This window comes from Ziziphus jujuba, chromosome 5 (assembly GCF_031755915.1).
Source record: "Ziziphus jujuba cultivar Dongzao chromosome 5, ASM3175591v1".
Lineage (NCBI taxonomy): Eukaryota > Viridiplantae > Streptophyta > Magnoliopsida > Rosales > Rhamnaceae > Ziziphus > Ziziphus jujuba.
Window position 1 is genome coordinate 5,275,025 of NC_083383.1, and position 144,179 is coordinate 5,419,203.

Genomic DNA, 144,179 nt, shown 5'->3' on the forward strand with positions numbered 1-144,179 from the left:
TTTATTCATGCTTTTCCTGGAGGTCTGGAGAAATCTACAATCAATAGGATTTTCCAAATCCTCCCTTCCTAAAAGGAAGAATGTGAAATTTGTTTTCCTTTCTACATGGACTAGGTGATCGAATCTAGCCATAAGAAGAACACTTGGCTAATAAATAACTCACTTCTTGGTCTATGATCATCTTACTCACTATGAATGCCCATGATCAGTGCAATGGGATGTGTCTATTTATCTATCTCTTGACTCAAAATGGGAGCAAGTTTGAAAAGGTATTTTAGAGTGTCTAGGGTTGGGCCAGGAGGGTCTTTTAATGCCTTCTTTTTTCTTCTCATCGGAATTATTTCACAAAGACTTGCCATGGTAAGGAAGAAAGGAGGAACAAGCATACTTATAGAGTGCAATACGATGGAGAGTTGTATGCTGCATTTGGGAAGGATGAATCGCTCTCGAAAAGGAATCTATTGATTCTCTCCCAATTGGTTGGACCGTAGGTGCGATGATTTACTTCCGGACGAGGTCTCTGGTTCAAGTCCAGGATGGCCTAGCTACGTTTAGGAAAATAATAGAAGAAGCATTTGACACCTTCATGCATGCTTCACTTGGCTTGGGGGGATATAGCTCAGTTGGTAGAGCTCCGCTCCTGCAATTGGGTCGTTACGATTATGGATTGGATGTCTGATTGTGCAGGCGGTAATGATAGTACCTTGTACCTAAACCGGTGGCTCAATTTTTCTAAGTAATGAGGAAGAGGACCGAAACATGCCACTGAAAGACTCTACTGAGAGAAAGATGGGCTGTTAAGAACATAGAGGAGGTTGGAGTCGGCGGCTCTCCTAGGATTCCCTCATCTGGGATCCTTAAGGAAGAGGATCAAGTTGGCCCTTGCCAATAGCTTGATGCATTATCTCCCTGCAGCCCTTTGAGGAAATGCAGCAAAAGGAAGGAAAATCCATGGACCGACCCCATCATCGCCACCCCATAAGAACTATGAGATCACCCCAAGGACGCCTTCGGCATCTAGGGGTCACGGACCAACCATAAAACCATGTTCAATAAGTGGAACGCATTAGCTGTCCGCTTTCAGGTTGGACAGTAAGTGTCAGAGAAGGGAAATGACTCATTCTTAAAACCGGCATTCTTAATACCAAAGAGTCGAGTGGAAAAATGGGGAAAGCTCTCTATCCCTGGTTCTCCTATACCTAGATCCTCCAGAACCACTAGAATCCTTAATTAGAATGGGATTCCAACTCAGCACCTTTTGACATTTTAAGAAGATTTGCTCTTTGGAGAGCCTAGTATGATGAAAGTTGTAAGCTGTGTTAAGGGGGGAGTTATTGTCTATCGTTGGCCTCTATGGTAGAATCAACTAGGGGCCTGAGAGGCAGTGGTTTTGATGCGAATCCACCCGAGAATGCTCGGCCGACAACCCGCTGGGGTGCTGACCCAATACAAATGAAGGTGGGACCGATCACTAGGGCCCAAGCCAAGAAGTTCAAGGACAATCTTGCTGTCTTCATACAAGAGGGGTTGGCCACATCTAAAGAACCAAGGCCTGTTTTACTCATACAAGCAATAGAAGCCAAAACAGGGTCGGGTGACGTTTTTGGTGATAATAATGAGGCCGGGTTGTATGAATTGGAACCCCATCCTTATGGGTTCAATTCATATGGAGGATGAGTCATAGAAACCAGCCAAAGCAGCTTCAAAGCCGACCAACAAGGTGGTTTGCGCACAAGGAGAAGGAAAGGCCGGATTTGCTGTATTCCTTGCTGGCTTTACTGTATTTTACTGTATTAGCCTTTTCTCATACTTCCAAGCAAGGGCAACGTGAGGAACTTCACAATAAGCTTATTTGGCATCCTAATAAGCATATTGAAGCTGATTTGGAGCTCAATTTGGTCAAAGATTGGTCAAAGTCAATTTAGTTAAAAAGCTAGTATTATAGTTTCCTAATTTTATTCTACTTTTTGTTTTAGGAAACTACCATTATTTTTTAGTTTTTATTTATTTATCTTCTGGACAAATAAGTTTAGGAAAGTTATTATTTTATTATTTTCATTGTAAATTAATTAATTCCTAATTCAAAATAAAGGAATTAATTAATCCAAATTAGTTTAGGAAAAGGAAAGTTTCGGCCAAGGTAGACTTCTTCATTGTGTGGCCGGTTTTTCCTAGGGTTTTGAGGGTTTATTTTGTTTCTTTCAAAAGCCTATTTAAAGGCTTATTTTTCAATAATAAGACAACTTTGATTTGATTAAAAAAATACTTGTGAGATTAATTATCTCTTTGTTCTTTGAGAACACCTAAAACACCATTAGAGAATTGGTTGTTTTAGCTTGACTTATCAATAGGTTTTCCATCCCCTATTGTGGCGTCTTCATTATACCAAGGTTTCTAACCACATGTTGGTTAGGGGTTGAGGTCCATTCCATTAGAACTTGAACTTAATTAAAGATCCGGGCTAATATAATACGGGTTTAGGAGCAGGTCGTCCTAGGTTCGTATCAGGTTTACCCTATGGTGGATGTCTGCAATTTGAGTCCACTTATATCCAATTCGTGAACTTAGCCGATGCAAAGCTATATGATAGCACCCAATTTTGCTGATCCAGAAGTTTAATCTATGCTATGACTTTGCATTCATGGATGTTGATAAGATCCTCCCATTTAGCAGCACCTAATGGCATAGCCTTAAAGTTAAGGGTGAGGTTCAAACGAGGAAAGGCTTACGGTGGATACCTAGGGCCTAATAAACGCTGAAATGCTTTAGGGAGTTGAAAATAAGCGTAGATCCAGAGATTCTCGAATAGGTCAACCTTTCAAACTACTGCTGAATCCATGGGCAGGCAAAAGACAAACTGGAGAACTGAATCATCTTAATAGCCAGAGGAAAAGAAAGCAAAAACAATTCCCGTAGTAGCGGCGAGTGAAACGGGAGCATCCTAAACAATGAAAACGGGGTTGTGGGAGAGCAATACAAGCATCGTGCTGCTAGGTGAAGTAATGGAGTACTGCACCTTAGATGGAGAGAGTCTAGTAGCCGAAAGTATCACTAGCTTACACTCTGACCCAAGTAGCATGGGATGTTGAAAAGATGGTAATCTTGCCACCTTATGCAAACCAAAATCCACCAAGGTTTGCATCCTCTTTCTTTCTTTAAAAGAAATATTTTGTTGAATGACCTAATGCAATATTTATGTCTATGTTTTTTGTTCCTTTTAATGTCTTTTTGAATGCCTAAGTTTTATTGTATTTAGCTTAGGAATTTTCTCTTTGTTGGGTATTGGTTTTATTTTGTAAAATGGCTATGTGCTGGAAATAGTGTTTCCAGCAACATAGGTCGATTGTTGGGGCTAACATTCTCTGAGCTTTTAGAACAAGGTTATGATTTTTAGATATGTTGTAATAGATATGTAAAAAAATATATAGAGAAAATAATGACTCAAAAAGGCCTTGGGAAGCCCAAGATATGCAGGTTGCAAGTTGGCATAACTGCTGAGATTTCCAACATTTATGGCCCATGGGTTTGAGATGAATTGGAGGCCTTACCCAATTCTTTCAGACTTTGTCTTCTCCAGATTTCATCCTTAATATTTCAACATGCCATATTCCAAAATTCAAGTAATCTGGATGAAGATATTCCAGCCTTTTATCTGGTCAAAATAGTAGTACAGGATTAGGTGGAGACAGCTTTTTGAACTTCAAAATCTCACCAACCTTTGTCATAATTATGCACTCACATGTGAGCTGGTGGTTGAATAGTTATGTATCATAATTTTGAATGGAAAATGTGTAAATTTTGAAATTTAAAGGCTTCCATTTGGTCCCACACACACCTCATATGTATGAGACAAATTTTGTATCTATATAAGCAACATATGAGTGAAAAAATGAATTAGTGTGCTGTCTAGTTTTATGTGGCCTACTTTAACATCTTCACTTCATCTTCTTCTTCTTCCTTCAAAACAAAATCCCTAACAATCCTAAATATCACCATACAAAAAAGAAACACAAAAATCACCTAAACATCAAATTAAAAATCAGATTAAAGGTTATGCATAAGACTAACACCTTGTGTACAACATTCTTGGCAAAGTGAACCCAAAACCACACCAAACTCCAACATGGGACCACCTTGCAAGGATAAATACTCCTAGGTGACCGATAGTGAAGTAGTACATGAAATTGTAACCTCCCAAGCAGTGGGAGGAGACTGGGGCTCTGACCGCTTGCCTATTGAAGAATGAGATGGTGACTTATAAGCAATGGCTTGTTTAAGGGAACCCACTAGAGCCATAGCAAAAGCAAGTCTTCATTAGGCAATTGTCACTACATATGGACCTGAACCTGGGTGATCTATCCACGACTAAGATGAAGCTTAGGTGAAACTAAGTGGAGGTTCGAATCGACTGATGTTGAAGAATCAGCGGATGAGTTGTGGTTAGGGGTGTAATGCCACTCAAACCCAGAGCTAGCTGGTTCTTCCCAAATTGTTTTGAGGTGCAGTAGTTGACAGGACATCTAAGGGTAAAGTACTGTTTCGATACGGGCCACGAAAGCAGTACTAAATCGAGGTAAAATCTGAACAGTAGATATGACCTTAAAATAACAGGGGTCAAGGTCGACCAGTGGGACAATGGGGGATAAGCTTCATCGTTGAGAGGGAAACAGTCCAGATCACCTGCTAAGGCCCCTAAATGACCGTTAATGATAAAAGAGGTAAGGCTGCAGAGACAGTCAGGAGGTTTACCTAGAAGCAACCACCCTTGAAAAAATGCATAATAGCTCATTGATCGAGTGCTCTTGCACCGAAGATGAACGAGGCTAAGCGATCTGCTAAGGTGTGGGACGTAAAAATGCATAAGTAGGGGAGCATTCCACTTAGAGGGAAGCACCGGTACGAGCAGTGGTAGACAAAGTCGGAGCGAGAATGTTGGCTTTAGTAATGAAAACATTTGTGAGAATAAAATGCCCCAAAAACCAAAGGGTTCCTCCACAAGGTTCGTCCACGGAGGGTGAGTCAGGGCCGAAGATCAGGCCGAAAAGCATAGTCGATGGATAATATGTGAATATTCCTATCCTACCCCTTGTTGGTCCTAAAGGACAGACGAGGCTAGGTTTACCGAAAGATTGTTATCGTTTCAAGGACACAAGGTACCTCGACTTTTTCAGGGTAAAAAGGGGTAAAGAAAATGCCCCAAGCCAATGTTTGAGTACCAAACGCTATGGTGTTGAAGTAACCCACGCCATACTCCTAGGAAAAGCTCAAACGACCTTCAACAAAAGGGTACCTATACCCCAAATTGATATAGGTGGGTAGGTTGAGAATACCTAGGGGCGCGAGACAACTCTCTTTCAGGCACTCGGCAAAATAGCCCCATAAATTCGGGAGAAGGGGTGCCTCCTCACTAAGGGGGTTGTAGTGACCAGGCCAGGGTGACTGTTTACCAAAAACACATGTCTCTGCAAAGTCGTAAGACCATGTATGGGGGTTGACACCTGCCCAATGCTGAAGGTCAAGGAAGTTGGTGACCTGATGACAGGGGAGCTGACTACCGAAGCCCCGATGAACGGTGGCATAACTATGACGGTCCTAAGGCAATGAAATTCCTTGTTTGATAAGTTTCGACCTGCATGAAAGTTGTAACGATCTAAGCTTGGTGAAATAGACATGTCTATGAAGATACGGACTACCTGTACCTGAATAGAAAGATCCTATGAAGCTTCACTATTCCCTGGGATTGGCTTTGGGCTTTTCCTGCACAGCATAGGTGGAGGGCGAATAAGGCCTCCTTCCGGGGGGGCCTGAGCCATCAATGAGATACCGCTCTAGAAGAGCTAGAATTCTAACCTTATGTCAGGACCTACGGGCCAAGGGACAATCTCAGGTAGACAGTTTCTATGGGGTACAGGCCTCCCAAAAGGTAGCAGAGGCATGGAAAGGTTTCCTCGGGCCACACGGAGATTGGCCGTCTAGTGTAAAAGTAGAAGGGAGATTGACTGCAAGATCCACCCATCGACTAGGGATGAAAGTCGGCCTTAGTGATCCAACGGTGCCAAGTGGAAAGGCCATCGCTCAATGGATAAAAGTTACTTAAGGACAGGCTAATCTTCCTTAAGTTCTCACATTGACGGGAAGGTTTGGCACCTCCATGTCGGCTCTTCACCACTTAAGGCTGTAGTATGTTCCAAGGGTTGGGCTGTTAGCCCATTAAAGTGGTACATGAGCTGGGTTTAGAATGTTATGAGGCAGTTCTATCAATATCTGGTGTGGGCATTAGAGCATTGAGAGGACTTTTCCCTAGTACGAGAGGACCAGGAGGGACACACCTCTGGTGTACTAGTTATCGTGCCTACAGTAAATGTTGGGTAGCCAAGTGCAGAGTGGATAACTACGGAAAGCATCTAAGTAGTAAGCCCACCCCAAGAGGAGTACTCTCCTATTCTAACTTCCCTGGACCTTCCGATAGCATAGCCAAGACAGCAAAAGGTTTTCTGTCCCTATGAGGGTGGAACGTTAGAAGTTTTGAGAATTCAAAAGAAGGTCACGGCGAGACGAGCCGTTTATCATTACAATAGGTGTTAAGTGGAAGTGCAATCATTTCTGACCACATTCTCCATAGGGCCCTCTTATCTCTTCCTTCTTGAGCTCACATTATGGAAGAAGGAGAAGAAGGAACCGAGAAGAAAGTATTAGGAATAATCGATTTTATTACGGAACAACTGTTTGATGTTTTGGTTTGTTTACGAAGGAAAACTATCAATAAAAAAATGAGATAGAATAGCTTCGACTTTATCAACTGATAGTGAGAAAATAAAATCTGGATAAATCCAATAACTATTACAGGTAGCAGTATAAAGAACGAAAAAAATAGCTCTCGTGGCCCAGGATAAAAAAAAAAAAAAGAGTTTAGAGCATTAAAAAGCTTGTATCCATAGAACATCTGACATAACATAGATAATAAGTAAATAGTAGTTAATATCATTCCAATTGCCATTACAAAAGTAATTACTATTTTTGGCCACTAAGTATTCCAAAAAATACTATCAATTTTGCAATAAAGCCGGTCATGCCCGATAATGCAAGAGAAGCCATCGATAAGATACTGAAAGTCATGAATATTTTTGGAATTGCGGTAGCAATTCCGCCCATTTCCTTGAGATAAACAAGATATATCTCGAGTAAGCGGCCGGGCTGCTGAAGTAGCTAAAATAATGATAAATCCTATCAGTAAAATAGGTCCTATTGAAATTCCATCTATTCCCAATCTCCAATTAAAAAAAAATGGATCCATTTATAATTCTCTATAAGTTGGATTAATGGATCGTCCAATTGGAAATGATACCCAAATGTATAGGTTATTAGAAGGAGTTCTATTATGCATATACAAATCGTACACCACCTAATTACCTTATTCCCTCTATGAGGGAGAAAGAAAATTAAATAACCCATATATATTGGTAAAACTACAACTATCATTAAACAAGAAAAATCATTCGCGATAAAAACAAGAAACACTTGGACCAGAAAAACCTATGCTAAAAAATATAAAATAAAATATATTATTTTGAGTGCGGGTTTTTGTTGGTAAAAAAAATAAATTAAATATATTCAAGTAAGGTTTTCTGATACATATCAATAAGCTAGCCCCATACTCCAAGTTGTTTCATTCCATAAATAAACTCAAGCACTCAAGAAATCCATTGGACTGTTAAATTCACATATTTTACAGCTGACATAGTCCTCTGTTCTTGGAGTAGAAGGGATTTGCTTAGTTTTACACCCGTCCCAAGATATCATTTTTAATACATCCATGGGGCAGGCTCGGATACATTGAGTACATCCTATACACATCTCATAAATCTTTACTGAATGTGACATTGGACCTTTAAATGTTTTGAACATTCTAAATTTTCGATTTAGTAAATTTATAAATAAATCATATATTTAGACATCAGATGAATCAATGATTTACTAGAATTTTTTTAATCAATCTACTTCTCGACCGACTCATGTAAGGGAGCCAAGATTTCCTAATTCAAAATAAAGGAATTAATTAATCAAAATTAGTTTAGGAAAGGAGAGAGAAAATTCGGCCATGCTAGTTTCCTAATCCTATTGGATATACATCTTCTATTGTGGCATCTTCATTATACCAAGGTTTATAATCACAAGTTGGCTAGGGGTCAAAGTGACCATTAGAACTTCAATATAATTAGATCCAGGTTAATATAATACGGGTTTAGGTCCAGGTCATCCTAGGTTCGTATCAAATTTCTTGTCAAGATGAATATTATATGATCCAACATCATATCTCTTTGATTTGTTTGATTGGTATTGCTTATAAATAATATTCCATTTATAATCTATCGATGTGATAGGTCACACTTGTTTCTCTTTGTGATGATAAATGACCTACTTAACTCAGTGGTTAGAGTATTGCTTTCATACAGCGGGAGTCATTGGTTCAAATCCAATAGTAGGTAGAACTTATTCGATACCAATGTGAATAGTCTCTAATGCATTTTTCTACTCATGTTCTTTTATTGATTTTGCATCTTTTTCATCCTGTTCTATTTATCTATTTAATTTCAAATTAAATATTTTTTTGTTTCACTAGAAGTCGATTCTACATGATCATATTTGATTCTTGTTCAATTTCAATCAGCAGAAGCAACCAAACTTATTTTGCTTATTCGGACCCACTACCTAGTTACGATATCACATTGAAAGCCTCTACTCATGTCATAGCTCGTCTGATAGCGAGATTTGCTTCAACTGTTTGTTTCTTTCCTCAAGCTTTACTCAAGTTAGCTTTCATTATTTAAAGAGTTTGTTGACTTCTTATGGATCAATGTGACTACCCTTCTCCTCATCATTTACTAAAACAGTGATCCCATTATTACCTATTCTAGTAAGACCACCTGTCAGAGTCATCGTTAACCATTGGTCATTAAGGCGTATTCTCAAAATACCAATATCTATAGCTGTGGCAATAAGCGCGTGGTTTGGTAGTACGCCGATTTGTCCACTATTAGTAGAGAGAATATTTCTTCCACTTTTGAATCCCAAACAATTCATTTCAGGGTCAGTACATAAAGATTTAAGGTCATTTCTTCAATTTGCTCTCCGTTTCTAAGTTCGTAGCCTTCGTAGTAGCCTCATTGATGCTACTTTCCAAATAAAAAGCCCGTTTAGGGAGACCATCTAATTTGCAAGAAAGGATCAATTTAAATCGTCTAATCATTTCTGTTAGACCAACATATTTCCCTGGTGAATCAGTAAATACTTCTAGTACGAAAAAGGGTTGCAATAGGAAACGCTCAATTTTTCGTGCTCTTGCTACAGTTAAGCAATCTTCTTCGGATGATTCATCCAACCCAAGGATAGCTATAATATCCTGAAGTTCTTTGTAACATTGTAAAGTTTGTTTAACTCTTTGCATGGTTTTGTAATGTTCTTCACCAACGATCCAAGGTTGGAGCATAGTTGATGTTGAATATCAAGGATCTACTAATGGATAGATACCTTTGGCAGCCAATCCTTTTAATCGTACAATAGTAGCATCTAAATGTGCAAATGTTGTGGCCAGAGTGGGATCGGTCAAATCGTCCATGGGTACATAAACTGCTTGAATAGAAGTTATGGACCCCTCTTTGGTAGAAGTAATTTTTTCTTGCAAAGAACCCATTTCGGTACTAAGAGTGGGTTGATATCCCACAGCGGAGGGTATTATACCCAACAAGGCTGATACTTTGGATCCCGCTTGGACAAAATGAAAGATATTGTTAATAAATAGAAGTATGTCTTGTTATTAACATCTCAAAATATTCTGCCATAGTTAGGGCAGTTAAACCAACTCTCATATGAGCTCCTGGTGGTTCATTCATCTGTCCGTAAACTAGAGCTACTTTTGATTCTGAAATATTTTTTTCATTAATTACTCCAGATTCTTTCATTTCTATGCAAAGATTATTGCCTTAATGAGTACGTTCACCTACTCTGCCAAATACGGATACACCCCCATGACCTTTGGCAATGTTGTCGATCAATTCCATAGTGAGTACTGTTTTGCCCACTCCCGCTCCCCCGAATAGTCCTATTTTTCCTCCACGGGGATAAGGGCCTAAAAGATCTACTACTTTAATTCCTGTTTTAAAAATTGATAATTTGTATCTAACTGTATAAAGGCAGGCACAAATCTATGAATAGGAGATTTTTACGAGTATCTACAGGACCTAAATTATCAACGGGCTCTCCAAGCACGATGGAAATTCATCCTAGCATTGCTCCACTGACTGGAACACTTAGAGGAGCTCATGTGTCAATCACTTCCATTCCTCTCGTTAGACCGTTTGTAGCACTCATAGCTACCGCTCTAACTTGAATATTTCCTAATAATTACTGTACTTCATAAGTCACATTAATTTTTTGACCAACAATATCTTGGCCTTTAACTACTAGAGCATTGTAAATATTAGGCATCTTGCCCGGTGGAAAAGCTACATCGAATACTAGACCAATGATTTGAGCAATATGCCCTAGGTTGTTTTTTCAAAGCACGGGAACCCTAGGACCAGAAGTAGTAGGATTGATTCTCATAATAAAATAAAAAGATGTCGAATTTTTTTGAAAAAATTATTGAAATAAAAAATAAATGTTCAATAGTAAGTTAAGTTAATCGGTTAATTCAATATTTCAATAAGAAATCAAAAATGGGCGCTAGCACTTGACTTTGTTGGGGGCATCCAATCGAATGCAATCCAATTGTTTACTTATTCAATTTCAATGAGTGAATTTTCAAGTTCAACCAAAATCCATTTTCAAAATATAAAGTATATGAATAAAAATCTTAAGAAAGTCTCTCTTTTGCCTATCATTATAGACAATACGAACAATATTATCTATGGAATTTGAGCCCAAACTCTATTCTATTTATGATTCCTTTTTTCTATCTCATCGGTCCTTATTTCATGTCCTATTTCCTATTTCAACATATTAATTTACACCTAGCCTATAATTTATTATAATATTTTATATTATTTATTATATTAATATTATTTTTCTTTTTTATACCTATACCCTTTCTTTCTATTCATGAATGAATTCTGGATATTTTTACATCTAGGATTTACATATATTACTATCAAGAGTGAATTTCTTAGATATTTCGATTAAAAAAAAGGTAAGAGATTAGAAACTTTGAAAAACAAATAGCGGGTTGCGCCATGCATATGAAAGAGTATACAATAATGATGTATTTGGCGAATCAAATACCACGGTCTAATAACGAACCGTTCTGATTAGTTGATAATTTTGTGAAAGATTCCTATGAAAAGTTTCATTAACTCCTAATTCATGTCCAATAGACCTTGGTATTGTGAGAATTCTTAATTCATGAGTTGTAAGGAAGGACTTATGTCACCATAAACAGAGACTAAAGCAAGTGTTGGATTCAAAGCTGGTGTTAAATATTATAAATTGACTTATTACACTCCTGACTATGAAACCAAAGATATCAATATCCTGGCAGCGTTTCGAGTAACTCCTTAACCTGGAGTTCCACCTGAGGAAGTAGGGGATGCGGTAGCTACTGAATCTTCTACTGGTACATGGTCAATTGTATGGATTGACGGGCTTACCAATCTTGATCAGTACAAAGGTCGATGCTACGGCCTTGAGCCTATTGTTGAAGAAGAAAATCAATATATTGCTTATGTAGCTTACCCCTTAGACCTTTTTGAAGAAGGTTCTATTACTAACATGTTTACTTCCATTGTGGGTAATGTTTTTGGGTTCAAGGCCCTACGCACCCTACATTTAGAGGATTTGCGAATCCCTCCCTCTTATACTAAAACTTTCCAAGGACCGCCTCATGGCATCCAGGTTGAAAGAGATAAATTGAACAAGTATGGATGCCCCCTATTGGGATGTACTATTAAACCTAAATTGGAGTTATCTGCTAAGAATTACAGTAGAGCATTTTATGAATGTCTTCGCGGTGGACTTGATTTTACCAAAGCTGATGAGAACTTGAATTCGCAACCATTTATGCATTGGAAAGGCCGTTTCTTATTTTGTGCCGAAGCCATTTGTAAAGCACAAGCTGAAACTGGTGAAATCAAAGGGCATTACTTGAATGCTACTATAGGTACATGCAAATAAATGATTAAACGGACTGTATTTGCCAAAGAATTGGGAGTTCCTATTATAATGCACGATTGCTTAACAGGGGGATTCATTGTAAATACTTGATTGGCTCATTATTGCTCAGATAATGGTCTACTTCTTCACATCCACCGTGCAATGCATGTAATTATTGATAGACGAAAAAATCATGGTATGCACTTTCGTGTACTAGATAAAGCGTTACGTCTTTCTGGTGGAGATCATATTCATGCTGGTACTATAATAGGTAAACTTGAAAGTGAAAGAGACATCACTTTAGGCTTTGTAGATTTACTAGGCGATGATTTTATTGAAAAAGATTGAAGCCGCGGTATTTATTTCATGCAAGATTGGGTCTCTCTACCAGGTGTTATTTGATTCTAAATTCTAATCGGAATATTCAAATGATTTTTATAAGATGACTATTCATTTATTGTATTTTCATGTAAATAGGGACAAGAAAGCTCTATGGAAAAATGTCGGTTTAATTCGATGTTGTTTAGGAGGGGGTTAGAGTACAGGTGTAGGTGAAGTAAATCAATAGATAGTTTTGGTGGTCCTATTCAAAATGAAAATACCAGTGTAAATAAAGATCCGATTATAAATCATATGAATAAAAAAATCCCTAATGGGATTGAGAGTAATAATTATAGTTACAGTAATGTTGATCATTTAGTCGGCGTTAGGAGGTACATTTGAAATTTCATATCTAATCAAGCTTTTTTCTTTAGGGATAGTAATAGGGATCATTACTCCATATATTTTGATATTGAAAATTGAATTTTTGAGACTAACATCGATCATTCTTTTCTAAGTGCACCAAAAAGTTCTTTTTATGGTTATCAGAATTCTAGTTATCCAAATAATGTATCTAAGAGTGATGATCCTCACTATTATCGTTACATGTATAATACTAAATATAGTTGGAATAATCACATTACTAGTTGCATTGACAGTTATCTTCGTTTTCAAATCAGTACTAATCGTTATATTTTAAGTAGTGGTGTCAATTCCAATGACAATTAAATTTATAGTTACATTCATGGTGAAAGCAACAAGAGTAGTAAAAGCAGGAGTTCAAGTATAAGAACCAATACGGATGATAGTGCAAAAACTCTAAGAAAAATAGAGTTTGAGAGAGCTCTAACTGAAATAAGAAAAAGAAAAAGGGATTTAGAGAGAGCTCTAACTCAAATAAAAGAAAACTAATTAAAATTAAATAAAATTTTAAAAGAAAACAAATTAAAGAAAGGTCTAGCTAAAATAAGAGAGAGAAAAATGATCTAGCATTTTCTCTAAATCGAATACAAATAAGAGATAGAATAAGTGATTGAAAGATAACTAAAAAATACAAATATTTATGGGTGCAATGCGAAAATTGTTATGGATTAAATTATAAGAAATTTTTTAAATTTCAAATGAATATTTGTGAACATTGTGGATATAATTTGAAAATGACTAGCTCAGATAGAATCAAAAGTTCGGTTGATCCAGGTACTTAAGAGCCTCTGGATGAAGACATGGTCTCTAGGGATCCCATAAAATTTCATTCATAGGAGGAATCTTAAAAAGATCGTATTGATTTTAATCAAAGGACAATAGGATTAACTGATGCTATTTAAATAGGCATATGTCGACTAAATGGTATTCCTGTAAAAATCGGGGTTATTGATTTTCAGTTTATGGGGGGTAGTATGGGTTCTATATTTTTGTTCTCTTTGATTATTGTTTGTATTTGAATTTATTTTTCTAGAATTGTATTCTTGAACCCATAACCTATTACCATCTGGTCCAATTCTTCAAAATTCCAAAGTTTTCCCATTAATTTGCTTTATTTTGCCTCGAAAAGCCGAAAGTAGGTTTTGTTGAATTTTTTCGATATTGCCTACCTTTAGCTACTGTTTTATTGATAAGTTTAATTAAAACATACTTGTAATCTAATTTCTATTTTATGGGTGTTTTAATTAGAACTTTGAGATAATTCATTAAGTGGAAAAAGGCAAGAGTGTGTGAGCTTAAAAGAGGGTAAAAGCGGAAACTACTGTGAAAACATGAGTGTCGAGACCTTGATTGAGTGAAACATGTGAGGGAGTGCCTTTTGGTGAGGATTTATTTTATTTTGGATTATTTATAATAACATGGCAGATTCATGGGTGAGGAGAGGAGATCCACCTTTGAGAATTGATGAAGAGGAGTCCGTAGGATTTAAAGGTGATTTCTGAGCTACGGGGAGTGGTGAGCAAATGGACATGAGGGCTATATTGGAGCAATTACAGCGGATAAATGCCCAATTTGACCATTTAAATCAAAAGATGGACAGGTTAGAAACATCCCAAGGAGTGCCCAATATAAGGTTAGATGCTCATGGAGGTCGAGGTCGAGAAGGCCGAGGGCGACTAAGAGAGGAATTTGGGGGAAGTAACTATGGAGATGACTTAGATGAAGGGTTTGATGAAATTTTTGAACCTTAAGAAAGGCTAATCAATGGGAGACCAACAAGGAATGAAGATGATGATCTTGGCAACATCAAGGTAAAAATCCCACCATTCATGGGTAAAAGTGATTTGGAAGCATATTTGGAATGGGAAGAGAGAATGGAGATGATTTTCGATTGTCATCATTATTCGGAGGCCAAGAAGGTGAAGATGGTAGCAATGGAGTTTGGTCATTATGCACTCCAATGGTGGACCAATGAGAAAAACACTCGAAGAAGAGTTGGTGATGACTTGATCACTACATGGCGCCAAATGAAGGGAGCCATGAGGAAGCGGTTCGTGCCATCACATTATCATAGGTTGCTGCATCAAAGGCTTCAATCTCTATCTCAAGGAAGTATGTCCGTGGAGGATTATTATAAGAAGATGGAGATGTTTATGATGAGGTTAAACATGAATGAGGATAGAGAAGCAACCATGGCAAGATTTCTTGGTGGTTTGAATCGTGAGATAGCTAACCAACTAGAATTGCAACAATATGTGAAATTGAAGGAGATGTTGCATGTGGCTATTAAATTAGAGAATCAATTCAAGAGGAGGGGTGTAAGCTCATGGTTTGGAGGTGTTTCCAACAGTGGAAGGTCCAATTCAAGTGGCTGGAGGAACAATCCCTTCTATGAAAGCAAGCTTAAGCCGAAAGTTAAAGAAGGAAGCTCAAACTGGCCAAGGAAGGAGACTAGAACCGAATCTGTCCAAGCACCAAAGAATGAGGTAAAATTAGATCCTAAACCTTCTAGAACTCATGATGTTGTGTGTTTTAAGTGCCAGGGAGGAGGACACATTGCTAGCCAATGCTCGAATAGAAGAATCATAATGTTAAAGGGCAATGACGAGCTAGAATCGAAAAGTGAAGAAAGTGAGGATGAAGCCAAGCAAGAGGAGGAGGACTTGGAGGATGAACCCGAAACCTTGCAAGTATGCAATGCCAAATTAAACTTGCTTTCTAAGAGAGTAATTGCTGCATACAAAGATGAGGATCAAATTCAAAGAGAGAACATCTTCCACACCTGATGTGAAATTCAAGGTAAGATTTATAGTATGATTATTGATAGTGGAAGTTGTACAAATGTAATTAGTAATCTTGTAGTTGATAAATTAGGCTTCACGACTATTAAACATCCAGAACCTTATAGATTACAATGGCTTAATGATAGTGGTGATATAAAAGTAAATAAACAAGCGAAAGTAAAATTCAGCATTGATACATATGTGCATGTTGTATTGTGTGATATTGTTCCTATGCATGTGGGTCATATTTTGTTGAGTAGGCCATAGAAATTTGATAGAAATGCTATCCATTATGGTAGAGAGAATAGCATTGTATTTAAATTTGAAGGGAAAAAGTTTAAGCTGGAGCCATTAACTCCAAATGAAGTATTTAGCGATCAACTTCAAATGTAACAAATGAGGGAAGCCAAAAGGCTCAAGGAGAAGGCTAGTATGGCACCAACGGTTCCACCATCCATTCAAAAGGAGAAAGGTGAGCTTGCTGTCCAAGGTAAGTCCTCTAAAACCCAGGTTGAGTGGAAAAAATTAAACAAATCTGAGAGTAAGAAAATTGGAGCAAAAGCCGAGAGAGATGCAAAATTCAATGAATCCGTGAGTGAGAAAGGAAAAGAAAGAAAAGAAAGGAAAAATATAAATTTTTATCTTAGCTTTGGTGATTTTAATAAAGTAATTATGAATAAGAAATCATTTATGGTCATGAAAATTAAAGATACTTATTTAAAGATGTTTTTGTTGCATAGAACTTTATCTACATTATTGAAAGCTTTACTTAGTGGAAATTTCAAAATTTGGGAGAGATTACTTGATAAAATTGAAAAGTGTGCTGAACTTGTATTTCTAGTATTTTTTGTGATAGTGTTTGACCCAGGAGATTGGTTTTGGTTTCAACCAAGGAAGAAGAGGTTCCCCAAACAAAAAAAGTCCAAGCCTATGCCGCATGCGGATGGATCTTTTCAAGTTTTGGAGCTGAATAACAAGAATGCCTACAAGCTTGATTTACCAGGTGAGTATAACATGAGTGTTGCATTTAATGTTGCTAATTTGTTCCCTTTTGCTGTAGGTGATGATCTTGATTTGAGGATAAATCCTTTTCAAGAGGAGGGGAATGATGTGATTCCGCCCGAGCCCGCTCAACCGATAACCCGCTGGGATGCTAACCCGACACGGATGAAGACTAGGCCTTGATACGAACCTAGGACGACCTGCTCCTAAACCCGTATTATATTAGCCCGGATCTTAATTAAGTTCAAGTTCTAATGGATTGGACCTCAACCCCTAACCAACCTGTGCTTAGAAACCTTGGTATAATGTAGACGCCACAATAGGGGATGGAAAACCTATTGATAAGTCAAGCTAAAACAACCAATTCTCTAATGGTGTTTTAGGTGTTCTCAAAGAACAAAGAGATAATTAATCTCACGAGTATTTTCTTAATCAAATCAAAGTTTAAAGTTTTTTTATTAATGAAAAATAAGCCTTTAAATAGGCTTTGAAAGAAACAATATAAACCCTAAAAACCCTAGGAAAAACCGGCCACACAATGAAGAAGTCTACCTTGGCCGAAACTTTCCTTTTCCTAATCTAATTTGGATTAATTAATTCCCTTATTTTGAATTAGGAATTAATTAATTTACAATGAAAATAATAAAATAATAACTTTCCTAATCTTATTTGTCCAGAAAATAAATAAATAGAAACTAAAAATAATGGTAGTTTCCTAAAACAAAAAGTAGAATAAAATTAGGAAACTAAAATACTAGCTTTTTTGATCAAGTTGACTTTGATCAATCTTTGACCTCTTTGAGCTTCAAATCAGCTTCTAGATGCTTTGTAGGATGCCAAATAAGCTGAATATGAAGTTCCACACGTTGCCCATGCTTGGAAAAATAAGAAAAGGCTAAAACAGTAAAATACAGTAAAGCCAGCAAGCAATACAGCAAATTCGGCCAAATTGTTGAGGCTGTCCGTACAAGCCCTTTTTGATTGCATTTGAGGCTGCTTTAACTTGATTCCATGACCTCTTAGGCATATGTATTGAACCCATAAAGCATTGGAACCATTTCATGCTTCCCGGACTCCAAAAATGTATCAAAACCGTCAGCCGGGTCCATATTGGCTTCCACCACTTGGATGCTTCGAATAGGCTTTGTATCTTCAAGTATGAACAAGCTCTGTTGAGATTGATTAACCTCTGTATAAATACTCCCAGGTTGCCCTTAAATCTCTTAATTTGAGCTCTTTTGGTTGGCCTAGTCTTCATCCGTGTCGAGTCAGCACCCCAGCGGGTTATCGGTTGAGGGGCCTCGGGCGGAATCACATCATTCCCCTCCTCTTGAAAAGGATTTGTCCTCAAATCAAGATCATCACCTGCAGCAAAAGGAGTTAAATCAGCAACATTAAATGTAGCACTCATGTTATACTCACCTAGTAAATCAAGCTTGTAGGCATTCTTGTTATTGGGCTCCAAAACTTGAAAAGGTCCATCCATAGGCGGCATGAGCTTTGACTTTCTTTGATTAGGAAACCTTTCCTTTTGTAAGTGCAACCAAACCAATTCTCCTGGGTCAAATACTATTACAACAAAATCTAGAAATACATGCTCAGTATGGTAAAAATTACACTTTTTAAAGTTAGCAAACAATATTTTCCAAATTTTCAAATTGCTACTAAGTAAAGCTCTCAACAATGCAGATAAAGTTCTATGCAATAAAGACATCTTTAAATAAGTATCTTTAAACTTCATGGTCAGCAATGATTTTTTATTCATAATTACTTTATTAACATCACCAAAGCTAAGATAACAATTTATATTCTTCCTTTCTTGTCTTCCTTTTCCTTTCTCACTCAATGCCATCTCACCTTCCTCACTCTCGGCTTTTGCACCAAATTTCTCACTCTTGGTTTTAATAAACTTTTTCCACACAACCTGAGTATTAGAAGACTTACCTCGGACAGCAAGCTCACCTTTTCCCTCTTGATTGGATGGTAGTCCACTTGGAATTTCATTTGGTAAGACATCTCCAAATTCCTTCAAAAGAGAAATCATTGAACTTGGCAATTCAAGTTCTTCAAAGTTAGTTTGATCATTAAAATAATTTTCTTTGTAAAGCATGACTAGAAAAGGTTTCTTACACTCAATAACCTTATTAATATCCCCTAAACTCAAATAAAAATTCTGGTTTTTCCTCTCTTTTCTTTCTTTTCTTTTTCTTCCCTCGGTTTGGCTCTCATTGGCGGAAATTTCCGGATTTTGTATGCTCTCGGGTTTGTTCTCTTTTCTCACCTCTCTCTCGGCTGTTTCTTGGTCTTTCCACTCAATATGAACCTTAGAAATCTTACCTTGGTGAGCAACCTCAACCTTACCTTCTTGAATGGATGGTGAAGCCGTTGGTGCCATGCTTGCTTTTTCCTTGAGCTTTTCGGCTTCTCTCCTTTGTTGCATTTGTAATTGGTCCTTGTAAACCTCTTTAGGAGATAATGGTTCCAGCTTGATCTTCTTCCCTTTAAACCTGAAAACAATACTATTTTCTCGACCAAAATGAGTAGCATCTTTATCAAATTGCCATGGTCTACCTAATAGTATATGTCCAGCAATCATAGGCACAATATCACATAAAACTACATCCTCATATCTACCTATATTAAATTTTACTTTGGCTTGTTTGTTTACTTTCATCTCACCACTATCATTAAGCCATTGTAATCTATAAGGTTCTGGATGTTTAATTGTTTTCAAGCCTAATTTATCAACTACAAGATTACTTATCACATTAGTACAACTCCCACTATCTATAATCATGCTACAAATTTTACCTTGTATTTCGCAGCGAGTGTGGAAGATGTTTTCTCTTTGTATCTGCTCTTCATCTTTGTAGACAGCAAGTACTCTCCTTGAAACCAAGCTCAACTTGGCATTAGATGTATCTACAGGTTCGGTTTCATCTTCATTACAACCTTCCTCTTGCTCAGTTTCAGCTCCACTTTCTTCACTTGCGGATTCCAGCTCACCATCACCCTTTAATACCATGATTCTTCTATTTGGGCATTGGCTGGATATGTGTCCTCTTCCTTGGCACTTAAAACAAATTATTTCTCTAGATTTTTGAGGTGTAGGATCAGATTTTATCTCACCTCTAAGTGCTTGGACAGATTCGGTCTTGACCTCCCTTCTTGGCCGGTTGGTAGATTCTTCTCCTAATTTCGGCCTCAACTTGTTTTCATAAGTGGAATTGTTTTTCCAGCCACTTGAACTTGTCCTTCCACTGCTAGAAACTCCTCCAAACCGTGTACTAACACCCCTCCTCTTGAATTGGTTCTCAAGCTTAATGGCTACATGCAACATCTCCTCCAATTCCAAGTATTGTTGTAATTCAAGTTGGTTGGCAATGTCACGGTTTAACCCTCCAAGAAATCTTGCCATTGTTGCCTCTCTATCCTCCCTCATGTTTAACCTCATCATTAACATCTCCATCTCTTTGTAATAATCCTCCATGGACCTACTTCCTTGAGACAAAGATTGAAGCCTTTGATGCAGCAACCTTTGGTAATGGGATGGCACAAACCGCTTCCTCATGACTCCTTTCATTTGTCGCCATGTTGTAATTAAGTCTTCACCAACCCTCCTTCGGGTGCTTTGCTCATTTATCCACCATTGGAGTGCATAATGGCCAAACTCCATTGCTGCCATCTTCACCTTCTTACCTTCCGAATAGTTGTGGCAGTCAAAAATCATCTCAATTTTCTCTTCCCACTCCAAATAAGCTTCAGGATCACTTTTACCCATAAAAGGTGGGATATTAACCTTGATATTTCCCAAATCTTCATCTGTATCCTCCCTCCTATATCTCCCACGGCCAGCTCTATCTTGGACAGCAAAGGTTTCATCCATACCTTCCTCAAAGTCACCGTCCAATGGCTCCTCATCAAATTCCTCTCTCGGCCTCTCGCGACCTCCTCGTTCTCGGCCTCGTCCTCCATGGAATTCTTGCCTATTTCTTGTATTCGGCCTTCCTTGTGAGGCTTCTAATCTTCCCACTCTTTGGTTTACATGCTCAAATTGAGCACTCATCCGCTGTATTGATTCCAAATTAGTTCTCAAGTCCACTTGGTCTCCACTTCCGGTAGCTCGATCATCGCCATGGAATGCTACGGACTCTTCCTCATTGATCCTCAAGGGTGGATCCCCTCTTCTTATTCTAGAATCTGCCATGTTAGTAAAATACTGCAAAAATAAAATAAATCCTCACAATATTCACTCCCTCACGTGTTTCACTCAAACAAGGTCTTGACACTCGTGTTTGCACACTAGTTTCGGCTTTTACCCTCTTTTAAGCTCACACACTCTTGCCTTTTTTCCACTCAATAAATTATCTCAAAGTTCTAATTAAAACACCCACAAAACAGCAATTAGATCACTAGTATGTTTTAATTAAACTTATCAACAAAACAGTAGCAAAAAGTAGGCAATACCGAAAGAATCCAACAAATCCTAATTTTTCGGCTTTCTAGACAAGAAAACACAAAATAATGGGAAAACGTTGGAATTTTTGAAAACTGCACCAGATGGTAGTAGATTATGAGTTCAAGAATAAAATTCCAGGAAAAGAAATTCAAATACGAACAAGAATCAAAGAGAACAAAAATATAGAAAAGTGTTGGTTGTTGTTCTTGTAATTCAAGTTTTGTATCAATTCCTTTATCTAATTTTAATCCAAATAATTTAAGCACCCAAAATCCAAATATCCAGCAGCAAAAATAATTCTCCAGCAACTCAAATATTGAATAAATAATAAAAAACCAGCAGCTCCAACAAATTTGCAGCAAACAAATCAAACTCCAACAAACCGAAATATTTTTTTTTCTTTTTTTTTTTTGTTTTTTTTTTTATTCGGCTTTACCTTCTTTTTTTTTTTTTTTTTTCACTCACAGAACATAAACAACTGCAGTAGCAAGAATAATTACCAAAATTGCAATTCCAACTCCAAAACAAACACCAAACCCGTGACCTCCAAATAAACAAAATGTGCAGGTTTTTTTTTTTTTAAATGTTGCCGCAAAGTTCTTTTTTTTTTTTTCTTGTTTTCTTTTTTTTTTTTTTTTTTGAATATATGAATGCAAATATTTAAGACTAAAACAGCAAAGAAAAATCAACAGAAACCAAATTAACAAGAACAATGATAAAAGACAACCAACAAACTAGGAAACAAAAATACGATAAAACTAGGAAATCCTAATTCAACTAGGAATGAATTTTTTTTTTTCTTTTTTTTTAAGATGCTGAACGTGTATAGGATGGATGCAACCTTAACCTAATGCTAAAATTGCAGAATAACACAAAAACAAATAAAGCAAATAAAGATAGATCAAACCTGAACAAAATTTAGCTCTGATACCAAATGATACGAACCTAGGACGACCTGCTCCTAAACCCGTATTATATTAGCCCGGATCTTAATTAAGTTCAAGTTCTAATGGATTGGACCTCAACCCCTAACCAACCTGTGGTTAGAAACCTTGGTATAATGTAGATGCCACAATGGGGGATGGAAAACCTATTGATAAGTCAAGCTAAAACAACCAATTCTCTAATGGTGTTTTAGGTGTTCTCAAAGAACAAAGAGATAATTAATCTCACGAGTATTTTCTTAATCAAATCAAAGTTTAAAGTTTTTTTATTAATCAAAAATAAGCCTTTAAATAGGCTTTGAAAGAAACAATATAAACCCTAAAAACCCTAGGAAAAACCGGCCACACAATGAAGAAGTCTACCTTGGCCGAAACTTTCCTTTTCCTAATCTAATTTGGATTAATTAATTCCTTTATTTTGAATTAGGAATTAATTAATTTACAATGAAAATAATAAAATAATAACTTTCCTAATCTTATTTGTCCAGAAAATAAATAAATAGAAACTAAAAATAATGGTAGTTTCCTAAAACAAAAAGTAGAATAAAATTAGGAAACTAAAATACTAGCTTTTTTGATCAAGTTGACTTTGATCAATCTTTGACCTCTTTGAGCTTCAAATCAGCTTCTAGATGCTTTTTAGGATGCCAAATAAGCTGAATATGAAGTCCCACACGTTGCCCATGCTTGGAAAAATAAGAAAAGGCTAAAACAGTAAAATACAGTAAAGCCAGCAAGCAATACAGCAAATTCGGCCAAATTGTTGAGGCTGTCCGTACAAGCCCTTTTTGATTGCATTTGAGGCTGCTTTAACTTGATTCCATGACCTCTTAGGCATATGTATTGAACCCATAAAGCATTGGAACCATTTCATGCTTCCCGGACTCCAAAAATGTATCAAAACCGTCAGCCGGGTCCATATTGGCTTCCACCACTTGGATGCTTCGAATAGGCTTTGTATCTTCAAGTATGAACAAGCTCTGTTGAGATTGATTAACCTCTGTATAAATACTCCCAGGTTGCCCTTAAATCTCTTAATTTGAGCTCTTTTGGTTGGCCTAGTCTTCATCCGTGTCGAGTCAGCACCCCAGCGGGTTATCGGTTGAGGGGCCTCGGGCGGAATCACATCACTAGGCCAATCACAAGAGCTCAAATTAAGAGATTTAAGGACAAACTGGGAGCATTGATACAGGAGATAATCAATTCTCAACAGAGCTTGTCCATACTTGAAGATACAAAGCCTATTCTAAGCATGCAAGTGGTGGAAGCCGATACGAACCCGGGTAGCAGTTTTGGTGCAAATATGGACAATGGGCAGCATGAAATGGTTCCAACTCTTTATGGATTCAATACATATGTCTAAGAGGATATGGAATCAAGTCAAGGCAGCTTCAAAGGCATTCAAAAAGGGGTTGTACGGACAGCTTCAAATTTGGCCTGTTTTTTACTATATTTTGTGCTGGCTTTATTGTATTTTGCTGAGTTGGCTTTTGCTTCCACTTTCAAGCATGGGCAACGTGTGGGACTTCATATTCAGCTTATTTGGCATCCTAAATAGCATATTGAAGCTGATTTGGAGTTCAAATTGGTCAAAGATTGGTCAAAATCAACTTAGTCAAAAAGCTAGTATTTTGGTTTCCTAATTTGATTCTACTTTTTGTTTTAGGAAATTACCATTACTTTTTAGTTTTTATTTATTTATTTTCTGGAACAATAAGTTTAGGAAAGTTATTATTTTATTATTTTCATTGTAAATTAATTAATTCCTAATTCAAAATAAAGGAATTAATTATTCCAAATTAGATTAGGAAAAGGAAAGATTCGGCCAAGGTAGAATTCATCATTGTGTGGCCGGTTTTTCCTAGGGTTTTTAGGGTTTATTTTGTTTCTTTCAAAGCCTATTTAAAGGCTTATTTTTCAATAAGAATACAACTTTGATTTGATTAAGAAAATACTTGTGAGATTAATTATCTCTTTGTTTTTTGAGAACACCTAAAACACCATTAGAGAATTGGTTGTTTTAGCTTGACTTATCAATAGGTTTTACATCCCCTATTGTGGCGTCTACATTATACCAAGGTTCTAACCACAGGTTGGTTAGGGGTTGAGGTCAATTCCATTAGAACTGGAACTTAATTAAGATCCGGGCTAATATAATACGGGTTTAGGAGCAGGTCGTCCTAGGTTCGTATCAATTGGAGTATCATAGGAAGGATTATAATGAATCCGGGTATTTGGAGTTATGAAGGCATGGCCGGTGAACGTATTGTGTTTTCTGGCTTATACTTTTTGGCAGCTATCTGGCATTGGGTGTATTGGGATCTAGAAATATTTCGTGATGAACATTCAGGAAAACCCTCTTTGGATTTGCCCAAAATCTTTGGAATTCATTTATTTCTTTCAGGGCTGGCTTGCTTTGGTTTTGGCGCATTTCATGTAATAGGATTGTATGGTCTGAGAATATGGGTATCCAATCCTTATGGACTAATCAGAAGGGTACAATCTGTAAATCCAATGTTGGGTGTGGAAGGTTTTGATCCTTTTATTCTGGGTGGAATAGCCTCTCATCGTATTACAGTAGAGACCTTAGGCATATTGGTAGGTTTATTCCATCTTAGCATCCATCCGCCCCAACATCTATACAAAGGATTACATATGGGAAATATTGAAACCGTCCATTCTAGTAGTATCACTGCAGTCTTTTTTGCAACTTTTGTAGTTGCTGGAACTATGTGGTATGGTTTGGCAACTACCCCGATTGAATTATTTGGTCCCACTCGTTATCAATGGGATCGAGGATACTTTCAACAAGAAATATATCGATGAGTTGGTGCTGGGCTAGCCAAAAATAAAAGTTTGTCTGAAGCTTGGTCTAAAATTCCTGAAAAATTAGCTTTTTATGATTACATCGGCAATAATCCAGCAAAAGGGAAATTATTCAGAGCGGGCTCAATGGACAATGGGGATGGAATTGCTGTTGGGTGGTTAGGACACCCTATTATTAGAGATAAAAAGGGTTGTGAACTTTTTGTACATTGTATGCCTACTTTTTTTGAAACATTTCCGATTGTTTTGGTAGACGGAGACGGAATTGTTAGAGCCGCTATTCATTTTAGAAGGGCAGAATCAAAATACAATGTCAAGCAAATAGGTGTAACTGTTGCGTTCTATGGTGGCAAACTCAATGGAGTCCACTATAGTGATCCTGGTATTGTGAAAAAATATGCTAAACATGCTCAATTGGGTGAAATTTTTGAATTAGATGGTGCTACTTTGAAATCCGACGGTGTTTTTCGTAGCAGTCCAAGGGGCTGGTTTACTTTTGGACATGCTTCGTTTGCTTTGCTCTTTTTCTTCGAACACATTTAGCATGGTGCTAGAACCTTGTTCATACATGTTTTTGTTGGTATTGACCCCGATTTTGATGCTCAAGTAGAATTTGGAGCATTCTAAAAACTTGGAGATCCAATTACAAGAAGACAAGGAATCTGATAGAATATTGTTTTGTTATTTTTCATTTTTTGTTTTGTGAGTAGGGTACCAAACAAATATTGATTTGAATCAGTACCTTTTCTTTGGCTCTTGCTCTTTCTTTATAGGGGAGATGGTCCTGAATAAATAGGTATGGAAGCTATAATTGTATGTAAACCATGGTCGAATCTATGGAAGCATTGGTTTATACATTCCTCTTAGTCTCAGCTTTAGGAATAATTTTTTTTGCTAACCACCTAAAGTTCCAACTAAAAAGGTGAAATGATTTTTCATAATCTCAATTGAAAGTAATGAGCCTCCCAATATTGAGAGGCTCATTACTTAAACTAGTGTCCGTGCTCCTCGAATGGATCTCTTAGTTGTGGAAAGGGTTACCCAAAAGCAGTATATAAGGTGTACCCAGTAAAACTTATGAGTAAACCCGATATAAAGATGGCAACTAGGGTTCCTATTTCCATTATTATATAGTTCAAGACCACAATGTGTCTATGACAAGATCATTTATTTACAATGAAATGGTATACAAAGTCAAGAGATCTCAATGAATATAAAATAAGATTTATGGCTACACAAACCATTGAGAGTATTTCTAGAATTGGTCCAAGACGAACTATTGTAGGGAGTTTATTGAAACCATTGAATTCAAAATATGGTAAAGTAACTCCTGGGTGGGGAACTACTCTTTTGATGGGTATCACAATGGCCCTTTTTGTGGTATTCCTATATATTATTTTGGAGATTTATAATTCTTCCATTTTATTGGACAAAATTGGAATGAATTAGATTCACAACAACTAGTAACTAGCTTTTCAATAAAAAGTGAAGCATTAAGGTCTCTAATTTTTATCCCATTCTATTTTGGTAGTTCGATCGTTAAATTTCTTTGTTTCTATAGTTCCGAAATATGGGTGGGTGACTTGTTATAATTGATCCTATGGATAGTACAGAGAATGCGCTGTCATCTTGATAGAGATGGTTTTGCTTCGTCAGATATTCATTCTAGTATTTGAAGCACGGAATATAGGAAATAGATTCCAAAGTATTATTAGCACTGTGATTCATCCTTAATATTCAGACCACGAGTCCGTACTTGTTTTTTTTTTTTTTTTTTTTTTCAAAGAGTAAGCTTTAGAAGTTATAAATCGAAATATTTTAATTTTTTCAAACTCCTATTTACGCTTATTTTGACCAAAGGACAAGGGTGTCGTTCATTCTAGTTATTCATTGAATAAGGGATAATCCAACAGTTCTTACTCAAGGAATTTTTGGAATTAGTTTATAAAGAAAGTGTTTTATTGAATCATCGTAGTTCTAGTATGAATCTGGGGTTTTAACTGATTCATAGGTTCTTAGCAAGAGAATTCCTATCAATATCAATAATAAAGAAAAACAGTAGTTAAAGATGCATTAGACACAATAAAAAAAATATATAAAATAGGTAAAAAGAAGATTCAAGAGGCCTGTAATCATCACCACAGAGACAAATGAGCCGACTTAATATTCTGGCATTATAACCATAAGAAAGAACTTTCGAATTTTTATTCTTTTGTATCTTTAGAAAAGATTGAATCAGAGGATTAAGAAGTTTTGAACTGAACTTTCTATTACACATATCCTATAGAACTAATATTTTGGTGTTTCTGTTTGAGCTGTTCAAAATGAAATTCTCATATACGGTTCTTGGAGGAGGGGGGGTCTGCTCCGTTTACCTATCCTAATAAAATCTATGATTGGTTCAAAGATCTTGAGATTCAGGCAATTGTAGATGATATAACTAGTAAATATGTTCCTCCTCATGTCAACATTTTTTATTGTCTAGGCGGAATTACACTTGTTTTTTAGTACAAGTAGCTAAAGGTTTGCTGTGACTTTTTATTACCGTCCGACCATTACGGAGGCTTTTGTTTCTATTCAATATATAATAACTGAAGCTAACTTTGGTTGGTTAATCCGACCAGTTCATCGATGGTCGGCCAGTATGATGGTCCTAATGATGATCCTGCACGTATGTCATGTGTATCTCACCGTTAGCTTTAAAAAATCTCATGAATTGACTTGGGTTACAGGTGTGGTTTTGGGTGTATTGACCGCATCTTTTGGTGTAACTGGTTATTCCTTACCTTGGGACCAAATTGGTTATTGGGCAGTAAAAATTCTAACAGGTGTGCCAGAAGCTATTCCTGTAATAGGATCGCCCTTGGTAGAGTTATCACATTGAAGTGCTAGTGTGAGACAATCCACTTTAACTCGGTTTTATAGTTCACACACTTTTGTATTACCTTTTCTTACTACCGTATTCATGTTAATGCACTTCCTAATGGTACGTAAGCAAGGGATTTCTGGCCCTGTAATGTAATTTATAATGTAAATAATATAAAAATTATATTATATCATAGCTATTTTTAATCAATCATTTATCAATTGAGGTAGGACCAATAGTATTTCATTGCTACAAATATGTCTTATTTAAACGAGTAAGACATGTATTTGGATGTTTCTCTTCAAATTCACAAAAATGTAATAATGTATTATTTTTATTTTTTTGACACTCATAGTTGAAGTGAATTTTTCGAAGATAAAATGGATTATGGAAGTGTGTGACTTGAACTATTGATTAGTCCATGTAGAATACAAGCCCCATACAGAGGTATAGGCTGGTTTGTTTGAAGAGAATCTTTTACATGATCAGACTCGATCATGTCATGTATGAATAGGCTCCATGAGATCTAGTAGAAAGAATAAGTGAAGTGATGTGACATAATCCCGGAGTATGTTCTATATATTTCACTTACTTAATAGTATGGAAATGTATTCATTTCCTTTGCATTGACTCGATTTATTATACTATCGGAGTGAAACAAGGGATCTAAAGAAGAATAACAAGAATAGGGGCTAAAACTAGATTAGTAACAAGTAAATACTTTGTATGTAAAAAGTTTTGATATTCTTAAGGATAAAGTCCAATTGCAAAGTCTGAGAAAGAACTTGATCATGATTTGTAAGCCTACTTGGTTATTGCAAAGTCTGAGAAAGAACTCTTACATAGAATCATTCATATAGGTGTGGATACCATATCAATTTTTTTTATTTTTTATATGGATCTATTTGGTTCGTTTGATTCTTGCTTGAGCCGGATGATGAAAAATTATAATGTCCAATTCTTTTGGCGGATGGATCTAGAATAATTAATCTATGCTAATAACAAAAAACCCTGACTTGAATGATCCTGTATTAAGAGCTAAGTTGGGTAAAGGGATGGGGCATAATTATAATGGAGAGCCCGCATGGCCCAATGATCTTTTATATATTTTTCTGGTAGTAATTTTAGATACTGTTGCATGTAACATAGGTTTAACAGTTCTAGAACCATCAATGATTGGCAAATCTACGAATCCATTTGCAACTCCTTTGGAGATATTGCCTGAATGGTATTTATTTCCCGTATTTCAAATTTTTCATACAGTGTCCAATAAATTATTGGGCATTCTTTTAATGGTTTCCGTACCCGCAGGGTTATTAACAGTATCCATTTTGGAGAATGTTAATAAATTCTAAAGCCCATTTCGTCATCCAGTAGCGACAACTGTCTTTTTGATTGGTACAGCAGTAGCCCTTTGGTTGGGTATTGGAGCAGTGTTACCTATTGATAAATCCCTAACTTTAGGTCTTTTTTAAATTGATTCAATTGTGAAATAAATAAAAAAAGACGATGTGTGTATCTAGGGAATAGTCACTTCAAAGTGAATTCTCCCCAGATACATTTATTTATTCAATTCTATTTTGGATCTATTCCGTGTATATGGAATGTGCTAAAGATTCAAACTCATTTTTATCTTTTTTTAAGAAAAAGAAGAAGTAATCCATTAGAATTTATGAGAAATGCTTTTCTACCTCTAGAATGTCCAATATATGTTTTATATCTTCTATGCGAAAATGTTTCATTTTCATAAGGTCTTCTTCACTATTATTCAAAAGGTCTAATAATGTATGTATATTGGACCTTTCAAGGCAATTATAGACCCTGGGATTCAATTCTAATTGGTCAATAAAAATAGATTTCAATGCTATTTCATTTTGGTTTTTACGTGGTTTAGCCAATCTATCATGAAAAGTAAAAGGGGCAAAGTAACTTTGTGTTGGTTTTTTTCTAAATAGAAATTTTCTTTCTCTGCATGTAAAAAGGGAATAAATCAATCAATCAAATTTCGAGAAGCCTCATGAAGTGCTTGTTCAGGAGTTAAACTTTCATTTGTCCATATTTCGAGAAAAAGTACCTCTTGTTTTTCATTCCCATTCACATAAGAATGAATACTATGATTGGCATTTTGAACAGGAATGAATACAAAATCTATAGGATAACTTGATACGAACCTAGGACGACCTGCTCCTAAACCCGTATTATATTAGCCCGGATCTTTAATTAAGTTCAAGTTCTAATGGAATGGACCTCAACCCCTAACCAACCTGTGGTTAGAAACCTTGGTATAATGTAGACGCCACAATAGGGGATGGAAAACCTATTGATAAGTCAAGTTAAAACAACCAATTCTCTAATGGTGTTTTAGGTGTTCTCAAAGAACAAAGAGATAATTAATCTCACAAGTATTTTCTTAATCAAATCAAAGTTTAAAGTTATCTTATTAATGAAAAATAAGCCTTTAAATAGGCTTTGAAAGAAACAAAATAAACCCTAAAAACCCTAGGAAAAACCGGCCACTCAATGAAGAATTCTACCTTGGCCGAAACTTTCCTTTTCCTAATCTAATTTGGATTAATTAATTCCTTTATTTTGAATTAGGAATTAATTAATTTACAAAGAAAATAATAAAATAATAACTTTCCTAATCTTATTTGTCCAGAAAATAAATAAATAGAAACTAAAAATAATGGTAGTTTCCTAAAACAAAAAGTAGAATAAAATTAGGAAACTAAAATACTAGCTTTTTGACTACAATGACTTTGACCAATTCTTTGACCCAAGTGAGCTCCAAATCAGCTTCAATATGCTTTGTAGGATGCCAAATAAGCTTATTGGGAAGTTCCTCACGTTGCCCTTGCTTGGAAGTAAGAGAAAAGGCTAATACAGTAAAATACAGTAAAGCCGGCGAAGAATATAGCAAATCCGGCCTTTCCTTCTCCTTATGCGCAAACCTCCTTGTTGGTCGGCTTTGAAGCTGCTTTGGCTGGTTTCTATGACTCATCCTCCATATAAATTAAACCCATAAAGATGGGGTTCCAATTCATACAGCCCGGCCTCTTTATTGTTACCAAAAACGTCACCCGACCCCGTTTTGGCTTCTATTGCTTGTATGAGTAAAACAGGCCTTTGTTCTTTAGATATGGCCAACCCCTCTTGACTATGACTTATTCCTTGTATGAAGACAGCAAGATTGTCCTTGAACTTCTTGGCTTGGGCCCTAGTGATCGGCCCCACCTTCATTTGTAATGGGTCAGCACCCCAGCGGGTTATTGGTCGAGCTGTCTCGGGTGGATTCGCATCATTCCCCTCCTCTTGAAAAGGATTTGTCCTCAAATCGAAATCATCACCTGCAGCAAAAGGAGATAAATCAGCAACATTAAAGGAAGCACTAACATTATACTCACCCGGTAGATCAAGCTTGTAAGCATTGTCGTTTATCCTCTCCAAAACTTGAAAAGGTCCATCACCCCTCGGCATGAGTTTTGATTTCCTTTGTTCGGGGAATCTTTCTTTTCTTAAATGCAGCCACACCCAATCTCCAGGTTCAAACACCATTGATTTTCGGCCTTGATTAGCCACCCTTGCATATTGCTCGGTCCTCCTCTCAATGTTTGCTCGGGTTTTCTCATGAATCTGCTTTACAAAATCAGCTTTTTGTTTTCCATCTAGATTAGCACGCTCACTTAAAGGCAAAGGTGCTAAATCTAATGGAGTCAAAGGATTTAAACCATAAACAATTTCAAATGGAGTAAATTTAGTTGCTGAATGTAAAGACCTATTATATGCAAATTCAACATGTGGCAAACATTCTTCCCAAGTCCTTAAATTTCTACTAATTAGTGCTCTCAACAATGCAGACAAGGTTCTATTTACTACTTCGGTTTGTCCATCAGTTTGTGGATGGACAAGTAGTTGAAAATAAAAGCTTAGTACCTAATTTAGCCCACAATGTTTTCCAAAAATAGCTTAAGAACTTAGCATCCCTATCCGACACAATAGTTTTTGGCATTCCATGCAATCTCACAATTTCCTTGAAAAATAAATTAGCAATGTTGGATGCATCATCAGTTTTATTACATGCAATAAAATGTGCCATCTTAGAAAACCTATCTACTACAACAAATATTGAATCTTTACCTGTCCTTGACCTAGGCAACCCAAGAATAAAATCCATAGACAAATCTATCCAAGGATAGGTAGGAATCGGCAAAGGCTTATACAATCCATGCAGTTTCAATGTTGATTTTGTTTTTCGGCACTTCACACATCTTTCACAAATTCTCTCAACATCTCTCCTCATGTTAGGCCAATAAAAATGTTCTTGCAGCAAGGATAAAGTCTTTAAAATACCAAAATGACCCATTAAACCACCCCCATGTCCTTCCCGAACCAATAATTCCCTCATACTACAATTAGGCACACAAAGTTTGTTTTCCTTAAACAAATATCCCTCAAATATGTAAAATTTATTAAATCCATGTTTCAAACAGGTTCTAAAAATTTCTCCAAAGTCACTATCATGCTCATAAAGTTCTTTCAATTGTTCAAATCCAAGCAATCTAGCATCTAAAATAGAAAAGAGCACATACCTTCGGGATAATGCATCGGCAACCACATTTTCCTTACCTTTTTTGTAGCGGATCACATATGGAAATGTTTCAATAAACTCAATCCACTTAGCATGCCTTCGGTTGAGCTTTCCTTGTCCCTTGATATGCTTCAAAGACTCATGATCCGTATGAATCACAAACTCCTTCGGCATAAGATAATGCTGCCACGTCTCCAAAGCCCTCACCAAAGCATACATCTCCTTGTCATAAGTCGGGTAGTTTAGGGCAGCTCCATTCAATTTTTCACTAAAGTAGGCTATGGGCCTTCCTTCTTGCATTAAAACAGTTCCAATACCTACACCCGAAGCATCACACTCAATTTCAAAAGTCTTAGAAAAATTTGGCAAAACTAACAAAGGTGCATTACACAATTTTTCTTTCAACAAATTAAAAGATTTTTCTTGTACTTCCCCCCATTTGAAGCCAACATTCTTCTTGACAACTTCATTCAATGGTGCTGCTATGGTACTAAAATCCTTGACAAATCTTTGGTAAAAGCTTGCCAAGCCATCAAAGCTCCTCACTTGGGTAATGGAAGTAGGAACCGGCCACTCTTGGATTGCCTTCACCTTAGCTTGATCAACTTTGATTCCTGCAGCACTTACTACAAAACCTAGAAACACAAGCTCTTCTTTGCAAAAGTCACATTTTTTAATGTTAGCAAATAATCTTTCCTTTCTAAGAACTTGCAAAACTTGCCTAAGTTGATCCACATGGTCATCTAAATTTCGGCTATATATTAAAATGTCATCAAAATAAACAACCACAAATTTACCAATAAATGGACGCATTACATGATTCATAAGCCTCATGAAAGTACTAGGTGCATTGGATAATCCAAAAGGCATAACTAACCATTCATACAGTCCATATTTAGTTTTGAATGCGGTTTTCCATTCATCACCTTCTTTCATCCTAATTTGGTGATAACCACTCCTAAGATCAATTTTTGTAAACATGCAAGCACCATGCAATTCATCAAGCATATCATCTAATCTGGGAATGGGATGTCTATATTTGATGGTAATATTATTTATAGCTCTACAATCAACACACATTCTCCAAGAACCATCCTTTTTAGGTACCAAAAAAACAGGAACAGCACATGGACTTAAACTCTCACGAATATATCCTTTATCAAGCAAATCACTTACCTGTTTTTGCAGCTCCTTTGTTTCTTCCGGATTGCTCCTATAAGCTGGTCTATTTGGTATGGCAGCCCCTGGAACAAAGTCAATTTGATGTTCTATCCCTCGAATAGGTGGTAGTCCACTTGGAATTTCACTTGGGAAGACATCTCCAAATTCCTTCAAAAGAGAAATCATTGAACTTGGCAATTCAAGTTCTTCAAAATTAGTTTGATCATTAAAATAATTTTCTTTGTAAAGCATGACCAGCAAAGGTTTCTTACACTCAATAACCTTATTAATATCCCCTAAACTCAAATAAAAATTCAGGTTTTTCCTCTCTTTTCTTTCTTTTCTTTTTCCTTCCTCGGTTTGGCTCTCATTGGCGGAAATTTCCAGTTTTTTTATGCTCTCGGGTTTGCTCTCTTTTCTCACCTCTCTCTCGGCTTTTTCTTGGTCTTTCCACTCAATATGAACCTTAGAACCCTTACCTTGGTCAGCAACCTCAATCTTACCTTCTTGAATGGATGGTGAAGCCGTTGGTGCCATGCTTGCTTTTTCCTTGAGCTTTTCGGCTTCTCTCCTTTGTTGCATTTGTAATTGGTCCTTGTAAACCTCTTTAGGAGATAATGGTTCCAGCTTGATCTTCTTCCCTTTAAACCTGAAAACAATACTATTTTCTTGACCAAAATGAGTAGCATCTTTATCAAATTGCCATGGTCTACCTAATAGTATATGTCCAGCAATCATAGGTACAATATCACATAAAACTACATCCTCATATCTACCTATATTAAATTTTACTTTGGCTTGTTTGTTTACTTTCATCTCACCACTATCATTAAGCCATTGTAATCTATAAGGTTCTGGATGTTTAATTGTTTTCAAACCTAATTTATCAACTACAAGATTACTTATCACATTAGTACAACTCCCACTATCTATAATCATGCTACAAATTTTACCTTGTATTTCGCAGCGAGTGTGGAAGATGTTTTCCCTTTGTATCTGCTCTTCATCTTTGTAGACAGCAAGTACTCTCCTTGAAACCAAGCTCAACTCGGCTTTAGATGTATCTACAGGTTCGGTTTCATCTTCATTACATTCCTCCTCTTGTTCGGTTTCAGCGCCACTTTCTTCACTTGCGGATTCCAGCTCACCATCACCCTTTAATACCATGATTCTTCTATTTGGGCATTGGCTGGATATGTGTCCTCTTCCTTGGCACTTAAAACAAATTATTTCTCTAGATTTTTGAGGTCTAGGATCAGATTTTATCTCACCTCTAAGTGCTTGGACAGATTCGGTCTTGACCTCCCTTCTTGGCCGGTTGGTTGATTCTTCTCCTAATTTCGGCCTCAACTTGTTTTCATAAGTGGAATTGTTTTTCCAGCCACTTGAACTTGTCCTTCCACTGCTAGAAACTCCTCCAAACCGTGTACTAACACCCCTCCTCTTGAATTGGTTCTCAAGTTTAATGGCTACATGCAACATCTCCTCCAATTCCACATATTGTTGTAATTCAAGTTGATTGGCTATTTCACAATTCAAACCACCAAGAAACCTTGCCATGGTTGCTTCCCTATCTTCATTCAAGTTCAATCTCATCATAAGCATCTCCATCTCCTTGTAATAATCCTCCACGGATCCATGTCCTTGAGATAAAGACTGAAGTCTTTGATGCAGCAACCTATGATAGTGTGATGGTACGAATCGCTTCCGCATGGCTCCTTTCATTTGTCGCCATGTAGTAATCAAGTCATCACCAACTCTCCTTCGAGTGTTTTGCTCATTGGTCCACCATTGGAGTGCATAATGGCCAAACTCCATTGCTGCCAATTTCACCTTCTTAGCCTCTGAATAATTATGGCAGTCAAATATCATCTCCATCTTTTCTTCCCACTCCAAATATGCTTCGGGGTCACTTTTTCCCATGAATGGTGGGATGTTGATCATGATATTGCTAAGATTGTCATCTGTTTCTTCCCTCCTATATCTTCCATGGCCAGCTCTATCTTGGACAGGAAAAGTTTCATCCATACCTTCCTCAAAGTCTCCACCGAATGGCTCCTTATCAAATTCCTCTCTCGGTCTCTCGCGACCTCCTCGTCCTCGACCTCGTCCTCCATGGAATTCTTGCCTATTTCTTGTGTTCGGAATTCCTTGGGAAACTTCTAGCCTTCCCATCCTTTGATTCACATGCTCAACTTGAGCACTAACCCGCTGTATTGACTCCAAAACAGCTCTCATGTCCACTTGGTCTCCGCTCCCGGTAGCTCGGACATTGCCATGTAATGCTACGGACTCTTCCTCATTGATCCTCAAGGATGGATCTCCTCTTCTTATTCTAGAATCTGCCATGTTAGTAAAATACTGCAAAAATAAAATAAATCCTCACAATATTCACTCCCTCACGTGTTTCACTCAAACAAGGTCTCGGCACTCGTGTTTGCACACTAGTTTCGGCTTTTACCCTCTTTTACGCTCACACACTCTTGCCTTTTTCCACTCAATGAATTATCTCAAAGTTCTAATTAAAACAACCACAAAACAGCAATTAGATCACTAGTATGTTTTAATTAAATTTATCAACAAAACAGTAGCAAAAAGTAGGCAATACTGAAAGAATCCAACAAATCCTAATTTTTCGGCTTTCTAGACAAGAAAACACAAAATAATGGGAAAACGTTGGAATTTTTGAAAACTGCACCAGATGGTAGTAGATTATGAGTTCAAGAATAAAATTCCAGAAAAAGAAATTCAAATACGAACAAGAATCAAAGAGAACAAAACTATAGAAAAGTGTTGGTTGTTGTTCTTGTAATTCAAGTTTTGTATCAATTCCTTTAACTAATTTTAATCCAAAAATTTTAAACACCCAAAATCCAAAAATCCAGCAGCAAGAATAATTTCCCAGCAACTCAAATATTGAATAAATAATCAAAAACCAGCAGCTCCAACAAATTTCCAGCAAACAAATCAAACTCCAACAAACTGAAATATATTTTTTTTTTATTCGGCTTTACCTCTTTTTTTTTTTTTTTTTTTCACTCACAGAACATAAACAACTGCAGTAGCAAGAATAATTACCAAAATTGCAATTCCATCTCCAAAACAAACACCAAACCCGTGACCTCCAAATAAACAAAATGTGCAGTTTTTTTTTTTTTTTTAAATGTTGCCGAAACTTTTTTTTTTCCTGTTTTCTTTTTTTTTTTTTTTTGAATATAAGAATGCAAATATTTAAAACTAAAACAGCAAAGAAAAATCAACAAAAACCAAATTAACAAGAACAACGATAAAAGAGAACCAACAAGCTAGGAAACAAAAATACGATAAAACTAGGAAATCCTAATTCAACTAGGAATGAATTTTTTTTTTTTTTTTAAGATGCTGAACGTGATGTGATTCCGCCCAAGCCCGCTCCACCGATAACTCGTTGGGGTGCTGACTCGACACGGATGAAGACTAGGCCAATCACAAGAGCTCAAATTAAGAGATTTAAGGGTAACCTGGGAGTATTTATACAGAGGGTAATCAATCTCAACAGAGCTTGTCCATACTTGAAGATACAAAGTCTATTCGAAGCATCCAAGTGGTGGAAGCCGATACGGACCCGGGTGACGGTTTTGGTACATTTTTGGAGTCCGGGAAGCATGAAATGGTTCCAATGCTTCATGGGTTCAATACATATGCCTAAGAGGTCATGGAATCAAGTTAAAGCAGCCTCAAATGCAATCAAAAAGGGCTTGTACGGACAGCATCAACAATTTGGCCGAATTTGCTGTATTGCTTGCTGGCTTTACTGTATTTTACTGTATTAGCCTTTTCTTATTTTTCCAAGCATGGGCAACGTGTGGGACTTCATATTCAGCTTATTTGGCATCCTAAAAAGAATCTAGCAGCTGATTTGAAGCTCAAAGAGGTCAAAGAATTGGTCAAAGTCAATGTAGTCAAAAAGCTAGTATTTTAGTTTCCTAATTTTATTCTACTTTTTGTTTTAGGAAACTACCATTATTTTTAGTTTCTATTTATTTATTTTCTGGAAAAATAAGATTAGGAAAGTTATTATTTTATTATTTTCTTTGTAAATTAATTAATTCCTAATTCAAAATAAAGGAATTAATTAATCCAAATTAGATTAGGAAAAGGAAAGTTTCGGCCAAGGTAGAATTCTTCATTGAGTGGCCGGTTTTTCCTAGGGTTTTTAGGGTTTATTTTGTTTCTTTCAAAGCCTATTTAAAGGCTTATTTTTCATTAATAATATAACTTTAAACTTTGATTTGATTAAGAAAATACTTGTGAGATTAATTATCTCTTTGTTCTTTGAGAACACCTAAAACACCATTAGAGAATTGGTTGTTTTAGCTTGACTTATCAATAGGTTTTCCATCCCCTATTGTGGCGTCTTCATTATACCAAGGTTTCTAACCACAGGTTGGTTAGGGGTTGAGGTCCATTCCATTCCATTCCATGGCGATGCCCGAGCTACCGGGAGTGGAGACCAAGTGGACATGAGAGCTGTTTTGGAGTCCATACAGCGGGTTAGTGCTCAAGTTGAGCATGTGAATCAAAGGATGGGAAGGCTAGAAGTTTCCCAAGGAATTCTGAACACAAGAAATAGGGAAGAATTCCATGGAGGACGAGGAGGTCGTGAGAGACCGAGAGAGGAGTTTGATGAGGAGCCATTCGGTGGAGACTTTGAGGAAGGTATGGACGAAACTTTTGCTGTCCAAGATAGAGCTGGCCATGGAAGATATAGGAGGGAAGAAACAGATGAAAATCTTAGCATTATCAAGATCAACATCCCACCATTCATGGGAAAAAATGACCCCGAAGCATATTTGGAGTGGGAAGAAAAGATGGAGATGATATTTGACCGCCATAATTATTCGGAGGCTAAGAAGGTGAAATTGGCAGCAAAGGAGTTTGGACATTATGCACTCCAATGGTGGACCAATGAGCAAAACACCCGAAGGAGAGTTGGTGATGACTTGATTACTACATGGCGACAGATGAAAGGAGCCATGAGGAAGCGATTCGTACCATCACACTATCATAGGTTGCTGCATCAAAGACTTCAATCTTTATCTCAAGGACATGGATCCGTGGAGGATTATTACAAGGAGATGGAGATGCTTATGATGAGATTGAACTTGAATGAAGATAGGGAAGCAACCATGGCAAGGTTTCTTGGTGGTTTGAATCGTGAAATAGCCAATCAACTAAAATTGCAACAATATGTGGAATTGGAGGAGATGTTGCATGTGGCTATTAAATTAGAGCATCAATTCAAGAGGAGGGGTGTAAGATCATGGTTTGGAGGTGTTTCCAACATTAGAAGGTCCAATTCAAGTGGCTGGAGGAACAATCCCATCTATGAAAGCAAGCCAAAGCCGAAAGTCAAAGAAGAAAGTTCAAATTGGCCAAGGAAGGAGACTAGAACCGAATCTGTCCAAGCACCAAAGAATGAGGTAAAATTAGATCCTAAACCTTTTAGAACTCATGATGTTGTGTGTTTTAAGTGCCAAGGAGGAGGACACATCGCTAGCCAATGCCCGAATAGAAGAATCATGGTGTTAAAGGGCAATGACGAGCTAGAATCGAAAAGTGAAGAAAGTGAGGATGAAGCCAAGCAAGAGGAGGAGGACTTGGAGGATGAACCCGAAACCTTGCAAACATCCAATGCTGAATTAAACTTGCTTTCTAGGAGAGTACTTGCTGTATACAAACATGAGGATGAAATTCAAAGAGAGAACATCTTCCACACCCGATGTGAAATTCAAGGTAAGATTTGTAGTATGATTATTGATAGTGGAAGTTGTACAAATGTAATTAGTAACATTGTAGTTGATAAATTAGGCTTAATAACTATTAAACATCCAGAACCTTATAGATTACAATGGCTTAATGATGGTGGTGAAATAAAAGTGAATAAACAAGCCAAAGTAAAATTTAATATAGGTAGATATGAGGATGTAGTTTTATGTGATATTGTACCCATGATTGCTGGACATATACTATTAGGTAGGCCATGGCAATTTGATAAAGATGCTACTCATTTTGGTCGAGAAAATAGTATTGTTTTCAGGTTTAAAGGGAAGAAGGTCAAGCTGGAACCATTATCTCCTAAAGAGGTTTACAAAGACCAATTACAAATGCAACAAAGGAGAGAAGCCGAAAACCTTAAGGAAAAAGCAAGTATGGCACCAACAGCTTCACCATCCTTTCAAGAAGGTAAGAATGAGGTTGTTGATCAAGGTAAGGTTTCTAAGACTCATATTGAGTGGAAAGATCAAGGAAAAATCAAAAGAGAAGGGAAAGAGAGTGGCAAACCCGAGAGCTTGGAGAAGGAAGGGAAATCCGAAGGTTTGCGCCAATCCAAGGGGGAAAAAGAAAAAGAAAGAAAAGAAAGGTCAAGTATCAACTTTTATTTGAGTTTAGGGGATATTAATAAGGTTATTGAGTGTAAGAAACCTTTGCTTGTCATGATTTATAAAGAAAATTATTTTAATGATCAAACTAACTTTGAAGAACTTGAATTGTCAAGTTCAATGATTTCTCTTTTGAAGGAATTTGGAGATGTCTTCCCAAATGAAATTCCAAGTGGACTACCATCAAATCAAGAGGGAAAAGGTGAGCTTGCTATCCAAGGTAAGTCTTCTAATACTCAGGTTGTGTGGAAAGATTTTAATAAAACTAAGAGTGAAAAATTTGGTGCAAAAGCCGAGAGTGAGGAAGGTGAGATGGCATGGAGTGAGAAAGGAAAAGGAAGACAAGAAAGGAAGAATATAAATTTTTATCTTAGCTTTGGTGATGTTAATAAAGTAATTATGAATAAGAAATCATTGTTGACCATGAATTTTAAAGATACTTATTTAAAGATGTCTTTATTGCATAGAACTTTATCTGCATTGTTGAGAGCTTTACTTAGTGGCAATTTGAAAATTTGGGAAACATTGTTTACTAACTTTAAAAAGTGTAATTTTTACCATAATGAGCATGTATTTCTAGATTTTGTTATAATAGTGTTTGACCCAGGAGAATTGGTTTGGTTGCACTTACAAAAGGAAAGGTTTCCTAATCAAAGAAAGTCAAAGCTCATGCCGCCTATGGATGGACCTTTTCAAGTTTTGAAGCCGAATAACAAGAATGCCTACAAGCTTGATTTACCGGGTGAGTATAACATGAGCGCTGCATTTAATGTTGCTGATTTAACTCCTTTTTCTGCAGGTGATGATCTTGATTTGAGGACAAATCCTTTTCAAGAGGAGGGGAATGATGTGATTCCGCCCGAGCCCGCTCCACCGATAACTCGCTGGGGTGCTGACTCGACACGGATGAAGACTAGGCCAATCACAAGAGCTCAAATTAAGAGATTTAAGGGCAACCTGGGAGTATTTATACAGAGGGTAATCAATCTCAACAGAGCTTGTCCATACTTGAAGATACAAAGTCTATTCGAAGCATCCAAGTGGTGGAAGCCGATACGGACCCGGGTGACGGTTTTGGTACATTTTTGGAGTCCGGGAAGCATGAAATGGTTCCAATGCTTCATGGGTTCAATACATATGCCTAAGAGGTCATGGAATCAAGTTAAAGCAGCCTCAAATGCAATCAAAAAGGGCTTGTACGGACAGCATCAACAATTTGGCCGAATTGGCTGTATTGCTTGCTAGCTTTACTGTATTTTACTGTATTAGCCTTTTCTTATTTTTCCAAGCATGGGCAACGTGTGGGACTTCATATTCAGCTTATTTGGCATCCTAAAAAGAATCTAGCAGCTGATTTGAAGCTCAAAGAGGTCAAAGAATTGGTCAAAGTCAATGTAGTCAAAAAGCTATTATTTTAGTTTCCTAATTTTATTCTACTTTTTGTTTTAGGAAACTACCATTATTTTTAGTTTCTATTTATTTATTTTCTGGACAAATAAGATTAGGAAAGTTATTATTTTATTATTTTCTTTGTAAATTAATTAATTCCTAATTCAAAATAAAGGAATTAATTAATCCAAATTATATTAGGAAAAGGAAAGTTTCGGCCAAGGTAGAATTCTTCATTGAGTGGCCGGTTTTTCCTAGGGTTTTTAGGGTTTATTTTGTTTCTTTCAAAGCCTATTTAAAGGCTTATTTTTCATTAATAATATAACTTTAAACTTTCATTTGATTAAGAAAATACTTGTGAGATTAATTATCTCTTTGTTCTTTGAGAACACCTAAAACACCATTAGAGAATTGGTTGTTTTAGCTTGACTTATCAATAGGTTTTCCATCCCCTATTGTGGCATCTTCATTATACCAAGGTTTCTAACCACAGGTTGGTTAGGGGTTGAGGTCCATTCCATTAGAACTTGAACTTAATTAAAGATCCGGGCTAATATAATACGGGTTTAGGAGCAGGTCGTCCTAGGTTCGTATCAAAACGTGTATAGGATGGATGCAACCTTAACCTAATGCTAAAATTGTAGAATAACACAAAAACAAATAAAGCAAATAAAGATAGATCAAACCTGAGCAAAATTTAGCTCTGATACCAAATGATACGAACCTAGGACGACTTGCTCCTAAACCCGTATTATATTAGCCCGGATCTTTAATTAAGTTCAAGTTCTAATGGAGTGGACCTCAACCCCTAACCAACCTGTGGTTAGAAACCTTGGTATAATGTAGACGCCACAATAGGGGATGGAAAACCTATTGATAAGTCAAGTTAAAACAACCAATTCTCTAATGGTGTTTTAGGTGTTCTCAAAGAACAAAGAGATAATTAATCTCACAAGTATTTTCTTAATCAAATCAAAGTTTAAAGTTATCTTATTAATGAAAAATAAGCCTTTAAATAGGCTTTGAAAGAAACAAAATAAACCCTAAAAACCCTAGGAAAAACCGGCCACTCAATGAAGAATTCTACCTTGGCCGAAACTTTCCTTTTCCTAATCTAATTTGGATTAATTAATTCCTTTATTGAATTAGGAATTAATTAATTTACAAAGAAAATAATAAAATAATAACTTTCCTAATCTTATTTGTCCAGAAAATAAATAAATAGAAACTAAAAATAATGGTAGTTTCCTAAAACAAAAAGTAGAATAAAATTAGGAAACTAAAATACTAGCTTTTTGACTACATTGACTTTGACCAATTCTTTGACCCAAGTGAGCTCCAAATCAGCTTCAATATGCTTTGTAGAATGCCAAATAAGCTTATTGTGAAGTTCCTCACTTTGCCCTTGCTTGGAAGTAAGAGAAAAGGCTAATACAGTAAAGCCCGTGAAGAATACAGCAAATCCGGCCTTTCCTTCTCCTTGTGCGCAAACCTCCTTGTTGGTCGGCTTTGAAGCTGCTTTGGCTGGTTTCTATGACTCATCCTCCATATAAATTAAACCTATAAAGATGGGGTTCCAATTCATACAACCCGGCCTCTTTATTGTTACCAAAAACGTCACCCGACCCCATTTTGGCTTCTATTGCTTGTATGAGTAAAACAGGCCTTTGTTCATTAGATATGGCCAACCCCTCTTGACTATGACTTATTCCTTGTATGAAGACAGCAAGATTGTCCTTGAACTTCTTGGCTTGGGCCCTAGTGATCGGCCCCACCTTCATTTGTAATGGGTCAGCACCCCAACGGGTTGTTGGTCGAGCTGTCTCGGGTGGATTCGCATCATAACTTCCATTTATACAATACCCGCAATGCCTTTCGAGTTGTAATTCAATACACAAATTAATTGGTTCCGTTAGGTTCCCTATAGCCTGTGTATTATCAATGATTTCCATTGAAGGTGGTAAGATGATGTCTTGAGCAGTTACATATAGGGGACTTTTGACACAAATAGACGCATCACAAGTTCCATAAAGGTTACTTCTCAATACAATTTCTTTCAAATGCATTAAAATTTTATGTACAGATTCTTGAATACCCACTATCGTAGAATATTCATGTGGTATTTTATCAAATTTTGCACGTGTGATACATGTTCCTTTTATTTCTCCAAGCAAAGCTCTTCGCATCGCAATGCCTATTGTATCGGCTTGGCCTTTCATAAGTGGAGCCAGAATAAAGCATCCATAATAAAGACGCTTACTGTTTACTTGTGATTCAACACACTTCCATTGCAGTGTCTGAGTAGATATTGTTACCTCCTCGTGAATCATAATAATATTATTTGATCAGATCATTGAATTATTTATTTCTCTTGAAATATCTTCAATGTTTATTTTTATACACGTCTTTTTTTAGGAGGTCTACAGCCATTATGTGGCATAGGGATTACATCTCGTATGAAACATAATATGAATAGCTCTTAATGCTGTATCTCTTCCGAGACCAGGGCCTTTTATCATGACTTCTACCCGTTGCATACCTTGATCCACTAATATCCGAATAGCGTTTCCCACTGTGGTTTGAGCGGATAATGGCATCCCTCATCTTGTACCCTTGAATCCACAAGTATCGGCAGAAGACCATGAAATTACTCGACCCCTTACATCCGTAATAGTCACAATAGTATTGTTGAAACTTGCTTGAACATGAATAACTCCCTTTTGTATTCCACACGCATTTTTATGTGAACCAATTCTTGGTATAGGTCTTGCCATATTTTATCATCTCATAAATATAAGTCAGAGATATATGTATATATCCATTTCATGTCAAAATAGATCCTTTATTTTTATTTCTATATTTGTACAACGGTTCCTTTAGATTTATAGAGTCCTTTTTTGTTTAGAAAGATTATCCTTGTCTTTGTTTATGTCTTGGGTTGGAACAAATTACTATAATTCATCCCCGCCTATGGATTAGTCGACATTTTTCATAAATTTTATGCGCATAGGCTCTTATTTTCATATTTATCATTCCTTAACTTAATTCTAACTTTCTTTATTGGAAGAAAATAACTTGCTTAAAATTTTTAACTTCGAATTGTATGCCCCAAAAATGAATGTTGAAATTGAAAAGACCATATAATCATTGGAATCTTTTTTTGGAGTCTATAAATTATACATCCGCTGGTTGAATCATAACGACTTGCTCCACTTTTGCTTCAATTTCCTCATCGTATACGTATAAAAAAACTACTTATAATTGTTTCTGAAACATAATCTAGATCATATTTCATTATCTAAATGAATTTAGACTTTACCATTGGGCAGTTGTGCAGTAATTCAACCTTCATGAATCCTTTTTTTGCTTTCATTTTAGGTCAAACTCCTTGAGGTATCAACTAATACGGGATGGGTGATATTAGAAAACCGCCCTCACTCTTTTTTTTTTTCCCCACAAATATTAAAGTTCCACATATAATTCACATATCAGAAGGATTACCATAAATAACACAAAAGTTCTCCACCAATTTCTTCTAATCGAGCATCTCTGCTGTAATTATACCCTGCGAAGTAGAAAGAATTATAATCCCCATTCCGCCTAAAATTCTAGGAATTCGTTGATAGTTAGAATATATTCGTAGACTAGGTCAACTAATTTGTTTTAAATTTAAAATAGCTTTATATGGTCCTTTCCTATTCCTTCTATGTCATAGGGTTAAAACAAAAAAATCTTTGTTGTTTTCTTGATGTTTCCGCATGTTTTCAATAAAACCTTCGCGTAAAAGGATTTTAACAATGTTTTCAATAATGTTAATAGATGGCATTCGAACTGTTCTATTTTTATTCATGTCAGCATTTCGTATAGAGGTTATTATGTCAGTAATAGTGTCTTTTATTCATGATAAACTTAGATTATTGTTGTACTCGAATTTTGATATAATCAACATGCTCTTTTTCTGTTTTTCTTCATTTTTTAATTATGAATTCTTAAAGGTATATACGTGAGACAAAACCAATCTACTACTAATAATAAATCTCAATTTACTAAATAATCTTAATCAATTTTAGTTAAATACTCAATTAAATATTATAACTATAATAATTATATTAATTATGTCATGGTCTCTTCTTATAATACTTCGGGTGCTATTGAAATTATTTTTGTGAAATTCAACTGTCTTAATTTCTGGGCGATCGCGCCAAAAATTCGAGTTCCTTTTAGATTTCCTTCTTGTTCAATAACACCCGCAACATTTTCATCATATTGTATGATCATACCGTTCTCACGTTTGAGCTCTTTACAAGTACGTACAATTATAGCTTTGATCATTTTTAATCATTCTAGAGGTGTATTTGATACTGATTCCTTGATTACAGCAACAATAACGTCACCAATATGAGCATATCTTCGATTACTAGCTCCTATGATTCGAATACACATTAATTCTCGGGCTCCGCTGTTATCCGCTACATTCAAATGGCTGTGGGGTTGAATAATTTTTTTATCTATTTTCTCAATTAACACAAAGGGTGAAGTAAAAAAAAAAAAAAAAAAGAAATGTTGTTTGTTCAAAACAAAAAAGGAAACCTGAAATTGTTTTTTTTTTTTCATCCAAAAAACCTTTTCTTTTGGTTCTACATTCCTATATTGAAATAATGAATTGAGTTTGTATGATGCTAGTGAAATTGCCTTTCTGGCTATATTTTCTACTACCCCGCTCATTTCATAAAGTATTCTACCAGGTTTGACAACAGCTACCCAATATTTGGGAGATCCTTTCCCCAAACCCATATGGGTTTCTGTAGATCTTGTTGTAACTGGTTTGTCTGGAAATATAAGTACCCGTACTTTCCCACCACGGTTGACGTTTCCTTTCATTCTTCCTCTATGATGTTTACGGAATCTGGTTTTTTTGAGGTTATAGTTTATGGTCGTTAATTAATTCCATCTCTACTACAAAATTGGACAAGAGAGTTTCTTCTCATCCAGCTCCTCACGACTGAAATGATTAAAAAAATAATATCTATGTATTTATATTTATGCATTTAATTAATAATATACTTAAAAAATATATTGATTCATGAGATTTTTTGAAATTTCATCTAATCTATTAGAAATTTGTACATCTTGTTTTGATATCTAATTAAACATGGATTCGATTTATAGAGAATTTTTAGTTAGAGATACATTTAGAGATAATAGTATAGATAAAGTCGTTTTGATATAAGGTTATAACGAATCTTTATTTTGTTTTGCTTTTTATTATCATATCAGATTGGCTAAAATTTAGAAATCCAATAAAATCAAAATTTTCGTAGGTTGATATTTACTTTTTCAATACTCAGTTGTAGGATTAGTCTATGACATGACCTTTTCAGAATAAATGAATTGGTTTCTGGTTCGTTCTGCCATCCTACCCAACGAATCATTAAGATTCATTTTTAGTATAATCATATGTATTCATAGGTTCTATTGTTCCCATCGCTTCTCGATTAATGGTTAAGCCTGACTTCTACAACGGAGCCCCTAGTGAAATTTGATTTGTTATTGAGTTAATCCTCTCAGTATTTATTAGCTCGGGGTCTTGATTCTTTTTCTATGAATAGATTTGTATAATTATAGACCAATCAGTATTAATGCTTTATTACATTCCTCGTTCTAAGATGAATCATAGACCTTACATATTGGAATCGTATATCATTGATATTTTTATTTTTTGCTCTTTCTCTCATCCTTCCATTTATCCGTATATTTTTTTTCTTTACAACTTAGACTCAAATTAGTTTTTTCTTTTTTGTTGTTTGTTTATGCAAAAAAGATTTCAGTTGCTATGTTGATATGACCAATATATCATATCTCAACTAGTTTTTTATATCTAAATAATGCTAAATGATGCGCTGGTTATTAGTTCTATATTAGTTCTATAATAGTTATTAATTCACGATGAGCTGATTATGACTTGAATCCAATCGATTCGTTTTTTAATTTCTATACATGAAATTCCCTCAACACTAGAAGATATTTTCATATTTTTTTGTGCATAATTCTTGATATAGTTTCATATTTTTTGATCTTCTTGTAGATCCTTCGAATAATTTTTTGGTTGTGCAAACCAAAGAGAATGATGACCTTAGGTCGTGCGAAGTCTGAAACCAAGTGGATTTATTTTTTGTCCCATAATCCCCCGCTACTATACATATCATGACGTGTCATATCGATGTACTTATTTTTTTTATTCATCCATGTTTTTTTAAGCATAATATGGCATATTTTATTTGTAATTTTTATTATAAAAAAATATTTGTCATCTAACCTTAAAATTCTTCAAAGACAATTTTGTTCTTTAAATAGTCTGTATAATAATGTACAATTGTATGTTTCAGTACAATAGTTATATGATAAGTGGGTCTTTTTATTGGATAACCTCGTCCTCGAGCTTGAGGTTTTAATTTTTTCACATTAATGCATTCGTTGACTTCCGCTTTACTAATTTTTAACTTTGCTTTGGTGAAACCTCTATTGTGATTAGCATTTGCTGCTGCAGAAGAAACCAAATTTAAAATCGGAGAACATGCTCGATAGGGCATTGTTCGAGTATCAGAAGTGTTTCTTCATAAGAACGCCCAAGAATTTGATCAATTACTCTTCATACTTTGTGAGTAGACACATCTATAAATTCACCTATAGCATATTCTTCTATATATTGGTCCGTCTTTTTCTTCTTTCTCATAAGGTTTACCTCTCACCAATGAACAATAAGTATCTATATTCACTTTTTGTATTTATTAAAAAATTTTTAATGATGAGATCTATTATCATTTTTTGCATGTCCTAGAAAACTTAGAGTAGGTGAAAATTCTCCCAATTTATGTCCTACCATATGATCTATTATATAAATTGGCAAATGCTCCTTTCCATTATGGATATCAATAGTATGCTTGATCATTGTCGGTATAATGGTAGATGCTCGGGACCAAGTGACTATTATTTCTTTTTCTGCTTTTGTGTTAAGCGTATTTATTTTTCTTAATAAATGATTCGCTACAGAAGGAATTTTTTTTTTTTAGTGAACATGTCAAAATTAATTACTCCTATTTTTATTTTATTTTTTTAAAGATGAAGAAACAAATTATATTTACTACGGCGACGAATAATCAGATTATCACTATATTTATTCCTTTTGCTACTTCTTTTTCATCCAAGTGCAGGATAACCCCAAGGGGTTGTGGGTTTTTTTCTACCAATTAGGTCCCTCCCTTCACCACCCCCATGGAGATGGTCTACAGGGTTCATAACGACTCCTCTTACTATAGGACGCTTACCTGGCTAACATTTCGATCCGGCTCAACCCAAACTTTTCTGGTTCACCTCAACATTCCCCACTTGTCCGACTGTTGCTGAACAGTTTTTAGGTATCAAATGGACCTCCTTAGAAGGTAATTTTAATGTGGCCGATTTCCCCTATTTTGCAATCAGTTTGGCTACAGCACCTGCTACTCTAGCTAATTGTTCACCCTTTCCAAGTGTGATTTCTATGTTATGTATGGCCGTGCCTAAGGGTATATCGGTTGAAGCAGATTCTTCTTTTTATCAATCAAAACCCCTTCCTAAACTATACAAGCTTTTTCCAAAGCATACGGCTTTCTGGATGTAGATGATGATATCTATACAGATGGATCTTATATATATATCATATAATTCTTATATATATATATATCATATAATGAAGTACCACATGAGTGGATATATAGGAGTCAAAATCTACAAAATCACTCATGTTATGATCTTCTACGTCCTAGGTCTTCCCGTTCCTTCATTTGGCTTATGTTCTTCATGTAGCATTCAGATTGAATGACCCTATGAAATTACGTTGATACTTCCACATATTACAGGCAACATAGGAGACATCTTTATTTTTCCCCTCGGGAATCCTTAGACTTACCACTACTTCTCTTTCAATTCACCTCCGACCATCAAATGAAATGTGAATAACCCATTCTCCTTGCTTTGAAACAAGGGCCGCTTCTGGTTCTGTCGGTGCTTGAAACAATTTTGTCTTCTCCATGTTACTATATCTCTAGAGTCAATAATTTTATATGAGGAACTACTAAAATCAATCACTTGCTGCCGTTACTCTTCAATTTTTTGTTGAGGTCTATCCTATAGAGGTACTCAAATTGGATCAGTAATTGATTTCTAGGTTTCGTCATAAACCTAATTGGTTACTTCCAATTACGTATATCAATAGTTCAAACCACACTCAAAGGTAGGGTATTTCCCATTTTTATAGGAACTTCTATACCAGAAACAATGGTATCTCTAATTATAGCCCCTTTAGGATGTAAAATATATCTTTTTCTCACCATCCCCATAGTGTATGAGACAAATGCATGCATTTCGATTAGGATCGTATTCTAGAGTTACGATTCTACCATATATGTCTTTGTCATTCCGCCGAAAATCGGTTTTATGGTATAGACGGTTATGACCTCCCCCTCTATGCCGTGGGTAATGATTCCTCTGGCATTATTAACTTTACCACAACGATGCTGCCTATAGATCAAATTATTTCATGGATTGGATTTCACTTGACTGTCTACGGCTCCTTTGCGTGTGCTCGAGGTAGAAGTTTTGTATAAATGTATTGCCATGCTTAGCGGGGATCCTTGCACATGGTGAATAACCAAATTCCAATTCAAATGAAATTTTTAGGATAAATCAATGCAATTTAGGAGGACTCAATAAAAGGACATTAATTCAAATCCTGATTTTCAAATTAAGAGAGATATTGAGAGAGATTAAGAATTCTCATTATTTCTTAGATTCATGGACCCAATTGAATTCAGTGAGATCTTGCATTCACATTTTTTTCCATCAAGAAGGTTTTACAAAACTCTTGGGCTCTTGAATTTAGAGTATCCTACTTTCACACAATTCACATTTACATGGTTCAAAAAGAAATCGATATTTCACGATCAGAGGTGTAGTACTATTTGTAGTAGCAGTCCTTATATATCGTATTAACAATCAAAAGATAGTTGAAAGAAAAAAATCTCCATTTCACAGGGCTTCTTCCTATACCTATGAATTTTATTGGACCCATAAATGATACATTGGAATAATCTTTTGGGGTCTGCCAATATCAATAGGTTGATTGTTTCGCTCTTGTATCTTCCAAAATGAAAAAAAATCCCTAAAAGCTGTTTCTTGGATCCGAAAGAGAGTACTTCTGTTCTCCCAATAACTAAAAAGTGTATCATGCCTGAATCTAACTGGGGTTCATGGTGGTGGAGGAACTAGATCAGAATAAATAGGGATTCTAACTGTAAGATATCTAATGAAAGCGTCGCTATAATTGAGATCTCATTTAAAGAGAAAGATATCAAATATTCAGAGTTTCTTTTTGTATATTCTATGGATTATCTACCTCGCAACGACCATGATTGGGAATTGTTTGATCGTCTATCTTTGAGGAAGAGGCGAAACATAATCAACTTGAATTTGGGATAGCTATTCGAAATCTTAATGAAAGATTGGATTTGTTATCTCATGTTTGCTTTTTGTGAAAAAAATACCAATTGAAGTGGAGGGTTTCTTCAAATAACAAGGAGCAGGGTCAATTATTTAATCAAATGATATTGAGCATGTTTCCCATCTCTTCTTGAGAAATAAGTGAGCTATTTCTTTGCAAAATTGTGCTCAATGTCATATGTGGCAATTCTGCCAAGACCTCTTCTTTAGTTGGGGGAAGAATCCACACGAATCAGATTTTTTAAGGAACATATCGAGAGAGAATCGGATTTGGTTAGACAATGTGTGGTTGGTAAACAAGGATCGGTTTTTTAGTAAGGAATGGAATGTATCGTCAAATATTCAATATGATTCCACAAGATCCAGTTTTGTTCAAGTAATGGATTCTAGCAAATTGAAGGATCTTCTGATCAATCCAGAGATCATTTCGATTCCATTAGTAATGAGGATTCAGAATATCACACATTGATCAGTCACAGAGAGATTCAACAACTAAAATTAAGATCGAATCTTTGGAATCGTTCCTTTCTCCAAATGGAACGAATAGAGAGAGAATCAGACCGATTCCCTAAATGCCTTTTTGGATATTCCTCAATGTCTCAGATATTCATGGAATGTGAGAAGCAAATGAATAATCATCTACTTTCGAAAGAAATCAAAGAATCTATTAGGAATCCCACAAGATCCATTCGTTCTTCTTTCTCTGATAGATGGTCAGAACTTCATCTAGGTTCGAATCCTACTAAAAGGTCCATTAGAGATCAGAAATTGTTGAAGAAAGAACAAGATGTTTCTTTTGTCCTTTCTAGGTGATCAAAAAATAAAGAAATAGTTAATATATTCAAGATAATTATGTATTTACAAAATACCGTCTCAATTCATCCTATTTCATCAGATCCGGGATGTGATATGGTTCCGAAGGATGAACTGGATAGTTCCAATAAGATTTAATTCCTGAACAAAAATCCATATTTTGATTTATTTCATCTATTCCATGACCAAATAGGGGGGATACACGTTACACCATGATTTTGAATAAGAAGTTCAAGAAATGGCAGATCTATTCACTCTATCAATAATCGAGCTGGATCTGGTGTATCATAAGGGATTTGCCTTTTCTATTGATTCCTATAGATTTGATCAAAAACTAATATTGATGAATCAAAAATAAATATTTATTGGTTCTACCTCTTATTATTTATGAAGAAAATGAATCTTTTTATCGAAGGATCAGAAAAAAATAGGTTCAGACCTCCTACGGGAATGATTTGGAAGATACAAAACCAAAAATAATGGTATTTGCTAGCAACAACACAATGGAGGCAGTCAATCAATATAGATTGATCCAAAATCTGATTCAAATCCAATATAACACCTATGGGTACATAAGAAATGTATTAGATCGATTCTTTTTAATGAATAGATCCAATCGCAACTTCGAATATGGAATTCAAAGGGATCAAATAGGAAATGATACTCTAAATCATAGAACTATAATGAAATAAATGATCAACCAACATTTATCAAATTTGAAAAAGAGTCAGAAGAAATGGTTCGCTCCTCTTATTTTTATTTCTCGAATTGAGAGAACCATGAATCAGGATACTAATGCATATAGATACAAATGGTCCAATGGGACCAAGAATTTACAGGAACATTTGGAACATTTCATTTCTGAGCAAAAGAGCCATTTTCATTTTCAAGCAATGTTCAATCGATTACATATTCATCAATATTCAATTGATTGGTCTGAGGTTATCGACAAAAAAGATTTGTCTAAGTCACTTCCTTTCTTTTTGTCCAAGTTACTTTTTTTTTGTCCAAGTTTGTTCTCTTTTTGTCCAACTCACGTCCTTTTTTCTTTGTGAGTTTTGGGAATATCCCCATTCACAGGTCTGAGTTCCACATCTATGAATTGAAAGGTATGAATGATCAACTCTCCAATCAGTTGTTAGAATCAATAGGTTTTTAAAGCGTTCAATTTAAAAAATGGAAACCCTTCTTATTGGATGATCATAATACTTCCCAAAAAGGGAAATTCTTGATCAATAGAGGAACACTATCACCATTTTTGTTCAATAAGATACCAAAGTGGATGATTGACTCATTCCATACTATAAATAATCGCAGGAAATCTTTTGATAACACAGATTCCTATTTCTCAATGATATCCCACAATCAAGACAATTGCCTAAATCTCGTGAAACCATTTCATAGAAATTCATTGACATCTTCCTTTTATAAAGCAAATCGACTTCGATTCTTAAATAATCCACATCATTTCTTCTTCTATTGTAACAAAGGATTCTCTTTTTATATGGAAAAGGCCCGTATCAATAATTATGAGTTTACGTATGGACAATTCCTCAATATCTTGTTCATTCGCAACAATATATTTTCTTTATGTGGTGGAAAAAAAAATATGTTTTTATTTTTTTGAGAGAGATACTATTTCACCAATCGAGTTACAGGTGTCTAACTTATTCATACCTAACGATTTTCCAAAAAATGGTGATGAAAAGTATAACTTGTACAAATCTTTCCATTTTCCAATTAGATCCGATCCTTTCGTTTGTAGAGCTATTTATCGATCGCAGACATTTCTGGAACACTTCTAATAGAGGGACAAATAGTCAATTTTGAAAGAACTTATCGTCAACCTTTTTTAGATATGCATCTGTCTGATTCAAAGGGAAGAACTTGCATTAGTATCTCAATTTCAATTTAAACATGGGTTTGATTCACACTCCATGTTCTGAGAAATATTTACCATCCAAAAAGAGGAAAAAAACGAGGTCTTTATCTAAAGAAATGCCTTGGGAAAGGGCAGATTATAGAACCTTTCAACGAGATAGTGCTTTTTCAACTCTCTCAAAACAAAATATGTTCCAAACATGTATGCCATGGTTCCTTACTTCGATAGGATACACATATCTAAATTTGATATTTTTAGATACTTTTTTAGACTTATTGCTAATACTAAGTAACAGCCAAAAATTTATATCCATTTTTCATGATATTATTCGTGGATTAGATATATCATCGCGAATTCTTCAGAAAAAAACTGTGTCTTCCACAATGGAATCTGATAAGTGAGATTTTGAGTAAGTGTTTACATAATGTTCTTCAGTCCAAAGAAATGATTCATTGAAATAATGTGTCACCATTGATATCGACACATTTGAGATGGCCAAATGTTTGGGAGTTCCGCTATTCAATCCTTTTCCTTCTTGTTGTTGCTGGATATCTCATTCGAACACACCTTCTTTTTGTTTCATGAGCCTACAGTGAGTTACAGACAGAGTTCGAAAGGGTCAAATCTTTGACGATTCCATCATACATGATTGAATTGCTAAAACTTCTGGAAAGGTATCCTACATCTGAACTGAATTCTATCTGGTTAAAGAGTCTATTTCTAGTTGCTCTGGAATAATTAGGAAATATGGGGTTCTGCTTCTGGCGGCAACATGCTATGAGGTGGTGGTCCCACTTATGGGGTCAAATAAATACATTCTAAAAAGAAATATTTGTATATCAATCTCATTGATATCATCGATTTCATAAGTATTGTACCAAATCCCATCATTCGAATCACTTTTTCAAGAAATATGAGACATCCAAGTCATACAAGTAAAGAGATCTATTCATTGATAAGAAAAACCATGAACGGTGATTGGATTGATGATAAAATAGAATCCTGGGTCTTGAACAGTGATTCGATTGATGATATAGAAAGAGAATTCTTGGTTTAGTTCTCCACTTTAATGACAGAAAAAAGGATTGATAAAATTCTATTGAGTCTGACTCATAGTGATCACTTATCAAAGAACAACTTTGGTTATCAAATGATTGAACAATCGGGAACAATTTACTTATGATACTTAGTTGACATTCATAAAAAGTATCTAATGAGTTATGAGTTCAATACATCCTGTTTAGCAGAAAGACGGATATTCCTTACTCATTATCAGACAATCACATATTCACAAACCTTCTATGGGGCTAATAGTTTTCATTTCCCATCTCATGGAAAACCTTTTTTCACTCCGCTTAGTCCTATCCCTCTCTAGGGTTATTTTAAGGTTCTATGGGAATTGGATGATTCTATTTAGTCAAATACCTAGCGACAAACTCCTATGTTCCTTTCCTTACAGTATTTCTGAACAAGTTCCTGGATAAAAAGGGTTTTCTTATTGATGATAGTGATGATATTGATGATAGTGACGATATTAATGATAGTGATGACATCGATCGTGACTTTGATATGGAGTTGGAGCTTCTCACTATGATGAATGTACTAGCTATAGATATGATGCTGGAAATAGACCGATTTTATATCACCCTTCAATTGGAATTAGCAAAAGCAATGTCTCCTTGCATAATATGGATTCCAAATATTCATGATCTGGATGTGAATGAGTCGAATTACTTATCCCTTGGCCTATTACTGAACTATCTATCCAGGGATTGTGAAAGATGTTCCACTAGAAATATTCTTGTTATTGCTCTGACTCATATTCCCTAAAACGTAGATCCCGCTTTAATAGCTCCGAATAAATTAAATACATGCATTAAGATACGAAGACTTCTTATTCCACAACAACAAAAGTACTTTTTCACTCTTTCATATACTAGGGGATTTCACTTGGAAAAGAAAATGTTCCATAGTAATGGATTCGGGTCCATAACCATGGGTTCCGATGTATGAGATCCTATAGCATTTACAAATGAGGCCCTATCGATTAGTATTACATAGAAGAAATCAATTGTAGAAATTGATATAATTAGATATGCTTTTCATAGACACAATTGGGATTTGCAATCCCAGGTAAGATCAATTCAGGATCATAGGATCCTTTTCTATCATATAGGAAGGGCTGTTGCATAAAATGTACTTCTAAGTAGTTGCTCCACAAATCCTATATCTATCTATATGAAAAAGAAATCATGTAACGAAAGGGATTCTTATTTGTACAAATGGTACTTTGAACTTGGAACGAGCATGAAGATACTATATCTTTTGAGTTGTTCTACTAGATCGGTCGCTCAAGGCCTTTGGTCTCTACCCGAGCTCAGTAAAAAAAGTGGGATCACTTCTTATGGACTCTTTGAGAATGATTCTGATCTAGTTCATGGCCTATTAAAAGTATAAGGTGCCATGGTGGGATCCTCACATACAAAAAAGGATTGCAGCCAGTTTGATAATGATCGAGTGACATTAATCCTTCGGCCCAAACCAAGGAATCCCTTACATATGATGCAAAATGGATCTTATTCTATCATTGATCAGAGATTTCTATATGAACAATAGGAATAAGAATTTAAAGAAGGGGATGGAGAAGGAGTCCTCGACCTGCAATGGATAGAAGAGGATTTATTCAATAACATAGTTTGAGTTCTTATAATATGGTGCCCTTGGGGCTTTCTATTTGATTGTATCGAAAGGCCCAGTAAATTGGGATTTCCCTATTAGGCCATGTCATTTCAGGGTAAGTGGATCATTTATGATGAAGAGAACCATGCAGTACCAGACACGAGATAGATCTTCCAAAGAACAAGGCTTTTTTCGAATAAGCCAATTCATTTGTGACCTTTTGGATCCACTTTTTTTCCTATTCAAAGAGCAGCCCGTTGTCTTTGTGTTTTCACATTGAGAATTCTTTGTAGATGAAGAGATGTCAAAAGAGCTTCTTACTTCCCAAATAGATCTTTTTGCATCTATATATAAACGCTGGTTTATCAAGAATATGCAAGAAAAGTACTTCGAATTGTTGATTCATCGCCAGAGATGGCTTAGAACCGATAATTCATTATCTAATGGATTTTTCCGTTCTAATAGTCCATCCGAAAGTTATCAGTATTTATCAAAGTTGTTCCTATTTAATGGAACACTATTGGATCAAATGACAAAGAAATTGTTGAGAAAAATATGGCTTTTCCCAGATGAAATGAAAATTGGACTCATGTAACAAGAGAAAGGTTTTCCATTCCTTAGCTGGAAAGATATGTGGCCATGAAACAGGGATTAATTGGAACGGAATTGACCGGGTGATAGTGTCATGGAAACACCCATTTCTTCCGTATTTTGGACCTCAGCTCCATGGAACAATATACTATTGCTAAAACATGGAAGAATCGAAATCTTAGATCAAAACATTAGGGATGGATGGTATGAACTGCCTAAACAAGAATTCTTGAACAGTGCATAAAAAATACGCATGTCAGATGAAATGGTTGTTGCTATCTGCTACAATAATGAACCATTGGTTTAACTGAATAACTAAATAAAATAGATAGACATTTCTCTTCATCTCAGGTTAACGGATATTTTTAGTTGACCCCTATATGGATAGTATACATTCTAGATGGATAATACACATTCCAGTTGACTAACTAATTCTAATTGTTTTGAAGCAATCCACAAAGCGGTTCATCCTATTTAGATATTCACGACCAAGAAGTACTAGATTCGCTTTCAGATAGTCCATGAAAGGAGAAGAAAGACTGGAATGCCAACAGGCATCTATTATTGAATTCACCAGACCAGATAGTACCCATTTTGGGAACGTCCAGCGTCAAAGTCACTGAATGGGTAAGTCGCCAATCCCTAAAATGGACTATGTATTGTACTTTATCTGCTGGGTTACCGGGGGGGGGGGGGGGCATTTTACTAGAGGTTTCTATTGTATCAATCTACCATTGTGTGATTCCTATTGAAGCATATACTTGGGGGGTGGGGTAGGTGCAGGATGAACGATTTCAAAGTGGACTCCCCATTCATTAGATAGAGAAGATCACCAAGATTTTATGATAGGCTGCCGAACATATTCCAATTCACTGAGCATTCTCGATATTCAATATTATGCCTTGAAGAGGACTCGAATCTCCGTGCTCTTTAGCACGAGATTTTGAGTCTCGTGTGTCTACCATTTCACCACCAAGGCATCTTGAAAGTGAATCGTATTCCATGAATATGATATCTTTCCAATGTGATTATGGAATATATGACAAAGGTGGAGTGTTATAGTATTTCTATTGATCAGTCATGTCATATAGGCTTGAATCGGAAATCCAATTGCTTCGATTTGAATTATCCAGAGGGTGCTTTATCTAATATTTATATATTATATCACAAAGATGGAGAAAATCAAACCTATTTCTCGATTCAATACAAGCCTAAAGAGGTGAGGTGAATAGGGTCCCAAATAACGAGAGATATGTAAAAAGCAGGTCCTATTATGCCTATTCCTAATCTTAAATGGAATGTAATGATGTAGGGATCCATATGTAAACATAGTATCTATTTAGATACATTCGGATAACCCTTTATTGTAATTAGAATGTATATAACCCTATTATGGTCTGGTCCTGTATGGAATGAACTTATAATCATGGAATCGACTTGATCATCAAATTATAGATTATAAGTTCATAACCCTAACCCAATCCCATTTTGTGTGGAATAGATCTACTAATTCTTTGATTTCAGTTAGTAAGAGGGATCTTGAACTAAGAAATAGATTCTACAAGCTAAAAAAGGGTATCCTGAGCAATTTCATAATCGGGTTCATTGATATTCCTGGTATAATAGATGCTATCACACATACAATCATACTCAATTCGATGGAATTGTTTGATCTTAAAGAGGATCTTCTACAATTTTGCATGTGAGGGGTTATTGATGTGATTCCGCCCGGGCCCGCTCAACCGATAACCCACTAGGGTGCTAACCTAACACGGATGAAGACTAGGCCAATCACAAGAGCTCCAATTAAGAGAATTAAGGAAAAACTGGGAGCATTTATACAAGGGGGTAATCAATTCTCAACAGAGCTTGTCCATACTTGAAGATACAAAGCATATTCTAAGCATCCAAGTGGTGGAAGTCGATACGGACCTGGGTAGCAATTTTGGTGCAAATATGGACAACGGGCAGCATGAAATAGTTCCAACTCTTTATGAATTCAATACATATGTCTAATAGGATATGGAATCAATTCAAGGCAGCTTCCAAGGCATTCAAAAACTGGTTGTATGGACAACTTCAAATTTGGCCTGTTTTTTACTGTATTTTGTGCTGGCTTTACTGTATTTTGTTGAGTTGGCTTTTTCTTCCTCTTCCAAGCATGGGAGACGTGTGGGACTTCATATTCAGCTTATTTGGCATCCTACAAAGCATATTGAAGCTGATTTGGAGTTCAAATTGGTCAAAAAAGGTCAAAGTCAACTTAGTCAAAAAGCTAGTATTTTAGTTTCCTAATTTGATTCTACTTTTTTGTTTTTAGGAAATTACCATTACTTTTTGGTTTTTATTTATTTATTTTCTGGAGAAATAAGTTTAGGAAAGTTATTATTTTATTATTTTCATTGTAAATTAATTAATTCCTAATTCAAAATAAAGGAATTAATTAATCCAAATTAGATTAGGAAAGGAGTGAGAATTTCGGCCACCATAGGAAACTATTTTGTATGGCTGGTTTTTCCCTATTTTTTTTTAGGGTTTATTTTGTGACTTTGTAGCCTATTTAAAGGTTTATTTTTCAATAAGAAGGCAGCTTGAATTTGATATAGAAAATTATTTGTGAGTTTGAATTTTCTTAGTTCTTTTGAACACCTAAAACACCATTAGAGAGTGAGTGTTTTAGTTTTGACTTATCAATAGGACATCCATCACCTATTGTGGCGTCTTCCTTATATACCAAGGTTTCTAATCCCAGGTTGGTTAGGGGTCAAGGTGACCATTAGAACTTGAACATAATTAGATCCGGGCTAATATTATGCGGGTTTAGGAGCAGGTCGTCCTAGGTTCGTATCAGTTATTTCTTGGTTTCATCCAGTCATTAATAACTTGATTATTTTTAGATAATAGTAGATAGAAACAACGCTGGCAAGGAGTCCTATTGAAACCAACAAATATAGGCCCGCCTGCCATCCACACCAGAATAAATGAAGTTTTCCAAAAAAACTACTAATGGAGGAAGACCTCCTAAAGATAAGAGATATAGGGCTAAAAAGAGAGCCAAAAAAGGATCTTTCGTGTACAATCCTACATAATCTCGAATGTTATCAATTTTTAGATTCATGGAGATATAGAACAGCATATAAGTTATCATGCTTGCATATCCACCGTTCGAGTCTCCAACAATTATTCCAATAATTACATATCCAATTTGACCTATGGACGTTTACGCAAGCATTTAATTAATCCAAATTAGATTAGGAAAGGAGTGAGAATTTCGTCCACCATAGAACTCTTCATTGTGTGGCCGGGTTTTCCTAGGGTTTTTAGGGTTTGTTTTGTTTCTTTCAAAGCCTATTTAAAGGCTTATTTTTCAATAAGAATACAACTTTGATTTGATTAAGAAAATACTTGTGAGATTAATTATCTCTTTGTTCTTTGAGAACAGCTAAAACACCATTAGAGAATTGGTTGTTTTAGCTTGACTTATCAATAGGTTTTCCATCCCCTATTGTGTCGTCTATATTATACCAAGGTTTCTAACCACAGGTTCGTAAGGGGTTGATGTCCATTCCATTAGAACTTGAACTTAATTGAGATCCGGGCTAATATAATACGGGTTTAGGAGCAGGTCATCCTAGGTTCGTATCACTTTCATTACATCGATGTGGATTGTCTCGTGAAGTAGCAATAGAACGTTTCCAGACATTTGTAGTTTATGGTTTAATTAGACAACAATTGGCTTTGAACATAGGAGTTGCTAAGAGTGAAATTCGAGAAAAAGAGCCGGTTGTATGGGAAATACTTCAGGAAGTCATGCTAAGGCATCCCGCATTGCTGAATAGGGTGCCCACTCTACATAGATTAGGCATAGAGGCCTTCCAACCCATTTTAGTCGAAGGACATGCTATTTGTTTACATCCATTAGTTTGTAAGGGATTCAATGCAGACTTTGTTAGGGATCAAATGGCTGTTCATGTACCCTTATCTTTGGAGGCTTAAGCGGAGCCTCATTTACTTATGTTTTCTCATACGAATCTCTTGTCACTAGCTATTGGAGATCCCATTTCCGTAACAACTTAAGATATGCTTATTGGGCTATATGTATTAACGAGTGGGAATTGCCGAGGTATTTGTGCAAATAGGTATAATCCATGGAATCATAGAAATTATCAAAATGGAAGAACTAACGATAATAAGTATATGAAAGAAAAGAACCCCATTTTTGTAATTCCTATGATGCAATTAGAGCTTATCAATAGAAAAAAATCCATTTAGATAATCCTTTGTGGTTCCGGTGGCAACTAGATTAATGCATTATTACTTAAAGAGAAGCTCCCCTCGAAGTTCACTATGAACCTTTGGGTACCTATCATGAGATTTATAGGCCCTATCTAATAGTAATAAGCATAAAAAAAGAAATTCTTTGTACATACATTTGAACAAGTGTTGGTCATATTTCTCTTTATCAAGAAACCAAATAAGCTATACAAGGATTTTGCCTGGCCTGCTCGTATGATACCCAATAATATGGTATCCAAGCTAAGTAATTCTATGGTAGCAATGTGAATTCAGGTCTCTCTGATTCAAGTAGGACCATAGTTCTTGAATTTCTACACGAATCAAGATTGAGAAAAGGAAGTTTTCCAATCATTGACTCAAACCAATTTGCAAACCCCACTCAGAAGAATATGGAGGTACTTATGGCAGAACAGGCTAATATGGCCTTTCATAATAAAATGATAGATGGAACTGCCATTAAATGGCTTACTAGTAGATTAATAGACCACTTCGAAATGGCATATGCATCATACATCCTGGATCAAGTAAAGACTCTGGGGTTCCGACAAGCCACCGCTGCATCCATTTGGTTAGGAATTGATGACCTTTTAACAATACCTTCTAAGGGATGACTAGTCCAAGATGCTAAACAACAAGGTTTGATTTTAGAAAAACACCATCATTATGGGAATGTACAAGTGATAGAAAAATTACAACAATCTTTTGAGATATGGTATGCTAAAAGTGACTATTTACGACAATAAATGAATCCTAATTTTAGGATGATTAACCCTTTTAATCCAATCCATATAATGTCCTTTTTGGGAGCTAGAGGAAATGCATCCCAAGTACACCAATTAATAGGCATGAGAGGGTTAATGTTGGATCCACAAGGACAAATGATTGATTTACCTATTCAAATCAATTTACATGAAGGACTATCTTCAACAGACTATATCATTTCTTGTTACGGAGCCCACAAAGGAGTTGTGGATACTACTGTATGAACATTGGATGCTGAATATCTTACACGTAGACTTATTGAAGTAGTTCAACACATTGTTGTACGTAGAACAAATTGTGGCACTGCCCAAGGTATTTTATTAAGTCCTTGTAACAGGATGATGCCAGAAAGAATTTTTATCCAAATATTGATTGGTCGTGTATTGGCAGATGATATGTATATAGGCCTTCGATGTATTGCCATGCGAAATCAAGATACTGGGATTGGACTTGTCAATCGATTCATAACCTTTCAAACACAACCAATATCTATCTGAACTCTCTTTACTTGTAAAAGCACATCTTGGATCTGCCAATTATGTTATGGTTGGAGCCTTACTCATGGCGACATCGTCGAATTGGGAGAAGCTGTAGGTATTATTGCCGGTCAATCTATTAGGGAATTGGTAATACGAACTTTGGACGACCTGCTCCTAAACCCGTATTATATTAGCTCGGATCTAATTATGTTCAAGTTGTAATGGTCACCTCAACCCCTAACCAACCTGTGATTAGAAACCTTGGTATATGATGAAGACGCCACAATAGGTGATGGATGTCCTATTGATAAGTCAAACTAAAACACTCATTCACTAATGGTGTTTCAGGTGTTCAAAGAGAACAAAGAGAATTAACTCTCACAATTAATTTTCTGTATAAAATTCAAGCTTCCTTCTTACTGAAAAATAAGCCTTTAAATAGGCTACAAAACCACGAAATAAAACCCTAAAAACAAAGGGAAAATCAGCCGTACAAAGTAGTTTCCTATGGTGGCCGAAATTCTCACTCCTTTCCTAATCTAATTTGGTTTAATTAATTCCTTTATTTTGAATTAGGAATTAATTAATTAAAAATGAAAATAATAAAATAATAACTTTCCTAAACTTATTGTTCCAGAAAATAAATAAATAAAAACTAAAAAGTAATGGAAATTTCCTAAAACAAAAAGTAGAATCAAATTAGGAAACTATAATACTAGCTTTTTGACTAAGTTGACTTTGACCAATCTTTGACCAAATTGAGCTCCAAATCAGCTTCAATATGCTTTTTAGGATGCCAAATAAGCTGAATATTAATTCCCACACGTTGCCCATGCTTGGAACAGGAAGAAAAAACCAACTCAGCAAAATACAGTAAAGCTAGCATAAAATACAATAAAAAATAGGCCAACTTTGAAGCTGTCCATACAACCCCTTTTTGAATGCCTTTGAAGCTGTCTTGACTTGATTCCATATCCTCTTAGACCTATGTATTGAATCCATAAAGAATTGGAACCATTTCATGCTGTTCGGTGTCTATATTTGCACCAAAATCGCTACCCGGGTCCGTATCGTCTTCCACCACTTGGATTCTTAGAATTGGCTTTGTATCTTCAAGTATGGACAAGCTCTATTGAGAATTGATTACCCCCTGTATAAATGCTCCCAGGTTGTCCTTAAATCACTTAATTCGAGCTCTTGTGATTGGCCTGGTCTTCATCCGTGTCGGGTCAGCACCCCAGCGGGTTATCGGTTTAGCGGGCTCGGGCGGAATCACATAATTCCGCTCCTCTTGAAAAGGATTTGTCCTCAAATCAAGATCATCACCTGCAGAAAAATCAGCAACATTAAAGGTAGCACTCATGTTATACTCACCCGGTAAATCAAGCTTGTAGGCATTCTTGTTGTTCGGCTCCAAAACTTGAAAAGATCCGTCCACATGGGGCATAGGCTTGGACTTTTCTTCTTCGGGGAACCTCTTCTTTCTTGAGTGCAGCCTAACCAAATCTCCTGGGTCAAACACTATCACAAAAAATACTAGAAATACAAATTCATCACACTTTTTAATATTAGCAAATAATATCTCCCACTTTCTCAAATTTCCATTAAGTAAAGCTTTTAATAATGAAGATAAAGTTCTATACAACAAAAGCATTTTTAAATTAGCATCGTTATAATTCGTAACTAGGAATGGTTTCTTACCCAATATAGCCTTATTAACATCCCCAAAACTCAAATAAAAATTTTTACTTTTTCTTTCTTTCCTTTCTTTTCCTTTCTCTCTGTCGTTTTTCTCATAATTTCTTTAGGGTTTCTCCATTCTTCTCGCCCCACTTTTAGCCTTCTCAAGGTTTTTCCACTCAATTTGTGTTTTAAAATGCTTATCTTGGACAGCAAGCTTGGACTTACCTTCTTGGATGGATGGTGAATGATACGAACCTAGGACGACCTGCTCCTAAACCCGTATTATATTAGCCCGGATCTTTAATTAAGTTCAAGTTCTAATGGAATGGACCTCAACCCCTAACCAACCTGTGGTTAGAAACCTTGGTATAATGAAGACACCACAATAGGGGATGGAAAACCTATTGATAAGTCAAGCTAAAACAACCAATTCTCTAATGGTGTTTTAGGTGTTCTCAAAGAACAAAGAGATAATTAATCTCACAAGTATTTTCTTAATCAAATCAAAGTTTTTTTATTATTGAAAAAAAATAAGCCTTTAAATGGGCTACAAAGCCATGAAATAAAACCCTAAAAATAAAGAAAAACCAGCCACCACACAAATAATCAATAACCAGCAGCTCCAACAAATTTCCAGCAAACAAATCAAACTCCAACAAACTGAAATTTGTTTTTTTTTTTTTTTTCTATTCGGCTTTACCTCTTCTTTTTTTTTTTTTTCACTCACAGAACATAAATAACTGCAGTAGCAAAATAATTACCAAAATTGCAATTCCAACTCCAAAACAAACACCAAACCTGTGACCTCCAAATAAGCACAAATGTGCAGTTTTTTTTTTTTTTTTTTTTTTTTTTTTTTTTAATGTTGCTGCAAACTCTTTTTTTTTTTTTTTTTTTTTGAATATATGAATGCAAATTTCTAAGACTAAAACAGCAAAGGAAAATCAACAAAAACCAAAATTATCAAGAACAATGATAAAAGACAACCAACAAATTAGGAAACAAAAATACGATAAAACTAGGAAACCTAATTCAACTAGGAATGATTTTTTTTTTTTTTTTTTTTAAGATGCAGAATGTGTATGGGATGGATGCAACCTTAACCTAATGCTAAAATTGCAGAATAACACAAAAACAAATAAAGCAAATAAAGATAGATCAAACCTGAACAAAATTTAGCTCTGATACCAAATGATACGAACCTAGGACGACCTGCTCCTAAACCCGTATTATATTAGCCCGGATCTTTAATTAAGTTCAAGTTCTAATGGAATGGACCTCAACCCCTAACCAACCTGTGGTAAGAAACCTTGGTATAATGAAGACACCACAATAGGGGATGGAAAACCTATTGATAAGTCAAGCTAAAACAACCAATTCTCTAATGGTGTTTTAGGTGTTCTCAAAGAACAAAGAGATAATTAATCTCACAAGTATTTTCTTAATCAAATCAAAGTTTTTTTATTATTGAAAAAAAATAAGCCTTTAAATAGGCTACAAAGCCATGAAATAAAACCCTAAAAATAAAGAAAAACCAGCCACCACACAAATAATCAATAACCAGCAGCTCCAACAAATTTCCAGCAAACCAATCAAACTCCAACATACTGAAATTTGTTTTTTTTTTTTTTTTTTCTATTCGGCTTTACCTCTTCTTTTTTTTTTTTTTTTCACTCACAGAACATAAATAACTGCAGTAGCAAAATAATTACCAAAATTGCAATTCCAACTCCAAAACAAACACCAAACCCGTGACCTCCAAATAAGCACAAATGTGCAGTTTTTTTTTTTTTTTTTTTTGTTTTTTTTTTTTTTTTAATGTTGCTGCAAACTCTTTTTTTCTTTTTTTTTTTTTGAATATATGAATGCAAATTTCTAAGACTAAAACAGCAAAGGAAAATCAACAAAAACCAAAATTATCAAGAACAATGATAAAAGACAACCAACAAATTAGGAAACAAAAATACGATAAAACTAGGAAACCTAATTCAACTAGGAATGATTTTTTTTTTTTTTTTTTTTAAGATGCAGAATGTGTATGGGATGGATGCAACCTTAACCTAATGCTAAAATTGCAGAATAACACAAAAACAAATAAAGCAAATAAAGATAGATCAAACCTGAACAAAATTTAGCTCTGATACCAAATGATACGAACCTAGGACGACCTGCTCCTAAACCCGTATTATATTAGCCCGGATCTTTAATTAAGTTCAAGTTCTAATGGAATGGACCTCAACCCCTAACCAACCTGTGGTTAGAAACCTTGGTATAATGAAGACGCCACAATAGGGGATGGAAAACCTATTGATAAGTCAAGCTAAAACAACCAATTCTCTAATGGTGTTTTAGGTGTTCTCAAAGAACAAAGAGATAATTAATCTCACAAGTATTTTCTTAATCAAATCAAAGTTTTTTTATTATTGAAAAAAAATAAGCCTTTAAATAGGCTACAAAGCCATGAAATAAAACCCTAAAAATAAAGAAAAACCAGCCACCACACATAAAGAAACCTAGTTGGCTGAAACTATACTTCCTTTCCTAATCTAAGTTTAATTAATTAATTCCTTTATATTAAATTAGGAATTAATTAATTTACAATGGAAAGAATAAAATAAAAACCTTCCTAAAGTGATTTTTCCAGAAAATAAATAAATAAAAGCCAAAAAGTAATGGTAGGTTTCTAAAACAAAAAGTAAAAACAAATTAGGAAACTAAAAATGTTAGCCTTTTTGATCAAGTTGACTTTGATCAATCTTTGACCTCTTTGAGCTTCAAATCAGCTTCTAGATTCTTTTTAGGATTCCAAATAAGCTGAATATGAAGTCCCACACGTTGCCCATGCTTGGAAAAATAAGAAAAGGCTAATACAGTAAAATACAGTAAAGCCAGCAAGCAATACAGCAAATTCGGCCAAATTCGGCAAATTCGGCCAATACAAGCCCTTTTTTATTGCATTTGAGGCTGCTTTAACTTGATTCCATGACCTCTTAGGCATATGTATTGAACCCATAAAGCATTGGAACCATTTCATGCTTCCCGGACTCCAAAAATGTACCAAAACCGTCACCCGGATCCGTATCGGCTTCCGCCACTTGGATGCTTCGAATAGGCTTTGTATCTTCAAGTATGGACAAGCTTTGTTGAGATTGATTACCCTCTGTATAAATACTCCCAGGTTGCCCTTAAATCTCTTAATTTGAGCTCTTGTGATTGGCCTAGTCTTCATTCGTGTCGAGTCAGCACCCCAGCGGGTTATCGGTGGAGCGGGCTCGGGCGGAATCACATCAGTGAAGCCGTTAATGCCATACTAGCCTTCTCCTTGAGTGTTTCGGCTTCTCCCCTTTGTTGTTTTTGTAATTGGTCTCTATAGATTTCCTTAGGAGTTAATGGCTCCAACTTGACCTTCTTTCCTTTAAACCTGAAAACAACACTATTTTCTCGACCACAATGAGTAGCGTCTTTGTCAAATTGCCATGGTCTACCTAGTAAAATATGTCCGGAATGCATTGGTACAATGTCACACAAGACAACATCCTCATACCTACCTATATCAAATTTAATTTTGGCTTGCTTATTTACCCTCATCTCACCACTATCATTTAACCATTATAACCTATAGGGTTCTGGATGTTTAATTGTTTTCAAGCCTGATTTATCAACTACAAGATTACTTATCACGTCGGTACAACTCCCACTATCTATAATCATGCTACAAATCTTACCTTGTATTTCTCAGCGAGTGTGGAAGGTGTTTTCTCTTTGTATCTGCTCTTCATCTTTGTAGAAAGCAAGTACTCTCCTTGAAACCAAGCTCAAATCGGCATTCGATGTGTCTACTGGTTTGGCTTCATCATCATTGCAATCCTCCTCTTGCTCGGTTTCAGCTTCACTTTCTTCACTTGCAGATTCCAGCTCACCATCACCCTTTAATACCATGATTCTTCAATTTGGGCATTGGCTGGCTATGTGTCCTCTTCCTTGGCACTTAAAACAAATTATTTCTCTGAATTTTTGAGGTTTAGGATCAGATTTTATCTCACCTCTAAGTGCTTGGACAGATTCGGTCTTGGTCTCCCTTTTTGACCGGTTTGGCAAATAATACAAACCTAGGACGACCTGCTCCTAAACCCGTATTATATTAGCCCGGATCTAATTATGTTCAAGTTCTAATGGTCACTTCAACCCCTAACCAACCTGTAATTAGAAACCTTGGTATATGATGAAGACGCCACAATAGGTGATGGATGTCCTATTGATAAGTCAAACTAAAATACTCATTCACTAATGGTGTTTTAGGTGTTCAAAGAGAACAAAGATAATTCACTCTCACAATTAATTTTCTGTATCAAATTCAAGCTTCCATCTTATTGAAAAATAATCCTTTAAATAAGCTACAAATCCACGAAATAAAACCCTAAAAACAAAGGGAAAATCGGCCATACAAAGTAGTTTCCTATGGTGGCCGAAATTCTCACTCCTTTTCTAATCTAATTTGGTTTAATTAATTCCTTTATTTTGAATTAGGAATTAATTAATTTACAATGAAGATAATAAAATAATAACTTTAATAAACTTATTGTTCCAGAAAATAAATAAATAAAAACTAAAAAGTAATGGTAATTTCCTAAAACAAAAAGTAGAATCAAATTAGGAAACTATAATACTAGCTTTTTGACTAAGTTGACTTTGACCAATCTTTGACCAAATTGAGCTCCAAATCAGCTTCAATATGCTTTTTAGGATCCCAAATAAGCTGAATATGAAGTCCCACACGTTGCCCATGCATGGAACAGGAAAAAAAAGCCAACTCAGCAAAATACAGTAAAGCCAGCACAAAATACAGTAAAAAACAGGCCAAATTTGATGATGTCCGTACAACCCCTTTTTTAATTCCTTTGTAGCTGGCTTGACTTGATTCCATATCCTCGTAGACCTATGTATTGAATCCATAAAGAGTTGGAACCATTTCATGCTGCTCGGTGTCTAAATTTGCACCAAAATCGCTACCCGGGTCCGTATCGGCTTCCACCACTTGGATGCTTAGAATAGGCTTTGTATCTTCAAGTATGGATAAGCTCTATTGAGAATTGATTACCCCCTATATAAATGCTCCCAGTTTTTCCTTAAATCGCTTAATTTGAGCTCTTGTGATTGGCCTGGTCTTCATCCATGTCGGGTCAGCACCCCAGCGAGTTATCGGTTGAGCGGGCTTGGGCAGAATCACATCTACCGGGCACTCAACTAACGTGAAAAACTTTTCATACCGGTGGGTATTCGCAGGAGGTACTGCAGAACATGTATGGGCCCCTTCTAATGGAAAAATAAAATTCAATGAGGATTTGGTTCATCCTACACGTACACGTCATGGGCATCCTGCTTTTTTATGTTATGTAGACATGTATGTAACTATTAAGAGTGAAGATATTATACGTAACATGATTATTCCACCAAGAAGTTCTACTTTTGTTTAAAATTATCAATATGAAGAATCCCAACAAGTTATTGCTAAAATTCATGCAAGAATATACACTTTGAATTTTAGAGAAAAGGTTCGAAAACATATTTATTCTAACTCAGAGGGAGAAATGCACTAGATTACCGACGTATGCCATGCATCGGAATTTATGTATAGTAATGTCCATCTCTTGCCAAAAACAAGTCATTTATGGATATTGTCAGGAGGTTCGTGCCAATCCGGTGTCATCCCTCTTTCACTCCACAAAACTCAAGATCAAACAAACGTTCATTTTATTTTTGCCAAAGGAAAAATGTTTTCTAGCCTTTTAGGAAATCCAATAAATAATGATCAAGTAAAACACAAATTCTTTAGTTTGGGTCTTTCAGGTAAAAAAGAAAGTATCATTTCAGATTACTCAAAATTTAATTGAATCATATATAAAGGTCATTGTAATTTCATATTTCCTTCTACTCTAGACAAGAATTCTGATTTCTTTTTATTAGCAAAGGAATGATGAAATCGATTCATTATTCCATTCCAGTGGATTCAAAAATGAGAGAAAAAACTAATGCCTCATCCCACTATTTCGAGAAATACCAATAAATGGTATTTTACGTAGAAATATTATTTTTTCTTATTTCGATGATCCTTAATACAGAAGAAAAAATCCAGGAATTACTAAATATGGGATGATAGGGTTGCATTCAATCCTCAAACAACCCGCCCGAACCCGTACAATCAACAACCCGCTCGGGTGCTGACCCAATACGAATGAAGACCGAGCAAATCACTAGGGCTCAAGCTAAAAGATTTAAGGAAAACTTGGCACCTTTATGCAAGGAGTAATTAATTCTCAAAAGGGCTTGTCAATACCCAAGGATACAAGACCCGTTTTAAGCATCCAAGTGGTGGAGGTCGATACGGACCCGGGTAGCTATTTTTGTGCAAATTTGAACTCCGGGCAGAAAGGAATGTTTCCAACACTTCATGAAATCAGTGAATATAATTAAGACGACAGGGAATCCAGCCAAAGTAGAATCAAAAGCATCTAAAAAGGACTTGTACATACAGCATCTCAATTTGGCCGAAAATGTGTTCTTTAGCCACTGGCTTTAACTTTTCTTCTTGTTTGACTTATTTCAATCAAAAGGAAATGTGTTGGAATCATTATTAATCATATTTGGCATCCTACATGGAATATGGAAGCTGATTTGGAGCCCGAACAAGCTGGAGATTGATCAAAGATATCTTAGTAGTCAACTAGTTTCCTAATTTGATTTTGACTTTTTGTTTTAGGAAATTAGTCTTTTATTTGATTTCTATTTATTTATTTTCTGGAAAAACCAACTTTGGAAAGTTACTATTTTAATATTTTCATTGTAAATTAATTAATTCCTAATTCAAAATAAAGAAATTAATTAATTCAAATTAGATTAGGAAAGGAGGTGAATTTCAGCCATGCTAGGTTTCCTATTCTTTGGCGGCCAATTTTATCTAGATTATTTGGGTTTTACTATGTAAATTTTTAGCCTATTTAAGGGATTGTTTTATCAATAATATTCAGTACATTATTCATAAAGGAAATTAATTGTGATATTAAATTTCTCTTTGACAACCTAAAACACCATTAGTGAGTGAGTATTTTAGTTTTGACTTATCAATAGGATATCCATCACCTATTGTGGCGTCTTCATTATACCAAGGTTTCTAATCATAGGTTGGTTAGGGGTTGAGGTCATTTTATTAAAATCTAAACTTAATTGTGATCCGGGCTAATATAATACGGGTTTAGGTGCATGTCGACCTTGGTTCGTATCATTTCGTATCAGAGGCAAGATTTTGTTAAGGTTTGATCTATCTTGATTTTCTTTATTTGTTTTTATGTTATTTTGCAATTTTTACATTACATTGAGGTTGTTTCATACTCCTACACATTCTGCATCTTTAAGAAAAAAAAATCATTCCTAGTTAAATTAGGTTTTCCTAGTTTTACTGTATTTTTGTTTCCTAGGTTGTTGGTTGTCTTTCATCTTTGTTCTTAGTAATTTAGTTTATTGTTCATTTTTCTTTGCTATTTTTTATCTTAAATATATGCATTCATATTCTCAAAAAAAGAAAAAAAGAAAAAAAGAAGTCAAAAAGTGTGTTTGCGGCAACATATATAAATTTACCAAAAAAAAAAAATTACAAATTTGTATTTTGTTGGTGGTGGTCATGGGTTTGGTAGTTTTTGGTGTTGGAATGGCACTTTTTTGGTGTTGATTATGCTACTTGAGTCATTTTACGTTCTGTGAAGTCAAAAAAAAAAAAAAAAAAGAAAGAAAGAAGAAGAAAAGCCGAATAACAAAAAAAGCTGGTTTGTTGAATTTGGTGTTGAAATTTGTTGTTGGAAATTTTTCTAACTACTAATTTGTTGATTATTTATTCAGTATTTGGAGTTTCTGGAGAATTTTTTTTTGTTGCTGGATATTTGAATTTTGGATGCTTAAAATATTTAGATTAAAATTAGTTAAAAGCTTTGATACAAAACTAGAATTACAAGAACAGCAACCAGACTATTCTTTAATTTTGTTCAAATTGATTCTTGTTCGTGTTTGAAATTATTTTTCTAAATTTTTATTCTTGAATCCTAAATTTCCTACCATCTGGTCCAGTTCTTATTGATTCCAAAAATTTTCTTGTAGTTTGCCTTATTTTTTCCTAGAAAAGGCTAAGTTTAGGTATTTTAAGTTCACTCGGTATTACTTGGTTTTTGCTACTATTTTGTTGATAAGTTTAATTAAAACATTCTTGTGATATAATTGTTGTTTTGTGTGTGTTTAGTTATAACTTTAAGGTGATTATTTATGTGGGGAAAGGCAAGAGCGTGAGAGCTTAAAAGAGGGTAAAAGCCAAAACTAGTGTGAGAACACGAGTGTCAAGACCTTGATCGAGTGAAACACGTGAGGGAGTGATTTTTGGTGAGAATTTATTTTATTTTGTATTATTTATACTAACATGGCAGATTTAAGGTTGAGAAGAGGAGATCCACCACTAAGAATTAATGAAGAAGAATCCATAGGATTCCATGGTGATTCCCGAGCTACGGGGAGTGTTGAGCAAATGGACATGAGGGCTGTTTTGGAACAACTATAGTGGATGAATGCTCAATTTGACCATATAAATCAAAGAATGGATAGATTAGAAACATCTCAAGTTAGGCCAAATTTGATATGAGAATTCCATGGAGGTCGAGATCGAGGAGGCCGTGGATGACCTAGAGAGGAGTTCGAAGAGGTAAACTTTGTAGATGATTTCTAGGAAGGAATGGATGTCTACTATCCAAGAAAGGCTAGGCTGTGGGAGGCATAGGAGAGAGGATGCAGATGATGATCTTGGAAATATCAAGGTAAACATTCCACCTTTCATGGGAGAAAGTGACCCGGAAGCTTACTTGGAATGGGAGAAACGAGTGGAGATGATCTTTGATTGCCACAACTATTCGGAGGCTAAAAAAGTGAAATTGGCAGCAATGGATTTTGGACATTATGCACTCCAATGGTGGACTAATGAGCAAAATACCTGAAGAAGAGTAGGTGATGAATTGATTACTATTGGTGACAAATGAAGAGAGTCATGAGGTAGTGATTTGTACCGACTCATTACTATAGGTTGCTACATCAAAGGCTTCAATCTTTAACTCAAGGAAGTAGGACCATAGAAGATTATTACAAGGAGATGGAGATGCTTATGATGAGATTAAGCATGAATGAAGATAGAAAAGAAACCATGGCAAGGTTTTTAGGTGCTTTGAATCATGAGATAGCCAATCAATTAGAATTGCAACAATATGTGGAATTGGATGAGATATTGCATGTGGCTATTAAACTTGAGCATCAATTCAAGACAAGGGGTACAAGCTCATGGTTTGGAGGAGTTTCAAGTAATGGGAGGTCAAATCCAAGTGCTTGGAAAAGTAATCCCACCTTTGAAACAAGACAAATGCTGAAACTTGGAGAAGAAAGCACCACACAGCCAAAAAAGGAGTCCAAAACTTATTTTGTCAAAGCACACAAAAATGAAGGTAAATCTAATCCTAAACCTTTTAGAACACATGAAATTGTGTGTTTTAAATGCCAGGGATGAGGACACATTGCTAGTTAATGCTTGAATAGGAGAATCATGGGGTTGAAGGATAATGGTGAGTTGGAGTCCAATAGTGATGAAGCTAAAATTGAGTCCGAGCAAGAAGAGGAAGACTTTAAGGATGAAACCAAAACCTTGCATGCATCCAATGCTGAATTAAACTTGGTTTCTAGGAGAGTGCTGGCTGTATACAAGGATGAGGATCAAGTTCAGAGAGAAAACATCTTCCACACCCGATGTGAAATCCAATGTAAGATTTGTAGTATGATAATTGATAGTAGAACCTGTACAAATGTAATTACTAACATTGTGGTTGATAAACTAGGCTTAGCCACAATTACACATCCCGAACCATATAGATTACAATTGCTTAATGACAGTGGTGAGATGAAAATAAATAAACAAGCCAAAGTAAAATTCAGCATTGATAAATATGTAGATGTTGTTTTGTGTGATGTTGTGCCTATGCATGTCGAACATATTCTATTAGGTAGACCATGGCAATTTGATAAAGATGCTATTCATTATGGTCGAGAAAATTCTATTGTTTTTATGTTTGAGAGAAAGAAGGTCAAGCGGGAGCCATTGACCCCCAAGAAGGTATATAGAGGACAATTACAAATACAAGAAAGGAGGGAGGCCGAGAAGCTCAAGGAGAAACCTAGCTTCACCATCTATCCAATAAGGTAGGTCCAAACTTGCTGTCCAAGGTAAGCATTCTAAAACTTAAATTGAATGGAAAAATCATGAGAAAGTGAAAAGTAGAGTGAGGAAAGTTGAAAAGGCTGAGAGTGAAGAACAACTTGAAAAAGCTAAGAGTGAGGTAAATAAAAGGCAGCCCGTAAGTGAGAAAGAAAAAGAAAGAGAAGAAAAGAAAAATAAAAATTTTGTCTTAGTTTTGGGGATGTTAATAAAGCCATCTTGAGTAAGAAACCATTACTCATCATGAATTATAAAGATGCTTATTTAAAGATGCTTTTGTTGTATAGAACTTTTTCTGCATTGTTTAGAGCTTTACTTAGTAGAAATTTGGAAATTTGGAAGAGATTAGTTGCTAACTTTAAAAAGTGTAGTTTTTGCCATAATGAGTATGTATTTTCTAAATTTTGTTGTGATAGTGTTTGACTCAAGAGATTTGGTTTGGTTGCACTTACGAAAGGAGATGTTTCCAAAACAGAGAAAGTCAAAGCTTATGCTGCGTGTGGATGGACCTTTTCAAGTTTTGGAGCGAATAAACGAGAATACCTACAAACTTGATTTAACAGGTAAGTACAATGTAAGTGCCACATTTAATGTTGCTGATTTATATTCTTTTGCTGTAGGTGATGATCTTGATTTGAGGACAAATCCTTTTCAAGAGGAATGGAATGATGAGAATCCCCCCGAAACCGCACAATTGAAAACCCGCTAGGGTGCTGACCCGATACAGATGAAGTGTAACAGCCCAGACCACCCGCTTGAGATATTGTCCGCTTTGGGCCGGGCCAGCACGGTTTTGTTCTTCCCTACCCCAGAACAACGGTGGGTCACAGGAAAAGGCCTCGCAAGGGAAAGGTATCCACACCCACTTATATGGCGTGTTTCGTTCCCCTTTCCAACCGACGTGGGATGTTACAATCCACCCTCCTTAGGGCCCAGCGTCCTCGCTGGCACACCGATCTGGTCCTGCTCTGATACCACTGTAACAGCCCAATCCACCCGCATCAAGATATTGTCCGCTTTGGGGTATTCCAGGCCGTAGCCCCCCTCACGGTTTTGTTTCTGCCAGTCCCACTGGCGAAAGGCCTCTTAACTCCTCCACGAAGCACCACTTCAGGTAAGCTGAATCACTTTAACTTTACTCCTTTATGCTAGCATGCATAACCACTCGATCCATATCTAGGACCACTTCAATTCCCAAAAAGATTCACAGATTTGGATCTGCCCCCATTACTTTACCTTCAAGAAGAAAAGGCAATCCTCGACCATTGACTAGGCCATAGGAATTCCCCCGTTAGGATAGGTGATTCTAATTGACACCCACGAAGATTAGAGTTATTCAAACTCGGGCAACGAATTTGCTTCGAGATAAAGGGAAAGAACGCTTTAAGACGGGTAAAACGAGAGATTAGACGTGGATGGGATGCACAGTCCCTTAGAAATACTAGAACCTAGAGCTCTGATACCAACTGTCAGGACCCGAAGTGTCGTTTGCAAGTTTCTCTCTTTAATCTCCCCACCAGTCGGTGCTCAGGACGCTGGGTATCGGAGGGCATCACTGGTATATGGTGTGGTGCGTCAAGTACAAATTTTTCGGATAGAAATTTCAATCGCCTACAGCAAAAGAATATATTTATTTATTACATTTTATTTATATTTGGGGTATTTATTTATTTGTTGTTATTAAATTATTTGATCCCTTGGTTTTCGGGAGGTACGAATATCGGGTTTTGTGAAAATGTTTTAAAAGGGGAACATTTCCAACGGAGTGAATAGTGAGGGTTTTGAGAGAAATTATTACCTCAATTGTTTATTATTATTTATTTATTTAGTTGTCGGTATTAATTAAATTCCTTTATTTGTTATATTATTATTATTAAAAGTGTTCAGTAGATAGGGTCACTCATTGAGATGATTAGCATCTCACGTTTTTAAATTCCGTTCCCCTAGGTCTAGGTTGGGAGACGTTGATTGTCTGGGACGAGCCCAACATCTCAGTTCGTTGCCGAAAGTCCAAGAAGTATTTCCTTCCCTTTTTCCTCTCCATCTTGTATTGCTTCCTTATCTGTCATTTTATTAATTCCACATTTAACTGTATAATGCTCTGTATACTGTATTGGACATGTAGTTATTATTTATGCACTGAGTTACTATTATTTATTTTGAAGTGCTGAAATTTATGAAATCAATTGGTAGTATTGTGGGAGGAATAAGGGGATGAATATAGAAGTGTGTTTTCAGTGCAGGAAATTTGTGGTAAGTCCTACCCTTAGGGGAGGTGCTGCCGGATTTTCCGTTGGAAGGTTCGGTGGTATTTTCCTGGGATCAAGGCTTGTCTAGGGTTCCGGGGAGGAATCTTGGACGAGTCCTGACATGAAGTTGGGCAAATCACTAGGCCTCAAGCTAAGAGATTTAAGTAAAACCTGGCTGCCTTTATATGGGAGCAATTAATTCTCGAAAGGTCTTGTAAATACTCGAAGATACAACCTCCATTTTAAGCATCCAAGCGGTGGAGGCCGATACGGACCCATGTAGCTGTTTTCGTGCAAATTTGGACTCCGGGCAGCAAAGAATGGTTCCAACACTTCATGAACTCAATGAATATCATTACGAGGACATGGAATCAAGCCAATTTAGAAGAAAAATCATCTAAAATGGACTTGTACGGATAGCATCTTAATTTGGCCGAAAATATGCTGTTTAGCTGCTAGCTTTAACTTTTCTTTTTTTTTGACTTATTCCAATCAAGGGGCAACATGTGGGAATCATTAATAATCATATTTGGCATCCTAAATGGAATATGGAAGCTTACTTGGAACCCAAACAAGCTGGAGATTGGTTAAAGATATCTTAATAGTCAAACTAGTCAACTAGTTTACTAATTTGATTTTGACTTTTTGTTTTAGTAAATTAGTCTTTTATTTGGTTTCTATTTATTTATTTTCTAGAAAAATCAACTTAGGAAAGTTATTATTTTATTATTTTCATTGTAAATTAATTAATTTCTAATTCAAAATAAAGGAATTAATTAATCCAAATTAGATTAGGAAAGGAGGTGAATTTCAGCCATGCTAGGTTTCCTATTCATTGGTGGCCGATTTTATCTAGATTATTAGGGTTTTATGATGTGATTCCACCCGAGCCCGCTCCACCGATAACCCGCTGGGGTGCTGACTCGACATGGATGAAGACTAGGCCAACCACAAGAGCTCAAATAAAGAGATTTAAGGACAACCTGGGAGTATTTATACAGGGGGTAATCAATCTCAACAGAGCTTGTCCATACTTGAAGATACAAAGCCTATTCTAAGCATCCAAGTGGTGAAAGCCGATACGGACACGGGTGACGGTTTTGGTACATTTTTGGAGTCTGGGAAGCATGAAATGGTTCCAATGCCTTATGGGTTCAATACATATGCCTAAGAGGTCATGGAATCAAGTTAAATCAGCCTCAAATGCAATCAAAAAGGGCTTGTACGGACAGCATCAACAATTTGGCCGACAACGTGTGGGACTTCATATTCAGTTTATTTGGCATCCTACAAAGCATCTAGAAGCTGATTTGGAGCTCAAAGTGGTAAAAAATTGATCAAAGTCAACTTGATCAAAAAGGCTAGCATTTTTAGTTTCCTAATTTGTTTTTACTTTTTGATTTAGGAAACTACCATTACTTTTTGGCTTTTATTTATTTATTTTCTGGAAAAATAACTTTAGGAAGGTTTTTATTTTATTCTTTCCATTGTAAAATTAATTAATTCCTAATTTAATATAAAGGAATTAATTAATCAAACTTAGATTAAGAAAGGAAGTATAGTTTCGGCCAACTAGGTTTCTTTATGTGTGGTGGCCGGTTTTCTTTATGTTCTAGGGTTTTTAAGTTGTCTTTTCAAAGCTTATTTAAAGGCTTAGTTATCAATAAGAATTAACTTTGATTTGATTGAGAAAATACTTGTGAGATTAATTATCTTTTTGTTGAGAACACCTAAAACACCATTAGAGAATTGGTTGTTTTGGCTTGACTTATCAATAGGTTTTCCATCCCCTATTGTGGCGTCTACATTATATCAAGGTTTCTCACCACATGTTGGTTAGGGGTTGAGGTCAACTCCATTAGAACTTGAACTTAATTAAGATCCGGACTAATATAATACGAGTTTAGGAACAGGTCGTCCTAGGTTCATATCATTTTATCTTTTAACTTTTTAGCCTATATAAGGGCTTTTTTATCAATAATATTTAGTACATTATTCATACAGAAAATTAATTGTGAGATTGAATTTCTTTTTGAACACCTAAAACACCATTAGTGAGCGAGTGTTTTAGTTTTGACTTATCAATAGGATATCCATCACCTATTGTGGCGTCTTCATTATACCAAGGTTTCTAATCACCAGTTGGTTAAGGGTTGAGGTCATTCTATTAAAATCTGAACTTGATTAAGATCCGGGCTAATATAATATGGGTTTAGATGCGTGTCGACCTAGGTTCACATCAGCTTGAATATCGAGGAGTCAAAGAATTTAAGATAAAATACCAAATGAAAGTAGATCCATTTTTTTTCATTCTCAAAGAAGTACATATTTTACCCGAATCTTCTTCCATAATGGTACAAAACAACAGTATCGTTGGAGTAGATACACGAATCACTTCAAATATTAGAAGTCAAGCATATGGATTGGTACAAGTGGAGAGAAAAAAAAAAGATTGAACTTGAAATCTTTTCTGGAGATATCCATTTTGCTGTAGTGATGGATAAGATATTTTGAAACAGCGGCATCTTGATACCGCTGGGAACGATAAAAAAAAGAATGTAAGGAATCGAAAAAATTGAAAAATTGGATCTATGTCCAATGGATCACACCTACCAAGAAAAAGTATTTTGTTTTGGTTCGGCCTGTAATCATATATGAAATAGCGGACGGTATAAATTTAGAAACAATTTTCTATCGGGACCCATTGCAAGAAAGTGATAATCTAGATCTTAGAGTTGTAAATTATATTTTTTATGGAAATCGCAAACCAATTCATGGTATTTCTAGCACAAGCATTCAATTAGTTCAGACTTGTTGAGTGTTGAATTGGGACTAAGACAAAAAACCTTCTTCTATCGAAGAGGCCCACGCTTCCTTTGTTGAAGTACGGATAAATGGCCTGATTCGAGATTTCCTAAGAATCAGCTTAGTAAAATCCCATATTTCATATATCAGAAAAATGAATGATTCGTTAGGTTCAAGATTGATCTCTGATAATAGGTCAAACCATACCAATCCATTTTATTCTATTTATTCCAAGGAAAGGATTCAACAATCACTTAGCCAAAATCAAGGAACTATTCGTACATTGTTGAATAGAAGTAAGGAATCTCAATCTTTGATAATTTTATCATTGTTTAATTGTTTTCAAATGGATCCATTCAATTATGTAAAATATTACAATGTAATAAAAGAATCAATTAAAAGAGATCCTCCAATTAGGAATTCGTTAGGCCCTTTAAAAGAGATCCTCTCAAATTAATAATACCTTTTAGAAACTCATAATCAGATCTCGATAACTAAATATTTAGAACTTGACAATTTAAAGCATACTTTTCAAGTAGTTAAATATTGTTTAATGGATGAAAATGGAAGAATTTATAATTTCGCTCCATGCAATAACATCCTTTTGAATCCATTCAACTTAAATTGGCATTTTCTCCATCATAATTATGATCATAATTATTATGTGGAAACATCTACAATAATTAGTCTGGGGCAGTTTATTTGTAAAAATGTATGTATAGCTAAAAAAGGGCCGTAGCTAAAATCGGACCAAGTTATAAGATCGACAAAGCCTTATTGGGCCACTCCAGGAGCAATTGGTCGTGGCCATTATGGAGAAATACTTTCCAAAGGAGATACATTAGTTACATTTATATATGAAAAATCGAGATTTGGTGATATAACATAGGGTCTTCAAAAAACGGAACAAGTGCTAAAAGTGCATTGATTGATTCAATATCGATGAACCAAGAAAAGAGGGTTAAGAGCTCTAACGAACATATAACAAAAGTTCTTGGAATTCTTTAAGGATTCTTGATTGGTGCTGAGCTACCTATAGTGCAAAGTCATATCTCTTTTCTTAATAAGATCCAAAAGGTTTATCGATCCCACAGGGTGCAGATCCATAATAGACATATAGAAATTATTGTACGTCAAATAACATCAAAAGTACTAATTTTAGAAGATGGAATGTCTAATGTTTTTTTTACCGGGAGAACTAATTGGATTGTTGCAAGCGAAACGAACGAGGCGTGCTTTGGAAGAAGCAATTTGTTACAGAGCCATGTTATTGGGAATAACGAAAGCATTTTTCAATACTCAAAGTTTCATATCCGAAGCGAGTTTTCAAGAAATCACTCGCATTTTAGCAAAATCTGCTCTACGTGGTTGTATCGATTAGTTGAAAGGTCTGAAAGAGAATGTTGTTCTAGGGGGGACGATACCCGTTGGACCGGATTCAAAAGATTAGTGCACCGTTCAAGGCAACATCACAACATTCCCTTGGAAATGAAAAAGAATAATTTATTCGAGTGGGAAATGAAAGACATTTTCTTGGACCATAGAGAATTATTTGATTTTTACATTTAAGAGAATTTACATGATAGATCAGAACAATCATTTCTAGGATTTGATGATTTTTAAAAGCGAATTCATTCTTTTTTCTATTTGTGTTGTGATCGTTTAATTTGGTAATAGAAATAAAGATAATAAAGAATAGAAATAAATGAATGGTTTGGATCATGTATCAATGGCCAATCTTTGGTAGAAGAGAAGGTTCCGTGGGAACAATTATTTATTTCTATTTTAGCTTCTCTTTTTTTTTTTTTTCAATGAAAAAATAAAAAAAAAAGAGAAGAAGTGTGGGGAGAAATGACAAGAAGATATTGGAACATCAATTTGGAAGAGATGATGGGAGCAGGAGTTCATTTTGGTCATGGTACTAGGAAATGGAATCCTCGAATGGCCCTTTTTATCTCTACAAGGCGTAAAGGTATTCATATTATAAATCTTACCAGAGTTGCTCGGTTTTTGGCAGAAGCTTATGATTTAGTTTTTGATGTAGCAAGGAGGGAAAACAATTCTTAATTGTTGGTACCAAAAGTAAAGCAGCAGATTCAGGAGCACGGGCTGCAATAAAGGCTTAGTGTCATTACGTTAATAAAAAATGGATTGGTGGTATGTTAATGAATTGGTATACTACAAAAACGAGACTTCATAAATTCAGGTACATGAGAGCGGAACAAAAGACAGGGAGACCCAATTATCTTCCAAAAAAGGATGCGCCTGTGTTGAAGAGACAATTATCTCAATTGCAAACATATCTCAGCAGGATTAAATATATGACTAGTTTGCCTGATATTGTAATAATTGTTGATCAGCAAGAAGAATCTACAGCTCTTCATGAGTGTATGACTTCTCCATATTACTATATCTATAGAGTCAATAATTTTATATGAGAAACTACTGAACTCAATCACTTGCTGTCATTACTCTTCAGTTTTCTATGGAGGTCTATCTTATAGAGGTACTCAAATTGGATCAATGATTGATTTCTAGGTTTCATAGTAAACCTAATTGGTTACTTCCAATTACGTAAATCAATAGTTCAAAGCACACTCAAAGGTAAGGCATTTCCCATTTTTATAGGAACTTCTATACCAGAAACAATGGTATCTCCAATTATAGCCCCTCTGGGATGTAAAATATATCTTTTCTCACCATCCCTATAGTGTATGAGACAAATGTATGCATTTCGATTAGGATTGTATTCTAGAGTTATGATTCTACCATGTGTGTCTTTTTCATTTTGTCAAAAATTGATTTTACGGTATAGATGCTTATGACCTCCCCCTCTATGACTTGCGGTAATGATTCCTCTGGCATTACGACCCTCACCACAACGATGCTACCAATAGATCAAATTATTTCATGGATTGGATTTCACTTGCCTGTCTACGACTCCTTTGCGTGTGCTCGGGGTAGAAGTTTTGTATAAATGTATCGCCATGCTATTAAGTATTTTAATTTAAGTTATTTTCGTTCTAACAGGTGGAATAGAATAACCTATTTGAAGCGTAATGATCCTACATCTGTAATGTATTGTATGTCCCATAATAGGTCCCATTCTTTTACCCTTTCCCGGGAGTCGATGACTATTCATAGCTATTACCTTGACACCAAAGAAGAGTTCAACCCAATGCTTTATTTCTGTCCCAGTTGATCCTGATTCGACATTAGAACTATATTGATTTTTCAACAATAACCGAATACTTTTGTCTGTAAATACTGCATATTTATTTCCATCCATAAATTTATTTTCTTCCCTATGAGTTCTAGTCTCAATAAGAATGCTAGTTCTTAGTGTTCATATGTTATGATATGAATATACCACACCAGTTCGTTATGTATGGATGATGAGATTCCATTAAAACATAGCCAATTCCAATAGACTTATTTTATTGGAGGGTCTCATTGGCGTGCATCCAATAGGAATTGAACCTACAAATTCGCCAATTATGAGTTGGGCGCTTCAACCATTCAACCATGGATGCTTAGCTGGGATCGTCATACATGGTAAATAACAAAATTCCAATTCAAATGAAATATTTAGGATAAATCATTGCAATTTAGAGGAACTTATTGAAAGGACATCCATTTAAATCCTAGATTTTCGAATTAAAAGAGATATTGAGAGAGATCAAGAATTCTCACTATTTCCTAGATTCATGGACCCAATTCAATTCAGTGGGATCCTTCATTCACATTTTTTTCCATCAAGAACATTTTGTAAAACTCTTGGACTCCTGAATTTGGAGTATCCTACTTTCACGCAATTCACATTTACAGGGTTCAACAAGCAATCAATATTTCACGATCAAGGGTGTATTACTATTTGTAGTAGCGGTCCATATATATTGTATTAACAATCAAAAGATGGCCGAAAGAAAAAATGTCTATTTGACAGGGCTTCTTCCTATACCTATGAATTTTATTGGACCCAGAAATAATACATTGGAAGAATATTTTAGGTCTGCCAATATCAATAGGTTGATTGTTTCGCTCCTGTATCTTCTAAAAGGAAAAGGGATCTCTGAGAGCTATTTCTTGGATCCGAAAGAGAGTACTTGGGTTCTCCCAATAACTAAAAAGTGTATCATGCCTGAATCTAACTAGGGTTCATGGTGTTGGAGGAATTAGATCAGAAAAAATAAGGATTCTAGTTGTAAGATATCTAATGAAACCGTAGCTGGAATTGAGATCTCATTCAAAGAGAAAGATATCAAATATCTGAAGTTTCTTTTTGTATATTCTATGGATGATCCGATCCGTAAGGACCATTTTTGAGAATTTTTTAATCCTCTTAAATTCAAAATAGCTATTCGAAATCTTAGTGAAAGACTAAATTTGTTATCTCATGTTTGCTTTTTGTGAAAAAATACCATTTGAAGCAGAGGGTTTCTTCAAACAACAAGGAGCTGGGTCAACTATTCAATCAAATGATATTGAGCATGTTTCCCATCTCTTCTCGAGAAGCTATTTATTTGTAAAATTATGCTCAATTTCATATGTGGCAATTCCCCTAAGATCTCTTCTTTAGTTGGGGGAAGAATCCGCACGAATCGTAGTTTTTTTAGGAACATATCGAGAAAGAATTGGATTTGGTTAGACAATGTGTGGTTGGTAAACAAGGATCGATATTTTAGCAAGGTATTGAATGTATTGTCAAATATTCAATATGATTTCACAAGATCCAGTTTTGTTCAAGTAATAGATTCTCGCCAATTGAAAGGATCTTCTGATCGATCCAGAGATCATTTCGATTCCATTAGCAATGAGGATTCAGAATATCACACATTGATCAATCAAAGAGAGATTAAACAACTAAAAGAAATATTGATTCTTTGGGATCCTTACTTTCTTCAAACGGAACGAACAGAGATAAAATCAAACCGATTCCCTAAATGCCTTTCTGGATATTCCTCAATGTCCCGGCTACTCACAAAATGTGAGAAGTAGATGAATAATCATCTGCTTCCGGAAGAAGTCGAAGAATTTATTGGGAATCCTACAAGATCCATTCATTCTTTTTTCTCTAACGGATGGTTAAAACTTCTTATGGGTTTAAATCCTACTAAAAGGTCCACTAGAGATCAGAAATTGTTGAAGAAAGAACAAGATGGTTCTTGAATATAATACCATCTCAATTCATCCTATTTTATCAGATCTGGTGTATCATAAGGGATTTGCCTTTTCTATTGATTCCTATAGATGGATCAAAAACAATTCTTCAATGAGATATTTAACTCCAGGGTTGAATCGAAAAAGAAATCTTTATTGATTCTACCATTATTTTTTATGAAGAAAATGAATCTTTTTTATCGAAGGATCAGAAAAAAATGGGTCCAAAACTCCTGTGGGAATGATTTGGAAGATACAAAACCAAAAATAGTGGTATTTTCTAGCAACAACATAATGGAGGCAGTCAATCAATATAGATTGATCCAAAATCTAATTCAAATCCAATATAGCACCTACGGGTACATAAGAAATATATTGAGAAATGTATTGAATCGATTCTTTTGAATGAATAGATCCCATCGTAACTTCAAATATGGAATTCAAAGGGATCAAATAGGAAATGATACTCTGAATCATAGAACTATAATGAAATATATGATCAACCAACATTTATTAATTTTGAAAAAGAGTCAGAAGAAATGGTTTGATCCTCTTATTTTTATTTCTCGAACCGAGAGATCCATGAATCGAGATCCTAATGCATATATATATAAATAGTCTAAAGGGAGCAAGAATTTATAGGAACATTTGGAACATTTAACTTCTGAGCAGAAAAGCCATTTTCATTTTCAAGTAGTGTTCAATCAATTATGTATTAATCAATATTCGATTGATTGGTCAGAGGTTATCGAAAAAAAATATTTATCTAAGTCACTTCCTTTCTTTTTGTCCAAGTTACTTTTTTTTTTGTCTAAATTTTTTCTCTTTTTGTCTAACTCACTTCTTTTTTTCTTTGAGTTTCGGGAATATCCTCATTCATAGGTCTAAGATCCACATCTATGAATTAAAAAGTCCGAATGATCAACTCTGCAATTAGTTGTTAGAATCAATAAGCCTTCAAATTGTTCATTTGAAAAAATGGAAACCCTTCTTATTGGATGAACATGATACTTCCCAAAAAGTGAAATTCTTTATCAATGGAGGAACAATATCACCATTTTTGTTCAATAAGATACCAAAGTGGATAATTGACTTATTCCATACTAGAAATTATTGCAAGAAATCTTTTCATAACATGGATTCCTATTTCTCAATGATATCCCATGATCAAGACAATTGTCTGAATCCAATGAAACCATTTCATAGAAATTCATTGATATCTTCTTTTTCTATAGCATATCGACTTCAATTCTTGAATAATCCACATCATTTATGCTTCTATTGTGTCAATAATTATGATTTTACATATGGACAATTCCTCAATATCTTGTTCATTTGCAACAAAATATTTTCTTTGCGTGGTGGTAAAAAAAAATTGCTTTTTTGGAGAGAGATACTATTTCACCAATCGAGTTAGAGGTGTCTAACATATTCATAACTAATGATTTTTCGTAAAATGGTGACGAAAGATATAACTTCTACAAATCTTTCCATTTTCCAATTCAATTCGATCCATTCATTTGTAGAGCTATTTACTTGATCGTAGACATTTCTGGAACACTTCTAACAGAAGGACAAATAGTCAATCTTGAAAGAACTTATTGTCAACCTCTTGCAGATATGAATCTGTCTGATTCAGAGGGGAAGAACTTGCATCAGTATCTCAATTTCTATTCAAACATGGGTTTGATTCACACTCCATGTTCTGAGAAATATTTACCATTTGAAAAGAGGAAAATATGTGGTATTTTTCTAAAGAAATGCCTTGAGAAAGGGTGGATGTATAGAACCTTTCAACAAGATAGTGCTTTTTCAACTGTCTCAAAATGGAATATATTCCAAATATATATGCCATGGTTCCTTACTTCGACAGGATACAAATATCTAAATTTGATCTTTTTAGATACTTTTTCAAACTATTATTGCTGAGATAATGGTCTACTTCTTCACATCCACTGTGCAATGCATGCAGTTATTAATAGATAGAAAAATCATGGTATGCACTTTCGTGTACTAGCTAAAGCATTACGTCTGTCTGGTGGAGATCATATTCACACTGGTATTGTAGTAGGTAAACTTGAAGGGGAAAGCGACATCACTTTAGACTTTGTTGATTTACTACGCGATGATTTTATTGAAAAAGATTGAAGCCATGGTATTTATTTCATGCAAGATTAGGTCTCTCTACCAGGTGTTATCCCTGTGGCTTCGGGGGGTATTCATGTTTGGCATATGCCCGCTCTGACTGTACTACAGTTTAGCGGAGGAACTTTAGGACACCCTTGGGGAAATGCGCCCGGTACCGTAGCTAATTGAGTAGCTTTAGAAGCATGTGTACAAGCTCGTAATGAAGGACGTGATCTTGCTCGTGAGGGTAATGAAATTATTCTTGAGGCTAGTAAGTGGAGTCCTGAACTAGCTGCTGCTTGTGAAGTATAGGAGATCAAATTTGACTTCAAAGCAATGGATACTTTGTAATCCAGTAATTACTTACTGTTCATTCTCTTAATTGTAATTGAAATTAAATTCGGCCCAATTTTTTAGTAAAAGGATCGAGCCGAATACAAAGATTTTATCAATTTTTGATAGATACAGACCTATCTAGACATAGAAGATCTTAAATGCAAAATATAAGGCAAAACAACTTAAATGTTTCTATTGTTATGTTGGATCCACAATTATGTTGGTGTATTTTTTTATTTTTTGTATTATATATTTTAATTATCATTTTTATAATTACATTTTTATTTTATATATTATTATATCTTATTTATATATTATTATATCTTGCTGTTTCGGATCATGGATCCAGTCGATTATCACAATTTCTTCTACCCATCCTGCATATTGTCCTTTTCATTTTGTGTTAGAATAGAAACTAATTAGTAGGCGAGATTTTTGAAAAAAAGGTTCTTCATATTCATACGAGAAAACAACTTTTTGCTTTTTCGATGTGAAGTTAACACAACATGGAGGAACCCGCCATTTGCTATTTATTAGGAAAAAAAAAAACTTTTTCAATTATTTTGAATTGAAAAAATAATTCATCCTATTTTATCATATATAGAGAAGAGATACTCCGAATTCTCGCAAGGGTTAATCACTTATTTTTTCAGTATCAACTTGTAATTAGTTAATAATCCTAGCAATTGGATTTACATGCTTATTCTGATTCTAAATTCTAATCGAAATATTCAAATGATTTTTATCAAATGACTATTCATTTATTGTATTTACCATGTAAATAGTGGCAAGAAAGCTCTATGGAAAAATTTCGGTTTGATTCGATGTTGTTTAGGAGGGGGTTAATGTTGAAGTGTGGCAATTTTGCCACTTGATGCAAGGTATATTTTGATAATGTTTTGTGCCTAAGTTATGTATGCAAAATTATAGGCAAAATTATGCACAACAGAGTAGGAATGTTATGCTTGAAATGCCTATGGTGCTGGATTCATAATTTCCAGCAACATAGTTTCACTATTTATCTTATATCTCAGGTTGCAAATGGCTTTTTGGGCTGAAATTTTGAAGTATGTCTACAGACATATATAGAAGACTATGGTTCAAATTTCAGGTCAAAATGACATGGGGAAGTCCATTTTCTATTCCAAACAGATTGCTGTATCTGATGGGCCCAGTATGCAGAGTATGGGTCCGTTTTGGAGCTGTTTGGCCCATGATCCGGTTCTAGAACTTTCCTAGCTCTTGGAACAATATTTATTGATGACCAAGGATGCTTCAAACCAAGTTTCATAAGCAGATACAAAGGAGAACTAAGCAGGTGAAGCTAGTTTGGTTGTTTACCCAAACTGGTTAAACAATAGGAACTTAGTTCAAACCATGTGCCACTTTTTACTATATTTGGAATAGACATGTTGCAGCTGGTTTTTAAGTCTTTTGTGTATGAAAAGTTAGGTGTTGACCATTTTACTTTTTAAATTTCAAATACTTTACTCATTTTGTAAGCTCACATGCTTGGCATGTGTGAACTAGTTGTAATTTCAAGCTTATATTGTAAAATGAATGAAATGGCTACACATCTAAGCCTTATTTTCAAAAGCCAACGTGTTCCTCTTCTTCTTATCTATTCTTCAACACCTTAGAACACTTTAGGAACCCTAAAAACCAGAAAACACCATAACCAAAACCTAAAAACACAACGCACACACAACCATTCCCAAGAGCATCACCAAATGCTTGCTTATTGCTAACACTTCAAGCTAGCTTGCTCTTGGTCATAACCTTCTCACCCCAACAAAGTGGTATCAGAGCAAGGCACATTTTTGTGAGATTTGTGAGGTTTTTGGGCTGGTTCATTCCTTGAGAGTGAAGAGATACTTGAAATCACAAATATATTTTCATATTCCTTCATACTAGAAAGCAACATTCACATGGCTTCTTCAAGTTTTTGAACTTCTTCTCCTCCTATCTTCAATGGGTAGAACTACAACATTTGGAGTATCAAGATGCAAGCCTACTTGAAGGCTTATAGTCTTTGGGAGGTCACCATAAATCCCCAAGAACCCGAGCCTTTGAGATAAGGGGCAACGGTCAACCAAATCAAGCACCATGAGGAGGAATTGGCTAAAGGTTTCAAGGCTCTCACCGCCATTCATTCTTGTATTAATGATACCATTTTCACAAGGATAATGGCATGTGAGAGTGCCAAAGAAGCTTGGGACAAACTTCAAGATGAGTTCCAAGGGAGTGCAAGGACAAGGCAAATGCAAATCCTTAACCTAAGGAGGGAGTTTGAGACTATCAAGATGAAAGACAAAGAAACGGTTAAGGGGTTCACCACAAGGCTTCTTAATGTGGTGAATCAAATTAGGGTGCTAGGTGAAAGATTAAGTGACCAAAGGATTGTGGAGAAGGTGTTGGTCTCCTTGCCCGAGAAGGTTGAAGCTAAGATATCTTCATTGGAGGAGTCAAGGAACCTAAATGAAATTTCCTTGACCGAGTTAGTGAATGCCTTGCAAGCTACGGAGCAAAGGAGGAGGATTAGACATGAAGAATCAATGGAGGCTGCATTTGTGTCTAAACAACATCAAAAGACACAAAATCAAAAGAAGAACAAGTTTAAGGTCATAAAAGAGAAAGGTGAAACTAGCAAACCCGAGAGGAAGTCCTATGAACCTTGTCACCATTGCAAGAAGAAAGGTCATCATCCAAGAAGGTGTTGGTGGAGGCCGGATGCATTTTTCCATAAATGCCAACAAAAGGGTCATGTGGAGAGAGTATGCAAGGCTAACAAGAAAGATAAGCAACAAGCAAATGTTGCTAAAGATAATGCAAGTGATAGTGAATCCGAAGAGTTGTTTGTTGCTACTTGTTTTAGTGGCATCAAGAATGATGAAGGATGGATCATTGATAGTGGAGCAACACACCATATGTCTCACAAGCATGAGTGGTTCACAAACTTGGATAGGAGCAGCCACAACAAAGTTAAAATTGGAAATGGAGCCTTGATGGAAGTGAAAGGCAAAGGAGATGTGGTGATACACACCACCAAAGGTATCAAAACTATCCATGATGTTCTCTATGTACCTTCTTTATGTGAGAACTTACTTAGTGTAGGTCAAATGCTTGAGAACAAATATGCATTACACTTCTCAAACATGACATGCACTATAGTTGATCCACATGGAAATGAATTAATTTGTGTTGGAATGAAGAACAAGAATTTTATGTTGAATATGGATGAAAATGGTGCATTGGTTGCATTGAACACCAAAGTTGAGAACACCTCTCAACTTTGGCATAAAAGACTAGGCCATGCTAGTTTTAAGTCATTGGTAGGCACACATGAACTTGTTAGAGACATGCCATTGGTGGAGAAGCAAGAACATGTGTGTGAAGTGTGTCAAAAAGGAAAGCATACTAGGCTAGCATTTCAATCTTGTTCTTGGAGATCAAAGGAGAAGTTAGGACTTATACATTCGGATATTTGTGGTCCTATGAGTGTTCCATCCTTAAATGGCAGCAAGTATTTCATAACTTTCATTGATGATTACTCAAGAATGTGTTGGGTGTATTTCCTTGAAAGAAAATCACAAGCTTTGGAGAAGTTTGTAGAATTTATGAAGTTAGTGCAAAATCAATCCGGTTGCACTATGAAGGTGTTAAGGACGGACAATGGTGGGGAATACACAAGTGAGGCTTTCAAACAACTTTGTAAGGATCATGGTATAGTTCATCAATTCACTACACCATACACACCACAACAAAATGGTGTATGTGAAAGGAAAACCCGTACCATCATGAAGATGGCTAGATGTTTGTTGTTTGAAAGTAGCTTGCCAAAGAAGTTTTGGGCCGAAGGAGTTAATACATCCATCTACATCCAAAATAGGCTTTACTCCAAGTCTTTGAGGAGTAAAACCCCATTTGAGCTTTGGTTTGGATATAAGCCTTCTCTTGATCATCTAAGGGTATTTGGAAGCATTTGTTACATCCTAGTACCACAAGAGAAGAGAGGAAAGCTTGATGAAAGGTCACAAGTTGGTGTCTTGGTTGGCTATAGTGATGTGACCAAGGGATATAGAGTGTATAACTTAGAAACCAAGAAACTTGTGATAAGTAGAGATGTGAAAGTTGATGAGGAAGTTAAATGGGTTTGTAGTAAGGAGGAGTTGGCTAGTATGGATGAAGACAATCGGCTTGAAGCTCATGGTAACGATGAGGAACAAGGAAATGATGAAGGTGCTGCCCATGATGATGAATATAATGAGAATGAGCTAGAAATCTCCATAGGGGCTGATTTGGAGATTGGTGATGGTGTGAGAGGCACAAGACCTCTTAATGAGATTTATGAAAGGTGTAATGTGGCATTGAGTGATCCAATCAATGTCCATGAGGCCATGATAAGAAAAGAGTGGAGACAAGCCATGATAGATGAAATTGATGTGATAAACAAGAATGACACTTGGAGCTTGGTAACAAAACCGAAGGGAAAGAATGCTATTGGGGTGAAGTGGATCTTTAGGACTAAGTACAATCTGGATGGGTCCATAAATAAGCACAAGGCAAGGCTTGTTGTCAAAGGATATGCACAACAAGCCGGTGTGGATTATGGAGAGACTTTTGCACCGGTTGCAAGGATGGAAACCATAAGACTTCTCCTTGCAATTTCAGCACAAAAGTCTTGGAAAGTATATCACCTTGATGTGAAGTCAGCCTTCTTGAATGGAATGTTGAAGGAGGAGGTCTATGTTATGCAACCCGAAGGTTTTGTGAAGAAAGGAAGTGAAGAGAAGGTATACAAGCTACACAAGGCCTTGTATGGCCTTAAACAAGCTCCTAGGGCATGGTATACCAAGATAGATGGTTTTTTGACAAAGCTTGGATTTAGGAGGAGTCCTAATGAGCCTACATTGTATATTAGGACTCATGGTTGCATGGTGTTGGTGTCTCTTTATGTTGATGACTTCCTAGTGACCGGTGGTAATGAGAAAGAAGTGAGCAATTTCAAAAGTGAGCTAGAATTGAACTTTGAGATGTCTAGCCTTGGAGAGACGAAATACTTTCTTGGAATTGAAGTTGTCCAATCATCCAAGGGCATCTTCATATCTCAAGAAAGCTATGTGAAGGAGTTGCTCAAGAAGTTTGACATGGAGGATTTTAATAGCATTGCAGCACCTATGAATGAAGGCACCAAGTTGGTGAAGGATGATGATTCTCCAAAGGTAAATCCTTCCATCTATAGAAGTTTAACTGGTAGCCTTTTATATGTATGCTCTACTAGACCGGATATCATGTTTAGTGTGGCTGTTTTGTCAAGATTTATGCATAGTCCATCACAAAATCATCTTAGTTGTGCAAAAAGAATCCTAAGGTATTTGAAAGGTACTAGTGATTTTGGTATATGGTACAAAGATGGCATGAATGAAGCTTTGCTTGGTTATAGTGATAGTGATTGGGCTGGTTCTTTGGCTGATAGCAAGAGCACATCGGGCTACATTTACACTCTTGGAAATGGTCCTTTCTCATGGAATTCCAAGAAGTAACAAACCGTTGCACAAAGCACCGCGGAAACCGAGTATATTGCTTGCTCAAGTTGTGCTAATCAAGGTGTTTGGCTTAGGAAATTATTGGAGGACTTGAGCTTGAAGCAAGAGGAAGCCTGATACGAACCTAGGATTAGCCCGGATCTTTAATTAAGTTCAAGTTCTAATGGAATGGACCTCAACCCCTAACCAACCTGTGGTTAGAAACCTTGGTATAATGTAGACGCCACAATAGGGGATGGAAAACCTATTGATAAGTCAAGCTAAAACAACCAATTCTCTAATGGTGTTTTAGGTGGTCTCAAAGAACAAAGAGATAATTAATCTCACAAGTATTTTCTTAATCAAATCAAAGTTTTTTATTCTTATTGAAAAATAAGCCTTTAAATAGGCTACAAAGCCACGAAATAAAACCCTAAAAACAAAAGAAAACCAGCCACCACACATAAAGAAACCTAGTTGGCTGAAACTATACTTCCTTTCCTAATCTAAGTTTGATTAATTAATTCCTTTATATTAAATTAGGAATTAATTAATTTACAATGGAAAGAATAAAATAAAAACCTTGAAAGAATAAAATAAAAACCTTCCTAAAGTTATTTTTCCAGAAAATAAATAAATAAAAGCCAAAAAGTAATGGTAGTTTCCTAAAACAAAAAGTAAAAACAAATTAGGAAACTAAAAATGCTAGCCTTTTTGATCAAGTAGAGCGGGCTCGGGCGGAATCACATCATTCCCCTCCTCTTGAAAAGGATTTGTCCTCAAATCAAGATCATCACCTGCAGCAAAAGGAGTTAAATTAGCAACATTAAATGCAGCACTCATGTTATACTCACCTAGTAAATCAAGCTTGTAGGCATTCTTGTTATTGGGCTCCAAAACTTGAAAAGGTCCATCCATAGGCGGCATGAGCTTTGACTTTCTTTGATTAGGAAACCTTTCCTTTTGTAAGTGCAACCAAACCAATTCTCCTGGGTCAAATACTATTACAACAAAATCTAGAAATACATGCTCATTATGGTAAAAATTACACTTTTTAAAGTTAGCAAACAATATTTTCCAAATTTTCAAATTGCCACTAAGTAAAGCTCTCAACAATGCAGATAAAGTTCTATGCAATAAAGACATCTTTAAATAAGTATCTTTAAAATTCATGATCAGCAATGATTTCTTATTCATAATTACTTTATTAACATCACCAAATCTAAGATAAAAATTTATATTTTGCCTTTCTTGTCTTCCTTTTCCTTTCTCACTCACGGCCATCTCACCTTCCTCACTCTCGGCTTTTGCACCAAATTTTTCACTCTTGGTTTTATTAAAATTTTTCCACACAACCTGAGTATTAGAAGACTTACCTTGGACAGCAAGCTCACCTTTTCCCTCTCGATTGGATGGTAGTCCACTTGGAATTTCATTTGGGAAGACATCTCCAAATTCCTTCAAAAGAAAAATCATTGAACTTGGCAATTCAAGTTCTTCAAAGTTAATTTGATCATTAAAATAATTTTCTTTATAAATCATGACCAGCAAAGGTTTCTTACACTCAATAACATTATTAATATCCCCTAAACTCAAATAAAAGTTGCTACTTGACCTTTCTTTTCTTTCTTTTTCTTTTTCCCCCTTGGATTGGCGCAAACCTTCGGAGTTCGCTTCCTTCTCCAAGCTCTCGGGTTTGCCACTCTCTTTCCCCTCTCTTTTGATTTTTCCTTGATCTTTCCACTCAATATGAGTCTTAGAAACCTTACCTTGATCACCAACCTCATTCTTACCTTCTTGAAAGGATGGTGAAGCCGTTGGTGCCATACTTGCTTTTTCCTTAAGCTTTTCGGCTTCTCTCCTTTGTTGCATTTGTAATTGGTCTTTGTAAACCTCTTTAGGAGATAATGGTTCCAGCTTGACCTTCTTCCCTTTAAACCTGAAAACAATACTATTTTCTCGACCAAAATGAGTAGCATCTTTATCAAATTGCCATGGTCTACCTAATAGTCTATGTCCAGCAATCATGGGCACAATATCACATAAAACATCATCCTCATATCTACCTATATTAAATTTTACTTTGGCTTGTTTATTCACTTTTATTTCACCACTATCATTAAGCCATTGTAAGCTATAAGGTTCTGGATGTTTAATTGTTTTCAAGCCTAATTTATCAACTACAAGATTACTTATCACATTAGTACAACTCCCACTATCTATAATCATGCTACAAATTTTACCTTGTATTTCGCAGCGAGTGTGGAAGATGTTTTCCCTTTGTATCTGCTCTTCATCTTTGTAGACAGCAAGTACTCTCCTTGAAACCAAGCTCAACTCGGCATTAGATGTATCTACAGGCTCGACTTCATCTTCATTACAATCCTCCTCTTGCTCGGTTTCAGCCCCACTTTCTTCACTTGCGGATTCCAGCTCACCATCACCCTTTAATACCATGATTCTTCTATTTGGGCATTGGCTGGCTATCTGTCCTCTTCCTTGGCACTTAAAACAAATTATTTCTCTGGATTTTCGAGGTTTAGGATCAGATTTTATCTCACCTCTAAGTGCTTGGACAGATTCAGTCTTGACCTCCCTTCTTGGCCGGTTGGTAGTTTCTTCTCCTAATTTCGGCTTCAACTTGTTTTCATAAGTGGAATTGTTTTTCCAGCCACTTGAACTTGTCCTTCCACTGCTAGAAACTCCTCCAAACCGTGCACTAACACCCCTCCTCTTGAATTGGTTCTCAAGCTTAATTGCTACATGCAACATCTCCTCCAATTCCAAGTATTGTTGTAATTCAAGTTGGTCGGCAATGTCTCGGTTTAACCCTCCAAGAAATCTTGCCATGGTTGCCTCCCTATCCTCATTCATATTCAGCCTCATCATTAACATGTCCATCTCTTTGTAATAATCCTCCACGGACCTACTTCCTTGAGACAAAGATTGAAGCCTTTGATGCAGCAACCTATGGTAATGGGATGGCACAAACCGCTTCCTCATGGCTCCTTTCATTTGTCGCCATGTTGTAATTAAGTCATCACCAACTCTCCTTCGGGTGCTTTGCTCATTTGTCCACCATTGGAGTGCATAATGGCCAAACTCCATTGCTGCCAACTTCACCTTCTTACCTTCCGAATAGTTGTGGCAGTCAAAAATCATCTCCATTTTTTCTTCCCACTCCAAATAAGCTTCGGGATCACTTTTACCCATAAAAGGTGGGATGTTAACCTTGATATTTCCCAAATCATCATCTGTATCTTCCCTCCTATATCTCCCATGGCCAGCTCTATCTTGGACAGCAAAGGTTTCGTCCATACCTTCCTCAAAGTCACCGTCGAATGGCTCCTCATCAAATTCCTCTCTCGGCCTCTCGCGACCTCCTCGTCCCCGGCCTCGTCCTCCATGGAATTCTTGCCTATTTCTTTTATTCGGCCTTCCTTGTGAGGCTTCTAGTCTTCCCACTCTTTGATTCACATGCTCAACTTGAGCACTAACCCGCTGTATTGATTCCAAGACAGCTCTCATATCCACTTGGTCTCCACTCCCGGTAGCTCGGTCATCGCCATGGAATGCTACGGACTCTTCCTCATTGATCCTCAAGGGTGGATCCCCTCTTCTTATTCTAGAATCTGCCATGTTAGTAAAATACTGCAAAAATAAAATAAATCCTCACAATATTCACTCCCTCACGTGTTTCACTTAAACAAGGTCTCGACACTCGTGTTTGCACACTAGTGTCGGCTTTTACCCTCTTTTAAGCTCTCACACTCTTGCCTTTTTCCACTCAATGAATTATCTCAAAGTTCTAATTAAAACACCCACAAAACAGCAATTAGATCACTAGTATGTTTTAATTAAACTTATCAACAAAGCAGTAGCAAAAAGTAGGCAATACCGAAAGAATCCAACAAATCCTAATTTTTCGGCTTTCTAGACAAGAAAACACAAAATAATGGGAAAACGTTGGAATTTTTGAAAACTGCACCAGATGGTAGTAGATTATGAATTCAAGAATAAAATTCCAGAAAAAGAAATTCAAATACGAACAAGAATCAAAGAGAACAAAATTATAGAAAAGTGTTGGTTGTTGTTCTTGTAATTCAAGTTTTGTATCAATTCCTTTATCTAATTTTAATCCAAATAATTTAAGCACCCAAAATCCAAATATCCAGCAGCAAAAATAATTCTCCAGCAACTCAAATATTGAATAAATAATAAAAAACCAGCAGCTCCAACAAATTTCCAGCAAACAAATCAAACTCCAACAAACCGAAATATTTTTTTTCTTCTTTTTTTTTTTTTTTATTCGGCTTTACCTTCTTTTTTTTTTTTTTCACTCACAGAACATAAACAACTGCAGTAGCAAGAATAATTACCAAAATTGCAATTCCAACTCCAAAACAAACACCAAACCCGTGACCTCCTGTTGGGGTGAGAAGGTTATGACCAAGAGCAAGCTAGCTTGAAGTGTTAGCAACAAGCAAGCTTTTGGTGATGCTCTTGGGAATGGTTGTGTGTGAGTTGTGTTTTTAGGTTTTGGTTATGGTGTTTTCTGGTTTTTAGGGTTCCTAAAGTGTTCTAAGGTGTTGAAGAAGAGATGAGAAGAAGGGGACCACGTTAGGTTTTGAAAAAAATGAGGCTTAGATGTATAGCCATTTCATTCATTTTACAATATAAGCTTGAAATTACAACTAGTTCACACATGCCAAGCATGTGAGCTTACAAAATGATTAAAGTATTTGAAATTTAAAAAGTAAAATGGTCAACACCTAACTTTTCATACACAAAAGAGTCAAAAACCAGCTGCAACATGTCTATTCCAAATATAGTAAAAGGTGGCACATGGTTTTGAACTAAGTTCCTATTGTTTAACTAGTTTGGGTAAACAACCAAACTAGCTTCACCTACTTAGTTCCCCTTTGTATCTGCTTATGAAACTTGGTTTGAAGCATCCTTGGTCATCAATAAATATTGTTCCAAGAGCTAGGAAAGTTCTGGAACCGGATCATGGGCCAAACAGCTCCAAAACTGGCCCATACTCTGCATACTGGGCCCATCAGATACAGAAATCTGTTTGGAATAGAAAATGGACTTTCCCATGTCATTTGGACCTGAAATTTGAACCATAGTTTTCTATATATGTCTGTAGACATACCTCAAACGTTCAGCCTAAAACTCCATTTGCAACCTGAGATATAAGAAAAATAGTGAAACTATGTTGCTGGAAATTATGAATCCAGCACCATAGGCATTTCAAGCATAACATTCCTACTCTTTTGTGCATAATTTTGCCTATACTTTTGCATACATAACTTAGGCACAAAAAATTATCAAAATATACCTTGCATAAATTAAAAACATACAAAAAAATATATAAACTCATAAAAGGAAAGGATTTGATACCAAGGTGTGCATGCTAGCCAGTGACATGCACCATCAAGTGGCAAAATTGCCACACTTCAACACTCCTCCTTGGCAATTTTGTATGAGACGTTGAGAAGTCCTCTCAATATCTCAAATCTCTTCTTTCCCAATGGCTTGGTGAAGATATCCGCCAAGTTCTCCTCGGAAGTCACATACTCTAACTTCACTTCACCACTTGCTTCAAATTCCCTTAAGGAATGATACTTGACCGGTATGTGCTTGGTCCTCCCATGTTGGACTGGATCTTGTGCAATTGCTATTGCTGAAGTATTGTCACACAATATTACCGTGGCTTCCTCTTGCTTCAAGCTCAAGTCCTCCAATAATTTCCTAAGCCAAACACCTTGATTAGCATAACTTGAGCAAGCAATATACTCGGCTTCCGCGGTGCTTTGTGCAACGGTTTGTTGCTTCTTGGAATTCCATGAGAAAGGACCATTTCCAAGAGTGTAAATGTAGCCCGATGTGCTCTTGCTATCAGCCAAAGAACCAGCCCAATCACTATCACTATAACCAAGCAAAGCTTCATTCATGCCATCTTTGTACCATATACCAAAATCACTAGTACCTTTCAAATACCTTAGGATTCTTTTTGCACAACTAAGATGATTTTGTGATGGACTATGCATAAATCTTGACAAAACAGCCACACTAAACATGATATCCGGTCTAGTAGAGCATACATATAAAAGGCTACCAATTAAACTTCTATAGATGGAAGGATTTACCTTTGGAGAATCATCATCCTTCACCAACTTGGTGCCTTCATTCATAGGTGTGGCAACGCTATTACAATCCTCCATGTCAAACTTCTTGAGCAACTCCTTCACATAGCTTTCTTGAGATATGAAGATGCCCTTGGATGATTGGACAACTTCAATTCCAAGAAAGTATTTCATCTCTCCAAGGCTAGACATCTCAAAGTTCAATTCTAGCTCACCTTTGAAGTTGCTCACTTCTTTCTCATTACCACTGGTCACTAGGAGGTCATCAACATAAAGAGACACCAACACCATGCAACCATGAGTCCTCATATACAATGTAGGCTCATTAGGACTCCTCCTAAAACCATGCTTTGTCAAAAAACCATCTATCTTGGCATACCATGCCCTAGGAGCTTGTTTAAGGCCATACAAGGCCTTGTGTAGCTTGTATACCTTCTCTTCACTTCCTTTCTTCACAAAACCTTCGGGTTGCATAACATAGACCTCCTCCTTCAATATTCCATTCAAGAAGGCTGACTTCACATCAAGGTGATATACTTTCCAAGACTTTTGTGCCGAAATTGCAAGAAGAAGTCTTATGGTTTCCATCCTTGCAACCGGTGCAAAAGTCTCTCCATAATCCACACCAGCTTGTTGTGCATATCCTTTGACAACAAGCCTTGCCTTGTGCTTATTTATGGACCCATCCGGATTGTACTTGGTCCTAAAGATCCACTTCACCCCAATAGCATTCTTTCCCTTCGGTTTTGTTATCAAGCTCCAAGTGTCATTCTTGTTTATCACATCAATTTCATCTTGCATGGCTTGTCTCCATTCTCTTCTTGCCATAGCCTCATGGACATTGATTGGATCACTCAATGCCACATTACACCTTTCATAAATCTCATTAAGAGGTCTTGTGCCTCTCACACCATCACCAATCTCCAAATCAGCCCCTATGGAGATTTCTAGCTCATTCTCATCATATTCATCATCATGGGCAGCACCTTCATCATTTCCTAGTTCCTCATCATTATCATGAGCTTCAAGCCGATTGTCTTCATCCATACTAGCCAACTCCTCCTTACTACAAACCCATTTAGCTTCCTCATTAACTTTCACGTCTCTACTTATCACAAGTTTCTTGGTTTCCAAGTTATACACTCTATATCCCTTGGTCACATCACTATAGCCAACCAAAACACCAACTTGTGACCTTTCATCAAGCTTTCCTCTCTTCTCTTGTGGTACTAGGATGTAACAAATGCTTCCAAATACCCTTAGATGATCAAGAGAAGGCTTATATCCAAACCAAAGCTCAAATGGGGTTTTACTCCTCAAAGACTTGGAGTAAAGCCTATTTTGGATGTAGATGGATGTATTAACTCCTTCGACCCAAAACTTCTTTGGCAAGCCACTTTCAAACAACAAACATCTAGCCATCTCCATGATGGTACGGTTTTTCCTTTCACATACACCATTTTGTTGTGGTGTGTATGGTGTAGTGAATTGATGAACTATACCATGATCCTTACAAACTTGTTTGAAAGCCTCACTTGTGTATTCCCCACCATTGTCCGTCCTTAACACCTTTATAGTGCAACCGGATTGATTTTGTACTAACTTCATAAATTCTACAAACTTCTCCAAAGCTTGTGATTTTCTTTCAAGGAAATACACCCAACACATTCTTGAGTAATCATCAATGAAATTTATGAAATACTTGCTGCCATTTAAGGATGGAACACTCATAGGACCACAAATATCCGAATGTATAAGTCCTAGCTTATCCTTTGATCTCCAAGAACAAGATTGAAATGCTAGCCTAGTATGCTTTCCTTTTTGACACACTTCACACACATGTTCTTGCTTCTCCACCAATGGCATGTCTCTAACAAGTTCATGTGTGCCTACCAATGACTTAAAGCTAGCATGGCCTAGTCTTTTATGCCAAAGTTGAGAGGTGTTCTCAACTTTGGTGTTCAATGCAACCGATGCACCATTTTCATCCATATTCAACCTAAAATTCTTGTTCTTCATTCCAACACACATTAATTCATTTCCATGTGGATCAACTATAGTGCATGTCATGTTTGAGAAGTGTAATGCATATTTGTTCTCAAGCATTTGACCTACACTAAGTAAGTTCTCACATAAAGAAGGTACATAGAGAACATCATGGATAGTTTTGATACCTTTGGTGGTGTGTATCACCACATCTCCTTTGCCTTTCACTTCCATCAAGGCTCCATTTCCAATTTTGACTTTGTTGTGGCTGCTCCTATCCAAGTTTGTGAACCACTCATGCTTGTGAGACGTATGGTGTGTTGCTCCACTATCAATGATCCATCCTTCATCATTCTTGATGCTACTAAAACAAGTAGCAACAAACAACTCTTCGGATTCACTATCACTTGCATTATCTTTAGCAACATTTGCTTGTTGCTTATCTTTCTTGTTTGCCTTGCATACTCTCTCCACATGACCCTTTTGTTGGCATTTATGGCAAAATGCATCCGGCCTCCACCAACACCTTTTTGGATGATGACCTTTCTTCTTGCAATGGTGACAAGGTTCATAGGACTTCCTCTCGGGTTTGCTAGTTTCACCTTTCTCCTTTATGACCTTAAGCTTGTTCTTCTTTTGATTTTGTGTCTTTTGATGTTGTTTAGACACAAATGCAGCCTCCATTGATTCTTCGTGTCTAATCCTCCTCCTTTGCTCCGTAGCTTGCAAGGCATTCACCAACTCGGTCAAGAAAATTTCATTTAGGTTCCTTGACTCCTCCAATGAAGATATCTTAGCTTCATACCTCTCAGGCAAGGAGACCAACACCTTCTCCACAATCCTTTGGTCACTTAATCTTTAACCTAGCACCCTAATTTGATTCACCACATTAAGAAGCCTTGTGGTGAACTCTTTAACCGTTTCTTTGTCTTTCATCTTGATAGTCTCAAACTCCCTCCTTAGGCTAAGGATTTGCATTTGCCTTGTCCTTGTACTCCCTTGGAACTCATCTTGAAGTTTGTCCCAAGCTTCTTTAGCACTCTCACATGCCATTATCCTTGTGAAAATAGTATCACTAATACAAGAATGAATGGCGGTGAGAGCCTTGAAACCTTTAGCCAATTCCTCCTCATGGTGCTTGATTTGGTTGACTGTTGCCCCTTGTCTCAAAGGCTCGGGTTCTTGGGGATTTATGGTGACCTCCCAAAGACCATAAGCCTTCAAGTAGGCTTGCATCTTGATACTCCAAATGTTGTAGTTCTCCCCATTGAAGATAGGAGGAGAAGGAGTTGAAAAACTTGAAGAAGCCATGTGAATATTGCTTTCTAGTATGAAGGAATATGAAAATATATTTGTGCTTTCAAGTATCTCTTCACTCTCAAGGAATGAACCAGCCCAAAAACCTCACAAATCTCACAAAAATGTGCCTTGCTCTGATACCACTTTGTTGGGGTGAGAAGGTTATGACCAAGAGCAAGCTAGCTTGAAGTGTTAGCAACAAGCAAGCTTTTGGTGATGCTCTTGGGAATGGTTGTGTGTGAGTTGTGTTTTTAGGTTTTGGTTATGGTGTTTTCTGGTTTTTAGGGTTCCTAAAGTGTTCTAAGGTGTTGAAGAAGAGATGAGAAGAAGGGGACCACGTTAGGTTTTGAAAAAAATGAGGCTTAGATGTATAGCCATTTTATTCATTTTACAATATAAGCTTGAAATTACAACTAGTTCACACATGCCAAGCATGTGAGCTTACAAAATGATTAAAGTATTTGAAATTTAAAAAGTAAAATGGTCAACACCTAACTTTTCATACACAAAAGAGTCAAAAACCAGCTGCAACATGTCTATTCCAAATATAGTAAAAGGTGGCACATGGTTTTGAACTAAGTTCCTATTGTTTAACTAGTTTGGGTAAACAACCAAACTAGCTTCACCTACTTAGTTCCCCTTTGTATCTGCTTATGAAACTTGGTTTGAAGCATCCTTGGTCATCAATAAATATTGTTCCAAGAGCTAGGAAAGTTCTGGAACCGGATCATGGGCCAAACAGCTCCAAAACTGGCCCATACTCTGCATACTGGGCCCATCAGATACAGAAATCTGTTTGGAATAGAAAATGGACTTTCCCATGTCATTTGGACCTGAAATTTGAACCATAGTTTTCTATATATGTCTGTAGACATACCTCAAACGTTCAGCCTAAAACTCCATTTGCAACCTGAGATATAAGAAAAATAGTGAAACTATGTTGCTGGAAATTATGAATCCAGCACCATAGGCATTTCAAGCATAACATTCCTACTCTTTTGTGCATAATTTTGCCTATACTTTTGCATACATAACTTAGGCACAAAAAATTATCAAAATATACCTTGCATAAATTAAAAACATACAAAAAAATATATAAACTCATAAAAGGAAAGGATTTGATACCAAGGTGTGCATGCTAGCCAGTGACATGCACCATCAAGTGGCAAAATTGCCACACTTCAACACTCCTCCTTGGCAATTTTGTATGAGACGTTGAGAAGTCCTCTCAATATCTCAAATCTCTTCTTTCCCAATGGCTTGGTGAAGATATCCGCCAAGTTCTCCTCGGAAGTCACATACTCTAACTTCACTTCACCACTTGCTTCAAATTCCCTTAAGGAATGATACTTGACCGGTATGTGCTTGGTCCTCCCATGTTGGACTGGATCTTGTGCAATTGCTATTGCTGAAGTATTGTCACACAATATTACCGTGGCTTCCTCTTGCTTCAAGCTCAAGTCCTCCAATAATTTCCTAAGCCAAACACCTTGATTAGCACAACTTGAGCAAGCAATATACTCGGCTTCCGCGGTGCTTTGTGCAACGGTTTGTTGCTTCTTGGAATTCCATGAGAAAGGACCATTTCCAAGAGTGTAAATGTAGCCCGATGTGTTCTTGCTATCATCCAAAGAACCAGCCCAATCACTATCACTATAACCAAGCAAAGCTTCATTCATGCCATCCTTGTACCATATACCAAAATCACTAGTACCTTTCAAATACCTTAGGATTCTTTTTGCACAACTAAGATGATTTTGTGATGGACTATGCATAAATCTTGACAAAACAGCCACACTAAACATGATATCCGGTCTAGTAGAGCATACATATAAAAGGCTACCAATTAAACTTCTATAGATGGAAGGATTTACCTTTGGAGAATCATCATCCTTCACCAACTTGGTGCCTTCATTCATAGGTGTGGCAACGCTATTACAATCCTCCATGTCAAACTTCTTGAGCAACTCCTTCACATAGCTTTCTTGAGATATGAAGATGCCCTTGGATGATTGGACAACTTCAATTCCAAGAAAGTATTTCATCTCTCCAAGGCTAGACATCTCAAAGTTCAATTCTAGCTCACCTTTGAAGTTGCTCACTTCTTTCTCATTACCCATTGCCCATGCTTGGAAAAATAAGAAAAGGCTAATACAGTAAAATACAGTAAAGCCAGCAAGCAATACAGCAAATTCGGCCAAATTGTTGATGCTGTCCGTACAAGCCCTTTTTGATTGCATTTGAGGCTGTTTTAACTTGATTCCATGACCTCTTAGGCATATATATTGAACCCATAAAGCATTGGAACCATTTCATGCTTCCCGGACTCCAAAAATGTACCAAAACCGTCACCCGGGTCCGTATCGGCTTCCACCACTTGGATGCTTCGAATAGGCTTTGTATCTTCAAGTATGGACAAGCTCTGTTGAGATTGATTACCCTCTGTATAAATACTCCCAGGTTGCCCTTAAATCTCTTAATTTGAGCTCTTGTGATTGGCTTAGTCTTCATCCGTGTCGAGTCAGCACCCCAGCGGGTTATCGGTAGAGCGGGCTCGGGCGGAATCACATCAAAGCCACGGTAATATTGTGTGACAATACTTCAGCAATAGCAATTGCACAAAATCTAGTCCAACATGGGAGGACCAAGCATATACCGGTCAAGTATCATTCCTTAAGGGAATTTGAAGCAAGTGGTGAAGTGAAGTTGGAGTATGTGACTTCCGCGGAGAACTTGGCGGATATCTTCACCAAGCCATTGGGAAAGAAGAGATTTGAGATATTGAGAGGACTTCTCAATGTCTCGTACAAAATTTCCAAGGAGTGTTGAAGTGTGGCAATTTTTCCACTTGATGGTGCATGTCACTGGCTAGCATGCACACCTTGGTATTCAATGGATAGTTTTGGTGGTCCTATTGAAAATGAAAATACGGATGTAAATAAAGATTCGATTATAAATCATATGAATAAAAAAAAATCCTAATGGGATTGAGAGTAACAATTATAGTTACAGTAATGTTGATCATTTAGTCGGAGTTAGGAGGTACATTCGAAATTTCATATCTGATCAAACTTTTTTCTTTAGGGATAGTAATAGGGACCATTACTCCATATATTTTGATATTGAAAATTGAATTTTTGAGACTGACACCGATCGTTCTTTTCTAAGTGCACCAAAAAGTTCTTTTTATAGTTATCAAAATTCTTGTTATCCGAATAATGTATCTAAGAATGACGATCCTCACTATTATCGTTACATGTATGATACTAAATATAGTTGGAATAATTACATTACTAGTTACATTGACAGTTATCTTTGTTCTTAAATCATTATATTTTAAGCGGTGGTGTCAATCCCAATGACAATTACATTTATAGTTACATTCATGGCGAAAGCGATAAGAGTAGTAAAAGCGAGAGTTCCAATATATGAACCAATATGGATGATAGTGCAAAAACTCTAAGAAAAAGAGAGTTTGACAGAGCTCTAACTGAAATAAAAAGAAGAAAAAGGGATTTATAGAGAGCTCTAACTCAACTAAAAGAAAACAAATTAAAATCAAATAAAATTTTAAAAGAAAACAAATTAAAGAAAGCTCTAGCTAAAATAAGAGAAAGATAAAATGATTTAGCATTTTCTCTAAATCAAATACAAATAAGAGACAGAAAGAGTGATTTAGAGATAACTAAAATATACAAATAATTTGTGGGTGCAATGTGAAAATTCTTATGGATTAAATTATAAGAAATTTTTGAAACTTCAAATGAATATTTGTGAACATTGTGGACATCATTTGAAGATGACTCGTTCAGATAAAATCGAAAGTTCGGTTGATCCAGGTACTTGAGAGCCTCTGGATGAAGACATGGTCTCTAGGGATGTCATAAAATTTCATTCGCGGGAGGAGCCTTATAAAGATTGTATTGATTTTAATCAAAGAATGACAGGATTAACTGATGCTGTTCAAACAGGCATAGGCCGACTAAATGGTATTCCTGTAGTAATTAGGGTTATGGATTTTCAGTTTATGGGGGGTAGTTGGGATTGGTAGTGGGTGAGAAAATCACATGTTTGATCGAACATGCTACCAATAAAATTTTGCCCCTTATTCTAGTGTATGCTTCTGGAGGAGCACGTATGCAAGAAGGAAGTTTGAGGTTAATGCAAATGGCTAAAATATTTTATGCTTTATATTATTATCAATCAAATAATAAGTTATTCTATGTATCAATCCTTTCATCTCCTATTACGGGTGGGGTGACAGCTAGTTTTGGTATGTTGGGAGATATCATTATTGTCGAACCAAATGCCTACATTGCATTTGCGGGTAAAAGAGTAATTAAACAAATATTGAATAAGACAGTACCCGAGGGTGCATAAGCGACTGAATATTTATTCCATAAGGGCTTATTCAATCCAATCGTACCATGTAATCCTTTAAAAGGCATTCTGAGTGAGTTATTTCAACTCCATGTTTTCTTTCCTGTGAATCAAAAAATGAAATGAAAAATAAAAATAAGGAGAGCCATATGTCCTTATCCTCAATTTTATCCTTAATTTAATATTTAATAAATTATTAAATTTAATAAATTCAAGAATTTATTACTTGTTTTGTGGTAACCAAGTAGTTATTTAGTTTATACGAAGCAGGGTCAAAATTCCAAGAATGGATTTTTCTTTGGTAACATAAGATTAAATTGAAAAAAGAATCATGCAGATACTTTTTTTTTATATCAATAGCCCTGATTACTAATGAGGTCAAGAAATCTCTATCAAACAAAATAAAAGAGTGAATTATGTCTCTTTCGTCCATGAAATTGGGCGAGAGGTTCCTGCATCTTTCTATATCCCTCAATAATTCCCGATTTTACTAAGAATCTCTTTTGTCGGATCGTATTATAACAAATTTTTTTACGAAGGGAAAAAAAAATGAGAAATAATAAAAATAAATAATGAACATAATAAAAAAGTGAATTATCATATATATATATTGCATGTAGAAAGATGAATAACCCCATTTATTTATTTATTTTATTTACATATTAACGCTTTTGATTTACATTAATTATATTATATACGTACTTAGTATATTCTAGTCTACTATATACTTTACAGACTTGTAATACTTTTTTTTTTTAATATGTATTTAGTATATTAAATATATATATATATATTAGTCTATAAACTCTTATATTATAGACTCCTTATTATATCCTTATTTTATTATCTTATTTTATTATATCTTAGTAAATATACATTATATACCCTTTATAAATAATGAATATTAATTAGTGTATATACTCATTTAGGTATACTTAGTATAATAGTATAATTATTATATGAATAATAAGATATATTTACAACAGGTTAAAAGATTAATATAACAATAAATAACTGGTACAAATCAAATATTAAATCGAGGTACCCATTCTATGACAATTCTTAACACCTTACCCTTTATTTTTGTGCCTTTAGTTGGCTTAGTTTTTTTGGCAATTGCAGTGGTTTCTTTATCTCTTCATGTTTAAAAAAACAAAATTTTTTAAATACGACGGGGCAAAATCTTATCTATTTTTTTTTTCAAGACTTGTGTAAATCATAGCACGGATATCTATTTATTAGAATATGGTATAACATGTGGCTTCTTTCGAGCATAAGGCCGTATGAATGTGTAAACATGATATATAGGTAACTGAATTAGAGCTATTTTCAAATTGATAGATATCGAGATGAATTTCTGAAATGTAAAGTCAATATATGTATGTGGATATCTATATGATATCATATGAAAGGGATGTTCATAATTTAGTTTAGATTTAGGCAATTCGATGAATTACTCTTAAAAGTTCACATCATAACAGTGCTAGTTGATGAGAGTTACTTCGGAAACAAAAAAAATGAAAGTAAATTTTTTTTTGGTTATTCCCCAATTCCAATAAAATGCAACTAGATCTAGTATAGTATGAGTTGGTGATCATATCCTATATGTATAGAACTTATAGCGGTGATGCAAATCCGCCCGAACCCGTACAACCAACAACCCGCTGGGTGCCGATCCATTACGGATGAAGGTGGGACCAATCACTAGAGCACAAGCCAAGAAGTTCAAGGATAACCTTGCTGTGTTTATTCAAAGGATAAATCATAATCAAGAAGGAATGATCATGACCAAAGAACCAAGACCTGTTTTGCTGATACAAGCACTAGAGACTGGTACGGACCCGGGTGACGGTTTTGGTACATTTTTGGAGTCCGGGAAGCATGAAATGGTTCCAATGCTTTATGGGTTCAATATATATGCCTAATAGGTCATGGAATCAAGTTAAATCAGCCTCAAATGCAATCAAAAAGGGCTTGTACGGACAGCATCAACAATTTGGCCGAATTTGCTGTATTGCTTGCTGGCTTTATTGTATTTTACTGTATTAGCCTTTTCTTATTCTTCCAAGCATGAGCAACGTGTGGGACTTCATATTCAGATTATTTTTCATCCTACAAAGCATCTAGAAGCTGATTTGGAGCTCAAAGAGGTCAAAAATTGATCAAAGTCAACTTGATCAAAAGGCTAGCATTTTTAGTTTCCTAATTTGTTTTTACTTTTTGTTTTAGGAAACTACCATTACTTTTTGGCTTTTATTTATTTATTTTCTGGACAAATAACTTTAGGAAGGTTTTTATTTTATTATTTCCATTGTAAATTAATTAATTCCTAATTTAATATAAAGGAATTAATTAATCAAACTTAGATTAGGAAAGGAAGTATAGTTTCGGTCAACTAGGTTTCTTTATGTATGGTGGCCAATTTTCTTTATGTTCTAGGGTTTTTAAGTTTCCTTTTCAAAGCCTATTTAAAGGCTAATTTTTCAATAAGAATAAAACTTTGATTTGATAAAGAAAATACTTGTGAGATTAATTATCTCTTTGTTCTTTGAGAACACCTAAAACACCATTAGAGAATTGGTTGTTTTAGCTTGACTTATCAATAGGTTTTCCATCTCCTATTGTGGCATCTACATTATACCAGGTTTCTAACCATAAGTTGGTTAGGGGTTGAGGTCCATTCCATTAGAACTTGAACTTAATTGTGATCCGGGCTAATATAATACGGGTTTAGGAGCAGGTCGTCCTAAGTTCGTATCAAGCGGGGTCTTGAAAAACGAGTAATTTTTGCTGGGCCTTTATCCTTTTTTTAAGGTTCATTAGGATTTTTATTGGTTGGAACTTCTAGTTATTTTTGTAGGAACTTTATTGATACGAACCTAGGACGACCTGCTCCTAAACCCGTATTATATTAGCCCGGATCTTTAATTAAGTTCAAGTTCTAATGGAATGAACCTCAACCCCTAACCAACCTGTGGTTAGAAACCTTGGTATGATGAAGACGCCACAATAGGGGATGGAAAACCTATTGATAAGGCAAGCTAAAACAACCAATTCTCTAATGGTGTTTTAGGTGTTCTCAAAGAACAAAGAGATAATTAATCTCACAAGTATTTTCTTAATCAAATCAAAGTTGTATTCTTATTGAAAAATAAGCCTTTAAATAGGCTTTGAAAGAAACAAAATAAATCCTAAAAACCCTAGGAAAAACCGGCTATACAATGAAGAAGTCTACCTTGGCCGAAACTTTCCTTTTCCTAAACTAATTTGGATTAATTAATTCCTTTATTTTGAATTAGGAATTAATTAATTTACAATGAAAATAATAAAATAATAACTTTCCTAAACTTATTTGTCCAGAAAATAAATAAATAAAAACTAAAAAATAATGGTAGTTTCCTAAAACAAAAAGTAGAATAAAATTAGGAAAGTATAATACTAGCTTTTTGACTAAATTGACTTTGACTATTCTTTGACCAAATTGAGCTCCAAATCAGCTTTAATATGCTTTGTAGGATGCCAAATAAGCTTATTGTGAAGTTCCTCACATTGCCCTTGCTTGGAAGTATGAGAAAAGGCTAATACAGTAAAATACAGTAAAGCCAGCAAGGAATACAGCAAATCCGGCCTTTCCTTCTCCTTGTGCGCAAACCACCTTGTTGGTCGGCTTTGAAGCTGCTTTGGCTGGTTTCTATGACTCATCCTCCATATGAATTGAACCCATAAAGATGGGGTTCCAATTCATACAACCCGGCCTCCTTATTATCACCAAAAACGTCACCCGACCCTGTTTTGGCTTCTATTGCTTGTATGAGTAAAACATGCCTTGGTTCTTTAGATGTGGCCAACCCCTCTTGACTATGTCTTATTCCTTGTATGAAGACAGCAAGATTGTCCTTGAACTTCTTGGCTTGGGCCCTAGTGATCGGTCCCACCTTCATTTGTATTGGGTCAGCACCCCAGCGGGTTGTCGGCCAAGCAGTCTCCGGTGGATTCGCATCATTCCCCTCCTCTTGAAAAGGATTTGTCCTCAAATTGAAGTCATCACCTGCAGCAAAAGGAGATAAATCAGCAACATTAAAGGTGGCACTAACATTATACTCACCCGGTAGATCAAGTTTGTAGGCATTGTCATTTATCCTCTCCAAAACTTGAAAAGGTCCATCACCCCTCGGCATGAGTTTTGATTTCCTTTGTTCGGGGAATCTTTCTTTCCTTAAATGCAGCCACACCCAATCTCCAGGTTCAAACACCATTGATTTTCGGCCTTGATTAGCCACCCTTGCATATTGCTCGGTCCTCCTCTTAATGTTTGCTCGGGTCTTCTCATGAATCTGCTTTACAAAATCAGCTTTTTATTTTCCATCTAGATTAGCACGCTCACTTAAAGGCAAGGGTGTTAAATCTAATGGAGGCAAAGGATTAAAACCATAAACAATTTCAAATGGAGTAAATTTAGTTGCTGAATGTAAAGACCTATTATATGCAAATTCAACATGTGGCAAACATTCTTCCCAAGTCCTTAAATTTCTACTAATTAATGCTCTCAACAATGCAGACAAGGTTCTATTTATTACTTCGGTTTGTCCATCAGTTTGTGGATGACAAGTAGTTGAAAATAAAAGCTTAGTACCTAATTTAGCCCACAATGTTTTCCAAAAATAGCTTAAGAACTTAGCATCCCTATCCGACACAATAGTTCTTGGCATGCCATGCAATCTTACAATTTCCTTGAAAAATAAGTTAGCAATATTGGATGCATCATCAGTTTTGTTACATGCAAAAAAATGTGCCATCTTAGAAAACCTATCTACTACAACAAATATTGAATCCTTACCTGTCCTTGACCTAGGCAACCCAAGAATAAAATCCATTGACAAATCTACCCAAGGATAGGTAGGAATCGGCAAAGGCTTATACAATCCATGCGGTTTCAATGTTGATTTTGTTTTTCGGCACTTTAAACATCTTTCACAAATTCTCTCAACATCTCTCCTCATGTTAGGCCAATAAAAATGTTCTTGCAGCAAGGATAAAGTTTTTAAAATACCAAAATGACCCATTAAACCACCCCCATGTCCTTCCCGAACCAATAATTCCCTAATACTACAATTAGGCACACAAAGTTTGTTTTCCTTAAACAAATATCCCTCAAATATGTAAAATTTATTAAATCCATGTTTCAAACAGGTTCTAAAAATTTCTCCAAAGTCACTATCATGCTCATAAAGTTCTTTCAATTGTTCAAATCCAAGCAATCTAGCATCTAAGGTAGAAAAGAGCACATACCTTCGGGATAATGCATCGGCAACCACATTTTCCTTACCTTTTTTGTAGCGGATCACATATGGAAATGTTTCAATAAACTCAATCCACTTAGCATGCCTTCGGTTGATCTTTCCTTGACCCTTGATATGCTTCAAAGACTCATGATCCGTATGAATCACAAACTCCTTTGGCATAAGATAATGCTGCCACGTCTCCAAAGCCCTCACCAAAGCATACATCTCCTTGTCATAAGTCGGGTAGTTTAGGGCAGCTCCATTCAATTTTTCACTAAAGTAGGCTATGGGCCTTCCTTCTTGCATTAAAACAGCTCCAATACCTACACCCAAAGCATCACACTCAATTTCAAAAGTCTTAGAAAAATTTGGCAAAACTAACAAAGGTGCATTACATAATTTTTCTTTTAACAAATTAAAAGATTTTTCTTGTACTTCCCCCCATTTGAAACCAACATTCTTCTTGACAACTTCATTCAATGGTGCTGCTATGGTACTAAAATCCTTGACAAATCTTCGGTAAAAGCTTGCCAAGCCATGAAAGCTCCTCACTTGGGTGATAGAAGTAGGAACCGGCCACTCTTGAATTGCTTTCACCTTAGCTTGGTCAACTTTGATTCCTGCAGCACTTACTACAAAACCTAGACACACAAGCTCTTCTTTGCAAAAGTCACATTTTTTAATGTTAGCAAATAATCTTTCCTTTCTAAGAACTTGCAAAACTTGCCTAAGTTGATCCACATGGTCATCCAAATTTCGGCTATATATTAGAATGTCATCAAAATAAACAACCACAAATTTACCAATAAATGGACGCATTACATGATTCATAAGTCTCATGAAAGTACTAGGAGCATTGGATAATCCAAAAGGCATAACTAACCATTCATACAGTCCATATTTAGTTTTGAATGCGGTTTTCCATTCATCACCTTCTTTCATCCTAATTTGGTGATAACCACTCCTAAGATCAATTTTTGTAAACATGCAAGCACCATGCAACTCATCAAGCATATCATCTAATCTAGGAATGGGATGTCTATATTTGATGGTAATATTATTTATAGCCCTACAATCAACACACATTCTCCAAGAACCATCCTTTTTAGGTACCAACAAAACAGGAACAGCACATGGACTTAAACTCTCACGAATGTATCCTTTATCAAGCAAATCACTTACCTGTTTTTGCAGCTCCTTTGTTTCTTCGGGATTGCTCCTATAAGCTGGTCTATTTGGTATGGCAGCCCCTAGAACAAAGTCAATTTGATGTTCTATCCCTCGAATAGGTGGTAGTCCACTTGGAATCTCACTTGGGAAGACATCTCCAAATTCCTTCAAAAGAGAAATCATTGAACTTGGCAATTCAAGTTCTTCAAAGTTAGTTTGATCATTGAAATAATTTTCTTTGTAAAGCATGACCAGCAAAGGTTTCTTACACTCAATAACCTTATTAATATCCCCTAAACTCAAATAAAAATTCTGGTTTTTCCCCTCTTTTCTTTCTTTTCTTTTTCTTTCTTCGGTTTGACTCTCATTGGCGGAAATTTCCAGATTCTTTGTGCTCTCGGGTTTGCTCTCTTTTCTCACCCCTCTCTCAGCTTTTTCTTGGTCTTTCCACTCAATATGAACCTTAGAAACCTTACCTTGGTCAGCAACATCAATCTTACCTTCTTGAAAGGATGGTGAAGCCGTTGGTGCCATACTTGCTTTTTCCTTGAGCTTTTCGGCTTCTCTCCTTTGTTGCATTTGTAATTGGTCATTGTAAACCTCTTTAGGAGATAATGGTTCCAGCTTGACCTTCTTTCCTTTAAACCTGAAAACAATACTATTTTCTCGACCAAAATGAGTAGCATCTTTATCAAATTGCCATGGTCTACCTAATAGTATATGTCCAGCAATCATGGGCACAATATCACATAAAACTACATCCTCATATCTACCTATATTAAATTTTACTTTGGCTTGTTTGTTTACTTTCATTTCACCACTATCATTAAGCCATTGTAATCTATAAGGTTCTGGATGTTTAATTGTTTTCAAGCCTAATTTATCAACTACAAGATTACTTATCACATTAGTACAACTCCCACTATCTATAATCATGCTACAAATTTTACCTTGCATTTCGCAGCGAGTGTGGAAGATGTTTTCTCTTTGTATCTGCTCTTCATCTTTGTAAACAGCAAGTACTCTCCTTGAAACCAAGCTCAACTCGGCATTAGATGTATCTACATGTTCAGCCTCATCTTCATTGCAATCCTCCTCTTGCTCGGTTTCAGCCCCACTTTCTTCACTTGCGGATTCCAGCTCACCATCACCCTTTAATACCATGATTCTTCTATTTGGGCATTGGCTGGCTATGTGTCCTCTTCCTTGGCACTTAAAACAAATTATTTCTCTGGATTTTTGAGGTTTAGGATCAGATTTTATCTCACCTCTAAGTGCTTGGACAGATTCGGTCTTGACCTCCCTTCTTGGCCGGTTGGTAGATTCTTCTCCCAATTTCGGCTTCAACTTGTTTTCATAAGTGGAATTGTTTTTCCAGCCACTTGAACTTGTCCTTCCACTGCTAGAAACTCCTCCAAACCGTGTACTAACACCCCTCCTCTTGAATTGGTTCTCAAGTTTAATGGCTACATGCAACATCTCCTCCAATTCCAAGTATTGTTGTAATTCAAGTTGGTTGGCAATGTCTCGGTTTAACCCTCCAAGAAATCTTGCCATGGTTGCCTCCCTATCGTCATTCATATTCAGCCTCATCATTAACATCTCCATCTCTTTGTAATAATCCTCCACGGACCTACTTCCTTGAGACAAAGATTGAAGCCTTTGATGCAGCAACCTATGGTAATGGGACGGCACAAACCGCTTCCTCATGGCTCCTTTCATTTGTCGCCATGTTGTAATTAAGTCATCACCAACTCTGCTTCGGATGCTTTGCTCTTTTGTCCACCATTGGAGTGCATAATGGCCAAACTCCATTGCTGCCAACTTCACCTTCTTACCTTCCGAATAGTTGTGGCAGTCAAAAATCATCTCCATTTTTTCTTCCCACTCCAAATAAGCCTCGGGATCACTCTTACCCATAAAAGGTGGGATATTAACCTTGATATTTCCCAACTCATCATCTGTATCTTCCCTCCTATATCTCCCATGGCCAGCTCTATCTTGGACAGCAAAGGTTTCGTCCATACCTTCCTCAAAGTCACCGTCAAATGTCTCCTCATCAAATTCCTCTCTCGGCCTCTCCCGACCTCCTCGTCCTCGGCCTCTCCCGACCTCCTCGTCCTCGGCCTCGTCCTCCATGGAATTCTTGCCTATTTCTTGTATTCGGCCTTCCTTGTGAGGCTTCTAGTCTTCCTACTCTTTGATTTACATGCTCAACTTGAGCACTAACCCGCTGTATTGATTCCAAAACAGCTCTCATGTCCAATTGGTCTCCACTCCCGGTAGCTCGGTCATCCCCATGGAATGCTACGGACTCTTCCTCATTGATCCTCAAGGGTGGATCCCCTCTTCTTATTCTAGAATCTGCCATGTTAGTAAAATACTGCAAAAATAAAATAAATCCTCACAATATTCACTCCCTCACGTGTTTCACTCAAACAAGGTCTCGACACTCGTGTTTGCACACTAGTTTCGGCTTTTACCCTCTTTTAAGCTCTCACACTCTTGCCTTTTTCCACTCAATGAATTATCTCAAAGTTCTAATTAAAACACCCACAAAACAGCAATTAGATCACTAGTATGTTTTAATTAAACTTATCAACAAAGCAGTAGCAAAAAGTAGGCAATACCGAAAGAATCCAACAAATCCTAATTTTTCGGCTTTCTAGACAAGAAAACACAAAATAATGGGAAAACGTTGGAATTTTTGAAAACTGCACCAGATGGTAGTAGATTATGAATTCAAGAATAAAATTCCAGAAAAAGAAATTCAAATACGAACAAGAATCAAAGAGAACAAAATTATAGAAAAGGGTTGGTTGTTGTTCTTGTAATTCAAGTTTTGTATCAATTCCTTTATCTAATTTTAATCCAAATAATTTAAGCACCCAAAATCCAAATATCCAGCAGCAAAAATAATTCTCCAGCAACTCAAATATTGAATAAATAATAAAAAACCAGCAGCTCCAACAAATTTCCAGCAAACAAATCAAACTCCAACAAACCGAAATATTTTTTTTCTTCTTTTTTTTTTTTTTTATTCGGCTTTACCTTCTTTTTTTTTTTTTTCACTCACAGAACATAAACAACTGCAGTAGCAAGAATAATTACGAAAATTGCAATTCCAACTCCAAAACAAACACCAAACCCGTGACCTCCAAATAAACACAAATGTGCAGTTTTTTTTTTTTTTTTTTAATGTTGCCACAAACTCTTTTTTTTTTTTTTTTTGAATATATGAATGCAAATTTCTAAGACTAAAATAGAAAAGGAAAATCAACAAAAACCAAAATTATCAAGAACAATGATAAAAGACAACCAACAAATTAGGAAACAAAAATACGATAAAACTAGGAAACCTAATTCAACTAGGAATGAAATTTTTTTTTTTTTTTTTTTAAGATGCAGAACGTGTATGGGATGGATGCAACCTTAACCTAATGCTAAAATTGCAGAATAACACAAAAACAAATAAAGCAAATAAAGATAGATCAAACCTGAACAAAACTTAGCTCTGATACCAAATGATACGAACCTAGGACGACCTGCTCCTAAACCCGTATTATATTAGCTCGGATCTTTAATTAAGTTCAAGTTCTAATGGAATGAACCTCAACCCCTAACCAACCTGTGGTTAGAAACCTTGGTATGATGAAGACGCCACAATAGGGGATGGAAAACCTATTGATAAGTCAAGCTAAAACAACCAATTCTCTAATGGTGTTTTAGGTGTTCTCAAAGAACAAAGAGATAATTAATCTCACAAGTATTTTCTTAATCAAATCAAAGTTGTATTCTTATTGAAAAATACGCCTTTAAATAGGCTTTAAAAGAAACAAAATAAATCCTAAAAACCCTAGGAAAAACCAGCCATACAATGAAGAAGCCTACCTTGGTCGAAACTTTCCTTTTCCTAAACTAATTTGGATTAATTAATTCCTTTATTTTGAATTAGGAATTAATTAATTTACAATGAAAATAATAAAATAATAACTTTCCTAAACTTATTTGTCCAGAAAATAAATAAATAAAAACTAAAAAATAATGGTAGTTTCCTAAAACAAAAAGTAGAATAAAATTAGGAAACTATAATACTAGCTTTTTGACTAAATTGACTTTGACTATTCTTTGACCAAATTGAGCTCCAAATCAGCTTCAATATGCTTTTTAGGATGCCAAATAAGCTTATTGTGAAGTTCCTCACGTTGCCCTTGCTTGGAAGTATGAGAAAAGGCTAATACAGTAAAATACAGTAAAGCCAGCAAGGAATACAGCAAATCCGGCCTTTCCTTCTCCTTGTGCGCAAACCACCTTGTTGGTCGGCTTTGAAGCTGCTTTGGCTGGTTTCTATGACTCATCCTCCATATGAATTGAACCCATAAAGATGGGGTTCCAATTCATACAACCCGGCCTCCTTATTATCACCAAAAACGTCACCCGACCCTGCTTTGGCTTCTATTGCTTGTATGAGTAAAACAGGCCTTGGTTCTTTAGATGTGGCCAACCCCTCTTGACTATGTCTTATTCCTTGTATGAAGACAGCAAGATTGTCCTTGAACATCTTGGCTTGGGCCCTAGTGATCGGTCCCACCTTCATTTGTATTGGGTCAGCACCCCAGCGGGTTGTCGGCCGAGCAGTCTCGGGTGGATTCGCATCATTTATATTTGCCTCTCAGCAAATAATTTTTTTTCCACAAGGGATCATGATGTCTTTCTACGGAATCGTAGGTCTTTTTATTAGTTCCTATTTGTGGTGCACAATTTCACGGAATGTAGGTAGTGGTTATGATCGATTCAATATAAAAGAAGGAATAGTGTGTATTTTTCATTGGGGATTTCATGGAAAAAAATCATCGCATCTTCCTTCAATTCCTTATGAAAGAAATTCAATCCATTAGAATAGAAGTTAAAGAGGGTATTTATGCTCGTCATGCCCTTTATATGGAAATCAGAGGCCAGGGGTCCATTCCTTTGACACGTACTACTAAGAATTTGACTCTACAAGAAATTGAGTAAAAAGCTGCCGAATTGGCCTATTTCTTGCATGTACCAATTGAAGTATTTTGAAACAAGAACTGAAGAATGACAACTTTCTTAGCAAGAGGGAAAAAATGAAAACTCAAGAATCCTCTTTTTTATGTAGCACAACTTAACTGAAGTTTCTTCAGAATGCTCATTCGAGCTAAATGCAAACGAACAAGCAACAATCATAAAACAAAATTGCTTGTTTTTTTCAAATTTGAAGTGCACTCTTTCTTATTGTATTTTGGTATTGTTTTTCTGTTTTCTTTCTAAATTCAAGGACTAACCACTTTACTGAATCACAAATAAAAAATAGGAAATAGATTCATGGGCTCTATAACTTTTAGTGTAGTAGAACCGATGCTTGATAGAAAGAGAAATAGTAATATTGAGTTGACAAATGAGACGAGTTTCTTTTAAAAATTCCCAGATGAAAAAATGGCAAAAAAGAAAGCATTCATTTCCTTTATATATCTTTCATTTATAGTATTTTTGCATTGATGGATCTCTTTCTCATTTAGTAAAAGTATGGAATCTTGGGTTACTAATTGGTGGCATACTAGGCACTCTGAAATTCATAGAATTAGAAGAACTCTCCCTCTTGGATGAAATGATAAACGAACACCTGGAAACACATTTACCAAAGCCTCACTATGGAATCTACAAAGAAACGATCCAATTAATCAAAATGCACAATGAGAATCGTATGAATACGTTTTTTCATTTCTCGACAAATATAATCTCTTTTGTTATTCTAAGCGGTTATTCTATTCTAGGTAATGACAAACTTGTTATTCTTAACTCTTGGGTTCAAGAATTCCTATATAACTTAAGCTACACAATATAAGCATTTTCTATTCTTTTATTAACTGATTTATGTATAGGATTCCATTCGCTACATGGTTGGGAACTAATGATTGGCTCTGTCTACAAAGATTTTGGATTTGTTCATAATGATCAAATTATATCAGGTCTTGTTTCTACTTTTCTAGTCATTTTAGATACCATTTTTAAATATTGGATCTTTCGTTATTTAAACCGTGTATCTCCATCACTTATAGTCATTTATCATTCAATGAATGACTGAAAAGTGATAGACCGATTCAATTATAATGCTTGTTACTTTGTACATAAGCAACCCATTCAAAATTGTACTTATTCTTTCTACCCATATGGGGGCTTCCTTTAATGTTCCAGTAAAATTATTTCAATAAATAGCAAAATCATAGATAGGGAACTATACTAGAGACTTATCTAATTTTATTGTAGAAATTTTTGGGATCAATGATTGGACCATGTAAACTATAAATACCTTTTCTTGGATAAAGGAAGAGATTACTCAATCTATTTCCGTCTTGCTCATGATATAGATGAGAACTTAGGCACTCATTTTAAATGCATATCCCATTTTTGCACAGCATGTTTATGAAAATCCACGAGAAGCGACCGTCTGTATTGTATGTGCCATTTTCCATTTAGCTAATAAGCCCATGGATATCGCGGTTCCATAAGCGGTACTTCCTGATAGTGTATTTGAATTAGTTGTTCGAATTCCTTATGATCTGCAACTGAAACAAGTTCTTGCTAATGTTAAAAAAGGAGCTTTGAACATAGGGGCTGTTCTTATTTTACCTGAAGGGTTTGAATTAGCCCCTCCTGATTGTATTTCACCCGAGATTAAAGAAAAGATAGGCAATCTATCTTTTCAGAGCTACCGTCCTACTAAAAAAATTTACTTATGATAGGTCATGTTCCTGGTCAGAAATATAGTGAAATCACCTTTCTTATTCTTTCTCCAAACCCTGCAACTAAGAAAGATGTGCACTTCTTAAAATATCCCATATACGTAGGCGGCAATAAGGGACGTGGTCAGATTTATCTCGATGGAAGCAAGAGTAACAATAATGTTTATAATGCTACAGCGTCGAGTATAGTAAGCAAAATCATACGAAAAGAAAAAGGGGGATACGAAATAACCATAGTGGATGCATCAGATGGACGTCAAGTGGCTGATATTATCCCTCCAGGACCAGAACTTCTTGTTTCAAAGGGAGAATCCATCAAACTTGATCAACCAATAACGATCAATCCTAATGTGGGTGAATTTGGTTAGGGGGATGGGGAAATAGTACTTCAAGATCCATTACGTGTCCAAGGACTTATGCTCTTCTTGGCATCTGTTATTTTGGCACAAATATTTTTGATTCTTAAAAAGAAATAGTTTGAGAAGGTTCAATTGTCTAAAATGAATTTCTAGATCTGAAGATTTATCCACACCAAGCTCTAAAAACAATCTAACTTTTGTCGCCAATTATGTTATGCAATTATGGATGATTAAAAAAGTTCTGAAAAACTTCTTCTTCTTTTTTTATATTTTTTATACCCAAGTTTGGGAATTGAATTACTTAGACCGCACTCCTAGTATGTATACGATGAAGAAGACTATTTGAGTTTACTCCCCTCTTCTTTATTTCTTTATTTTTTTATTTCTTTGTTTTTTCAATCCAAATTGAAGCGGTATGATTATGTCAATATTGTTAGATTTCAATGTCATAGAATAAATCAATAGTTTTCTATTCTATTGGATACTAAAAATTAAGAGATAAATAACCGTAGAATAGAAACCAAAGTATAAAAGAGATGAGAGGAACATAAGTAGTGATAGTGGACAAAAAAAAGATATAGGAAACTTTAGCAAGCAAATAGAACTTCTTCAATGAACTTAGAAAACTTATTAAAAAAAATAGATATAATTGTGGTTGTGTTGTCCAAAAAGAGGAAATAGAGTGATTCCTTCGTGATTTTTGAAAGTATCGTCGGATACTATCGAGGACAGATGTTTTAAATCGAGTAGTGAAGTGAGTTTTCCAAAAACATCATAAAAAATGAAACGGAGTTTTTTGAAACATTGGAAAAAGTGATCCATTTTTTTACTATTTAGATGAATAAACTATTATAATTATTCAGAACTCAATGGGCCTACCCCCTCTTTCTTTGTCTAATTCTAGGGGGCACCGTTGAGTTCTTATGCTTTCATGTCATGTCTATAACTTGGTTCATCCTATTACTAAAGGGATGAACCTAATCCATAATATGAACCATAAAAGAAATGCTGATTAAATCAATCACAAGAATGCCAGTTATAGTACCTATTAGCCAAAGAGGAATCCTTCCAGTAGCATCGGCCATTTTTCCTACCTTCCTCCACATTTCATCATAGAGACATAAACAGCCATAGATAATTATAAGATTATATCCTTCTGAATGAGAGAAGAGAATTCCTACTATATTTTTACTATTCTTTTTTCTTCTTTTAACTGAAGAAATAATTGGAAAATAAAACAGCAAGTACAAAAATGAGTAATAACCCCTAGTAGAGATTGGTATGATTCAATTCAACATGTTGTTCATTTGGGTTTGATTGTGTTGTAGCTTTATGATTCAGATTATACTTATCGTTGGATGAACTGCATTAGTGATATTGACCCCAAAAAAGAAACGGTAGGTACAACAGCTAACCATCACATTGTAAAAATTGGATAGGTTCTATCTATAGTCATTGGGGCCTCCTAAAAAGATTTACTAAATTCATCAAGTTATTCCAAAGGATCAAAACGGCCAGATATTAATGGAATTTCTTGTCGGCTTTCTGTAAAATACTCGTTTGGACGGGGGTTTCCAAATACATCGTAAGCTAAACCAGTGCTGACAAATAGCCAACCTGCAATGAATAGGGGACGTATAGTGATGCTATGAATGACCCAATATCGACTACTAGTAATAATATTAGCAAAAGAACATTCTCTTGTGCTTCTAGACATGTTAAGCTCTGCATATTCTTGTACAGTCAAAGGGGAATCGATTCCCCAAAAGTTGAAATCAGTAAATTTCCATTTACTAAAATCGAATATTTTCTTTGTGAGATTGTCAATGTTGTACTAAAGGTGTCTTTAGAGTATAGCAAATAAGTATAGCTATTCTTCTTCCAACACAGCAACAAAATTTAACAATCCGTATCAAAATGAAGTGTTAGATAATTTCTTTCTTCTTTTCTTGTTGATTGTCCATGTAGAATTATGTAATATTCGATAGAAAATACCTCATATTCCTATAGTACTCATAGTAGTACTTGTAATATAAGGGTTTTCTCTATTATTGGCTTTGGGCTCGAAACTGAGGATCATGTAAAATGTGAATCTGATGGTTTCTTGGTTTCTAATAATTTATGAAGGAAATTATCATATTCTCAGGATTCAATTAGATGTTCCAATTTAAAAAATACTTTTTTGGTTGGAGAAAATGTTTTTTGTTGGAATTGTTTTTTTCATTTTAAGGTATTGGTTAGTCGTCCAGTAACAAGTAACAATAGTAGATAGTATTCAATGAAAGTACTAAGAGAAAATAAAAACAAATACTCATGATATATGCATTGGTGTCGTATTAGACCCAAAAGAAAGGGTCGTTCTTGATCTAATTACAAGGATGGGGCTATGTAATATGGAAAGACAAAATGTAAAACCCCATTTTGAGTATTTGATCATACGAGACTTTTTTTCTTTTCATTCAAGAGATTATGTGAATGAACCTACTACTGAATCTAGTAAGTTCAATTTCAATTTAAAGTAAATATAAATAAAAGTCATTTTCATTAGAAGATAAGGTCACTTATCATTCTAAAAATAAAATAAAATGGATTCGTCGATACAATAAAAAAAAAAGATTAAACTAGAAATTATTTTCTCATTTCTGTTTTCCATAGTCATTCAAAGAAAGTTTCGTTTTTGGAATGAAGTTCTAAACAAAGTTTATTACTTTAATATTAATAATATTAATAATATTTATAATAATAATTAATATTCTATATCTACAGACTATAGATATATATTGGTTATTAGTATTCTAAATACTATTCTATTAGTTACTAGTTTACTTTACTCAAGAGTTGCTCAAGGAATCTATTGATTCCAACTTTGTGAAGGGGTAGATGTCCCAGATGATGAATTGATTTCTTACCTATGTTACTCTATTTTCATCAGTACTGTCTATAATTATAATAATTGCTGAATCAAAAACTTTCAATTGAACTTATCCTTTCAATTGGTATTTTTTCTTATCCTTGTATCTTTCAAAAATGAAAACTTAGGGAAGTGCTTTATAAACATATGTATTAAAAAAAAAAACATATTGTATTTAAATTTATCCTCTTCATGCTTACTATAACTAGTTATTTTGGTTTTCTACTAGTAGCTTTGACTATAACCTCAGCTTTATTTATCGGTCTAAACAAGTACGACTTATTTGAAATTAATTGCATGTACCATTCCTAAAAAAAAAAACTTCTATGGTAGTTCATATATTTTTAAAATTCCGTACCCAGTCAATTTTCAATTCTTGGTTATTGAGATTCATTGGTAATATAGATTAATATTTAAGGATAGAATAGATATATTACCTCTCCTTTTGTCCATTCAAAGAAATTGAAATGATTGAAGTTTTTCTAATTGGAATTGGCTTAGGTCTAATTCCTATTACTTTGGCTGGATTATTTGTAACTGCATATTTACGATACAGACGTGGTGATCAATTGGACCTTTGATTAATTAACATCTTTTTTTTTTCATTGACCTCCTACTTTCTTTTCCTTTAATCTATAGGAGGTCAAATTAAGATTGTTGTTAAAGTATTTCATTGTAATTTTTGATTGAACAAATAACTATAATGGAATCACGCTCTATAGGATTTGAACCTACAACATCAGGTTTTGGAGAACCACATTCTACTAAACTAAACTAAGAGCCCTTTATTATCACAAAAATAATTTTATGACCCAATTTGTCTTCCATGTATATACTATCGTACAAAATATAATAAAATTAAAGATTGATTTTGTATATCCAATTTTAATCAATTTCAATCGATCCCTCATTACTGCCTATAAGTAATAGGCAGGAATGATAGGATTTGAACCCATGACATTTTGTACCCAAAACAAACGCGCTACCAAGCTGCGCTACATCCCTTTCAATTGGCCTACAGTGTCATTGTAGAAAATCTCTGTCTTGTTTTCCACATCTTTGTTTCTTCCATTAATATACACAACCTATATTGCTATTTCATCTTTTTTGTCTCATATATCACATAGCATATAATAATAAAAGACTTATATTATATATGTATTAAATAAAGATAAAACCCGCTGTAAAGTAAAAAAAACAAATTAATATTTTTTGGGAATTCTCAGGTAGAAGTAAAAAGGGACATATTTTTTTTGTTTTAAGAAAAGAAATACCGACTATTTACTGTACTGAATCATTGTATATTTCAATTTGAATTAGCGATTCTCCATGCAAATACACATCGGGTCATATATGTATTACCATTATGTAACACATTTTAGAATAAAATTACAATAACGAATAAAGAAGGAGGATTTTCAATGCGAGATCTAAAAACATACCTCTACGTGGAACCAATAGTAAGTACTCTATGGTTCGGGTCTTTAGCAGGTTTATTGATAGAGATCAATTGTTTATTTCCGGATGCATTGATATTTCCTTTTTTTTTCATCCTACCTAGTGAGATTGGGGGGGGGGGGGGGGGGTGAAGAAGATTAGAGATACAATCAAAATTTGTAACTAATCCCTTTCCTTCTCTTCTTATTTTTTTTTTTTTCTATAATAAACAGAAATGTGATGGTTGTAGCAACAATATCATACAAGATATTTAAATGAAATACTGTACAGTGATTTGCATCTATTATAAAGTATAAATCAAATATAGTTAGAAATCATTATATTTCTCTTTGTTATTATAGTGATTATTGATTCATTAAAATTGAAAGGAAATCTTTCATAATTTTATTTCAAGTTAGTAACTTCTATTTTTTTTATTTTTCATTCCTTTCTTCTTCCCTTCGGATTGGAAAATAGAAAAATGAAGTAACTCAAAAACCCAAAGGACATTCATGGCCAAGGGTAAAGATGTACGAGTAACAGTTATTTTGGAATGTATTGCTTGTGTTCAGAACCGTGTTAATAAAAAATCAATGGGCATTTCCAGATATATTACTCAAAAGAATCGACATAATACGCCCAGTCGATTGGAATTGAGAAAATTCTATACCTTTTGTTACAAACATACGATTCATAGTGAAATAAAGAAATAGATCAAACTTATTGCCTCCGTGTCCACCTTCCAACCGAAGGAAGGTGAAAAACGACATATTATATATTACATAACCATTTCTATAACATATATTAAATATAAACAAATCATTTTTATTAATTAATTCTAAATAATTTTTGATCATTTTTGTTTTGACCAATTGAAATAGGAGTAGGATTTGCGAGATACGGAATAAACAAACCATGGATAAATCCAAGCGATTATTTTTTAAATCCATGCGATCTTTTCGTAGGTGCTTGCCCTAGATCCAATCAGGGGATCGAAATGATTATCAAAACATGGGTTTAATTGGTCGATTTATTAGTGAACACGGAAAAATATTATCTAGACGGGTGAATAAATTGACTTTAAAGCAACAATGTTTAATTACCGTCGCTATAAAACAAGCTCGTATTTTATCTTGGTTACCTTTTCTTAATAATGAGAAACAATTTAAAAGAAGCGATTCAACCACTCAAACTGCTGGTATGAGAACTAAAAATAAATAACTCTTCAATTGAATCAAAACAAAATTCCAGTCCGAACTCAAATGCGAATTTATGTTCTGTTCGAAAACTTTGAGAATCTAGGTTTGATTATCGTGTCGTAAGAAAAAAAATAATTGGGAAAGACGAATAAATCTTCTTTTATTGAACGTGTTTGTTCACTTTGACAAGTTTCTCATACGATGATATTTTATCATACTAATTTTATCCTTGGGAGTGGAATAATAGCTGGAAATGGCTGTTAATAACTCGTAGGCTGAGCAGCAAAAGGAGGAATCCTCCGGAGGAGAGGCTCACGTCTAATTTGCTAGTTGGTGAGGCAATAGCTTACCAAGGTGATGATCAGTAGCTGGTTTAAGAAGATGATCACCCACACTGGGACAGAGACATGGCTTAGACTCCTACGGGAGGCAGCAGTGGGAAATTTTCCACAATGGATGAAAGCCTGACAGAGCAATGCCACATGTAGGTAGAAAGGCCTACCGTCATGAACTTCTTTTCTTGGAGAAGAAACAATGATGGTATATAGGGAATAAGCATCAGCTAACTCTGTGCCAGCAGCTATGGTAATACAGAGAATGCAAGTGTTAGGTCCACCGTCAAATCCCAGGGCTCAACCCTGGATAGGTGGTGGAAACTACCAAGTTGGAGTATGGTAGGGGCACAGGGAATTTTTGGTGGAGCGGTGAAATGCGTAGAGATTGGAAAGAACACCAACAGCAAAAGCATTTTGATGGGCCGACACTGACACTGAGAGGTGAAAGCTAGGGGAGCGAATGGGACTAGATACCCTAGTAGTCCTAGCCGTAAATGATGGATGCTAGGTGTTATGCATATCGATCCGTGCAGTGCTATAGCTAATGCATTAAGTGTCCCACCTGGGGAGTACATTCACAAGAATGAAACTCAAAAGAATTGATGGGGGCCCGCATAAGCGGTGGAGCATGTGGTTTAATTTGATGCAAAGCGAAGAACCTTACCAGGGCTTGACATGCCACGAATCCTCTTTAAAGAGAGGGGTGCCTTTGGGAACGCAGGCACAGGTGGTGCATGGCTATCATTAGCTTATGTCGTAAAGTGTTGGGTTAAGTCCGGCAACGAGTGCAACCCTTGTGTTTAGTTGCCACCGTTGAGTTTGGAACCCTGAGCAGATTGCCGATGATAAGCCAAAGGAAGGTGAGGATGACATCAAGTCATCATGCCCCTTATGCCCTGGCCGACACATGTGTTACAATGGCTGGGACAAAGGGTCACAATCCTGCGAGGGTGAACTAACTAAAAAAACCCATCCTTAGTTCGAATTGTAGGCTGCGACTTGCCTACACGAAGCCGGAATCACTAGTAATTGCCGGTCAGCCATACGGTGATGAATTCCTTCTCAGGCCTTGTACACACCACCCATCGCACTATGGGAGCTGGCCATGCCTGAATTCATTACCTTAAGCACAAAAAGGGGGATGGCGAAGGCAGGGCTAATGACTGGAGTGAAGTTATAACAAGGTAGCCGTACTGGAAAGTGCGGCAGTATCACCTCCTTTCCAGGGAAAGCTAATGCTTGTTGGGTATTTTGGTTTGACACTGCTGCACACCCAAAAAGAAGTGAGCTATGTCTGAGTGAAACTTGGAAATGGAAGTCTTCTTTTGGTTCTTGATGGTGAAGTAAGACTAAGCTCATGAGCTTATTATGGTCAGACCGAGTTGATAGGATCCTCTTTTTTAGGTCCCCATGTCCCTCCCGTGTGGTGACGTGGGGGTGTAAAAAAGGAAAAAGAGGGATGGGGTTTCTCTTGCTATTGGTATAGTGAGCCCCCAGCGGGAGGCCCACACGACAGGCTATTAGTTCAGTGGTAGAGTGCGCCTTTGACAATTATGTCATTGTGCCTGGGCTGTGAGGGCTTGTAGCCACATGGATAGTTCAATGTGCTCATCAGCATCTGACCTTGAGATGTGGATCATCCAAGGCACATTAGCATGGCATACTTCTCTTGTTTGAACTAAGGTTTCAAATTAAACTTTTCCTTAGGAGGATAGATAGGGCGATTAAGGTGAGATCCAATGTATATCCAACTTTCCATTCACTCGTGGGATCCGGACGGTCGGGGAAGGACTAACACGGCTCCTTTCTTTTCGAGAATCCATACATCCCTTATCAATATATGGGCAGCTATCTCTCGAGCATGGGTTTAGGTTTGGCCTCAATGGGAAGATAAAATATAGCACTTAACAATGTATTTTCACTGACTAAGAACTACGAGAGACCACCCCTTTCATTGTAAGATGACGAAGGGATCATACCATCCGAGCCTTTTTTTATCATGCTTTTCCTGGAGGTCTGGAGAAAGCTGCAATCAACAGGATTTTCCAAATCCTCCCTTCCCGAAAGGAAGAGCGCGAAATTTTTTCCTCTATGCAGGGACCAGGAGTTTGGATCTAGCCGTAAGAAGAAAGCTTGGCTGATAAAAAACTCACTTCTTGGTCGTTGACCCCCTCAATCACTACAAACACCCCCGATCAGTGCAATGGGATGTGTCTATTTATCTATCTCTTAACTCAAAATGGGAGCAGGTTTGAAAAAGGATCTTAGAATGTCTAGGCTTGGGCCAGGAGGGTCTCTTAACGCTTTCTTTTTTCTTCTCATCAGAGTTATTTCATAAAGACTTGACATGGTAAAGAATAAGGGAGGAACAAGCACATTTGGAGAGCACAATACAACAAAGAGTTGTATGCTGCATTGAAGAAGGATGAATTGCTCCCAAAAAGGAATCTATTGATTCTCTCCCAATTGGTTGGACCGTAGGTACGATGATTTACTTCACGGGCTAGGTTTTTGGTTCAAGTCTAAGATGGCCTAGCTGCGCCAAGGAAAGGAATAGAATAAGCATTTAACTCCTTCATGCATGCTCCACTTGGCTCGGGGGGATATAGCTCAGTTGGTAGAGCTTCATTCTTGCAATTGGGTAGTTGCGATTACGGGGTGGATGTCTAATTGTCCAATGGTATGATAGTATCTTGTACCTAAACCGGTGGCTCATTTTTTCTAAGTAATGGAGAAGAGGACCAAAACATGCCACTGAAAGACTCTACTGAGACAACGATGGCCTGTCAAGAACATAGAGGAGGTAGGATGGGTAGTTACTCAGATGTAGTATGGATCATACATGGACGATAGTAGGAGTCGACGATTCTCCTAGGGTTCTTTCATCTAGGATCCCTGGGGAAGAGGATCAAGTTGGCCCTTGCGAATAGTTTGATGCATTATCTCTTTTCAATTCTTTGAGCAAAATACGCCAAAAGGAAGGAAAATCCATGGACCGACCCCATCATCTCCATCTCTTCGGAACTGGAAGATCACCCCAAGGACACCTTTAGTATTTAGCAGTCACAAACCGACCATAGAACCCTGTTCAATAAGTGGAACACATTAGCTGTCCACTTTCAAGTTAGGCAGTAAGTATCAGAGAAGAGCAATCAATCATTTTTAAAACCAGCATTCTTAAGACAAAAGAGTCATGTGGAAAATGGGGGAAAGCTCTTTGTTCCTGGTTCTCCTGTAGCTAGATCCTCCATAACCACAACAATCCTTAGTTAGAATGGGATTCCAATTCAGTACCTTTTGAGATTTTGAGAGGAGTTGCTATTTGGAAAGCACAGTACGATGAAAGTTGTAAGCTGTGTTTGGGGGGGGGGGGGGAGTTATTGTATATCGTTGGCCTCTATGATAGAATCAGCTGGGGGCCTGAGAGGCGATGGTTTACCCTGTGGCGGATGTCAGCGGTTCGAGTCCGCTTATCTCCAACTCTTGAACTTAGCCGATACATAGCTATATGATAGCATCCAGATTTTTTTGATCTGGCAGTTCGATCTATGCTATGATTTATCATTCATAGACGTTGACAAGATCCTCCCATTTAGTAGCACCTTAAGGGATGGCATAACCTTAAATTTAAGGGTGAGGTTCAAACGAGGAAAGGCTTATGCTGGATACTTAGGCACCTAGAGAAGAGGAAGGGCGTAATAAACGATGAAATGCTTTGGGAGTTGAAAATGAGCATAGATTCAAAGATTTTTGAATAAGTCAACCTTGCAAACTGCTGCTGAATCCATGGGCAAGCAAGAGACAAACTGGCGAAGTAAAACATCTTAGTAGCCAAAAGAAAAGAAAGCAAAAGCGATTCTCGTGGTAGTGGCGAGCAAAATAGGAGCAGCCTAAACCGTGAAAATGCGGTTGTGGGAGAGCAACACAAGCGTCGTGTTACTAGGCAAAGTAGTGGAGTGCTACACCCTAGATGGAGAGAGTCTAGTAGCCGAAAGTATCACTAGCTTACGCCCTAACCCTAGTAGCATGGGACATGTGGAATCTCGTGTGAATTAGCAAGGACCACCTTGCAAGGCTAAATACTCCTAAGTGACCGATAGTGAAGTAGTACCATGAGGGAAGCTTGAAAAGAACCCCCATTGGGGAGTGAAATAGATCATGAAACCATAAGCTCCTAAGCAGTGGGGGGAGACCAAGGCTTTGACCACATGCAAGTTGAAGAATGAGCCGGCGACTTATAGGGCAATTGTCACTTCTTATGGACTCAAACCTGGGTGATCTATCCATATCCAGGATGAAGCTTGGGCGAAACTAAATGGAGGTCCAAACCGACTGATGTTGAAGAATCACGTGATGAGTTGTGGTTAGGGGTGCAATGCCACTCAAACCCAAAGCTAGTTGGTTCTCCTTGAAATGCATTGAGGTGCAGTAGTTGACTGGACATCTAGGGGTAAAGCACTGTTTCAGTGTAGGCTGCAAGAGCAGTACCAAATTGAGGCAAACTCTGAATACTAGATATGACCTCAAAATAACAGGGGTCAAGGTCAGCCAGTGAGATAATAGCGGGTAAGCTTCATCGTTGAGAGGGAAACAGCCTGGATCACCAGCCAAAGCCCCTAAATGACTGCTCAGAGACAGCTAGGAGGTTTGCCAAGAAGCAGCCACCCTTAAAAGAGTGTGTAACAGCTCATTGATCGAGCGCTCTTGCACCAAAGATGAAGAGGGCTAAGCGATCTACCGAAGTTGTGGGATGTAAAAATGCATTGGTAGGGAAGCATTCCACCTAAAGGGAAGCACCCACGTTATCAGTGGTAGACGAAGCGGAAGCGAGAATGTCGGCTTAACTAATGCAAACATTGGTGAGAATCTAATGCCCTAAAAACCTAAGGGTTCCTTCGCAATGTTCATCCACTGAGGGTGAGTTAGGGCCTAAGATCAGGTTGAAAGGTATAGTCGATGGACAACAGGTGAATATTCCTATACTACCCATTGTTGGTCCCGAGGGATGGAGGAGGCTAGGTTAGCAGAACAATGGTTATCGATTCAAGAACGCATGGTGCCCCTACTTTTTCAGGGTAAGAAGAGGTGAAGAAAATGCCTCAAGCCAATGTTTGAGTACCAGGTGTGACGGTACTGAAGTAACCCATGCCATACTCCCAGGAAAAGCTCGAACAACTTTCAATAAAAGGGTACCTATACCAGAAACCGACAGATGGGTAGGTACTAAGGAACTCAATAAAATAGCCCCGTAACTTCGGGAGAAGGGGTGCCTCCTCACAAAGAGGGTCACAGTGTCCAGGCCGGGGCGACTAGTTACCAAAAACATAGGTCTCCACAAAGTCATAAGACCATGTATGGGGGCTGATGCCTGCCCAGTGTCGGATGGTCAAGGAAGTTAGTGACCTGATGATAGGGGAGTCAGTGACTGAAGCCCCGGTGCATGGCAGTTGTAACTATAACAGTGCTAAGGTAGCAAAATTCCTTGTAGGGTAAGTTTCAACTTGCATAAAATGCATAAGGATCTGGGCACTGTCTCGGAGAGAGGCTTGGTGAAATAGACATGTCTATGAAGATGCGGACTACCTGCACCTGGACAGAAAGACATTATGAAGTTTCACTATTCCCTAGGATTGTCTTTGGAACTTTCCTGCATAGCTTAGGTGGAGGACGAAGAAGGCCTCCTTCTGGGGGGGCCCGAGCCATCAGTGAGATACCACTCTGAAAGAGCTAGAATTCTAACCTTGTGTCAAGACCTACAGGCCAGAAAATGTGTCAGGTAGACAGTTTCTATGAGGTGTAAGGCTCCCAAAAGGCAACGGAGGCGTGCAAAGGTTTCCTCGATCCAGATGGAGATTGACCTTCGAGTGCAAAGTAGAAGGGAGCTTGACTGCAAGACTCATCCATCGAGTAGGGTCAAAAGTCGGCCATAGTGATATGACATTTCCGAGTGGAAGGGTTGTCGCTCAATGGATACAAGTTACTCTATGGATAACAGGCTGATCTTCCCCAAGAGCTCACATCAATAGCAATGTTTAGCACCTCGGTGTCAGCTCTTCGCCACCTAGGGCTATGGTGATTTCTATGGGTTGGGCTGTTTGCCCATTAAAGCGGTACGTGAGCTGGGTTCAGAACATCCTGAGACAGTTCGGTCCATATCCGGTGTGGGCATTAGAGGATTGAGAGGACCTTTCCGTAAAAGACTGAGAAGGATGCACCTCTGGTGTACTGGTTATCATGCCCATGGTAAGCACTGGCTAGCCAAGTGCAGAGCAGATAACTGCTGAAAGCATCTAAGTAGGAAGCCCACCCCAAGATGAGTGCTCTCTTATTCCGACTTCCCCAGAGCTTCCAGTAGCACAACCAAGACAGCGACGGGTTTTCTACCCCTACAGGGGTGGAGCAACAGAAGGTTTGAGAATTCAAGAGATGGTCATGGTGAGATGAGCTGTTTATCATTATGATAGGTGTTAAGTGGAAGTGAAGTGATGAATGCAACTGAGGCATCCTAACAGACCGGTATACTGAAACTAGATTACTTTTCAAGTCAAATCAATTCAGATTTTTCCCAATCTTGGATTATTTATTTGTTGCACAAAAAAACTTTTTGAATTCCTCATAGAAAGAGATTTTGCTAATGAAAGAGCTTTCAATGCTGCCGAATATCCCTTCCTTTTCTAAATATGTTTTCGAATGCGTTTTTTTGATATAGAGGTGCGCTTTTTTGGAACTGCCATTAAAAAATTCTAATAGGTAGCAGGGTTGGATGTCAAAGACATATATTGTTCAAAATCAGTTGTTCTTTACTATTAATTATAATTATCGATCTATTTATTTTCTAGATTGTACTTCCTTTATAAAAATATGGATCTAAAAAAATCGCATAAAATATTACTAGCAACATAAACAATATGGTGGTTTTTAAAAATTCAATACAAATTTTTTTTATTTGTTTTTTTTTCTATTCCATACAATTTGATATAACATCTGGAAGAAAGATTTGTATTTATTTTATTGGTACTCTTATATCTTCCTCAAATTGGTATCTTCTATATCTATAGAATCTACTATGCAATAGAACTAGAATTGATTAGAGTTGATATGAGAAAAAAAGCAAATATAAAGAAAAAACCTATGCCTTTCTATCTCTGTCTAGTTTTTTTTCGTCATCCAAAATTGTATACATGGAATAAAATACATCAAAATGTTTCTATCTTTATTAAAAAAAAAAATAGTAATTTTTTTCTATTAATTATTCATTTTATTTAATTGGTCAAACTCGATAAATGAGTAAATCTAATTAAATTTTAAAAATTAGAATGAGACTAGTAATTAATCTGCGAAAAGATATAGGATAGATGGTTTTATAAAAGCTATTTTAGGAATTCCTTCTTTAAATTTTATATAAAGTCACTTGTTAGAGTCATTGTTTCTTTATCATAACCTTTCCAACAAATGTCTTTTATTGGAATAGAAGACAATCAATCGATTCAAATTCATTACTGATTCTGAATAATCCAATTAAAACTAAAATAAATAACTTTTATTTTATGAGTTAAATTAGGGTTATTTATGCTTCATGTCACAATAAAAAACTATTTTTGGTGAAATTTTTATCCTTGCTCTATATATATAAACAAATTATTGTAATACGTAATAGTAAAAAAAAATTTTAATTTTCATTTTTTGTATCTTCATAAAATTTGACTTAATAATTTAATAAGAAGCGTATTTCTTTTTCACTAGTAACTTGATCATATCGTTTGACCAACTCTAACCTCTTGATTTGAAATATTTGAGGTAGTTGAGAAAGATTCAAAATAATTAAACCTAGAAAATTCTATTTCAGTTTTGTATGTCTTAACTTTTTTTATAAACTGACCCTTTTCAAAAGAATAAAAGCCTGTGAATCAGAAACAATTAAATAAGATAAAAATATTCTTTTTTATGGAATATACATATCAATAATCATGGATCATACCTTTCATTCCCCTTCCAACGGCAGTAAAAAATCTTCGCCGTATTTGGGTTTTTCCTAGTGTTTTACTGTTAAGTATAGTTATGATTTTTTCCACACATATATTTATTCGACAATAATGATTTTTCTTTAGAATTTGGCTATTCAATTGATCCACTTACTTCTCTTATGTAAATATTAATCATTACTGTTAGAATTATGGTTCTTATTTATAGTGATAATTATATGTCTCATGATCGGGGATATTTGAGATTTCTTGCTTATATGAGTTTTTCTAATACTTCAATGTTAGGATTAGTTGCTAGTTCAAATTTGATACAAATTTACTTTTTTTGGGAATTAGCTGGAATGTGTTCTTATCTATTAATAGGTTTTTGGTTCACCCGACCTATTATGGCAACTGCTTGTCAAAAGGCATTTTTAACTAATCATGTAGGGGATTTTGGGTTATTGGAGAACGGGCAGTCTAGAATTTAGGGATCTGTTTGAAATATTCAATAACATGGTTGATAATAATGAAGTTGACTTTTTAGTTGTTACTTTGTGTGTGATGTGATTCCGCCCGAGCCCGCTCCACCGATAACCCGCTGGGGTGCTGACTCGACACGGATGAAGACTAGGCCAATCACAAGAGTTCAAATTAAGAGATTTAAGGGCAACCTGGGAGTATTTACACAGAGGGTAATCAATCTCAACAAATCTTTTCCATACTTGAAGATACAAAGCCTATTCTAAGCATCTAAGTGGTGGAAGCCGATACGGACCCGGGTGACGGTTTTGGTACATTTTTGGAGTCCGGGAAGCATGAAATGGTTCCAATGATTTATGGGTTCAATAAATATTCCTAAGAGGTCATGGAATCAAGTTAAATCAGCCTCAAATGCAATCAAAAAGGGCTTGTACGGACAGCTTCAACAATTTGGCCGAATTTGCTGTATTGCTTGCTGGCTTTACTGTATTTTACTGTATTAGCCTTTTCTTATTTTTCCAAGCATGGGCAATGGGTAATGAGAAAGAAGTGAGCAACTTCAAAGGTGAGCTAGAATTGAACTTTCCAAGCATGGGCAACGTGTGGGACTTCATATTCAGCTTATTTGGCATCCTAAAAAGCATCTAAAAGCTGATTTAAAGCTCTAAGAGGTCAAAGATTGATCAAATTCAACTTGATAAAAAAGCTAGCATTTTTAGTTTCCTAATTTGTTTTTACTTTTTGTTTTAGGAAACTACCATTACTTTTAGGTTTTTATTTATTTATTTTCTGGATAAATAACTTTAGGAAGGTTTTTATTTTATTATTTCCATTGTAAATTAATTAATTCCTAATTCAAAATAAAGGAATTAATTAATCAAATTTAGTTTAGGAAATTTAGTTTAGGACATATTAGAATTCGGTCAAGTTTCCTAATTCCTATAGGAGTCTGGTTTTGAATTAATTTCTTAGGGTTTTTTTCTTTGTAAACTTAGCCTATTTAAAGGCTTATTTTTCAATATGAATACAACTTTGATTTGATTAAGAAAATACTTGTGAGATTAATTATCTCTTTGTTCTTTGAGAACACCTAAAACAACATTAGAGAATTAGTTGTTTTAGCTTGACTTATCAATAGGTTTTCCATCCCCTATTGTGGCGTCTACATTATACCAAGGTTTTTAACCACAGGTTGGTTAGGGGTTGAGGTCCATTCCATTAGAACTTGAACTTAATTGAGATCCGGGCTAATATAATACGGGTTTAGGAGCAGGTCGTCCTAGGTTCGTATCACTATCCCTACTCGGACCAAGACCTAACTTTTACCTATTCAAATAACAATTAAGGTGAAGCAGGGTCAGGAACAATGAATCTCTTTATCATAAAGAGATTCATTTTTCAAGTTCGTTATTATGGGTAGTTCTTACAAGGGATCGGACTAATGACGTATACAATACTTGAATTCTCAATGTAGATGCTACATACTTGGTTCTCATCCTTCAAAGGCTACGAGTGTAATAGGAGTATCCGTTGGCAAAAGGATCACCCTAAGATGAATTCTTCTTTTTTTATCACTTAGGAGTTGTGCGAGATGAAAGTCTCATGCACGGTTTTGAATGAGAGAAAGAAGTGAGGAATCCTCTTTTCGACTCTGACTCTTGCACTCTTGTTGTTGCTTTTCTTTCTGTTACTTCGAAAGTAGCTGCTTCTGCTTCAGCCACTTAAATTTTTGATATTCCTTTTTATTTCTCATCAAACGAATGGCATCTTCTTTTGGAAATCCTAGCTATTCTTAGCATGATATTAGGGAATCTCATTGCTATTACTCAAACAAGCATGAAGCGTATGTTTACATATTTGTCCATAGGTTAAATTGGATATGTAATTATTGGAATAATTGTTGGAGACTCAAATGGTGGATATACAAGCATGATAACTTATATGCTATTTTATATCTCCATGACTCTAAGAACTTTTGCTTATAGTGTATCATTTGGTCTACGTACCGAAACTGATAACATTCAAGATTATGCAGGATTATACATGAAAGATCCTTTTTTGGCTCTCTCTTTAGCCCTATGTCTCTTATCCTTAGGACGTCTTCCCCCACTAGTAGGTTTTTTGGGAAAACTTCATTTATTTTGGTGTGGATGGCAGGCAGGCCTATATTTCTTGGTTTCAATAGATCTCCTTACGAGCATTGTTTCTATCTACTATTATCTAAAAATAATCAAGTTATTAATGAGTGGAGGAACCAAGAAATAACTCCTCACGTGCAAAATTATAGAAGATCCTCTTTAAGATCAAACAATTCCACCGACTTAAGTATGATTGTATGTGTGATAGCATCTACTATACCAGGAATATCAATGAACCCATTTATTGAAATTGCTCAGGATACCCTATTTTAGCTTCTAGAATCTATTTTTTAGTTCAAGATCCCTCTTACCTGGAATCAAAGAATTAGTAGTTACGCCCAAAATGGGAATGGGCTACGATTATGAACTTATAATCTATAATCTGATGATCTAGTCGATTCCATGATTATAACTTCATTCCATACCGGACCAGACCGCAATAGGGTTATACACATTCTAATTATGAGAAGGGGTTATTCGAACGTGTCTAAATAGATACTAAGTTTACATATGGATCCTTACATCGTTACATTCCATTTAGGATTAGGAATAGGCATAATCGGACCTGCTTTTTACATATCTCTCGTTATTTGGGACCTTATTCACCTCACCTCTTTGGGCTTCTATTGAATTAAGAAATAAGTTTGATTGTCCATCTTTTTGATATAATATGTAAATATAAGACAAGGCACCCTCTGGATAATTCAAATCGAAGCAATTGGATGTCCGATTCGGGCCTATATGACATGACCGATCAATAGAAATACTCTAACACTCCACATTGTCATATATTCCATACATCACCCTCAAGAGATATCATATTCATGGAATACGATTCACTTTCAAGATGGCTTGGTGGTGAAATGGTAGACATGCGAGACTCAAAATCTCACACTAAAGAGCGTGGAAGTTTGAGTCTTCTTCAAGGAATAATATTGAATATTGAGAATGCTCAGTGAATTGGAATAAGTTCGGTAGCGGATCATGAAATCTTGGTGATCTTCTCTATCTAATGAATGGGGAGTCCGCTTTGAAATCATCTGTCCAGCACCCACCCCACCACCCGAGTATATTCTTTAACAGGAATCACACAAGGATAGATTGATACAATAGAAACCTCTGGTAAAATGCCCCCCCGTAACCAAGTAGATAAAGTACATTACATAGTCTGTTTTAGGGATTGGCAACTTACCCATTTAGTGACTTTGGTGCTGGACATTCCCAAAATGGATACTACCCAGTCGGTGAATTCAATAATAGATGCCTGTTGGCATTCCAACCTTCCTTCTCCTTTCAGGGCCTATCCGAAAGAGAATCCAGTACTTATTTGATACGAACCTAGGATGACCTGCTTCTAAACCCATACTATATTAGCCCGAATCTAATTATGTTCAAGTTCTAATGGTCACCTTGACCCCTAACCAACCTTTGATTAGAAACCTTGGTATATAATAAGGACGCTATAATAGGTGATGGAAATCCTATTGATAATTCAAAACTAAAACACTCATTTACTAATGGTGTTTTAGGTGTTCAAAGAGAACAAAGAGAATCCAATCTCATAAATAATTTTTTGTAAAAAAAACAAGCTTAATTATTATTGAAAAATATACCTTTAAATTGGCTACTAAGTCAGAAATAAAACCCTAAAATTCTAGGGCAAAATTCGGCCAACATTAGGAAACCAAGGTGTTTGGCCAAAAATTGCATACTTTCCTAATCTAAATTGGATTAATTAATTCCTTTGTTTTTGAATTGGGAATTAATTAATTTACAATGAAAATATTAAAATAATAACTTTCCTAAACTTATTTTTCCAGTAAATAAATAAATAATACCTAAAAAGTAATGGTAATTTCCTAAAACAAAAAGTAGAATTAAATTAGGAAACTAAAATACCAACTTTTTAACTAAGTTGACTTTGACCAATCTTTGACCAATTTGAGCTCCAAATCAGCTTCAATATGCTTTTGAGGATACCAAATAAGCTTATCATGGAGTCCCACACGTTTCCCTTGCTTGAAAGAAAGAGAAAAAACCAACTCAACAAAATACAGTAAAGTCAGCAAGAAAACAGCAAAAACTCAGCCAAATTTGATGATGTGCGGACAGCCCCTTTTTGGATGGTTTTGAAGCTGCCTTGACTTGATTTCATATCCTCTTAGACATATGTATTGAATCCATGAAGCATTGGAACCATTTCATGCTGCCCAGATGCCTTAAATGTATCAAAACTGCTACCTGGGCCCGTATTGGCTTCCACCACTTGTATGCTCAAAACAGGTCTTGGCTCTTCAGGTATGGACAAACCCTCTTGAGAATGAATTACTCCATGGATAAAAGCAGAAATATTTTCCCTAAACCTCTTAGCTTGAGCTCTAGTGATCGGTCTGGTCTTCATCTGTATTGGGTCGGTACCCTAACGGGTTGTCGGTTATGCGAGCTTGGGTGGATTCTCATCATTCCCCTCCTCTTGAAAAGGATTTGCCCTCAAATTAAAGTCATCACTTGCAGTAAAAGGAGACAAACCAGCAACATTGAATGTAACACTTTCAGAGTATCACTTCTTTTTCGAATTTGATAAATGTTGGTTGGTTGTATATTTCATTATAGTTCTATGATTCAGAGTATCATTTCCTATTTGATCCCTTTGAATTCCATATTCGAAGTTGCGATCAGATCTATTCATTAAAAAGAATTGATTCAATACATTTCTTATGTATCCGTAGGTGCTCTATTGGATTTGAATCAGATTTCGGATCAATCTATATTGATTAACTACCTCCATTATTTTGTTACTCACAAATACCACTATTTTTGGTTTTGTATCTTCCAAATCATTCCCGTAGGAAGTTCGGACCCATTTTTTCTAATCCTTCGATAAAAAAAATTCATTTTCTTCATAAAAAATAGGAGGTAGTACCAATAAAGATTTCTTTTTCGATTCATCCCAAGAGTTGAATACCTCATTCATTTTGATCCAATCTATCTCTGTTCGTTTCGTTTGAAGAAAGGAAGGATCCCAAAGAATCAATCTTTCTTTTAGTTGTTGAATTTCTCTTTGATTGATCAATGTGTGATATTCTGAATCCTCATTACTAGTGGAATCGAAATGATCTATGGCTAGAATTCGTTATTTGAACAAAACTAGATCTTGTGGAATCATATTGAATATTTGACGATACATTCTGTACCTTGCTAAAAAACTAATCCTTGTTTACAATCCACACATCGTCTAACCAAATCCAATTCTCTCTTGATATGCTCCCGAAAAAATCTGATTCGTTCGTATTCTTCCCCCAACTAAAGAAGAGATCTTGGCGGAATTGCCATATATCAAATGATATTGAGCATGTTTCCCATCTCTTCTCGAGAAACAAGTGGGCTATTTCTTTGCAAACAATTCCCAATCATGGTCCTCATGGATCGAATCATCCATATAATATACAAAAAGAAAACTCTAGATATTTGATATCTTTCTTTTTGAATGAGATCTCAATTCCAGCGTGGTTTCATTAGATATCTTACAACTAGAATCCCTCTTTTTTCTAACCTAATTCCTCCACCACCGTGAACCCCAGTTAGATTCAGGTATCATAAACTTTTTAGTTACTGGGAGAGCCCAAGTACTCTCTTTCAGATCCAGGAAATAGCTCTCGGAGATCTTTTTTCCTTTTGGAAGATACAAAAGTGAAACAATCAACCTATTGATATTGGAAGACCCAAAAGATTCTTCCAATGTATCATTTTTAGGTCCAATGAAATTCCTAGGTATAGAAAGAAGCCTCATCAAATAGAGATTTGTTCTTTCGACCATCTTTCGGTTGTTCAGATGATATATAAGGACCGCTACTACAAATAGTACTACATCCTTGATCGTGAAATATTTATTGCTTGTTGAACCATGTAAATGTGAATTGCATGAAAGTAGGATACTCCAAATTCGAGAGTCCAAGAGTTTTATCAAATGTTCTTGATGGAAAAAAAATGTGAATGAAAGATCCTACTGAATTGAATTGGGTCCATGAATCTAAGAAATAGTGAGAATTCTTGATGTCTCTCAATATCTTTTTTAATTCGAAAATCCAGGATTTAAATTGATGTCCTTTCATTGAGTCCTCCTAAATTGCATTGATTTATCCTAAAGATTTCATTTGAATTGGAATTTGGTTATTCACCATGTACAAGGATCCCTGCTAAGCATCCATTGCTGAATGGTTAAAGCACCCAAATCATAATTGGCAAAATCATAGGTTCAATTCCTACTGAATGGCTGAAATTCTCACTCCTTTCCTAATCTAATTTGGATTAATTAATTTCTTTATTTTGAATTAGAAATTAATTAATTTACAATTAAAATAATAAAATAATAAATTTACTAAACTTATTTCTCCAGAAAATAAACAAATAAAAACTAAAAAGTAATGGTAATTTCCTAAAACAAAAAGTAGAAACAAATTAGGAAACTAAAATACTAGCTTTTTGACTAAGTTGACTTTGACCAATCTTTGACCACTTTGAGCTCTAAATCAGCTTCTATATGCTTTTTAGGATGCCAAATAAGCTTATTATAAAGTTTCACATGTTTCCATTGCTTGGAAGAAAAAGAAAAAGCCAACTCAGCACAATATAGTAAAGCGAGCACAAAATACCGCAAAAACAGGCCAAATTTACTAACTGTCCGGACAACCCCTTTTTGGTCGACTTTGAAGTTACTTTGAATTGATTCCATGTTCTCTTAGACATATGTATTGAATACATGAAATATTGGAACCATTTCATGCTTCCCGAACTCAAAAAATGTACCAAAACCGTTACTCGGGCGTGTACCGGCTTCCACCACTTGTATGCTCAAGATAGGTCTTGGATCTTCGGGTATGGACAAGCCCTTTTGAATATGAATTACTCCCTGGATAAAGGCAGCAATATTGTCCTTAAACTTCTTAGCTTAAGCCCTAGTGATCAGCCCAATCTTCATCCGTATCGGCTCGGCACCCCAGCGGGTTATCGATTGAGTGGGTTTGGGCGGATTCGCATCAGAAAATAACTTAAATCAAAATAATTAATAGCATGGCAATACATTTATACAAAACTTCTAATCTAAGCAGTGCAAAGGAGTTGTAGATAGTCAAGTGAAATCCAATCCATGAAATAATTTGATCTATGGGTAGCATCATTATGGTAAAGATCATAATGCCAGAGGAATCATTACCGCAGGGCATAGAGATGGAGGTTATAAGCGTCTATACCGTAAAATTGATTTTTAACGGAATGAAAGAGACATATATGGTAGAATTATAACTCTAGAATATGATCCTAATTGGAATGCATACATTTGTCTCATACACTATGGGGATGGCGAGAAAAGATATATTTTACATCCCAGAGCGCCAAAAATTGGAGATACCATTGTTTCTGGTACAGAAGTTCCTATAAAAATGGGAAATGCCCTACCTTTAAGTGTGGTTTGAACTATTGATTTATGTAATTGTAAGTAACCAATTAGGTTTATGATGAAACCTATCCAATTTGAGTACCTCTATAGGATAGACCTCAATAGAAAACTGAAGAGTAACGGCAGCAAGTGATTGAGTTCACTAGTTACTCATATAAAATTATTGACTCTAGAGATATAATAATATGGAGAGGTCAAAATTGTTTCAAGCACTGACAGAACTAGAAAAGCCCCTTGTTTCAATTAGAGGAGGATGAGTTATTCACATTTCATTTGATGGTTAGAGGCGAATTGAAAGCTAAGCAGTGGTAATTCTAAGGATTCCTGGGGGAAAAAATAGAGATGTCTCCTATGTTACCCGTAATATGTGAAAGTATCAACGTAATTTCATAAAGTCATTCGGTCTGAATGCTACATGAAGAACATAAGCCAGATGAAGAAACGGGAAGACCTAGGATGTAGAAGATCATAGCATAAGTGATTCAACAGATTTTGATTCCTATATATCCACTCATGTGGTACTTCATTATATGATATACTTAAGAATTATATGATATATATAAGATCCATCTGTATAGATATCATCATCTACATCCAGAAAGCCGTATGCTTTGGAAAAAGCTTGTACAGTTTGGGAAAGGGTTTTGACTGATCAAAAAGAATAACTTCCTTCAACTGATATGCCTTTAAGCACAGTCATACATAACATAGAAATCACACTTGGAAATGGTAGACAATTAGCTAGAGCAGCAGGTGCTGTAGCGAAACTGATTGCAAAATAGGGGAAATCGGCAACATTAAAATTACCTTCTGGGGAGGTCTGTTTGATACCTAAAAACTGCTCAGCAACAGTCAAACAAGTGGGGAATGTTGCGGCGAACTAGAAAAGTTTGGATAAAGCCAGATCAAAATGTTTTATAGGTAAGCGTCCTGTAGTAAGAGGAGTAGTTATGAACCCTGTAGACAATCCCCACAAGGGTGGTGAAGGGAGGGCCGTAATTGGTTAAAAAAAACCCGCAATCCCTTGGGGTTATCCTACACTTGGAAGAAGAAGTAGAAAAAGGAATAAATATAGTGGTAATTTGATTCTTCGTTGCCGCAGTAAATAGAATTTGTTTCTTCGTCTATAAAAAAAAAAATAAAAGAAATAGGAGTAATTAATTGTGACACGTTCACTAAAAAAAATCCTTTGTAGTGAATCATTTGCTAAGAAAAATAAATACGCTTAACACAAAAGCATAAAAAGAAATAATAGCCACTTGGTCCCGAGTGTCTACCATTATACTGCCAATGATCAGGCATACTATTGCTATCCATAATGGAAAGGAGCATTTTCCAATTTATATAACAGATCATATGGTAGGACATAAATTGGGAGAATTTTCACCTACTTTAAGTTTCTGAGGACATGCAAAAAATGATAATAGATCTCATCGTTAATATTTTTTAATAAATATAAAAAGTGAATATAGATATTATTGTTCATTAGTGAGAGGTAAACCTTATCAAAAAGAAGAAAAAGATGGACCGATATATAGAAGAAATAAAGTGAGAAAGAAGAAAAAAATTATAGATATGTCTACTCACAAAGTGCGAAGAGTAATTGATCAGATTCGTGGGCATTCTTATGAAGAAACACTTCTGATACTCGAACTCTTTTGTAGCAGCGAATGCTAATCATAATAGAGGTTTCACCAAAGCAAGGTTAGAAATTAGTAAAGCAGAAGTAAGCAAAGGCATTATTGTGAAAAAATTAGAACCTCGAGCTCGGGGAGAAGGTTATCCAATAAAAGGACCCACTTGTCGTATGACTATTGTACTGAAATATACAGCTATACATTATTATACAGACTATTTAAAGAACAAAATTGTCTTTGAAGAATTTAAGGTTAAATGACAAATATTTTTATAATAAAAAATACAAATAAAATACACCATATTATGCTTAAAAAAATATGGATGAATAAAAGAAAAAAAAGTACATTGATATGACATGTCATGATATGTATAGTAGTGGGGGATTATGGGACAAAAAAAAAATCCACTTGGTTTCAGACTTGGTGCAACCCAAGGTCATCATTCTCTTTGGTTTACACAACCAAAAAATTATTCAGAGGATTTACAAGAAGATCAAAAAATATGATACTGTATCAAGAATTATGTATGAAAAAATATGAAAATATCTTCTAGTTCATGGGAATTTCATGTATAGAAATTCAAAAATGATTCGATTTGATTCAAGTTATAATCTATGTGGGATCCCCAAAGTTATTAATAGAACCTAGAAGAATCGAAAAATTACAGATGACTGTACAAAATCAACTTAAT

General features: G+C 35.9%; 1 non-coding gene and 6 pseudogenes across 1 annotated transcript; 5 read left to right on the forward strand and 2 right to left on the reverse strand.

Annotated features, from left to right (window-relative positions):
- Positions 1–9,109: 9,109 nt before the first annotated feature.
- LOC125420126 (ATP synthase subunit beta, chloroplastic-like) lies at positions 9,110–10,485 on the reverse strand (annotated as a pseudogene).
- A 912-nt stretch (positions 10,486–11,397) lies between these two features.
- Positions 11,398–87,027, forward strand: LOC125420099 (ribulose bisphosphate carboxylase large chain-like; annotated as a pseudogene).
- On the forward strand, positions 50,400–56,831 carry LOC132803651 (protein Ycf2-like; annotated as a pseudogene).
- LOC125420051 (DNA-directed RNA polymerase subunit beta''-like) lies at positions 61,525–80,958 on the forward strand (annotated as a pseudogene).
- Positions 87,028–119,123: 32,096 nt separating the features above from the next.
- On the forward strand, positions 119,124–120,085 carry LOC132803917 (cytochrome f-like; annotated as a pseudogene).
- A 3,689-nt stretch (positions 120,086–123,774) lies between these two features.
- TRNAP-UGG (transfer RNA proline (anticodon UGG)) lies at positions 123,775–123,848 on the reverse strand. Its single transcript has one exon. It is a non-coding gene; the product is annotated as a tRNA-Pro (tRNA).
- An 11,776-nt stretch (positions 123,849–135,624) lies between these two features.
- On the forward strand, positions 135,625–136,669 carry LOC125420127 (NAD(P)H-quinone oxidoreductase subunit 2 A, chloroplastic-like; annotated as a pseudogene).
- The last annotated feature ends 7,510 nt before the right edge of the window (positions 136,670–144,179 follow it).